This window comes from Watersipora subatra, chromosome 1 (genome assembly GCF_963576615.1).
Source record: "Watersipora subatra chromosome 1, tzWatSuba1.1, whole genome shotgun sequence".
In the NCBI taxonomy this organism is placed as follows: domain Eukaryota; kingdom Metazoa; phylum Bryozoa; class Gymnolaemata; order Cheilostomatida; family Watersiporidae; genus Watersipora; species Watersipora subatra.
The window spans coordinates 47751772-47873667 of NC_088708.1; the positions used below are offsets into that span (position 1 = coordinate 47751772).

At 35.8% G+C, this 121896-nt stretch overlaps 3 protein-coding genes across 5 annotated transcripts in view; 2 read left to right on the forward strand and 1 right to left on the reverse strand.

Moving 5' to 3' along the window:
• LOC137388352 (general transcription factor II-I repeat domain-containing protein 2-like) overlaps positions 1–6048 on the forward strand; it is a 7362-nt gene extending 1314 nt beyond the window's left edge. The window contains exons 1-3 of the mRNA XM_068074840.1: positions 1–180; positions 4818–4938; positions 5858–6048. The exon at positions 1–180 is cut by the window's left edge and continues 1314 nt beyond it. Coding sequence (XP_067930941.1) covers positions 1–180; positions 4818–4938; positions 5858–6048 — 492 coding nt within the window. The remainder of the gene's footprint in view (positions 181–4817; positions 4939–5857) is intronic.
• Positions 6049–39751: 33703 nt separating this feature from the next.
• Positions 39752–73930, forward strand: LOC137388360 (CD151 antigen-like). The gene is made up of 8 exons (XM_068074849.1): positions 39752–39847; positions 46806–46991; positions 53403–53477; positions 54245–54346; positions 69972–70082; positions 71276–71320; positions 71793–71906; positions 73807–73930. The coding sequence occupies exons 1-8, from the start codon at positions 39752–39754 to the stop codon at positions 73876–73878; spliced, it is 801 nt and encodes a 266-aa protein (XP_067930950.1). The 3' UTR covers positions 73879–73930.
• LOC137399436 (caskin-2-like) lies at positions 73893–121598 on the reverse strand. 3 transcript variants are annotated; one of them, XM_068085564.1, is made up of 22 exons: positions 121477–121598; positions 119210–119382; positions 118323–118374; positions 116309–116406; positions 115319–115464; positions 111579–111674; positions 107037–107167; positions 103335–103443; positions 101080–101188; positions 90149–90243; positions 88466–88583; positions 86343–86492; positions 81153–81286; positions 80289–80507; positions 79696–79806; positions 79052–79153; positions 78694–78832; positions 77590–77860; positions 76311–77467; positions 76103–76175; positions 75720–75766; positions 73893–74588 (listed from the first exon to the last, which is right to left on the reverse strand). In XM_068085564.1, exons 2-21 carry the CDS (start codon positions 119298–119300, stop codon positions 75760–75762), a joined length of 3408 nt encoding a protein of 1135 aa, XP_067941665.1. In that variant the 5' UTR covers positions 119301–119382; positions 121477–121598; the 3' UTR covers positions 73893–74588; positions 75720–75759. The 3 variants fall into 3 exon arrangements, with proteins under 3 accessions (XP_067941665.1, XP_067941655.1, XP_067941646.1); XM_068085554.1 differs by lacking the exon at positions 75720–75766 and having other exon boundaries at positions 80289–80504; XM_068085545.1 differs by lacking the exon at positions 75720–75766.
• Between the last annotated feature and the right edge of the window lie 298 nt (positions 121599–121896).

The following is a 121896-nucleotide window of genomic DNA, read 5'->3' on the forward strand; positions in this document are numbered from 1 at the left end:
GCTATGGTAGAAGCTAACACAGATTTTCCACTTTCATTTGCTTGTGGGGTTATTGAAGAGCTTCAACATCAATTCCAGGAGAGATTTGCTGATTTGCATGCAAAAGCAGATGAGTTGAGACTCTTTCAAAATCCATTTGAAGTGGATGCAGCTGCATGTCCAGACAGTTTACAATTAGAGGTGATTGATCTGCAAGCAAATGACTCGCTGAGGGATAAATTTAAAGAAGGGCTTGTTCAATTTTACCAATTCTTACCTAAAGAGAACTATCAAAATTTGAGGCATTTTGCTGCAGGACTGCTATCTATGTTTGGCACCACTTACTTGTGTGAAAAAACTTTTTCTAGAATGAAGTATGTGAAAAACTGTTATAGAACAAACATGTCAGATGAAAATCTGAGGGCTCTTCTAATGCTTGGGACCTCAAACCTAAAGCCAGACTTTTTCACAATTTTGTCATCAAAAAGCTAATTTCACCACTCACATTGAGGAAACTGAACAGACTAATTGTGATTTTGTTATGATATTACTCTTGCTTGGAATTTAACCTTTAAATTTTGAATAAATATCTTCTTAACTAATGAATCTTGTGTTATGTACTTCATTTTATTAAAATATTCGCTCTTTGACCAGCGGTATACGGTTTGTCGGCCCTCAACATGCTGGCTGAAGGTTCATGTGGCCCTCTGGCTGTAAAGTTTGGAGACCCCTGTTGTAGACAATCAATTAGGATCACAATCTTGTCATGTTACATGAACATTACATCACTGTATTGTACTGTATGTTGCTTTTATATTGAATGGCCATTGAATGTCGACTATAATGACATCAGTGTACTTGAATCAATGAAATAGAGCTATAATATACCTTGAGAATTGGCAGTCTAAAATTTTTTAACCTTAACTATAGTTATACTTAAAAAAACACACAAATTTTCTAACCATAGCTTAGTTAGGGAGAGTTAGGGTAGCACTACATCACTGGTTATTACATAATGAGAAGAAAATGCGTGTAGTTTCGTTCAGTTTTTATTACAGAAGGAAATTCCACTAGCCGAGGAGCGTAGGATATCTGCTCTGCCTTACTAAGTGAGCGCGCTCCTTTATATATAATAATATCACCCGTTCTGGCTAACAGAACCGAGTGAGAACACCGGCTAACAATGTGAATAAATAAGACCGCTAGTGCGTTGGTATGACAACAATATAAATGACTACAAGTGATAGCGCAATGAGTAAAACAATGATATAACAAGAAGAACAACACATACAATAAACTATTTGCAAGAAGTGCAAAGTCATGGCCCGGCGGCCCCATAGTAGAACTAGACTTTTGTCGCAATAACCGATGTGAATGCGAAAGATGGAGACAGGCTGTCCGAGTCTGGTTGTTATATCAATGATATACAGCCCCCCATGGGGGCTATATATCATTGGTTGTATTGACATTTTACTTAAACTCATACCGACAGGGAATGGGACAGATTACTGGATATACATTTACTATGCCGTTGCTTGGAGATAATAAGACACCGCCAGAGAATGGAGTAACCCTAACAAGTTGTACATACAATACATGCAACGGGACCTACAGATAGCAAGCCACACCAGCAATAAGACCCCTGAAGGCATCCAAAGTCCAATAATTAGAAAACAGCAACAAGCTAATTAAGAACTCCAAACTGAGGATAATCAACCACAGAAGATGAGCTAAATGCATATCAGAGAAACCAACAAGAGAAGCTGAAACCCATTCTCCTGCCAGCTAACACAACACCGGACATTGACAAAATAACTGAATGTATCATTCAGTTTACTTTACATTTGCCATAGTGTCTAACATTTCTGACTATTTCGCTTGCAGGGAAATTATATATACAGCTGAGCACTGTTATTTACCATACTATATCTGCCTTTCCGAATGTTTCGTTCGCAGGGAAAGTACAGATACACTAACATAATTTGATACACGTACTCTTTACAAAGGCACTACATTGATTTATCTATCGGACTATTTCGTTCGCAGAAAAAGCATAGATCCATTTACATATTTACAACATTTCATGTATGTTCTATTCTGCAGATTTATCCAGTCACATGCTCACACTCAACTTATCTTTCCTGCTGTTTCGTTAGCAGGGAGAGCCTACACTTGTACGCTTTCTGGCTGTTTTGGTCACAGAGAAAGCGCGTACCTGATTTAAATATAATCCTAACTAATAGTGACTGTAGATATATTGCGTTCAAGGTTGTGATATCTAATCTAAATATACAAGGCCTTAAGAATCTATCTACTTTATGTTAAAGTATATCATAGCAACATGTACGATTGAAAACTACTAAAATAAAAGTAATGTACCCTAGGTGTAATTATACATGTAAATTAGAATCAGTTATTCGTTTACTGGATGGATAGGAATATGTGCACAATGTTTTTACTATGGGATAGCTATTTATAGCAGGTCCACATTAGCTGAAGCGAAGTATAGATTCATCACTTCATTAGTTCATTAATTAGGTGAAACAATTAACTTGGCCTAATTTAAATAACTTTTAACAGCAAACTCATTTCTGCAGCTTTAATTTCGTAAAGAAAATTAATATGTTTTAAATAGAGAAACTTGGAAATTAATTCAAAAGTAGTAAATATTAAAAACCATAACTTTTTCAATCAAATAATTTTAGTGATAGCTTTCTATTAAATTTATTATGTGTTTAAATTGATTCTTTAAATACTAAAATGACTTGACAGTTGGCAATTTTATAGAACTAATACAACCTTTTAAAAACTAAAGATTTAAAAAAAAATTTAACAACAAGCACTAGCACATGTCTGATTACTATTATAGAAAGCTTGTCATAATTAGACTGTATATCTCGTTTACTGGGCAGACTAATAAATTACTAATTTTCAGTTATGGGTGGATTTATCATGCTATGTTAGCTGAGGCTTGATTGCAGTTTATTAATTTTGAGAATCTTCCTATTAATAGATAGCTTGCTATTAAAAAGAATTATTAATTCAGTGTCATAGCAATTCTTTGTGATAATATATAAAATTGACTAACGTTTAGACAATGCAGAATTATGGAACCTTAATAAACTGGGCGATAACTAACATTTACATGTACTTGGTCAATCCAGTAAACAATTTTTTACAATCTTTAAACAATAGCTAGCATACCATAAACTGTGCAACAACAATAATCCCATTGGATTAGCTTCATATAGGTATTCTCGAGATATGTATATACATATGCTTAAAGGTTGACTTACAATAAAATTCACATTGCAGTTATTTGGTATCAAAAGATTTGCCATGTCTTACTCTGTTGTGTTGTAGGTGCCAAATATGTGGGAATGTGATTAAAAGCTCTTAAAAGCTCAAAAACGAACAGAAAATCGCAGCTACACCGAGACCGCCCTAGTTTGGATTCGTTTTCCAAAACGGCTAAAATGTGACGTATGTGTGCGAGATAGTTTATGTTTACACTTTCATGCATCCTTATTCATCAAAATATTTTCACAAATATACTTCACGCTTGCAATAAAAACCATGTCTATTGTTCTTACGCGTCTATTTTATCGGCATCGTAATGCTGCAACTTTGAGCAGTGATATCTCAAAACCTAGCATAAAAATATGTTTAATTTTTTAAACTTAGCTTGGACGATTGCATATCATTCTCTGATAAACATAATGAGCCCTTTGGTCCGCTATGATGGTCAAAAAATGCTGTAGAAATTGTTCGCGCCATATGGCGGGAATTGTAAGTCACATGATCAGATAATGTTAGTTTCAGTTCAAGTTTGATCTATCGCAAATAACAGACACGCTTTTTCGTATTAAACTTGTTAATTTCACATCGTCATAATGTCTAACGCGCCCCATCGTGTTTGTGCAGCTGGCAAACTGAGAAGCACCTTTTTTTGGCCAAGAGCAGAGAAAAGACCAGACCTTCACCAGGTGTGGTGCAACTAAGTGAAGCTGGATGTGAAAAACTTTATTTATTCGCCTGCTTACTCTTACCTTTGTTTTCGTCCTTTCAAAGACGACATGTTTTCTAACCTGTTTGCATACTCCACTTGCCACCAAAGCATGTGAGTAATTTATTTTATGAATTATTTGTATTAGTAGTAGTAACTCGGGTTATTTTCTAGTATTCTCCTAATACTACTGTATTAATCTATATTTAATATTACAATATTAATGTCATTTAATTGTAATATGATATTATTAGTATTTTATCTTTTTAATTATGTGTATTATTCTTATTATAATAACAAAACTAATTCATAATGCATATCTATCTGTAAAACATAATACATGTATATTAATCTATAATTGATAAAATAATTTTATAAGTTTCACGATTAATTTCGCCAAATTTCTTAACTCCACTCACTTATAGATATGTTATATAAAATAGTTATTGTCATTTTCTGGTATCATCGTTAATAGCATATTAATATTATTAGATGATTATTATTAGTATTAGATGATGAAGAGTTTGTGCCAACCACTGAAGACTGGGAAGAGTTTGAGCGCTATGTTGGCCAGCGTCAAACGCTCTCCAATTACATGTAAAATAGAGCTGAACTTAACCAAACTTGACAAAGTATAAAGAATATCCATAGAGTTATTACTCACATTTTTATGTTTACAATATCATGGATTCTGATAAGGTTTTGCAAAATCTGTGTCATGATTGCATGGCTATATATTTATTCTTTTTCTGATCAAGCAAATATGATATAATAACAGGAAATGATGTTGTACAAATCTTATTGCAAGTCAACTATTGTGTTGTGATTTCAGACCCGAATCCTTCTTCAAAGTGGAGAAAATAATAGTAAGTGTGACAGCACTCCAGCGACTATTTCATTGCCATGCCTGCGCCCTCCCCTGCTCATTCACGATGGTGTGAGAAGGCGGATGGGTAGAGTTCAAGGTTACATGTGCTTCCTGTCACCAATTGTACACTTGGGAAACAACTGCTAGGGTAAACAGAGCTCACGTCATCAACCCCCTGCTGGCAGCTGCATCACTCTTTTCTGGCGGATGCCTTACACAGAACCTCAGTTTTCTGTCGCTCCTGAACATCACGATACCAAGCCACAGCGTTTGCCTCTACCAACAAAGAAACTACTTACATGGTGTTAGTGTTAATATTTACCCATAAACTTGGAAAATGTGAGTAAAATCTTGGCACACTAATTGAATAACGACATTTAGAAACAGTTTTTTTCTTGAAATGAAAATATGTCATCCTTCAAGCGAAATATATTATAATTTAAAATTCTGATTCTTCATCATAATATAGCAGTAAAAGGGGGAAGAGGATTCTACATTCTTAGACTAATGATAATGATACAAATTAATCTTGTATAATGAAGTTTTACAATATTTTACAGTGTATTGCTGAGCAGTACACCCTGCATAACGAGGGATTGATGGCAGCAATCGATTGGCAGCTTGATTTGGCAGGTGACGGTAGAAGCGAGAGTCCGGGGCATTGCGCACTATACGGGGCCTTCACTATGATGGATCAGAGCTGCGGTTTAATAGTCAGCAGCCATCTTGTCAAGGTAAAACTTTGACAGTTTTTACTTCACAGCCTGACAAAAACCCAATTTTTTTAGTAGTTATCAATACATAAACATGAAGTTGCTGATCTAGCTAAATAATTCATTCAAATAATGTGAAAGCGATTGTTGGTCGTAACTTTCTTTACTTTGCAGTCAACGGAGACCACTAGCTCTAACGCCATGGAGCTGGAAGGCTTCGAGCGATGCCAGTCCGATTTAATTTCCCACGGCCTGAGAGTGTGGTCCATTACAACGGATGTTGTTACAAAGGTTGTGTGCATACCGCAAGCTTGTGTTTTGGCTTATGCCGCAAATTCGTCGCGGTGAGTGGCGGCCTCTATCTGCCTGCTTGGTGTCTAAGATTTGGGCTCTTTTCCCCACCAACGGACGATGAAGAAGAGTTTGCAGACTATGTGTTAAAGGGCTTCTGCTATGGCGATGAAGAGACTCAACGACTTTGATTGAGAATTCTAGATCAACTCTATATCATAGGTGGTACTCATTTTTATTGCATTGTCATTTTATTATTTTACTTTTATTCAGGCTAAGCCACATGGTGACTACGCACTATGTAGCTAACAAACTAATTTTTGTTAGTAAATTGCTGTTACATTGCTTCCATATTTAAAATCACGTGATTAATGTGCATAAATCTGCCATCACTGATTTTATAAAATAAAAACAAATACATAGAGGAACGCATATTGGTTTCACCGCTTACCATCGGTTACTAGGCCCCAGCACTTCATCGAAGTTTGCATTCATGGCTGGGGTTCTTTACCTGGGCGCCCACTCTGAGAACCTCGTCGCCGGGGAATGAGTACCACCTACTATCATTCTGGCTTCGAAGCCTCAGAGCGGTCTTTAGAGTTGAGCTGGAATTCTCAATCATAGTCGTTGAGTCTCTTCATCGCCATAGCAGAAGCCCTTGAAGACGTAGTCTGCAAACTCTTCTTCATCATCCGTTGGTGGGAAAAGAGCCCGAATCTTAGACACCAAGCAGGCAGGTAGAGGCCGTCGCTCACCGCGACGAATTTGCGGCATAAGCCAAAACACAAGATTGCGGTATGCACACAACCTTTTCCGAGCATTTGGCGATGGCTCTCCAAATGGTAATAGATTATCTACCAAAGCAATTATTGAAAAACAATAATTGCTGATCATCAAAATAATCTCGATTTTTATATAATAAAATCATAAAACTAATACACTCTCGACTGTAGTAAGTGTACAAGCCAAATATAACAGTTCTCCTTGTGTTCCAAGAGTTCAGAATATGTGTGTTCAATCAATGCATTAAATGTGTAACACAAGAATTGTAGATAATGCTTGACACATTAGCATAGCTTTGGTGTTGCTGGCATTAAATGAAAATCCAACTCACTATGATATCGCAGGTAATTATTCCACCCCAACTCAAGGGGTGCAGGCGCCACAAGTTTGTCCACACCAGGATGCATACACAGGCATTCATGCTCCCCGCGGTCATGGAGACGATGCGTAAACTCAGCATCATGGCAGCACAAACATTCAGGAAGAGATGGCATGTCTTGCCAGTGCTTGCAGACACTCCACTCTGTAGCCGGTGGTATTAGCTCCTAAAGAAATGAACAGATATGTCTATGCAACCATAGCTAATACATCAGGTCGATGTTATCCAACAGTATATCAGTGCAGCACTAGATTTAAATATTAAAATTGTTAATGTTGTCATTCGAGAAAAATCTGTAATTATTTTTTCGCAATATGAAGTGATAATTATCATCATTAAAATCATATATATATAATAATATTCGTTCTATCACTCTCTAGCTCAGTGGTTCCCAACTGTAGGTCTTAGGGGTCCACAGGAGGTTTTGAGGGGGTCCACAGGTTGGTGCCAGTAATGGTTTTTTTTGCTAGATATTTACAGCTATTTCTGTCGGTGGTTGGATCAATGATATAAACCCTAAAAGGATATCCGACGGCTATCATATGGGCGGGGTTTAATGATCGAAGTCTGTTGGGATTTCGTTAGCCTGGGTTTCGGGGCTAATGCAATTTCCGGGGGGTGGTCGTGTTGTCTTGTTAGGTTTTTGGGTCTAAACTTTTATCACCTATGTGCGTCAATCGCTGGATTGTACCTGATTTCCGGTTAGTAGTACAAAACAACACAACCTGTAACCAGCAAACACGTAATTCTCTCTTTCCCTCTTCAATTTCAGCAATATACTAAGATCCATGGAAAATAAGACATTTCAACTTACTTATTTTTACCAATTTTCAGATTGGTAGGGGTCTTAGTATAATCTTAAATTTAAATACAATTTACCTGAAATTACTCGAACAACGGCCTTTTTTTCCTAGTTTTTAATTAATATTTTTCCAACTATAATATAAAACGCCAAAATCTTTTGACGTTGTCACATTGTTTGACCGGGCCAATAAGATGGGACAGCGGCCAAGCTGTGCAGTTTAGTTTTCAAACTCAAAATCTAAATGTAAAACCAAATTTGGGTCATTTCACAATTTTATATTTCATAATATCATGAATGCTTGTTAATGGCAGCTGACTGATCATAATTGTGACAATATTTAGCAACTATATTTATTTGACAACAAAATTAAACCAGCAGATCGGTAAAATAACCAAAGATGTTTATGAAGATAAAACCATTGAAGAATTTTGGCCTTCCATGATTCATCCATATCCACAGAGAGCCAAACACGCCCTTCGAACTCTGCTCCTATTTTTGTCTACAAACTTATGCGAGTCAGCTTTTTCTCCATGGTTGTTCTCAAATCGAAACAACAAAACCGACTGGGACTTAAAGACGACATGCGATTGTTTTGTCAATCATTTCCCTAAAGATTGAGAATATGGTGAAAAATAAGAAGTACAATTCATTCCACTAACAAACTGACTATTGAAAATTAACAGTCAAAGCAATTTAGTATATCATTGCTTTATGTAAATAAATAGAAACATGTCAAATCTTTTGACTCTTATATTAATCTAATTTATAATGTACGCCAATTTACAATGCATTGTTATAAACACCATATATTATGATGTTTAAAAAGGGGTCCATGACATTTATATAAAGAGCTCAGGGGGTCCATGGCTCCAAGGTAGTTAGGAACCACTGCTCTAGCTAAAACTATTAGGTACTACTAGCTAGCTTGGCACATAAGAGTTGGCTAGTGGCGGTGCTTACTTGCTGGGAGGTTTGATTCTGTTGAGGATCTTCTTCAGATAGAGTGTCAGGCTCGAAACGCCAGGGTCTTAACTCTTCAGAATTTGACATTTTTTATGATCGCAACTCAGACATGTACACGCACGTTGAATTGTCGGACGGAATGGCCAAGCTGAAACTGTAAAGTAGCGAGCATCTATATTTGATACGGGGTCTTAGGTAAAACCCGAAGTGTTTGTCATAAACTATTGCTACGATAATTTTTATATTGAGCTTTTTATTGGCCTATCAATTCACGTGAGAACATCACGTGACAAGACAATAACCAAAATCCGCGGATATGTCATCAAAATCAAGAGATTCCAATCTACGGCGGCTTTTCGTTTTTGAGCTTTTAAGAGCTTGTAATCACATTACAGACACATTTGGCACCTACAACACAGCAGAGTAAGACATGGCGAATCTTTTGATACCAAATAACTGTAATGTGAATTTTGTTGCAAGTCAACCTTTAACAAACAATCTTAAGCCGTGCAAAATTTACAAAAACAATTGCTCCTTTATACTTATATGTTATCGTAAGTATCAGCGCTTTATTATTATGTGCACATATAGCTTACTTACATGCATCTAGAACTTTCTTATTATAACTTAAATTGATAGTAAGTCTTAATACGACAGTATCGCATACCACCTATTGCGAAAACCTATTATTATCCTTATAATACAATGAATTAGCAGCCCTAGCTAAAATAGTATCGAAAAAAAAACCCTCATCTATTGACTTTCTCACAAGATTTTGAGAGCAACATTTTTTGGCTTTAAACATTGGCTAATTTTTCATTATGACCTGGTGACTATTATTGCTAGCATGCAGCCGAGAATAGATTAAAACAACGCAGCCATTGCTAAGCTTGATTTGGTTAAATATTGAGAGCATTTTCATTAAATGCTATAAACAACTTGGTTCCTATAAAAGTTGAGCTTCTTGTTTTGCAGCATTCCCTTAGCTCGTGATTACTAAATGGCTATGCAGATTTGATACGTGAAATGTTTTGCTACATTTATTCTTAGTGTTATATTCCTCCTCTGCTGGTCAGAGAAATAAATAGTGCATTACTATACTAAAGAAGCCATGAAATTTATTAGTTCCAGTACCACCACTGGTAGCTGTGGTATGCCTGAAGCCATAAAGTTAATAAATTTCCGTTCCCAAAGCGCTTAATAATTGTAATTATTAAAAACTTCTTAGGATCTGATAACTGCCATGGTTGGTTGCCATGACAACAACTAGCTATTCAATGCAACATACTTTCAAATATCTTTCGGCTAAGCACCTGCTTTGTCTGACTCATTAATGCACAATCATTCATATGCAAGCAGAAAACTTTGAATATGTACCCCTGGATAATCTGTCACTCTTGTCATTCCACCCTAGATAGGACCAAATGCTATCATCATTGGCAAGACCCAGGTAAGTTTTTTCTGAAAATTTGAATGGATTTAAAAAGCAGATAGTTTTTAACCTTCTCCTGTAGCTAAAAATTTTAAAAGAAAGAATGCAACCTTAAAAAAATGAAAGTTTTTCATTTAAAATAAAAAGGTTAAATAACTTTTCGCTTATATGATAAATCAGAAAATTTTGTTTACAGTTACTTTAAATTTCAGCAACTAGCTATGTTAAATTTTCACACAAAAAAGTTTTTGATTAAAAAAACCATTTATGCTTAATTACTTCCGACTTATAAACGCTTTGTTAATTTCTATAAATTTGCTTAACTCAGAACTTTGGACTTGACAAATTTCCTTTTGGAAACCGTGAAATATATTGTATTTTCAGAATTAAAAGATCTACAAAAGCATATAATTAATAAACGAATTTTATGTTCTTTTTGGGAAATAGTTAACAGCTTTATTACTTAAAAATTATGAGAACAAACAGAGGTTTTTACTTTAACTGTTTGATAAGGTACCAAACACCCTAACTACAAATGGATTTAAAAACACACTTCATAATTAAATCGCATAATGATGAATCAAATATATTAAAACAAACTAGGCAAAACTGCAACCTCCTGAATGTTTGTGTTAGCCTCAGGTCATGCTCAGCTTGTCATGACAGATCAGCTAATCCGGATAGTTGATCGGCCATGTTCTGGTTGTTTGACTTGATCTCAGTTGTCAAAAAAAAAACAATACCCATGCTGCATATAATGCTAAAAATTTCTGTAAAATATATCTTAAAGTTGCAACTTAAAAATCGTAAAACAACAATAGAGATTTGTAATTCAGTTAAAATAAAATTCACCAAAATAATGTGTGCTTCAATTTGAGTAGATACTTGTACACTACAGCAGCCTTTTAATTACCTTCAGTTTAAAATTTAAATGACTAGTCAAGTAAAAATCTCTTACTTTGTTTCATAAAAATGGTTAGCCAAAGAAGTTTCTTTACATGAGGTTGTATGAAATTATTTATTCACAAATAATACCACCCCAAACGATTGTAGGCCAGCTCTATGTAACTTTTGTAATATTATATTGTTGTTATCATACCAACGCCATCACTACTTGGCCATTAATAATCTCAATGCTATTTAATACTTTTTGATTTTTAAAACCATGAACACTTCAAATTTTTTTAAAAACCCACCAAAACAATCTTTTCCCTAAATATTAAAATAGTAAAAACAGGGAATTTCACCAAATTAAAAACAATATGTGCTCCAAAATAAAGAAACAAAACTCTTATAGCTTGATGTAACACAATAGCCACATCTGGACACCATTAAAAATACGTTTTCAAACTTGGAAAAAAATATTTGCGATAAAATTTTGAAAGAAAATTTTGAAATAAAGTTAATCTATAAATAATAAATTATGTTTGCAGACTGACATGTCTCATTTAAAAAGCCATAACTGTTTAAATTAAGTATCTTCCATTAAAATCAGCAAAGTGTCCAGAATTCTGTACCATTTTATAAAGCTTTGAGAATCAAAACTGGCCAAAGCAACAAAACTAAAAGTAATATTACAATGGATAATTTAAACTTAGTAATTTTTACTTCACTGGCAACCAATATTATAGGCTAATAAAATATTTAAAAACTGTTCGACATGAGTGATGGAAAGTAATATAAAATCAACAAAATAATCTTGATGGCTTAGCTAAGTAAACTCACAAAGTAAACACCCTCAAGTAGAAGGAAGACTAACTACCCATACAAAGACAACGATTAAAAATTTGCAGTGAACAGATTTATGCTATAGTAATTACCTTTATGTCTAGAAGAGTGAATACCATCTGTGTGTTAGTGTGAGTATATCTATGTATGAATAAATGTGGAGTACTTAAGTGTGCATAGCCTAATGAATAGCAATCATAGCTTACCTCATTGCTATACAATGTGGTTTACCAATCACGCCTTATGCATGATTTTAAACTGCTCAGATAACTATGTTCTGTTTACTGGAAGGTACGGCTAGAAAAAGTTATTAATCATGAATTAATGACAGGTTAATGCATGGAGAACTACTACTTCTTATTGTATTGACTATGATATGTGCGTAGATAAATTGACTTCGTAGGTGTTAGACAATTTTAATGGTTAAAAAACTCTTTCTTTCCATTACAGTGCTCATGCTTAATGCTTTAAAGATTTCAACAATTTTTATACTTGCTTTCTGTGATTTCCTTTTCTACATAACATTACACAAATTAAACTTTCAATTTTGATGATTAAAACTTGAAGTTAGATGTATTCACTTGCACATTAGCTGAGACACAACCTTTTGCTTGCATTTTCAGTAAAAGCTTGAAACAACCATGCTACTAACAGACATGAATGCAAACCATTGATAGCTTTTACTTAAATAGAACAGAGGCAGAGATGATATTAAGACTTGTCTTCCCAACTTGTTTAAAATGAATGAGTAAAAAACTCCAAAAATAATATAAAATAAAATATTTGACTAGCTTACATAGCTTATCTGAGATGCAGCGACTTTAACTTATGACATTTTTCAGATCTTTAAAAAAAGGAGAGCAGATTACCGTAATTGTACTTGATTTACCTATGACTTTTGTTTGATAACTAGCTGGTGACAGTGACTTACTACTAACATACTTCAACCAGACATGGAAGAATATCATAGAATTTCAGCATGTACTTCTCTAACCAGCTACCAACCTAAAATTACCTATGATCGGTGACAATTAACTTTACCAATGATGTGACTTCAAATCATTGATATTAATTTGTCAGACTTTCAAATTTAATACGGCTTATGATCAGCTCTGACTGAATTCCCATACATATCTACTTTAATTAAATGGTCTCATACACTCATCTGACCCTCAAAAACATTTTGTTATTGAGCTGAACCTTTGTTACTCACTTATCACTTACAACTATCTCATGCCATATGCACAGACCTTTTCAAAGCCGCAACTGATGTATGTTTCCCAAACCTAACCCAACTACCCTTTGACAATTCCTTTTACTATTAACCACAACCTTGTCCTTTATTGCATTCAAAACATTTCTTTACATTTGCACTTCCTTACACTTATGACAGCTACACTTTACTGAGAGATACAGCCTTCTCATTTTCTATTAAACTGAAGCTACATAGCCTTTCTACTTATTATTCGGTCTGTTGGTTGTCGTGTTTAAGCAGTGGCTCTCAGCAGTCTCATAATCTTAACAAATATTTCATGAATTTAAATATTAATATAAAAAAGGTTAAAACACCCGAACAGAGAAAAGAACTTGAAATATTATTCACCACATTCTAACAATTACGTTTCCTTGACAGGTGCAGAGTGCCGTAATGGTTTTTGACAAACCAAGCTAAGTGGCTAACTAGCTATAATAGTGAGTCACATCCTTGATAGCTTAAAGATTGACTTGCAACAAAATTCACATTACAGTTATTTGGTATCAAAAGATTCACCATGTCTTACTCTGTTGTGTTGTAAGTGCCAAATATGTGGAAATGTGATTACAAGCTCTTAAAAGCTCAAAAACAAAAAGCTGCCGTAGATTGGAATCTCTTTATTTCGATGACGTAGCCACGAAATTTGGTTATCGTCTTGTCGTGTATGTTCTCACGTGAATTGAAAGGCCAATACAAAGCTCAATATAAAACTTATCATAGTACTAGTTTATGACAAACACTTCGGGTTTTACCGCAGACTCCGTATCAAATATAGATGCTCGCTACTTTACAGTTTTGTTTCGGCCTGGTCTAACCGGCAAGTTGTAATCTGATCATGTGACCCAAAACTTCGCAAATAATTTTTGCAGCACTTTTCGATTATCACAGGTGACCAACAGGCTCGTCATGATTATCAGACAATGATATGTACTCCTTCGAGGTAAGGTTAAAAAGTTAAATGAACTTTTACGGTAAGTTAAAAGATATCAGTGCTAAAAGTGACAGCATTACAATGACGATTTTGATTTGATTTGATTTGATTTTTATTGCGTAATAATAACATGACAATATGAGTAAAAAAAATACACAGATTAGCAATAGGACATGCCAGATAGCCAGAGGCTAGAGTCAAGGCAGCCCCAGCAAGCAGTAGGAAAAGAAACAGAATCAGCGATAAGCGCACACTCCGGAGCACCAGAGTCAGGAAGGACAGTCCCAGGACGCCCACAGGCGCTCCACCAACTTCGCCTTCAGCTGACCCGGAGCAGAGCCCGCACAATCACTCAAAAATTTATTATATAATTTCATTGCACTAAAAAATATCGATCTCTGTCCCTTAGAAGACAAACACTTTTTCAACTTTAATTGATTTTTACTTTTTAAACGGGTATCTTGACAATGATCTATCATAAAATCTTGCAACTCTTCCATGGGGAAAGAATTTGTTAAAAACATTAGCAGGCGATACTGGAATAAAATTTCAATTGGCATTATTTTTAAAATTTTAAAATTTTTGGAAACTGTTTGATTTGGTTTAAAATTGAGTATTATTCTGATTGCCTTTTTTTGCATGATTAAAAGTTTGTTTAAATCAGTTTTGTTGCCGTGGCCCCAAAACTCGATTCCATAAATTAAAAGAGAATAGAAAAAACTGTAGTACAAATTGATCATGGTTGATTTGTCTATGTAGGGGCGAATGAAACGAAATATTAGTAATATGTAATTAAGTTTTTTGATGAGACTTTGGATGTGTTTTTTAAAAGTCAAGTTGTTGTCTAACGTGATACCTAAAAATTGAGTCGAATCTTTGATTTGTAGTTGAGAATTGTTTAAAGAAAGGCTTAGATTATAATTTTGAGTGTTTTTAGACGGATTTTTGAAAACTACTTGAAATGTTTTACTGTTGTTTAAAATGAGTCTGTTTGATAGGCACCATTTATTAATAATATTTAATTCCTCTTGGAGTTTAGAGTTATCTGTTGAAAATATATTGGTGTCATCTGCGAATAAAATACAATCCAAAGCAGGTGCAGCATTTACTAAGTCATTTATAAAAATTAAAAATAAGAGGGGTCCTAAAATTGATCCTTGTGGGACACCAATCGTAATTGCCCTCATTTGCGAACAATCAGTATCTGTTTTGGTAAATTGAAATCTATTTTGGAGATAACTTTGAATAAGAGTGGAAGACTTTACACTAAAATTGTAGTAAAAAAGTTTGTCAATTAAAATTTTGTGATTAATCGTATCGAATGCCTTTGAAAAATCCAAGAATACGCCCTGAGTTATATTACTTTGATCTAAATTAGTATATAAAAATTCCATTAGACTGTTTATTGCTGTAGTGGTGCTTTTACCTTTTCTAAAACCAAATTGTTTAGGCGACAAGATGTTATTGGTTTCTAAAAAATCCCGTATTTGCAAAGCCAAACATTTCTCTAAAATTTTTGATAAAGCAGGAAGAATGGAAATGGGCCGGTAATTAGATGGATCTGATCTATTTCCTTTTTTGAATAATGGAGTCACGCGAGCTATTTTTAAACAATTTGGGAAATTAGATTGTTGTATAACAAGATTTATAAGATGTGTTAAAACTGGGATTAGTACTAGTTTATTTTCTTTTATTGCACGGAGAGAAATCCTATCATAGCCGGTTGCTTTAGGAAGACTGAAAGAATCAATTATTTGCAGTGTTTGGTAGGGGTCAATTATCTGGAAGCTAAAATCAATATCATTTACACAGTTGTCCATAAATTTAGAAAAGTGAATATCGGAAAGTGGCAACTCATTGGCCAGTTTATTACCAACATTTACGAAATGATCATTTAAGGTCTCAGCTATATCTTGCGAGTCTGTTAGGAGTTTTCCATCTTTGTTTATGCTCGTTGGGCTATCTGAATTTTTAGAGTCTCTATTTAACAATCTGTTTATGAATTTCCACTTTTCGTTTTGATTATTTTTACATTTGTCAAATTCTTTTTTATAGAATTTAGTCTTCGCAGTTTTATAAAACAGTCTTCGCAGACGATAAAACAGACGGGTAAGAACAATAGACATGGTTTTATTGAATGTGTGAAGTATATTTGTGAAAATATTTCAACGAATAAGGTTGCATGAAAGTGCAAACAGAAACCATCTCTCACAAATGCGTCACATTTGAGCCGCTTTGGAAAGAGAATCCAAACTATGGCGGTCTCCTGTGGCTGCGATTAACTGTTCGTTTTTGAGCTTTTAAGAGCTTGTAATCACATTTCCATATATTTTGCACCTACAACACAACAGAGTAAGACATGGTGAATCTTATGATACCAAATAACTGTAATGTGAATTTTGTTGCAAGTCAACCTTTAACCTTGAGACAGGAACTAATTGAAGCCGCTGTAGGAAATAGGTGACGTGCCTGACTGCATGTCACGAAAATTGACTTTGAGTTTCTTAGGATAGACCCTACTGTTAATAGACACGGCACATACAAAAAAAAACTCAGTTTAAAACTTGTAATTTCTATTACCGCTTTCTTCTTTTTAGGATAGGACAGGTTAGTGATAAACACAGGTGCTTGAACAATTTTCCTTCTTCTTTCAGGTAGATCAGATAGTTGAAAATGAAAATGCCTTATGCACGGCTCAGTCATGCATGCTGTAACATGTACTTTTGTGATTTTAGAATTCCAGAGGCACGCCAGTTTTTGCTATCATATTATGTAAAGTTTCTGCTTCAAGATTTAGCTTCCTGCCTTGACCATTAGACTAACCACTATAGCCCGCAGACTACTACCCATACATACCGACATATGTAAACGGGAGGGCCCATTTACTTTGTCAAGGGAGGCGCGATACAATCAACAGGACAGTAACACGCGATTCCAAAATAACAATTGACACTTACCTATTACTACATGACAAAATAGTAACCATCTCCTTCTTCTAGTTATTCCATATATGCTTACTGTTCTGAAAAAACCAAAAAATTTTTGTAATATTATGGTTTTGTGTTTTAACTCACGGTTTGGGATTTTATTAATTGTACTTAACTTTTATTAATACTGGTACATGGTTTTTAGGTTACTACTAATCAACCACTATCTTTAACTGCTAATTTTTTTATTCGCTATTATTGTTATATATTTTCTTTTGCCCTTACGCCAGCGCCAACTCAACCATAGGATGCCGACTCCGATATGAGGACATATCGTTCTTTAACAATGGGAGAATTGTTATATTGACATTTCACTAAAACTCGATACCGACCGGGAATGGGGCAGATTACTGGATATACATTTACTATGCCGTTGCTTGGAGATAATAAGACACCGCCAGAGAATGGAGTAACCCTAACAAGTTGTACATACAATACATGCAACGGAATGTACAGATAGAAAGCCACACCAGCAATAAGACCCCTGAAGGCATCCAAAGTCCAATAATTAGAAAACAGCAACAAGCTAATTAAGAACTCCAAACTGAGAATAATCAACCACAGAAGATTAGCTAAATGCATATCAGAGAAACCACCAAGAAAAGCTGAAACCCATTCTTCTACCAGCTAACACTGGACATTGACAAAATAACTGAATGTATCATTTCATCAATCTGGTGAGTTCCCCTGACGTACAACTGAAGCAACATTATGCAACTGCAACATCCGCCCCAGTAGGACAGCGTTCTTTCGAAGACGTGCCTAAAGACAGTGCTCCCTCAATGACCAACCTCAGCAACCTAAAGACACAACCCTTAACGCTATACATCTAGTCTCAGGTTAATCAAATGCCTATAAAAGAAAACACTTATAATAGTTCATCCTCTTTTGACAGTGACACCTTGTAGACGTACAAGGCTGAGCTTAGGGGCAGTTACAGCTAGCTGTTGGCGTAAGATATATTTTATTACTTAGATTTTACTACTTAATGTTACTGTTTTATTTAGAATTTTGCTACTTATGTGTTAAGGTTTTGGTTTATGAGAATAAAGAGTGTTTCTATTGCTACATTAATATCTGAGAAATAGCATAGTTAGACTTGCACTAAAGATCAGGGTCAAGTCCTATAAATTGAAATCACAACTTTTGACAACCATAATAAGGCGGCTTGCCTTCTGAGACATTAATCATAAAAGCATAGTCTGGGTAAAGTGAGACATCGTAGTTACTAATCACTGATGTTAGTGCTGTGTTTAAGTGAGTAAATTCCTTAAATATCACACATAACATAGTAAAATGCATGATGCCTGACATGACCCTGCATGATGGCTAAAATCATGCCAGATTGTCATAAAATTGCTCCCAATAGCTTACCAGATGCATTTTAAGTAATATCTCAACAAACCAGTGATTTTCTTTCCAAGTTTAAATTATTTTCAAGCTAATACAGGTCAAAGTTTTTTTTCAAGCATGTGTGAATATGACTCCTGACAATTTTGGCTAGTTTTAATACATTTTGGACCAATTTTGATCCTCTCGCATTTTTCTAGTTTGAGAACAAACTCAATAAATTAGAAAAATGCATGAGGGTCAAGATGTAGGTGATGCTGAAATAACAGATAACTTTACTTTATACAAAGCTGATCGACATAATATGACAGGCTATGGAGGCGGGGTTCTCATTGGAGTATCAAACTTATCTCCACTAAAGGTTACTAACATCAAATCTTATACTAGTGGAGAAATGATTGAATTGTCCTTAGGTGATGGTGCATGACAATTTTCTGACCTTCCTTAATACAAACCCTCATATCTCCCAGCCTATAACTGATCCTACTCACACTAAGGGTAATACACTGGACTTATTCTGTACGACATTAGATTTTGACCCAACTGTTATAGAACCATCAGTCTCTGACCATCATGTCATAACAACTAACCTAATTTTTTACACTAACATTAAAACTCTTCATGTTAACGACTCTCACACCTTCTATGATTTTAAGAAAGCTAACTTAGTTGACTTAACGCTAATGCAATACATACACTCTTACAAAACATGTTCAGGATATTTCCAACAAAACTGGAAATGTAGAGCAATGCTGGGTTTACTTCAAAAATCATATATTAGAGACTTCAAAAAATGCCATTCCGTCCTTTACTGTCAAAAAGAAAAACAAATATTGGATTACACATAATACGGTTAAACAAATTAGAAAAAGAAACAGGTGCTATAAGACATGGAAAAAGTACCCCACCATTGAAAACAAGGAGAATCTTGACAATTTAGCTAAATTGGTAAAATCATTGGTAAATAAAGACTACAATTCTTACATAAACAAGCATGTCTGTGAACAGCTTGAGGATGGTAATACTAGGCCGCTCTACAAATTTATACAGTCTAAACGTAAGCAAAGTAGTGTCATAAAAACATTAAATGGTGTTCCTGATGACTCTGCAGGAGCAATAGCTGAGTGCTTTGCTGACGCATTCTCTTTCGTCTACACCAAAGATAATGACAGGTTGCCAGTATGGGGTCATCCTATTGCTCCACTGCAATCTACAAACATTGACATATCGTCCAAGAAAGTTAAGAAGCTCCTGCAAGATTTAAACCCTAAAAAAGCTGTGACCCGGATGGACTGTCCGCTGCCTTATTGAAATTTCTTGCTCCGTATATTATAGTAGAGCAGGAACATAAACTTATCTTTTAGCCTTTTCCTTCGGAGGGTGGGCTACTCAAACTAAGATGTTTTATAGTCAGAAATTTATGCTGAATTCAATTATAATGTTTCTACACCTATGTGTTTGCACATTTCTGAGCTAGAGAGCACTTTCGAAATGGGAGGGGGCAACTCCAAGTTTGGTTGGAAAACCTTACATATCAGACAAAGAAAACTATTTTATAATCTAAAAAATTAATAAATGCTTTTATTTGAGATTAAGTGAGTCAATTCTCAGCCTTCCTTAACCCATGCCAAGGATGCAGCAAGACCACTTGTTTCACTGTCTTGATTAGTCTGTGAATGAAACCCTAGTCAGAGTGACTAAATTTCAATATGAGACAGCCAAACAGTATTCAAACAGATGGTTGATATTAGAAAAAGAGAGCATTCGATGTGAAATTGCTCAAAAAGTGCTAAGCATTGAGAACTTTGATGAGAGTTCAGGCTTGTTGTCATTATGCCTGTTATAAAAAGTATTGTAACAAACTCGCTATGGAAAGAGCTGAGAAAAGACATGAGAAGAGACAGAAAGAATGTGATACAGCAGAAGAGGTGAGATCAGATATTTATAGCTTTACAAATTCATGATGATTACTCCATGATGATGGTACATTGGTGGGAGAAAAAGAAAACATTTTCATTTTTGTCTGCACATTTTGTGAGCAACAAAATTAACTCTTTGCAGTTTACATGACGCGTTATAGCCTACAATTTGGACATAAATTTATAGATAAATTACATGTATGATCCTTCCTTGGTTTTTTGCATATGACCACACAAACTACGCTAGATATGGCATGCTGTACTATGCAGAGATGACTAATCTGAAAGTATAGCGTAGCAAGGTGTTTGAGGCTCTTATGAAGAAGGGGTATTTTACTTATCAATCACGACATCACTGTCCATTCAGCTCTATCACTTGTGATCAATCTATTGAGCAAACAGTTAAAAGAGACTCAAAGTCTCACGGTGGAATCATAGGGTTTACCAGGAATCATCGACCTCTCAATGCTGGACTCTATCTCACCCAGAACGAACAGCTGTACATACAGACATGAGGAAGATGCTAGTGCCTGGTGATTCGGATGCAGCAAGTTATGAGATGCATGAAAAGGCATGGAAGGCTGATGAGAAAATGAGGGAAGTCATGAGAGACTCATAATAGCAAGAATAAACCTGTTTGCGTTTCAAACCACCAAGCTAGTACATATTACCAGTGGTGCAAAAGCCTCCATTGAAGTGAAGCAAGATCTTGAAATGGCAAATGTGATAGGAGAGAAACAGATTTCAGAATTTGTCCAGAGGAGGTTAAGCACCCAAGAGATTGATTTCAATGCATCCATCAAGTCAAACAAGCTCAAAACCTTCTCCAAATTACCATCAGCTAAAAAAGAATCAAAAGAAAAACTCCTAGAGTGTTCGCACAGACTGTTTGAGAATTTTTTAGTGATCAGCCAACAGCGTAACTTGGATTTGAGAAAAGTGTTATCATTCTCTCCTGGCAACATCAGCTGGTCCCTGGCTAACTCTGATGGCTCTATATTGAAGACTGCCTAGTCGGCTCTGATGGCTGCTGTTGATGGAGATGTTGATGATCAACCATCAATCTATGTTAATCAGGATCAGCTACCAGTCTTTGATGCTGTTGTGGTTGATGCTATGGCCGAAATTCAGACCCTGAAAGCTCCTCCAACCTTTGGCATGATTGCAAGTCAGCTTTTGCAACAGATAGTTAGTACAGTAATACTTCAACTTACGAGTGCTCCAACGTACGAGAAACTTGAGATACGAGCCAGCTTTTAAGCAAGTTTTAGCACTAACCAGTTTTAGCCATGTTTGAGATACGAGCACGTGAGTCAGTTGCCAAGTATGCCGGAGGTGTTTTATGAGAACAACATCACTCTGTATTTTAAACTGCTCAAGTTATACTTTTGTACCATGTTATTTTTTGTGCGCGATTTTCAGTGCATAATTATGTGAATTAAAATTACTGTGCATAGACCGAAAGTTTGCCAGTAAAATGAAAGATGAAATGCAAAGAAAAATCAAATGATAACAATTGATATTAAACGGAAAATTATTGAAAAATATGCGAAATGTGTATGCGTGATTGAGCTAGCTCAGCAATATGACAGAAATACATCCACAATTATCAAACAGAAGGATTATATTCAGGGCATTTATTTAGTTCGCAAAAGGACTAACCATAGTTTTTAAACGGCGCGGCGATCTTTACAACCGCTGATGGAGAGACTGCTCAGGCATTGGATAAAAAATAAAAAATTGGCCGGTGACAACGTAACTGAACGATGCTATGTGAAAAGGCCGGTATTATCTATCAAAACTATAAACATTCCGACAAGTTGGCTAGTGGTCGTACATTAACCGTTTGCGACGACACCTGTGTTCGTCCTAATCGCAACATGTTGAAAGGGCGACAAAGGCAAACGTCCTCAGATAAGTTTATCTTAAAACGACCGGCTAGTCGTGAAAGCGAAACAAAGGAAAAATTAGCTAACCCACGAGAAACTTCAAACTATGAACGCCGAAAAAATTTTAATTACGTTAAGTTAAAAATGAAAGTTTGCTTTTAGGTTTGCTTCTAAGTTTGTCTTTTAAGATTTTGATAAAATCAAAATTTATCAAAGTCAACTGTTGTAATGAAGGATAACTCTCTATAATTCCCTAGGATATCTCCCTTTCTGGCAAATGCTAGCGTTAGCTGCTTTTGTATGTATTTAATTTTACATTTTAATTAATCACATTTCCTTGCATTATTTTTTATTTGTTGCTTTTTAAAAGCTTGTGGTAAGTTAGGACAATAACCAACATGTTCTTTCTGTTACAATATCTTGTTTTGAGTGTTTTATTTGAATTTTTTAGAGTATGGAAACCAATCAATATATATTTAATTGTTCTATATATAAATAAATTGCACCAACATGCGAGTAAATTGACATACGAGCTCAGTCTCAGAACGCATTAAGCTCGTAAGTTGAAGTATGACTGTATTGCAAATGTATATCACACATGTCGCGTGGAGTTTGTTTGTGACACATACCCTGATATCAGCATTAAAGGAGGTGAGAGAAGTCATAGAAGTGTGAAAGGAAGGCAGAAGGTTGCTGTGTTTAGTCCGAACTTCTAAATTTTTAGCAGATGGCTCAAACAAGACTGCTTTAGTGAAATTTTTAAAGGATACATGAAGGAAGTCAACTGTGAAGCAGAAACTAGATCTTGTAACAGCTTTTTCTCAAGAATGCCACATGATCAGCTATGACCTTGATGAATCAATCGCTGTAAACCAAATAGATAGTTTGACACCAGACCACGAAGAAGCAGATACGCGCATGTTATCACATATCGCAAAGATAATGGAAGACAAACCCAGCTCAAAAGTTCTAGTCAAGTGCCAGGACACAGTTGTTTTCCTAAGCTGTCTATCTCTAGTGAATGAGCTGCCATCACAAAAACTCATTTACTGCTGTGGTAAAAAGCAGTTGAGATATGTAAACAGGCTGTCTGTCTACTGTCCTCACATCCGAACGATGCAAAGCACTGCTCGGGCTCCATGCTCTAAGTGGATATGACAGTGTAAGCGCATTCTATTCCAATGGAAAGATAACTTTCTTCAAGCTGCTAAAGAACAATCTTGAATTCAGTAACACACTGAAATCATTAGGAACAGATTTTGAAGTTGATGGTGCAATAAGATAATCTGTTGAGACATCCATATGCAGATTATATGGTGAAGAGACAAATTCCATCAATGAAGCAAGGTATAAGATCTGCTCACCGTCTCGGACATCACAACCAAACCTACCACCCACACTAAGGCTGCCTATCAGGCCGCGATATGGTGAAGAGCCAAGCAAATCATCATCAATGCCCCATCCCCCAGCAACATGGATGGTTTATGGAAGATGGAGAGCTTAAAGCTAGATGGATAACACAACAATCAGCACCTCCTGATGTGCTTGTAGACATGTTTTGTCGATGCAAAACTGGGTGCCAGTCTCGTTGCTGTTCGTGCAACAATACAGATCTCACGTGTACGGACATGTGTAGAGCAGCTGCTGTAGCAATAGAAATAAAGAGGATGGAGATGAAAGTAGTGATACAGAAGACTCAGATGACTGTGAACTAGAAGGTTAGCATTTGAGTGGTATTGTAACCAAAGGTGCACTTCATGTTTGATTAGAATACATATGTGTCACACCGTATAAAAGACTGACTAATTGCGATTTTACTTGCATAATAAAGTAAACGGTTCAACATAATAAGCATTAATGATGAATATATGTATACTAAAATGTTATATATGCATGGTCTGAGTCTTTAAAAATACTTTTCATTTTGTTTTGCAGATCTGTAATGATATATAAGTTGCGGAATAACAAGAACAAGCTGTAAAGCTGCCACAATATCTACCAAAATGGGAACACATAATATTATGTAATACAATTCTAATATTATAATAATTGAAGAATAAATTTCTTAATGTTATCAGAATTGATTCCAACTTAGGTTATTGCTAATTATTTAGTATTTATATGCCATTTTCATTATTACATTGTTGTTAGAAGCACATGACACATTACAGACATTTATTTATATAAAATAATATATTAATTAAATTGCTCAAAAATGAACAATCTGAGAGGTGTAGAAACCAGATATTTGAAATCAGCTCAAAATTCTGATCTAGATGCCACTCTTATCACATAGCCCACCTCCAAAAGGAATAAATCACTTTTTTGACAGCTTTTTGATGCCCTCCTGCTCTACTATTAGTGATGCACTGAGTCACATAATATATTTATCAGTTTCATTATCACAGGTACCTACTGATTGGCGTTCAGCTACTGTCATACCAATATATAAAAAAGGTAATAAGGCCTCACCTTTAAACTATCGTTCATTCTCTACGACAAGTATCGTCTCAAAAGTAGTAGAACATATAATCTCACACCACATACACCTTCACCTAGATGGCCATGGCATTCTTACTGATCACCAACATGGATTCAGAGCTAAATACAGCTGCACTTCTCAACTCTTGTCAACTTTGAATGCCTTTGTTGAAAATCTTGACTCAAAGATTCCAACAAATGCTGTTATACTGGACTTCTCCAAAGCATTTGATGTGGTTAGCCACAATAAACTAATTTTCAAAATGAAAATGCTTGGACTGCATCTATCTATAATTGATTGCATTCGTAGTTGGCTTACTAGTAGTAGTTTTCAGGTATCAGTCAACGACGGGCTTTCCTCACCTCATCCTGTTACGTCTGGAGTGCCTCAAGGTTCAGTCTTGGGGCCCCTACTTTTTCTTATATTTATTAACGATTTGCCTAACTCAATATCCAAAGATGGTCAGCTTAGTTTATTTGCTGATGATGCACTACTGTACAGAATAATACGAAACAACAGTGATAGTCTTGCTCTTCAGACTGATCTAAACAATCTTGTCTCATGGGCTAATGACTGGCAAATGAGTTTCAATCCTAGTAAATGCCAATCTATGTGGATCTCCAATGAATCTACCTTAGCTTGCAAATACTATATAAATCAAATTTGTCTCGAATCTGTTCGAAGTTTTACATACTTGGCGTTGTGATCAGCTCAAACCTTGCACCAGACCTTCACATTAACCATATTTGTGCTAAAGCCAATAGCACACTCTACATGCGATCCTTGAAATCAGCTGCTACTAAAACAAAATCTGTTGCCTATTTTACTACTTGCCGTCCCATTGTTGAATACAGCTCAGTAGTGTGGTCGCCATACATACAAAAGCATATCAAACAACTTCAATTGATAAACCGTAAAGCATATCATTGGGCCTTCCGCAAAAGAAAATATGATAAAATCACTGACCAAATGGATTTGGATGACTGGCCTACTCTTGAATGGCGTCGCAGACTTACTGGGAAAAGTCTGGGAAACAGTAAGGGAAAAAATTCTAAGTAAATCTGATTCAGTGGATACTGAATTTTCTGTGCAGCATTGTGAGGCATACCCGTCTACTCGTGTAGGTGGAATTAAATCCCACATAAATACAGAGACTAAGAGAAACTTCTTCTTTCATCGAACTGCACGCTTACAACACATTGTCTTGTTTTACAGTCTTTAACCACTTGTATACTAGTCACTAACACCATCTGGCAATCTAAAGTTTTGAAAAACTATTGACCCCAATCTCTTATTCTATAGGTTATCACAATAAGGCTTCTGCACAGGAACAGATGTGATTAGTGAGAAGAAGGGTCAAAATTGGTCTAAAACGTATCAAAACTAGCTAAAAACACTTTAAAATCTATCATAAATTGTCAAGAGTCATATTCACATATGCTTAAAAAAACTTCGACCTGTATTAGCTTAAAAATAATTTAAACTTGGTAAGAAAATCGCTGGTTTGTTGAGATGGTACTTCGTTAAAATACATTTGGTAAGCCATTGGGAGCGATTTTACCATTATCTGGTACGAGTTTAGCCATCACGCAATTCATAGTGCATTCTACTGAACACCGCAGGCTTTCTCACTATAAACATCCACTAAATTATACTACTCCTAGAATGACCAAGGTCATTTATCGGCGTAACAATTTGAGCGTCATCTTGGTCCATGCTGCATGGTCACGCTCCCTTTATAGTAACCTAGCAATATTGTATAACATTTAATCTCAATGAGCTTGCAGGCGCTTTTATCCATCCCCAATCTTAATCAACCTATATTTCATAGTCAAGATAAAGATCTATATAGCAAAGTCAAGCTAGCTAAACATCTACAGATTCTAGGCTATAAGTTTTTGTTGTAGATGGCTATTGGCATGGTTTCAACAATAGGCAGACAATTCTATATGGTCTCGGTAACATTTGCATTTTTTATCAACAGATGTTTCCACTGGCATCATTTGCATATCATTGGCATCGCTTGCCTTACCAGTCCAGTGAACTTTAGCTTTAAAACTTATTGACTATCTAATTGGTAAGAGATCACAATAGTTGTTTACATCTCCAAGAGCAGAAAACTGGCCAAAACTGTTGGATACATTTGACTAAAATCTTGCAACCTACATTGCTTTGTTCGAAAAGTGGTTGGATTGGCCTCGAGCCTAGATTAGCTTTAGCTATTGCGCCAGCAGGTCCCAACACTCACTATATCTTGATTTGTGTTATATTTATGTGTTATTCATTGATACAGACTAAAAGCAAACTATAAATCTTAACTACAGTATGCTTGACCACAAAATTTATTTGTGATTTAGAAAATAAATTATCTATGCATAGAAAATGAGCCAGATGCTCAGATGCTAATACAATGTCTAATAGCATTGTACATTGTATATAATAAATTAAACAACTAAATGCCTTCGAGCTGTACAAGTTGTATGCATATATAAAGCAAACTATAAATCTTAATTACATTATGCTTGACCATCAAATTTTTGTGTGATTCAGAAAATAAATGATCTATGCATAAAAAATTAATGAGCCAGATGCTCTGATGATCCTAATATAACGTCTAATAGCATTATAATATATATAAATTATATAATAAATTGAACTACTACATGCCTGCGAACTGTACAATTTGCATGCATATATATAGGGAAGTCTTAAAAATAAATACTAACTTAAACCGGCTATAGACAATTTATGTCACAGCGACATAACAGTTCACTGTCCTCTAAATAATATGCTTTTTGTAGCATTATGTCTGATGTTCACCTTATGTAAATCTAGGTTTCTTAAGTTGGCAAAGTGGTGCTGTCTTGAATCAAAGTATGTTGCAACCACTAAAGCTAGTAGTGAGAAGTGATGATTATCAATTCCTACAGAAGTGTCAGTACAATGTTGCTTTAATTCAAATATATCATAGCGTGCAATCTCTTCTTTTACACACTCCAGAATCTTGGGATATTTCAAACATTGATTTGCTGATGTAGCCGCCGTCAGATACTTTTCGGTGCATAGAACAGTTGTTACAATACCATCAGAAGGAAAAATCAAGCCACCGTTGTTTTTAACTCTTAACAGAACATGAATATAATCATATTTGCTAACTTCCTTAGACTGAATTAGGGAGAGTCTACGTGGCTCACAACACAACTTTTTAAGCAGTTTTCTGACAAGCCAACCAGATAAATATACAGCAATGTTGCCAAGAACAGGATTCGATGTAATGTTTAGCATTCCTTTGGAAAGCATAGTTTGTTTGTCAATAACATCTTCAACATAATCTTCACAACCAACAGTTGGTGACACATAGTTAGTAGAAGCTTGTAACAATGCAGTGTCATCCATTGATCTGACATTACCAGTAGTTCCTGGTGTAACACTACATCTTGTAACCAAGCGCCTAAAGATATGCTGGAACTGCTGTACTGATGGGTTGTTGTTCCAGCCTCCTGAAATAATAACAGTTATTCTTTGATGCAATTGGGAATAAAATGGAAATGGTGCTAAAATATGGACTGAATAATAATGATTTATCAGTTTATCAATCATAGACTCATTCAAGTGGGCACTACATAAAATTTCATTTTTGCTGGGGATCTCCTGCCGCCTGGAAACAGTCCACCAAGTATGCCATCTTTCTGGCTCTTTCTCTTTACTCGGAAACCTGATGATAAGAAAACTAGGTAATCAAATTATCAAAAAACATACAGATTAGGATTTGTGGTCTTATAGTCAGTTATAAATAGGGAAAATTTTATTGACAAAAAAAAACTGAAAGATTGACTTTTAACTTTTTAGAAAAATGTACCTTTGTTGCTCAGGATGTTTTTTGTGTTTTAAAACATTCTTATCAACTAACAGAAGTTTACTTTAATGAAAGAAACTTGCTCTCGTGACAATGATAAGGATTGCAGTTACTAACAAAGTTTGTTCCATGTAACTGGCACTGCTGATCTATGAGAACAGTGACTGTTGTTATTTGAATTTAGCAGCACCAGTGCTGACCTACTATGTCTCCAATACTAGCCAAGATGAATCAACCAGCAGTACAAATTAATTTTAGTAAAAACAGTCAACGATAGTGATATGTAAAATAATAAAAATCAGGTAAAGGTTCACTAAAGGCTGGCTGTGAGTAGTAACAGAAGCAAGCTACTAACCAGCTATTAGCAAGCTACTACTAGCCAGTTGCTAGCAAGCTATTACTAACCAGCTACTAGCAAGCTTATGGCCAGCTACTACTAAAAACTACTAACCAGCTACTAACAAGATACTAACCAGCTACCACTACCAAGCTGCTACTAACCAGCTATTAGCAAGCTACTACTAACCAGTTGCTAGCAAGCTACTACTAACCAGCTACGAGCAAGCTTCTAACCAGCTACTAGCAAGCTTCTAACCATCTGCTAGCAAGCTGCTAACCAGCTGCTAGCAAACTACTAAACAGCTACTACTAGCAAGCTACTACCAACCAGCTACTAGCAAGCTACTACTTACCAGCTACTAGCAATTAGCTTCTTCTAAACAGCTACTGCTGTACTAGTGCTACTAATGCAGGAATAAAATGCTAAACTCACCTGTGAAATTATATATCATTAACCCTCCGTGTTTCAAGGTTGTCGTAGTGGTAGCAATTAATGGCAAAACACTGATTTCCAGCAGAAAAATGAGTTTTTTTTCTTGGGATAACTATGATCCGCTATTTCACTAATTACACTCAGAAGCCCACGTAGCGTTAATCATGATGGCGATCAAATCGTTGCACGGAAGTTCATTGGTTTAGATAGGCCAATGCCATTCCAGGGGTAGTATAATTCAGTGTAAACATCATTTAGGGCGAGTCTGGACATTTTTTCTGAGTGTTTTTACCGCGATCGATTTTTGTCGATTTTAATTTTCAAATACTTTGACATGACGATGAACTCTTTATTAATAAAATATGATATAAAACAATTAAACAAAAGTTTCTTTTTGCAGACAAATATGAAATGAAATTGTATGGTCCTATTATAGTATATATTGACCTGAATAGATTTATATAACAAAAAATAGACAATATTATATACAATAAAATATTTTGACAATGAGATCGGCTAAAGCAACAAACAACATCTCAAATAATAGATAAACGTCGATACATTCTGTTAAAATCAACTAAAATTTGACGCAATCACATCTTCAATTGTCCGAAAACGACGAACCAATTAATGATTTTCGTTAGAGCTGTAAACCAATAAAACGTGCCCACTCAAATTAATCCGTTTAGAACTGAACAGCAGTCCACTATTTTAATCGTTGGCGAAAAATCCTTGCTATTATCTTGCTAAACACGTAGTTTTTGTTGAAGGTAATTAAAAAAATTTGGTCCTTTAATGAAACGATCGCAGTTAAGTATATACGGAATAGTTTTAGTCGTTCAGCAGATGTAACTGTGGTTAATAAAGTTACTGAATTAATACCGCCATTTATACGGAATAAAAACGGGGGTTCGTCTGTTACTTGGTGTTGTTGTAGCTTATTTTGTTGTAAATGAGCTATCTACCTTCAGTATTAGTATGAGTCCAAATCTCCTTATATATGGATAGTCTTGGCTTCAGTTGTGTTTGTCGTTAGGTGCAGAGGACTCTGGTTAGCTCGTGCTATAGTGTTATTCACCGTCTATGTGAGTGTCGATGCCGAGGTGGGAGGTAGTCTAGTGATGGTCAGGTTACGGTTCTACAACAAGGCTAATCCAATGCTATAGTTCATGTAACGATGCCTCATATATACACTACTGTACGTACACCTCCAACCAACCCTCTAAAGACTGGGTTGGGGTTAGATTAGCAGTCTAGACGTAAGATATTATGATACAATATACATGTTGATCGATCAACTATTAGTATACAATTAAATGATGTTGCTTCCTTAGTTGCTAGACATGGAATGAATATAACTATAAAGCTACTTCTATATAAATGGATAGACTGAATAGGAGTTGTGTTCCTACTATAGTGTTGCTATGGACTGAGTAAATAATTCCCAACTCCACAATCAAATGGTAAGAATATTGTAAACGTATGCAGCATGTAAGCAATGGTTGTTGATGCATACTTGTTTCCGTTAGTGGGAGATAATATATGCTGTAGGAATGTATTGTAACTGCTAAGTTTCCTACCTATTAACTAATCTCTTGACATTTACGTTTGTGGGAACATTGCTAATATACAGCTACTTCAAAAACATGATTTTCAGCTATAACAGTGTCTCTTATCTGTTGCTTGCTATTTTTACCTGGTTTCGTTAATATTAGAAACCCTCCAAATGTCATTCAAAACCTTTTTATCGCAAGATTAAAAGAAAAATTCGTTTTTGAGACAAACCCAACCTATGTGAGGTTATCTCTGTCGCAAATTTCATGTTTTCTATGCTGCAACATTAATTGTTTATATATATATATATACATATATATATACATATATATATATACATATATATATACATGTATATATATGTATATATATATATATATATATACATATATATATATATACCATGTATATATATACCATGTATATATATATACCATGTATATATATATAACCAATTAATGATTCGTGTATGTATATATATATATACTCGAATCATTAATTGGTTCGTCATTTTCGTCCTCTGGGACTTCTACATCCGGACAGACAAGCATGTCCTAGCAAACCAACTAGATATAGTGGTGGTGGACAAGGAGAACAAGAGGGCTACTATAATAGATATAGCAGTACCCAATGACTACAATATAGCCAGCAACGAAAAAGAAAAGGTAGAGAAATATCTCCCTCTTGGAGAAGAGATTGAAAAATGCTGAGATGTAAGAACAACTGTAATCCTGTAGTCATTGGGGCACTGGGTGCAATAACACCGGCGCATAAAATGTGGCTTGCCCAAATACCGACAGCAATCAACTCAGGTGAGTTGCAGAAAAGTGCGCTATTGGGAACAGCTAAGATCTTGAGACGAGTGCTCAAACCCCCAGGTCTCTGGTAAGAGACCCGAGTTAGAGCAGAAATTACCACCCACACGGGTTAACCGGGGTGAGAAAACAATTTTTATATATATACGAAATATTATCATATAATAACTCGTTTCACGTACAGCTGATATATTTTTTTTCAGATACTAACTGCACATGCTCAATGCCTGTCTCAAACCAATCAATCCAGTCTCAAACCGATGAAACATGAGATATAACCTCGATCTAAACACAAAATTTATCCAAGACTTAGAAAACTAGAGCGCGTATTTAATATGTGTACTTATACCATATACATACACAATGATACCAAATGAGTAGTACAATGTGTAATTTAAACAACATAACATAAACAATGTGTAGATAAAAACAGATACAGGTAGTTTTTCGCAGTGTAAGTGTGTTATGGGTGGGATTGGGAAAATTATGTTACGCATAACTAATCCGAATCCACACACAACATCAGTGTTGAATTTGCTTTGTCATTCCATTCTAGTTTGACTATGTTCAGTTAGTGTACTTTCGCTTTGTCATGCGGGAACTAATTCGATAATTACTGGTTTGGGTACAGGTGAAGGTGTTAAGCTGTTGTAAGCAATTCTGATATTTACCAGTAAAAGTTAATTCTTTATTCTGTAAGTTTAACAATTAAAATACACAACAACTAACAAAATTTTAAATAAGGTTAATGACAAAAAGTTAAAATAGCTAATAAAAGTGACACTCTTACTTGAACAGTCATCCATGTTTGCTTGTTCAGTTCATACGGCTGCGAGTTTCGATAGTCAGGCGAGAGTCATGGCAGTCATATGTAGAGGCTCGGTAGTTGAGATAGGGAAGAAGGAAAGGATCAGCTGATGATGGAGGAAGCTCCATAGGTGTGGAAAGGATAGAGGCTCCAGAGGCAAAGGGAAGAGAGAGGGAGACTCCAGAGGCAGGGGAACACGCCTCAGCAGGCGGAGGGAGCCTTAGCAGGTCCTTCAGGAAGGAAAGATAGATAGACTGATAGATAGACTCTGCGCCGTTGGGGTTGTTCTCTTTTATAGATGTCTTGGTTAGCCTGTGAGAAGATGTTCAAGTGCTCAGAATTTGTTCTTTATGTTGCAGAGGGTTAGTATTTGAGTGAACTTGTCTTAAGTATGTCATGAGAGTATAATGATTGGAAATGATGACTAACTCCAGGTATATGCTGACTATCATTTTCTTATGGTACCAGTTGTTCCGTTAGTTAAATATTGCATACATCTCCAGTCATGTAAGGGTTATCCTGTTGGCATCTGAATTCTTTTTTGTATCTCCATACAACAAGTGTTAAAACGTGCATAAATGATTATATACCAAATAATTATTAGAATGCACATGGAATGTCTGCATCAACTTATTGCCAAATATCTGTACTGAACTTTAGATGGAATTTATGATTAAGCTTGATTCTTGAGTTTAATGATTGAGATTCAAATCATCCGTGCTAGGACTTTCTATGAGCAAACTTGGATTCACATGCTTAGCAACAGAGACATTTCACTTAATAATATGGCCAGATTGACTGAAATAAACATATCAGTGTTTTGCACATCCAGAACCTGTTGTTGTATAGGATGGTAATTAATCTCAAGCTTGCCTCTGGTTTACCGTCTCAGAAGTGATGTATCACAAGAACCCACAGAATTCTTTTGGCTCTTCTATTAACAATCTTTCATTCTTTGCTTCTTTAGTTATCTGGATCGTTGGAGTTCTCTACACCTTTACTCATGGCACTAAACATCGTGGGGAGTTTGATTTTCATTTTGCTGTCAAACATCGAAGCAAAAGCCATTAGCCATGTAGCTATATATGCGGTGGATATCATGGCAAACTCTTGCAAGGCTTTCTCTAAAACAAGGCAGTCAGATTTAGCTATTTTCTGAACTTTGAGAGCCCAACCTTACCATTGGCCTGAGGCCACAAAGTAGTTTTGAAACCCACTTTATTCCACATTCATGGAGATAACTCTGGAGTTCACCAGAAACACGATGTGAACCATTGCCTGATTTGGGTATGTCCACACTAAGCAAAATCTCATCTCAAGAATTCCACAACACCCTCAGCTTATTTAGGTTTTGATGACATTAGTGGGCCAAAGTCAACATCTTCCGCCGAAAACTGGTTGGAATCAAAATCTGATCATTTCTAAGAACAACACCTTTACAGCAGCCCAGTTTGGTGTTCACTGATCTTACAACAGCCAAATAAGACCTCGAGTCACCAGCTTGAATAGCCTGAATAATAGGTTTTGTCTCTTCACAAAATTTTGTGGCTTCCTAGATTTCTCACCCACTCGTGACACATGGAACTGCCACTCACCTATGGAACAAATATATGCATCACCTGCAAAAGAATTACCAGTTATCGTCTTTGGACAGAATCTGCAGTGCTGTTACAACCTCATCTGGCTTTTATAGGGAAATCATAAACTCGCATTCTGAGACTGCATCGCTGTAATCTAGGACTACTTCAAGACGATAGGGATGAAATTTATTATTTGGTTTGCTAAAGTTGCTTACTAATGACTTGGGATCAGTAATTAAGCGAAAGTTAGTTTCGACTAGATACATTTAAAATTTTCACATGTGAACATGAGGTCAAGAGCTTCCAGCCATAATCCTCTGTGACCATAGGCTACTACTGAAAGCACATCAATTACGTAAGTACTGTTTCGGCTTATTTAGGTTCTTCAATATATTGGCTTTCAAATGAGCCATTGTTTGACATGGTGAGACAGACATTGGTGGGTGTTTATAGGATTTTCCCAGAGCTCTACCGCAGAAATGTTCAATGGTATAGGCTCGAAAATTGTGACATTATAATTTTCATATTCGGTGTTGTGTGGTCTTACCGCTTATTTTATCGCTTACAGTCTATATTTATTAACTACGATAATGACGCTAGTGGCAGGCGAAGGTAGGACAACAGGGGCGGATCTAGAAAAAAAATTGTGTGGTGCAAAATTTGTGAAATATATCTGGGGTGAGAGGAGGTGCCAGTGGGGCCAGGCAAGGGGCTGGCCCCGCGCCAGCAGAACTTTTTGAAATTTAGGCATCTTACAACGGAGGAGAGGTGTGTTTAAGCCCAAAAAAGTGTAAACATTTGTTTGCAGCAAACAACAAGTTTAGAGGTAAAAATTGACATAAGATATGATTAATTAAATTGGTGTTTCATAATGTTTATTATACTACGTATATCAAGATTACGTGTAAACAGAAAGTCAACAAACAATTGTGCAATAAAATAAAGACAAAATCTATCGCAAAACCTCAACAGCCATTTGGTTTGGCTTTGCAGAAATAAGCCATCATTTCTGCAAACTAACATAAAAAGTATTTTGTAGTATTAGCTACACAATGATGCTCTTATAAAACAGACATAGTAGGGCATACTTTTTGGAATTGTTGTTGAAAGAAATGATCCAAAGTTTGTTTTTGGTCTTTCTTCCGAGACATTTTGCTTTTAAAATTGCTTGTAGTACTTCTTTCAAAAAAGTTGTGGCTCAATTGGGGATGTTTATTGGGACCACCCTCATTTGTTTATGAGCTAAAAAAATTCAGGTCAAGGTTATTAAAACTTGATTGTTATAACGAGCCCTACTAGGCCATTTTTGTTCATTTTTTTCCAAAACAAGTTCCCAGTGAAATGAAATGTAATTCACTCAATTCTTGATGGACTTTAAATCTTTTTTTTTAATTTTTTTACCATATTTAAGGTGGTGCATTTGCACCATATGCACCACGGTAGATCTGCCCCTGGACAACTCCAGAGAACCAATGAACATGACAAAGGATTCAGTATCATTAGCTCTCCATGTACAGATTATTTCTATGATAAATAACTCAGATTCCAAGCACCATACTATGTTTTCCCGATAATATTATGCACTAGCTCTCTCTTTTTATTGTGATGTTGAGGGGCAAGACTGAGACTAGTTAATTTCAAGCATTGCGTGATCTCGCGAAAGTTCACTTAACATATAGTCCTAGGGCCACGTCACTGCAGGTCACAATTTAATTGATGTGATTTCATTACCTTTATCAACGACAGTATATTTATTGAAGCATAATTAATTAACCCAGAACATGTGTTTGCATTGGTCAGGCGTTAGCACGATCCCCGGGCATTGTTGATTATCTAGAATCCTAGTTTATTATAAGCGCTCTCTGGGTTTAAGGGCACCAATTGTCACAGAAAAGCACAGCCTCAATGGCAGCGTAAGGAATCGGCGACCTAAGGCTAAATGCTTATTATGACATCGCATTGTGGGAACCGCAACCAAATGTTTCTTTTATTGCAGGACATACTTTTGACACCCTGTTTTTCATAGTTCTATTATTCTTTGTGTATTGAATATAGGCTCACTCGAAAGCCAAGACTCTGATGTACTGAAATATATGATATAAAAATTATACAATTTATGTGCATTCAGATTTGCCTCCTTTATTTGTTTACAAAAAATAATTTTTTTGGCTTTATTTCTTGCTGTGGTATTCAATGATGCAACTCTAATTTTGGTTTACATTGTATGTATATAGTAATATGTTGGAGTTATCCTCTTGTTACGGTCTTGTAACAGAGTTGTATTCACCTATAATAGGAGAAAGTTTTTATTTGTACTCTGATTATCAATTAAAATAAATTGGTTATTGATTGAACTTAAATTTGGAGCTGTCTATTATTAACAACTCTTGGATTCTACACTACGTAAAGCATTACTTTCGACTTTTTTGTTAATCTAGTCTTTTGGAATCCATGATTCAGGATTAAAAACTATAAAATGAAAGTTATGACACCGAGTAAAATTATAAAAATATTGTAACGCCAAACTAGGTAAAGGAAAATCCCTAAATATTTAATGATTTACAAAACTGTAATGTTTCAAGAAACTGGATGTTAAAACTTACAACCTTTCCGTCGCATGGTAAAGTTTTACTGAATTGGCTACCTTGTAAAGCTGTATGCTTTTTTGTTGCTTGAGAATCATGGCATTTCATACTGAACAGCCCTTTGGTTGGTGAATCCAGAATCTATTGCTTGTGATCCTACATGTTTTCAATATAGGTACGTGTGATTAATTTCAATACTTATTCAAACTAAGTTTTCAATTACATCAGATGTAGAATCTTGTGAATAATTTCAAGTACTTATCAAAAATACTTCAGGGTGAAAAGCAATTGAGCTCACTAGGTTTTTTATTCAGATAACCACAGAATCAGTACTTCGGATAAAGCTTCACTAATAAATATTAAACCTAACTCAGCTAATAGATTTTTTAATCAGTACTGTTGGGGAATAGTGGGTAAATGTTTGATCATTTGTAACAAAAATATGTTAGTGCGCAGTGGGCAAGAGCATATTACTTGCGAGGGAATTAGTACTTACTGGAAATCGAAACATCTGTATGACCACGAGCTTATTTTCAGCTACTGTTAAACAGTTTGTCAATGTAAGCTAAACAAACTATTTCTATAATCTGTATGATAAATGGAATTATTTGTACTAATAAGCTAAAGACAATTTGTCTTATGTCACTGGTCAACGGCGAGACATTTTGTTTTAGTATTTTGAGAACAAGTGTCAAGCTCAGTTTTATTTTTATTAGCTGTTAAAAATTGCTGCATTTGTCTTGAACCTACATGTACATGTATTTAAAGGGAGTTTTTGAATTTGCTTTTGGTGTATATTTACGCCAGTGAACCTTCATATTTACCAAGTCATTTGGACAAAAAAGATCTTTGCATTTTTCAAATTGTTACTCAGCTGCTCAATTTTATTATTTCATCCTCATGTCATATTATTTTATAGGTTATTTTTCATGCAAAAAGTTGATGTCAGTTTATCCATTCTTTAGCTAAAGCTATCAGCAAATACTCAGATAGTCGCATATAGAATTCAACTACATTCATTATATAAAATTATACAAAAGATAGATTATAAAACTAATTGATAAGATAAAAAATTGAATAAAGTATTAATGAAAAAAATTGGTTTTCATTGTCACATTACCATTGCGTTAAAGAGATTCGAATTAAGATGATACAAAAAATAGGTGGTGTGTAAGTAAACGTTGTGATAAAGACAAAGTAGTCGAACGTTTGAATAAAAAATAAACATACCTAATGTAATTCTTTGCTTTTATATTTGCTATTATTTCTCAATCTATTTTCACTGATCATAGCGAGCTTCTCCATTTTCACTAGTTTTAGTTTTTTTTATATTCGCATTACTTTTATTTTTCGACAGCTACTAGTCAACTTGGAAGATTTTTAAGGAATGTTAAGAAAACTCTTGCTCATGTTTTCCTATTATTTTTAGTTGAAATTTTAAGAAAAACTGCCTTTAATTTTTCTTAATCTTTTACTACTCACTGAAAAATAAAGGTATGAAACGCTGTTTGATACCATTTGATCATAGAAGAATCAAACTACAGGATGTGAAAAAGCACTGCGTAAATATTTACTGATGTGTACAACTGCAGTATTTAAAAGACTTCAAAGGATGTATGTTGGAATTGTTTTTGCACATGGGCGTGTTCATGAATAATTATGGGGCATTTGGAGATATTTAATGCCAACTACACATGCACATGTGCCCCCATTATAAAATTTGTTGAATTAATTGATGCAATATTTTCTTGGCGTTCAGACAATATCAAATTTACTGATTTTAAAATAGTAGTTCCGGAGCTATGAAGTGCAACATGCGTAAATGATAGGACATCTTGTGATGTCCCATCATGCCAGTCCCAGTTATGTCGGATATACTAATAAACCTCTTTTACTGCATCTAATATCGACACTGGCTTTTTTTTACATGTATAACCGTCAAGTTTTCTATTTAGTCTAGGAGCAGAGTAACTCAATTGTGAGTTGTTATTACTTTTCTCAACATATGCAATATGATGCGTGTAAAAGATTCTTCAATATTTATATATTGCCTGTTTGAACGTTGCACTCTGTAACCTCGTTACTTATATACTTTCATGCTTAAATTACATCTCATCAAATGGCGGAGGCGTAATAAACAAGCCGATCACTGTTGCCATTGTGACAAGGAATTTCACAAACTGTGATTGGATAATTGAAATGAAACGTCATAATCCGCCAGTTTGCTTAGTAATAGCAGCCAAAACTAGGACCGTGTGCCCGAGCGACTAACCTCAAGTGATTTAGTAGTTTTATCACCTCAACAGATAAAAACGGTAACTGAATGTGTTGACCATTATAAGTTCAACCATCTGGAATTATTTACAACTATTGCTAGGAAAGCAGAACTAATTATTTTCATGATCAAACCAAAGACCTCGTTCGTTCACCACGATAGCCATTATTTCATTGTCGTTGAATATCAAGAACGATGTCCATATTAATATGATGATTCAATCACTTGACTGATAATAAATTTTAAGTAACTAACAGATGTCATCACAGACCAGATTTTCCATGTGATGTGGTTAAATATTCCATTGTACCCTACAGGATGAAAATATTCGTTGGTCATAAAAATTCGCGATTTCGCGAACAGTCAATCCCGCGAATTATTAAATTCAGTGAATAATTAGTTCTATTTTTAATCACAAGAGAGAATAACTACTGCATCAGATTGAAAACTAGTCGCTAACCTAGTTTTTAATGTAAATACTAAACGTAATTGAGTTCCAAAATATTTTAAAAATCATTGCCTGAGCTTTGAGCTAACACCATTGCCAATGCATCACATTTATTTACAAAATTATTCGAGGTTGTCACAAGATATGCAGAATGGCGTCATCGCGAAAATAGCCGCTAGGCAGAAGTACTAAACGTAGCCGAGTTCCAAAACTTCTTTAACTCACGCCAGGCTTCGAGCTTTATTGCCATTGCGTCAAACTTTACAAAATTATTCAAGGTTTTTACAAGTTATTCGGCATGGCTTCAGCATCGCAAAAAATATCTCCTAGTCCAACTCCATCAATCTCTAATACCGAAGTCAAAGACGATCATGATTCTGATCTGGACATTATGGTATGTATTTGATTTGCAGTGCAGATACGTTTTTCCATAATCAACTGCATTAGTTAATTCTTTTGTTTAAAAACTGATCGCTTTCATCCAATACTTCAGCTATTGTTTTTGTACTTCCTCAACACTCGTTAATATTTTTTCTTTTTTGTGTTTACTGCAGATTGAGAATGAAACAACTACTCCGATTACGAAAACTAGAGACAAGTAGTAATATTCATCAAGGCAGGAATATCGGCAGAGAAGCAACAAGTCAACCTAGACCCCCTTCATCGACAACAACTCCTTGATATCGCTGCAGCAAACATGATTAAATTATATATTTTATTTCATATATAGATATATTATAATTTATTACAAACTTGACTGTACAAATAAAATATATTACAAATAAAATTTTACAAACGATGAATGGAGTAAATATAAACAGTTTAGTCCATATGGCGGTTGTCTAGCAATAAAATTAAACTGGTACTCTTGATATATGAATACTAGCGTGTAATGGTGCTTTCTGACTAGTTATTTTGGTAATAGCGTCCCTGTCACTGTCTTGGGTAGGTGTTGAAGGCGATTATCTCGCTACTACATGGCTGGTAAGGAAGTTATCATCAGAACTCTCCTCGTGGCTTACTATTGCAAAGTTCTGCCGGTTGGCCAAAGATTTGTGCTCATAAAGGCGTTTTTGTTGCTTTTTTAAAAACAGATACGTTATATTCTTCTCGTAAGTAGCTGCGGTCACTTCAACCTCCCTGAATGATTTGTGATCTTCTAAGAATGACATCTACCACCTTTGCAGTCATTGTTCTTTGGTGTATGATGAAAAATCTCTCTCTCACACTAAAACAAATAATGAAGCGGTAGGGATGGAAAAAATAAGTATTGCGTTTTACCGAAGAACCAAAGTAAAATTCAAGTAATTTAGTAAATGAAAAAAAACTCATTACTTACCACAAGTTGTTGGCTTATCAAAGGACTCCTAAGCGATGAATATTCGTGAAAACCTCTGGACGCAGCAAAAATTGTTTACCGTAGCTTAGCACGATCGCCTCGCAGTTGTAAGCTAAATATAACCGGAACACGCGGTGTGGGCATGCGTAGGAATAACTCTATTACTAGCCGCAATAGAGTTAACTTTTCCTAGAGAGTGGCAGTTTTCAGCCGCGAATAAATTCATCCGCGAATATGCATGAGGAGACAATTTTCGTGAAATATTGCTCCGCGAACAAATTAATCCTGTAGGGTATCTTGTTGTTTTGTTCGTGTGAATTTGATGATCCGGTCTCCTACTAATCATGCAGCTTGTCCCACAAATCTCGGCTGGAGTAAAGACGACGATGAGATTTCTGTGCAGTGGTTTCCTGATGGACACAGAGCTATTTCCAGGCAGTTTGTCCATTTGACTAGTTGCTCATGCAGAAATAGTAGATGTGAAAGCCGATGATGATGCAAAACTGCATCTTTAGCTTGCACAAGTGTCTGTGTAGACTGCAGCAATGAAATGAACGATGAGGTTGAAAATGGTCATCATATACACAGTGATGATGAGCTTTAAGATTCTATTTAATAGTTTGATTAAATACTTTGCAATATGCTTTCTAGAATCAATTGAGTGTTTTCGATGTATCATGATAAACAGACTGTGTACATGGGTAAACATGCTATATAATATAATAATCATACAGTGTATCAAAATACATATACAAAGTCCTATGATATTAATTATTCTCCATAAAGTAAGTTGTCATCGAACATACTGCACCAATATTGTTTTTGCACACTACCCGTACAATAAATCTAAAAGTAAGCAAGAAATTTCGCATATAATTGTCAGTTAAATAAAAAAGAAATGACATGTACCAACAGAAAGTACTGAGAGATGCATAATAAATACTTTATGCTTGTCATGAGTCGCCCAGCACTATAATAATTGAATTTAAAATATTAAACATTGAAGTCGTTAGTTTGTCTGCATCACAACCAGTGTACTCAATGAGGTATACAGCATAGCCAGTCAATCAGTAGTTGTACAGGTCCCATTGTGAAAAGTATGAAGAGCGTTCCTGGCAGACCATGGTCTGCCGGGAACGCCAGATATTTCTCATCATCATCGTATCCACTGCAGTGAATACGATGATGAGAAATATCTGTCATATCGAGTCCTTGGCGGCTGACTACAAAGAAAAGAATCACATCCATTACATACAATGAGTACAAAATTGTCATAAAGACATATAAGAGCTTACGCTTATGGTGCAATATTTATCCATTATAACCTATCAGAAAGAACGATCTATCAAATCTTGTAGGTATAAATTTAAAACTTGAAAATAGGAAGAGGTACAAGACTGATTTTGATGTGTAAGCAATGTGCATAGCCCTACATGAGAAGAATAGAAGTACACCCTTCAGCTCTCGCCACAACAATATTTAGTTAACTCATACATCGCACACTTTTGTAAGGTAATAATTGATATGTGAGCACTATAATAATAATACAATATAACTCGATAGATTAAAATACAACGAAATATGTATTAATATATGATATCACACAACATAATGCCACACATAAATCATATAAAACAATTTAATGCAACGCAGTTCAATACAACATAATACAGTTATTATAATACAATACACCAGAATATAATGTAATAACACCATAATACAGTATAAGTTCTGCATGACACTATATAAAGATTTAAAACTAACCAAAACATCAGCTACATAATAATCATACAGTTGCATGAAGGTACTACACGTTGTCTTGAAATTGGCTTGACGTTTTAAAGAGCAATACAGTCTACAATTTTGTAAATAGGCGAGATAAGTCTTAATAATGATCAGCAGAAGCATGCTTTATAACAAATACTCCAATATTACTGGTTTATTCAAAAAATACACAAGAGGTATTTTACATGTATTTATGAAGCCCAATAATTTAAGTAGCTAACAATGTTATGTAGTGCTGCCGTCTTAGCCTAAAAAAATTAAACAAAGTGAATTAAGCCATTGAGTGTATATTATTAGGTTTATTGTGTAGTTTATAACCAATATGTAAAATATGGACTGAGAAGTTTGACAATGGTTCATTATAATCAACACTTATCACTCATTGATCCAGCTGACTGCGGTAAACACTGATAAACAATACTCTAGCAAGAAGCTGTTTTGTTTTGGAAAAGCATGATTAGGCAAAGGAAACGCAAGATTTTCAATGAAGCAATGCATTTAATCTTCAATTGATGAATTGTTTGATTATTTATTGAAGTATTAAGTAAAACAGTTTGCTATCATCTCACCTTAGTTTGTTCAGGGGTTTGAGATTCTTTGCAACTTGAGAAGCTCTATGTTATTTCGACTCACTAACAATCTTCATCAAGCATTCAGTGTAGTATTTGCATACGTCAAACACTGCGAGTTGCTCCGATGACTTTAATAGGTTTCTACGAACCTATCTGACTGTTTGTAGATGGTGCTCTACATCTCATAAAAACTTTAGATTATCGGCTTTTTTCCGTTAGTAAGGCTTATTAGAATGTAGAGCTTGATTATAAGAAATTATGTAATCCATAATAACTAGCTGTGATAATCAAATTAGATAGATTTTAAATTTTCACTGCTACCTACGCTGACGGCTGATTTAATCTTCAATGAATTAATGGCTACCGTGGTGAATGAACGAGGTCTTCGGTTTGATCAAAAAAATAATTAGTTTTCCTTACCTAGCAATAGTTGTAAATGATTTCAAATGTTTGGTCAGCGCGTTCAGTTACCGTTTTTATCTTTTGAGGTGATAGAACTGCTAAATCACTTGAGGTTAGTCGCTCGGGCACCCAACACACGGTCCTAGTTTGGGCTGCCATTACTGAGCAATCTGGCGGGTTATGACATTTTGTTCCAATTATCCAATCATACTCTGTGAAATTCCTTGTCATAGTGGCAACAGTGATCGGCTTGTTTATTACGCCGCGCCTCCGCCAATTGATGAGATGTAATTTAAACATGAAAGTATATAAGCAACGAGATTACAGAGTGCAACGTGCAAACAGGCAATATATAAATATTGAAGAATATTTTGCATGCATCATATTGCATAAGTTGAGAAAAGTAACAGAAATTATTTTTATGACAGATAGGGTTATCCTGCTCTCTGACTAATTAGACCGCCACAGTTTTAGCAACTTATATTTCACAGTTTTCCGAAAATAAATATAATATATCACATGACTGCAAGTCAAACAAAAATGCAAGACCATGGTAAAGTGGACCATTAATGTATTTTGAAAATACATTCCGACTATTCGAAAACACTGCGAGAGGGAGCAAGCCATTTCACTTAAAGTTTGAATTATTAGTTAAAATCAACCTTTACAGTCATTTTATGCTTTTGACACGCTCAAGTAGTGGTATTTTAGGTTTGAGGCGCATTACCGACAGGATATTCTCACTTATGGATAACTCGAGTAAGGAATTTCTGGCATTGCTGCTGTCCATCTTATCAGCAATTTTATTCATGGTAAGTTTCACTTTTGTTTCCAACTGCGCTGCTTTTGTTGTTCATTTTAGCACAAATGTTTTTCATATCACGACACATTTATGAGACTGTCATTGATATTTCGCCATAGCAAATTTTTTTCACACACTTTCTGAATTACAAATATACCGGTATCTATTATCAGCTTTTTGTCTCTTTTCCCATATTAATGCAATAATATCAGCATATTACTTAGAACTTGATGCTAATATCTGTTGTGTTTACCAGCCTGTTTATTTGTGTCAATACGTGTTAGTAATCTAATAGAGTAGACACTCCAATAACATAACTAATCTATTCCAGGAATGTTTGTTTCAGGTATTTTATGTTATATGTACAGTAAAATATGTGTAAAGTGCCTAATCTGTTCATAGGTCTTCCCCCAACTCACTCCTATAGCACTTCAAAAGAAATGAACTTTTTAATTTAACACGTGTACAGTAACTGTGATGTCATTTGTTTGTATTGACAGCGTTTCTCTTTTTTCTTGTCACTTTCACTTGGTTTGGGGTCATGGTTACAGCTATTGGCTAGGGGTACCTCACACCTTCAATGTCAATTTATATCAAATTTTTCAATTTTTCTCCAGGCAGTAACATCTATGCTGCAAAAAAACTATAAAAATATCGTTTAACTCTAAAGTGAAGTGAAATAAAAAATATGTATTTACTATATTAAGCGCGATGTCTGTCTGTCCGTCACCAGGGTGAAATATTACAATAAAAGATTGCTTTTAACAAGGCTCCAACTCGGGAACTTCAGATTGGTAGATGGAAAATTTTAACACCTGCACCAATAAAGCGAAGTTGGGTATTTCTGAATAATTCGGCAGCTACTTAATTGTGCTTTATTAGCACATTTGCCAATCTTTCGTGACAAACTATAGTGCCCTGGTATTACATTTAGTATATATAATAGATGTAATTTAATATAATACTAGTAGACGTTGTTTTCTTTCTCAAATGTTGCAAGGGAAAAAACGATATTTTTAAGGCTAAACGTGGAACTCACTAATCAAATTAATATATTTATTTGAGCACTTGCACCGACTTGGCGCTTTACATTATATGGAATTTCTTAGATTATACCAGCAAAAACTAAAACTTTACATCAATTAATTATGTTATGTGAAATTTACTCAAAAGGTTTAGGCAGTAGAAGCCTCTGCTGTACCTATAATTTACTCTCTCTGTTGATGTGAGTGTAAATATACTTTTTAGGTAGTTACGTGGAGTTGTGATATAAATTATATTTACTCAGTATTTTTTGTCATTATCAAAATATTTTTGTATGTTTTTGTTACTTCTGCAAAATGAACATCCCTATTCGCTTACCAGTTAGTAAACGTAACTCAATTAAACTTCTAAGTGGCATAGTTATTACCAGAAATTGTTGTAGCTCTATGGTACAGTTCTGATCATCCTTGATATTACCATAGTGACGATATTGTTGTAGCTCTATGGTACAGTTCTGATCATCCTTGGTATTACCATAGTGACGATATTGTTGTAGCTCTATGGTACAGTTCTGATCATCCTTGGTATCATCATAGTGACAATATTCTTGTAGCTCTATGGTACAGTTCTGATCATCCTTAGTATTACCATAGTGACGATATTGTTGTAACTCTATGGTACAGTTATGATCATCCTTGATATTACCATAATGACGATATTGTTTTAGCTCTATTGTACAGTTCTGATCATCCTTAGTATTCCCATAGTGACGATATTGTGGTAGCTCTATGGTACAGTTCTGATCATCTTTGATATTACCATAGTGACGATATTGTTTTAGCTCTATTGTACAGTTCTGATCATCCTTGATATTACCATAGTGACGATATTGTTGTAGCTCTATGGTACAGTTCTGATCATCCTTAGTATCATCATAGTGACAATATTGTTGTAGCTCTATGGTACATTTCTGATTATGCTTAGTAGTACCATAGTGACGATATTGTTATAGCTCTATGGTAAAGTTCTGATCATCCTTGATATTACCATAGTGATGATATTGTTTTAGCTCTATTGTATAGTTCTGATCATCCTTAGTATTACCATAGTGACGATATTGTTGTAGCTCTATGGTACAGTTCTGATCATCCTTAGTATTACCATAGTGACGATATTGTTGTAGCTCTATGGTACAGTTCTGATCATCCTTGATATTACCATAGTGACGATATTGTTGTAGCTCTATGGTACAGTTCCGATCATCCTTAGTATTACCATAGTGATGATATTGTTGTAGCTCTATGGTACAGTTCCGATCATCCTTGATATTACCATAGTGACGATATTGTTGTAGCTCTATGGTACAGTTCTGATCATCCTTAGTATTACCATAGTGACGATATTGTTGTAGCTCTATGGTACAGTTCTGATCATCCTTGATATTACCATAGTGACGATTTTGTTGTAGCTCTATGGTACAGTTCTGATCATCCTAGGTAGTACCATAGTGATGAAATTTGACAGCTATGTCGGTGTGGGTAATTTCTCTGTTACTCCATTTGGTCTTGTCATCACTCTGGGCCTAATCCTACTTGTTTACGGAGCTCTTGCACTCAAAATGCTGTACTCTGGAAGGATTATGATGTTGAACGTGGTAAGATACATTTTTGAAATGAGCTTCAACATAGAAAGAATTTGTGGAAAAATTTGGCCTGCACCGGACACCATTATTTGTAATTCGTTAAATCTCTTAAAAATGTAGAAAGTTGGCACATAGTTCTTATATAATATCAGTTTTGACACACAGTTCTACAGCAATTTAGAATTCAAATGAGGAGTTTCCTTTTCTTACTAGTTTTTGTAAAATTGGTTAAGCAAAGCAGTCTATTTACAAGCATAATCTATGGTAATTGAGGAGTTTCAAATTTGATCATAGTAAGACCAAGCATATTAGACCCAAAACCTTTATAGCATTGCAATGTTTTTATGCCTCATTATTGTAGCCTGTTGACATACCTATGTAGCTATTTATAGACCAGAGCAAACTGACACGTTCTACTCTTCCATTTTCATTGTGGTTGTATTGTAATTAAAGACAAGTGTAGCCATCTCCAAAAATGACTATCGAGGTCTGTTGAATCTGAGAATGATGTGTAAATTTAAGCATTCACAAACACACTTGATATATACAAGAATTTTTTTGAACAGACTACAGTAAAGGCGTGGTCACACGAGCACCGAACCGACATAGATTCGGTTCGGAGGCTGGTTCGGTTCGTGGCACATGTCACACGGCATCCAAAGTCACTTCGCTTCCTAGATACCATTTGTATAGAGACAGGACACTGTTTCATTGGTAGTTTTTATGTATTTGAATTAAATATTTCTATTGTAAACAAAAAACTTTGAGGAACAATTATAAATTATAATCACACAGCAGATTTATCAGAAGATTGTTCAGCTCCTCAAAATAAATCACTCAATACAAAGATTTTGGCAACCTTTCCCATCAACATATTTATATTTTTTATTAACATATGAATGTTTTTCTATGCTGAGTACATAACAAACAAAAACAGTCTTTATCATAGTACAGTGCACCCTCGAGATACGATGTTAATTCGTTCCAGAGTTGGCATCGTATGGTGAAAAATTCGTATATCGGGGTATAAAGACCATTGTAATTATACAATGCAAACACCCCCTGGTAAAAATCGTCAATTTTGTTTATAAAAATGTGTAAATATTGACAATTAGCAACAAAATAGTATGTTAACTTTAGTAATTATAGTTACCTACAGTAACTGTATTGTGTTTAGTGTATTTTAATGGTTATGATCTGCAATAAAACGCAAAATTATAATGTGTGTACCAAATGTAGTACGTACGGTAAGGAGTTCTTGCCTTCAAAAGGTACTCATAACATAAACTTTGAATTCACCTCAAGCAAGTTTAGCTTGCTAAGCCTACACTTAAAACTAAGTTTTAGTATGTATTTTGAACTATTTTACTGAATTTCAACTTTTTATTACGAAATTTTATCCTTCAGCAGTTCCTATCGTCACTTTCACTATAAACTTTAGCCTATCTGGTTGAAATCTTTTTCGACCTAAATCAATAAGGCCGAGCGATGCAGTTATAGAAAGCAGCCTCTCGCACACTTGACCATTTAATGGCTACCGAAAAGAAAAATAAAGTTATATTTTCTATACTGGACGTACATACCTTTGGAGTAACTTAGCTGGTACATGTAGCGGGTAAAGCAGAGAGGAGGCAAAAATGTATCAATGTTAATTATGGTGCTGTACACTTGAAAATAAATTTAAAACGTAATGAATTGGAATTTTTTAGCACACTAAAAGAAGTTGTCCATTCCTGTCCAATTTCTCTACGAAAAAATTGATGGTGCAATGCAGAAAATTGCTAGCTAGCGCTTGTAAAAGGATCCAGAGAATTTGGTACAGTAGTTTGTCTTGTATGAAATGTGCACAAGAATCAATGTAACCATACATACAAAGTTTGTACGTATTTATACCCTATGGGGGACAGGGCTTTAGCAAGTTTCAGAAAGTAATGTGGATGCCTCAACTACCTTGAGTAGCTAGTTATATGAGTTACATACATACATACATACATACATACATACATACATACATACATACATACATACATACGATGAATTGTATTCACGTAGAAGATAACAAGCCCATATGCAAAGACATGGTTAAACAAGAAAATATAACATAAAATCAAAAGGAAACAAATAAAATGAATAAAATATGAAAAACATGCCACACAAAAGATGAATAATAAATATTATACATGCATTGTTTTAATGTACCAGTCCACATCAGTAAACTAAACACTTGAAATATTTCTGCGAATCTGGGATTTTCTGTATCTTCTACATCTTCGCCTTTACTAAATGGTTGCTCCTTTTGAATGCTGATCGCGTGCATGACCTAGCTCATTCAAATCTTCAGTCGGAAGCTCTTTCTTGTGCTTGCTTTAATGGAGTTCTTGTTTTAATAATAATTGCAAATGCTGATTGGTTGCGATCATATTCCTTGACAATGTTAATAATACGGGTCCCTTCTTGTTATTTACGACATCCAACTTTGTTGACATAGAAATAATTTTTCCTTCGTTTTGTAACGTTTGTATCGGTCTCAGATTCCATAGATAACGAATTAAATGTAGATAGTTGTAGTTATATACGTATGCTGACTTGAATGTTTATAGTAAAAGCTATAACAACGCTACAAATGAATATTTGCTCTCGCTTGTGTATTTTACACGAAATTTTCCACGCGGACATGAGAGAAGTCGATCATCGTGTCTCTTCTAAACGTTCTAAGAATGTTTTCGGCAAACTATATTTCGGTGTCTTTTTTATCTCGACGTGTGTTATGAGCACACCGACGGCCAAATTCTAACTTGGGCGAAACTTTTTTCAAATTCGTATGGTGAAATAAAATTCGTATAGCGAGGTGAAGATATCACAATATTTGACTTCGTAAGGTGAAAAAATCGTATATCAGGGTAATCGTATCTCGAGGGTGCACTGTACTGTGGTTTTACATAAATAAATCAGTCAACGATACTTCATCAGGATGAATATGACACATTACTAATATTCTACACAAAAGAAAATCATAACCATTCTCTTACATTTATGCAAAACTTAAGTGCAACATCTTACATTTATGCAACACAATCACAAGTTCGGGTGAGCCTTGTCGTAAACTGCCTCATGTTGTTTATTTAACGAAATAAAAGTATCGTCCCATTTCTTTTTTAACTTTGCTCACACGCACGTAAGGATAAATGTGACACATGCTCGCTAGAATTTTAACCAGCCAATAAGAGCAAGTGTTCGACCACGAAATTTCGAGCAGGACCGAAATGGTTCGTTTCGGCCAGAATTGTCTTCGGCCGAACTTTTTACAGCTGAGAGTGACGTCGTTTTGCGTCATTTAGTTCGGTTCGGCGCTCGTGTGACCACCCCTTTATGGGGATGTATTTCTTTTATGTAACATTAATTTGTTTCCGGAAATTTCCTCTACTAGTTTGTTCATTCATTATTAATTAAAATCGTTGGATTAGGGTTTTATTAGGTTATTATTTATTAGGTTTTATGAGGTTGGATTAGGGTTTTTAGATTCTCCATGCCTAGTCCAGAGGGGTGCTTGTGACGGAATATCTACAGTGTCTATCGTTAAAGACCAAAACAAATGCATTTAGCCTTTATTTATTCATAAGCTCATCTATAAATTCGGAGTTATCCTTTACACATTACCTTCAAAAACAAATGTGTTCTATAGCTTGAAGAATGATTCCCGTCAAATCCAATGAGAACATTTGTAGAATACACCGAGTGCATTGGTTATATGACAAGCGTTTGGTTATCGTTAACTATTTACAAAGGTCTAGGACCAATGTTTTTGTTGTCGCATTAGCATGCAAGCTCTTGGTACCAGACCACAACTGACTTGGTTATCACATACCTTCATGTGTTGTCCAATCAAGGCAGCATTACTATAATTTTCCTACAATTGTGGGTTGCATGGTCGAGATCTGAAATGCTCACATCGACTTACCAGATTACCAAAGTACTGCTGGTTAAAAATGATGAAGTTGAAAGTAATTCCTCAAGTATACTCTAGTTGGTGTTTAGGGTGCGTTGTTTTATTTCTCCACAAGATATCAACTAATGCTGGAGATCGTTTGGTTCAAATTATACTGAATAATTTACACAATTGTCAATGTGTGTTTGTACTATAATCGTCTTTGAAAATTGCCATTTTTCAAAAATGAGATTTGTTAAACATTAAATACAAATGGCTTTATCAAACATGCACTCAGCATATTGAAGTGATAGTATCGCCTTAATTAGTAGAAATTGAGTTCTCTTATATTCACTGTAAATGAGTTAAAGACTTTGTTAATGACTGCAATATGATGTCATTGCACATAGTTTGCTGAATAAAATTTTTTGTTAAGTACTTATTACTAATGCAAGCGATCACATTCTAATTATCAATAGAGAATATTTATGAGTTTTCCAAAATTCCAAAGGCTTCTGCCTTCTGAACACTAGCTCTCCTAGTTAATAGCTCAAAATCAAACGTATTGGTGCGAACATGCTTTAATGTCTTAACAATAGCTTGGATCAAACATTTCAAGACTGCTTACGAAATGCTGATGTGAGTTATATGTTATGTCTGTCTGTTGCATTTTCTCTACATCTCTGATGAGAGTTATACGTTAAACCTGTGTATTACAATATCTCTACATCTCTTATGAGAGTTATACGTTATACCTGTGTATTACAATATCTCTACATCTCTGATGAGAGTTATATGTTATACCTGTGTATTACAATATCTCATACATCTCTGATGAGAGTTACTGTAAAACCTCTAATTGAATGCTGTGGCGCTCTATTTTTCAACCTTCTATAGTGGCGGTCAATTGGAGGCGGCGTTCAAATAGAGGCTGGCGGTCTATTTTTCAAATGGCTCGTCAGAATTTTTGGAAGATAAATTTAGCCCTATTACGGGCAAAGCGAATGCCGCCTAAATTTGGCTCTCTTTTTCCGGTAGAGCAATATTAAACCTTTTGGATGCAATAAATCTGCTAATTTACCTCCTACTTGTCAAAGGTCTCTTAATAAATATGCATCGAAAAATTGAGAAATATCTCTGCCATTTGATATCTATTGCTTGCAATTGACCTACGATGATATTATAGCCTGTGTCCTTTGTAAATTGTTGACATTTTCAATTTTTATTTCGTTCTAAATTTGAAGACACATTTTTATTTTACATCTGTATTTAACAATGTTGCATAACATCCCATTGCACTCATTGATATGTTTGCTACAGTTTGCGGCCAAAACTAGCTTTTTATGTGCAATAGAAGTGGAGTTACGAGGGTAGATCAATTGTAAGATCAGAATACCGTAATGATACTATCAAATAATATGCTATAAATCTGCAAATTTACACGTTATATAATGATAATTTATCAAATGCTACAAAGATATGTTTATGAACAAGTGACATAAACAAACCATCCTTATAATACATGCAGAAACAAAAATTAATATATCTAAAACAAAAATATTTGCATCGTTTGCTCGGATAGCTGCGTTCTGATAGTTGCTTTCAATCGAACGAACATATTCTAGTTTCCAATACCTTCCACAATATCTTCTGGTCTTAACTCTTCTTCTGCACTGCTGAACTAGTCGATATTAGCGTCTAAACAATTTTTTGGCAGAGCAAAACTTTCACACGCTGGGTTTAGCACTAATGCAACGCGTAAAAGTTTGCTTAGTAAACGTAACCTTTGGTCCAAAACTTACAAACCAGTTTTTATATGCATGTCCTTCGAAGTATTAGGACCGCGTTAAACAAGGAACTACTATTAGCCTGAGGCAGTTAGTAGTTATTTCTATGACGTTGCTTTCAAAGTTCTACTATCGTAAATTTAAACCGTTTTTTATATGTACATGCACTTCGAAGTATCAGGACCGCGTTAAACAAGGAACCACTATTAGCCTGCGACAGTAATTATTTTATAGGCTTGCTTTAAAAGTTCCTCTACCATCGTAAATTTAAGCCTTTTTTATATGTAGACTACTTCGAAGTAGAAAGACTGCGTTAAACAGAGAACTACTACTAGCCTTAGACCGTTATTAATTATTGCTATGGTGTTGCTTTCAAAGTTTTAACGAAAAAACGAAACGCTTTGGAATTGGACAACGAGAGAATTAATTGTTATTGATATAAACAATTCATTATTAATACAATTTTGTGGACACTTTCCTACTGATCAGTTGATATTATGGGCTCGTAAAGATCAAATAATGTCAAAGTGCCAGGCAAATGGAGGTGGCGTTCAATTGGAGAGTAGCGGTCTATTTTTCAACCCTTCTCTCAGGGTGGCAGTCAGTTGGAGGTGGCATTCAAATAGAGGTGGCATTCAAACAGAGGTGGCATTCAATTAGAGGTGGCGTTCAATTAGAGGTTTTACGGTATGTTATACCTGTCTGTTGCAGTATTTCTACATCTCTGCCATGCTGATTGTATTGATGTTAGTTAGTGGTGTGTTGGTCTTTGTCTATGCTGAGCAGGTGAGTTTCTATGATTTATTTTAGCTGAAATAGGAATCACTGCGTTTCTACGCTTCGGATAGGTTTGGAGTTGTCTGCTGCCGATGGATTCAACTGTTTTAACGTTTGACGGCTTCAATGATTTTAAGTTGCATTATATACATATTTTCAAGATTTGCTATGTATCCCTCAAAACAAAACTTGTTAAAATAGACTCACTCTCGTGTCACAGTCACTTTTCCAGTCAATTACAAAATCTAAAAGTAGTTAATTCCTCATTCTCGTACAAGCCACCCATCCAAGGGATGTAATTGTTAATGTAAAGGCAAAAAGTCACTCAAAAAGAGTAGTGAGTAGCAATAGAACATTTTCTTAGCAGAGACTCGTGGGGTTGTGTGCTGAAATTCCCTTTACCTCCAAGGGAGGGAGCTTGGCAGATGAATCCGCAGGATCAGCAATGGGCATTTCTAGAATGTTAAATAGTACTCTCACAGCAAATATTTGGCACAAATTTAGCGAAGCGAAATGAAGTCGAATGCATTCGGTTTTTACTGTTTCAATGATTTCTTGTGAAAACAACTCCAAACCTATTCGAAGCATGGCAACGCACTGTTTGTGACTAGTTTAGATTTCTGCACTGTTGTTTTTAAAACTTGGGACATGCCTCTTCGTACATGTACATATATTCTGCTAGAATTTTTGTTGTTAGTATTCATTCTATGATAGGTTTCATGGGTTAACCATCACCAGTCTAACATTTTGACTGTCTAGCTTATGTATTTATCCAGGTCTCATTGGAGATAGCAAGCGATTTAAACTTGAGATTCTCTACCTACAAGCAAGGGGACAGCCAAGGTTTAATAGCCACTGTCGATAAAGTACAGAGTGAGGTGAGTTTGGCCACTTGGGCATCATTCTTCTGCCTTTTTTTATGCTTCCCTCTTGGGGTGCTTTTCACTCAACCCTGCCTCACCCTTCTCTCTTCATCTTGTTGCTTTTATCGGGGCTATCTGGACATATGTGTAACCTTTAGCCAGATTCTTCTCTTAACTTTTCTGACTGCCATGGAAAAAGTAGTAGTTTTCACTTAAACCTGGACACTCGAAATATCAAAAATGTCAAATTGCCAAATACAGTGCACCCTCGAGATACCATGTTGATCTGTTCCAAGGCTGGCATCGTATGGCGAAAAAATCGTATGTATATATTATTATATATTATTACTTATAGAAACCATTGTAATTATACAATGAAAAACAAGAAGGTAAAAGTCGTCCAAAATTTTATAGAAATACTGTACATATTGAAAATTAGTAACAAAATAGTATGTTAACTTTAGTAACTATAGTTACCTACAGTAGCTGCATTGTATTAAGTGTACCTAGTGATTATAATCTGCAATACTGTAAAATTGTAATCTGTGTACCAAATGCAGATCGTACGGTAACAAGTTCTTACCTTCAAAAGGTGTGCATAACATAAACGTTGAATTCACTTCAAATAAGTTTAGCTTGCCAAACTCACCCTTAAAACCCAGTTTTAGTATGTATTTTGAACTATTTTAATGAATTTCAACTGTTATCACAAAATTTTATCCTTCGTAAGTTTCTGTCTTCACTTTCATTATAAAATTTAGCGTATCTGGTTGAAACCTTTTTCAACCAGAATTCAATATGGCCGAGCGATGCAGTTATCGAAAGCGGACTCTCACACACCTGACCATTTAATGGCTACTGAAAAGAAAAATGAAATTTTATTTACTATACAGGACGTACATACCTTTGGAGTAACGTGACTTTAGCTGGTATATTGTAGCGAATACAGCAGAGAGGAGGCAAATGGGTATCAATGCTAATTATGATGCTGTACACTTGAAAATTAATTTAATACGTAATAAAATGGAATTTTTAGCAGGCTAAAGAAGGTTGTCTAGTCCTGTCCAATTTTTCTTCTGGTTTAAAAGAAAAAAATGCTGGTGCAATGCAGAAAACTGCTTGCTAGCTAAAGCTTGTAGAAGGATCAAGAGAAGGTGCTACAGTAGTTTTTCTTGCATGAAATGTGCACAAGAATCGATGTAACCATACGTACGAAGTTTGTAAGTATTTATACCCTAGAGGAAAGGGCTTTAACAAGTTTCAGAAAGTAATTTAAATGCGTCAACTATCTTGAGTAGCTAGTTATATGAGTTACATACATACGATGAATTGTATTCACGTAGGAGATAACAAGCCCACCTGCAAAGATATGGTTAAACAAGAAAATAAAACATAAAATCAAAAGGAAACGAATAAAATATGAAAAACGTGCCACACAAGAGATAAATAATATATATTATACATGCATTGTTTTCAGTAAATTACACACTTGAAATATTTCTGCCAATGTGGGGTTTTCTGTATCTTCTACTTCCTCGCCTTTACTAAATGGTTGCTCCTTTTGAATGCTGATCGCGTGCATGACCTAGCTCCTTCAAATCGTCAGTCGAAAGCTCTTTCTTGTGCTTGCTTTAACGGAGTTCTTGTTTTAATAATAATTGCAAATGCTGATTGGTTGCAATCATATTCCTTGACAATGTTAGTAATACGGGTGCCTTCTTATTTACGACATCCAACTTTATTGACATAGAAATAGTTTTTCCTTCGTTTTGTAACGTTCATATCAGTCTCAGATTCCATAGCTAACGAATTAAATGTAGGTACATGTACTTGTAGTTATATACGTATGCTGACTTAAAAGTTTATAGTAAAATATATAATAACGCTACAAATGAATATTTGCTCTCGCTTGTGTATTTTGCACGAAATTTTCCACGCGAAATGCTGACATGTGAGAAGTCGACCATCGTGTCTCTTCTAAACGTTCTGAAAATGTTTTCGGCAAACTATATTTCGATGTCTTTTTTATTTCGATGGGTGTTATGAGCACACCGACCGCCAAATTTTAACTCGGGCGAAACTTTTCTCAAAATCGTATGGTGAAATAAAATTCGTATAGCGAGGTGAAGATATCACAATGTTTGACTTCGTAAGGTGAAAAAATCGTATATCAGGGTAATCGTATCTCGAGGGTGCACTGTAGCTCCCTTTAACATATAGTAACCGATGTCAAGTCTTTATGAGTTGATCAATAAGTTTTTGAGTACTCTACAAATCAGTAGTTTGCTGCTTTTTAGCACTAGAAATAAAGAGGGATATTAATTGTTTATGAAGTCCTAAATTTGTAATGAGATTTAATGAACCCTGAACATTGCTATTTTCTCTTTTAATTTGGAGACTCAAAATATTTATTTATATATTTTATCGGTCAATAATCGGCTTTATTTGAAAATAATTCTATCTACAAGGATTGTACTAGAGGGTAGAGACACACGCTTTCACTTCGAAGGACTCCTCAGTTATTAATTTGCTAGTAAAAGAGCTTTTGAATTTTTCATAAGTTCCTAGACATTTCAGCTTTCGACTTGACTGAAACCACCATTACCAGTTCAGACAATGCGATAAGAATTTGTCAAAAATGGGTCTGGTAAAAGTAGGTGAGTAAATATTTAATAAGCTCTTATGTATTATTGAATTTAGTTTCATACCGTATAATTATTACAATTGTTTATTACTTTTCATCGTCATAGCTTTGGCATTGTTAGGTAATTTTAATGTTCATCGTTACATTTGGATAAGAAATTTGCATACTCACGCATTTCACTAGACGTTTTACATTTGTCCAGTAATATAATATGTTTCAGATATTTGAATATATTTTGATGGCGTTTAAATATGATTTATATTTTGTTTTTAGAATAATTTTATTACAACAAATGCTGCTTATTAGTTTAGCATTTAACCTTTTTACAAAACTGAGAAAGAATCGATTATTTTGTAATTCTTTTTATAAAATAACGTTATGTTTCATTCAGGTTAATAACATTTGATACTTTTTCACACACCTTTAGTAAAACTAGTTGTTTAAGTTAATACCAAAACATTTATGCTTTAATCAAATATTTTATAGTTTTGACTGATTTATGCGAATCATTAGACTTCTACTTGGGTCTTTGGCAAACTCTAGTGGGCTTCTGTGTTATATATATTATGGTTGGCCGGTGTCCGTCTGTCTTTTCACATTCTTTGTCACAAAGCAATCAGGTTTTCTGATTGACACAATTATTCTGAAGTTATCATAAATGGCAGATTAGCTCAGCTGATTAAAGTGTTAGTCAAACAAGCTGAATGTCCTGGGTTCAAGCCCCATATGGGCCAACATTTTCATCAGCTCATTAATTGCATTTACAGAATCTTTGATTACGTGAAGGTTGGCGCGTTTAAAACAACTGATAACGTAACACAACTATAAAAGGCTTCAACAGCCATACTCTACTTGATCATGTCTAACAATTTAACTTTAATTTAAAAATAACTTTTATTAATGACAATTTTGTGAGTTCTCTTAAACCAATAAATGAAGCTGATGTCAGATAAAAATAACTGCAATAAAAATTAAATCTATCCGATAGAACCACTCATTTCAACGAATCAAAGATACATCAATTATCTCTCATTCATCAATAACAAAGGCTTATGAATAGAGAGAGTAGTAGCTATCACTCAAAATGATCAATGGTGATAAAAAAATACTTTATATACTCTGTTCTGTTTTAATTAAATTATATAATTCGTGATAGCAGGCACGCCGACTGTTTACCATCAAGGGTTTACTTTTTTCAGTCATGTTCAACATCCAAGTATCCGTGTCAGTCATTGAAATTCCTAACCTGTGTATTGTACATGTATGTGCAGCTAATTTTGGCTTAGTTTGTTATTACTTTTCACACATTTTAGTTTGGGTTTTCTGTTTAGTCTTATCATCTGGTTACCATGTTTTTAAAGCCTGTTACAGTTCATGCGATCATATTTGTTTGTCTCTAGCAATTGCGGAGAAAGGGGTGATGTCATTGACGTGAGTTCAACACGCTGAAGAATATGGTTTCAACTTAATACTGATCGACGAGCTTTTATTTAGCACTCCAATCATTATTGTTGTATTAGTTACCTATGATATGTTTATATCTAACTTTGTTCATTATCTTTCCAGGCTTAAATATTAGTTGTTGTCTTCTCAAGCTATCAATCGTAATGTTTTACCCGTGTGACATATCTCAGCCTAGTTTTTAGTGAATTCTGCATCCGGATTAGCAAAATGAATTTTTCATTTATACTTGCGAGATAATCTGATCAAGTAATAAATTATCTCCCAACCAAACAAACATCAATGGATACATTAACCCACTCAGGACTGTTCCCGAATACCTCGGGAAGAGTTGTGCTCTCCAGGGCCCATTCCCGAAGTACTCGGGTTAAACTTTGATTTGCTCTATTGCTTAGCTGTTTAGGTACATCGGTTTTATTCATTCACCAAACGAAGTTTAAGAGTCTGGGCATCATTTTGATACCAAATATGTGATTGGACAAGAAAGTTTTAACTAACAAATTATGTGATAGATATCAACTGTTTTGGAAATTTGATGATCGCCATTTTGGAAAAGGTTTATCCGAACGATGGCAAAATTTTTAAGTGAATTATATGTGGTAATCAGCTCAGGGGAAGAAAATAGTAACAAAAGTAATGTTTAAGAAGAAAATGAGAATTTTCTGATGGAAGAAGGTAAGTTTTATGTGGCTATTTATAGAATTTTACCGAAAAAAAAACGATAAAAAGCCGAAATTTTTCTTGTGAATTTCTAACAAACTTTATTCTAACAGTGTAAGATATAGATTTTTTTCATGATACACATGATTATAACATTTTCAATCCAATAAAATTTAGATCTTTTTGCAGCATGAACTCATCACTCTCTTACCCCATAATAAACAATAGTTTTATGATTTCCTTGTAGAACTACAAGATAATAAAAATTTCTTATTTCATTTATATTCAATTGTTCAACCCACAATTAGTCAAGCATATAGTTCTCAACCTCAACATCTACTATAAACTAGCCCCAACCACTAGGCTCTAATATTGGTCGATAGGGGACACTTACCACAGTAATCATCTTCATGACTTTTTATGTTTATATTTACAGTATCAAAAAATATTTGCAATTTGTATTACCAATTGTTAGCTGCAGTAGACTACTTATTTTCAATTTGTTATCAGGTATTTATCCTGAAAAGCTACTAAAGCACAATTTTTTTAGGCTGTATCATATTTGCTACATGATGGTGAAGACAGTCAAGGGCTTGTGAGTGATGATGCCGTTGATGATGAGCCTAGGGCTTCAACACCAATATCTGATGAATACTGCATCAGCTAACTTATAATGGCAGCAAATATGCATGTGTAGTTGGCATCAAATAACTCTCACCGTGTCATAATTTTTTAATGAACACACCCTTATTATACATGTATATATTGTTTCGTTTTCATGCATATTCATTTTTACTGTATGTTTTACAATATATTTTACTGTATTTTTGCACCTATTTTTTTGCTGGTAATTGATTGTCTGTTAGCTGGTAACTTGAGTATTTTTTATGCATAATATATTCATAACAACCTCTGCAATGCATTTCAATATAAATTAACAAATTGTTTGATTATATTATTGATAAAACTGTCAGTGACGTAGTGTTGGTTAGAAGCTAGTAACACCTGTTCTATTGCTCTGAATTGAGAAATCTTTTTTTTTATTTGCTGCTGATAAAGTTTTCTATCAATCTGACATAGGTCCAACAATGTCAGTATCAAAAAACTGCTTGTGAGCTGCTACGAAACATGAAAAACAATTTTGATAAAAAAAAAGTTCACAGAATTATTAGAAATTGTGGTCAGTAGAATTTGTAAAGGTGCACAAAAATTTATATCACATCGTAGCCTGGAATGTCTTTGTTAAGCTGCAAAAAACAAATCAAGATTATTTTAAAAAGAACTCTAGTTATACTCAATTTTGTGTAGCTCTATTTTAATTGTAAGGCTAGTGAAAAATTAATTGGGCTGGGGGAGCAGTCAACCAATAACTAATTAGTCCTGAATGGGTTAAACAATTACTAGTTTTATATTCGCACAAATTAAGTATATTGAATGAAAACAGTGATAGTTGCTTGTAATTTTTCATGTGTAGTCTGTAGTTTGTGGTGTAAGAGAGAGTTTGTGGTTTCAGCAAGTATATTTATATCCCGTGCTTTCTTTCTGTAGCAATAACATTAAATGGTTACGGCTTAGAGCAAAAATTACATTCGTTAATAGTAGCCAGACAGATAAAAAATGTAGTTTCAAGAAACTATAACGACGTAAACGAATATGTCTTTTATGGTGCCTCCAGATAGTGAAGCGTTAATTAGGTGTGAATTTGAGAGTAGCTAAATATAGAATAACTGTGTTTTTTACAGTATCTCAGGCTGACAAAGTGCCATTAAATTAATGAAATGAATGTCCTAAGAAATGTCTGAGTCGTCCTCTCCTTAATATAGAAATCTAGTTTTTATCTTGGTGATATCACACAACGTGATGTCTTTAATTGGTGTTCATTCAATTTTTGATCATTAGTTGTCTTTAATCGAGAACTACCACCTTTGAGAGACACCGCCATGCATACGTCCCTCATTTAGACCTTAGTGAGCTAAGGTTACCTTAGCCTTGAAAGGTTAGCTACCCTTAAAATAAACAACAAGGGTGAGCAACCCTTAATTGAATACAGAGTGAGGAACTTGTTACAGCCAAAATATCATGACTTCACCAAGTTTGAGTTCTCTCTCACATAGTGCTACAATGTGGTTGTGTAGCGAAGTTGGTAGGGTGCTGGGCTGCAATACTAAGTATCCGAGTTTATTTCCAAGATGAGGCAAGTTTTTTTCCTAACACGCCTAGCATGATTTCAAACTATTAAAGTAGAGACTAGGTGAATACTCGGCGTTGCAAGGGTAATAGAAAGGTTTTTGCGTGGAACATTTATAATTAATCAGCATATGCAATGTTCACCATTCTAATTTTAAATGAATGTATTTGTTTATTTCTGTGTGTGCTTTATATTTAATTAAACTTACGCTATATATTTATAGAATTTTGGGGAAGCACATATCTGTCTTCTAGTACATTAGTTCAAGCATGCTACTGAAGCGTGAGTATTTTAACCAATCGCCAATAAATATGTGCAGATGTAATAGGTATGTGCACAATTATTTCATAGTATGGCAAATGGTATGGTGGATAGCACGCTTGTCTGCAGAATTGGGGTTTCTGAGTTCAATTTCAGTGCGAAGTGTTTTTTTTGTTCCTAAAACTTCATTGCTGTAGCTGACATACGAATGACAGACAGACACTCACATATATATACTAGGTGAATGTGCGGCATTGCACGGGGAATAAAAGTCTTTGGACAAAAGATTTATTTTTATTTAACATATAACAACAGTTACCATTCTAATTTATAAACTTCATATGATGAGAAAAATGTTTTGTGCAGTTTAAACAGATAAAGAAAAAAAATGAAACAACTGTAAAGGTTTTCAAACTTTGTCAAACAACTGTAACTTTCAAACTATATCATGAGAAAAATGTTTTGTGTAGTTGAAATAATTTGAAAGAAAATATAAACAACTGTATAAAGGTTCTCAAACTTTATCAAAAAACTGTAACTTTCAAACTTCATATGATGAGGAAAATGTTTTGTGCAGGCCAAATAAATTTAAAAAAAATAAAACAATTATAAAAGGGATTAGATGTAAATGTGAAATAATTAGCAAGTAATAGCTAAATTAAGTCGGTTTTGCTACAATTGCAATAAAAGATGATTTGGTAATGATACAATTAATACGTAATGAGAAAACAAAATAAAAACTCTGATTATGTTGAATTAATAATAACAATTCTTGCATAGAAGTGTGTGTATAAAAAAGTTACTGCTCCACCAGAAGCTATCCATCTAAACTCTGAATACGTCGATACTGGTACGACGATATGTAAAAGTGAGATATTGGAGTGTCTTTGTCTGATCGAAGGTGAGAGAGTCTAGAGGCTATTCCTACTCGAGATAATAGAATTGTCTGCGTGAAAAGTATTAACCTTTATAGCGATTTAGCAATTGAACCTTACGAAAAGCCGAAAATAGAGGTTCACAAAAAGGCATCGTGTTTCATAGAGTTAATAAAATTTAATTGCCAAATTCTAATATCGAGAGAGTCTATTGTTGATATGGTTTTGCTGAAAACAAATTAGCCCTAGGGCAAAAATGCATCACGTGTCATAGAGCTAAAAGAGTTCACAGAGTTGTAATTATTACGTCATTTTGGTGTGAAAACGGAAAATGTATACAATATGTATAAATAGGTGAGTAACGGTATGAGCTTCCGTGGTCTCGGGGTTAAATTGTTGATTTATCAATCTGCGTTTGCAGATCAGAGTTCAAGTCCGGCATAATGCGGAATTTTAAATCTAAAATCTTAATAGCTGTAGCTGGACATACCAAAAACAGAAAACAGGAACATACTTTGAAAAATATATTGATAGACTAGCCGAATGTCCGGCGTTGCATGGGTATTAAAAACAGCCTATAAACATTTGCTGGTAATGTAGTTGTCTGCCACCTACCATTAGCCTGGCACATTGCCAATGGCTAATTTGAGTAAGCTAGTATCCGTATTGCTAAACTTACTAATAAGAGCAGTGAGAGCAAAATTTACTGATGTTGTGCTGTAATGAATTCAGGGTCGCTATTTGTATTTTAACTAACATAACGACTCATATCGCCAAATGTATTCCTCAATCTCGCGTACTCAATGGGTTAGCATATCGCCTAGAGAATGGGAGGTTCCGAGATCAAATCTTCTGTGATGCAGGTTTTTGATTCTGTAGATTTAAATATCTGGAGATGGACATACCGATGTACAGAAAACACACAAACTTTGAGATTTATATTATATTTATAGCAGATTGATTATAGTAAATATTTAAAACACAGTTGTAGTTGTTTACATGTTATTTTATGTTTATATTTTATGTATGTATTTTTATGTTATTTAATTTTATTGGCCATTGTGATCTGCTGGCTTGTTCTTACAACAAGCAGTTACTCAGCTTTTGCTAGCTATGAAAGCTAAACATTAAGTGATCAAGGCAGGTTGTTGTATGGCCAGGCTCGTATTCCTTGGGGCGGCTGGCCGGCTGAGCCGCCCCGATTTTTTAGGAATTTTTGGCGGCTAAGTACAGTCAAACTCGGATAACTCGCCCTCGAATAAAATGTAAAATTTTATCCCGAACACTTGGTTAACTCAAACGGATTTGTTTGGTCTGTTCCCACGCAATGATAAATTGCTTTAGATAAATCGACCTCAACATCATTAACTCGAACAGTTATTTGCCCAACGGCTACGGGAACGGTTTTTATCGCTGTAGAGTATCACTTTATTCCAAACCATATAGATAAACGTCAACTTTTAATAGTTCTTGGGCGTCGTTATCATGATCGGCAAAATATTCTTGTTAATGACTTTTATAAAGGTTTGCTAAAGGTCAAGTTTTAACAAACATCCGCTTGGCAATGGCCCCACGAAAGCGTAGAAACCTTCGGATGAACTTAAAATAAAATTGGCAAAATTGATCTTTGTTGAAATGCGCAAAAGAAAAAGATGTCTTCTTTTTAGCGTTTCAACTGCGGTCGAGTTTGGCCTGTTTTAATCTGAAACCGTCCTGGCAGTCACATCACCTAAAACAAACAAATCTCAAATAATAGAAAAAATGTTTATACTTTCCGATAAAAATTTTTAAAACTTTACATGAGATGCCCGGTTGAGGCCCTACATAAAATAAACTGTTGAGGGGGCTGACACGGCCCCTCCAAACCCCCAGATGCTCATAACTAGTCGCCTAACATTAGCCACCCCAACTTGCAACTAGGGAATACAGGCCTGTGTATGGCAAAGATTATTATTAGTATACAGCCAGCTCCAGTTAAGTAGAGAATTGTTTTTGTATCAGTACATGGATTATATTTTCAACCGCAGCATAGACTGCTACAATTTTGCATCTGAACGGATCTAAAGCAGGTCAAGGTTTCATTTTCCTTAGAGCATGATTATAACTTCATTAAAATTTTGGTTTGTGGTTTCATCTGGGTTTGGTTGAGAATGTTGTCACTATTGCAGTTTTCATGATTTGATTTTGATTCAACTAGTCCAACAAAAATCAGCAACATCATTGAATTCTACTTGCAAACTCAAACTAGTAACTCTGATTTGTACATCTGCTTCTATGGGGAGATTTTTTCAGTTTACATATTTTTAAAAATACTGTTTTATAAACTAAAGATCTGCAGCACACGGGGAATGTCCTAGTGTGGGAAATTATTTTGATTTTATCAAACCATAACCATGATTTATCATTCATGGTTATCAAATGAGCTGCGTGTATTAGCTATCAATGATGTCTAAGGCTACGTGTACTAGCTATCAATAATGTCTAGAGCTACAGTGTACTAGCTATCAATAATGTCTAGAGCTACGTGTACTAGCTATCAAGGATGTCTAGAGCTATGTGTACTAGCTATCAATGATGTCTAGAGCTACGTGTATTAGCTATCAATGATGTCTAGAGCTACGTGTAATAGCTATCAATGATGTCTAGAGCTACGTGTACTAGCTATCAATGATGTCTATTAGTATGATTCAGACTAGTACTACAGCAGTTCTGTGCGTCGTAAGAAATCATCATGTGTAATAAGCGTGCGCACAATTATTCCAAAATACAGCAAGGTGGTCGAGTGGCGCAGATGATAGTGTGCCTAGCTGCTAAGCCGTATGTACGAGATGCATTCAATGCAATCCTTGTTTCCCAACATCCGGCTCTACACAGCTCTTACTATTATACACCGCATTTCCATGTTTTGAAAGGGTTTGGCTGCCCGCTGACGAATCGCGTCGCAAATCAACAATGCGCTTTTGACGATTTGAAGTTACACTATAGATCTTTACAAGATTTGTGATGCATGCCTCAAAAAAAACTTTTTAAAATAGACTCACTTTCGGTCCAATCACTTCTCAATTCATGTGTAGTCAACTAGTTGCATTAAAAAGTAATTACTTTGTCATCCTCGTACGAGCTACCAATCATTGGCATATAAATGTTCATGTAAATGCAAGTCGGACAGAGACAGCAGTGAGTAGCAGTAGAGTGTTCTCATAGTAGAGGCCTGTGTGGTTGTGTGCTGAATTTGTTTTTATCTCCACTCAAGAGAGTTCTGCCAAGTATTATTGATTCAGATCCATCAGCAGTTAGCCTTTCTATGAGGTCAAAGTACTCTCACAGTGAATGCCTTTGCACAAATTTAACCACGCGAAATGACTCGTATGCATTCGAATTTTACCGTTTCTTTGAATTGAAGTTGAAGCAACTTTGAACCCATTCAATGTATGCAAAAGCAGTTATAGTAAAGATTAGCTTGATGTACTGTCTGACTGGTTCAAAATGAAACAAAACCTCAGGCTACCACTCAGTGCTAGCATCAGCTGCAGCATCAATGTCTGAGAATTTGCCAGTGAATCCCCTTGGTATTTTTGATGTGTTCCTTGGCCTTTAGTTAGAACGAAGTGTTTCATTTATATCATTTCCTACAGAAGACTTCTTTTTAATAGGGTTAAAGGTTGACTTCCAACAAAATTCACATTACAGCTATTTGGTATCAAAAGATGCACCATGTCTTACTATGCTGTGTTGTAGGTACAAAATATGTGGAAATGTGATTACAAGCTCTTAAAAGCTCAAAAACAAACAGTAAATCGCCTTCATCACGAAACTGCCATAGATTAGAATTCCTTTCCAAAATGGCTCAAATGGGACGTAGATGAACAAGATGGCTTCTGTTTACACTTTCATGCAACCTTATTCGTCAAAATATTTTCACAAATATACTTCACCCATTCAATAAAACCATGTCTGTTGCCCTTACGCGTCTATTTAATCATCATTGTAATGCTGTTACATTGAGCACTGATATCTCAAAACCTACCGTAAAAATTCGTTTCAATTTTTTAACCTTAGCTCGAAGGAGTGCATATCATCCTCTGATAAACATGACGAGCCTGTTGGTAACCTGTGATAGTCGAAAAACGCTGCAGAAATTATTCACACTGTTTGGAAGGAAGTATGGGTCACATGATCAGATTACGACTAGATGATTAGACCAAGCCGAAACAGAACTGTAAAGTAGCGAGCATCTATATTTGATACGGGCTCTTCGGTAAAACCCGTAGTGTTTGTCATAAACTAGTGCTACGATAAGTTTTATATTGAGCCTTATATTGAGTCGTTTGACTACGTCAGAGAAATAAATTGATTCCGATCTACGGCGGTTTCGTGAGGGCGGCGATTAACTGTTTGTTTTTGAGCTTTTAAGAGCTTGTAATCACATTTCCACATATTTGGCACTTACAACACAGCAGAGTAAAACATGGTGAATCTTTTGATACCAAATAACTGTAATGTGAATTTTGTTGCAAGTCATCCTTTAATATGGGCTCATAATTCATAATGCATACATTATTTCTCGGATGTTCTGATCTGTTCCGTTATGCTGGCTAGAAAACAAATCGCATGGTAGAATGCTGCGGTAGAATCACGTGGTACATCGCATGGTAGAATACTGCATAGTAGGCATCGCAATGAAAAGTGCACATAAAAATGTCAATCAACCCACGCTAGTAATTCATCGAGGTGTGGCACATAAATTGCAGCCCAGAGAAGATCCTCATCCAGTAAGTTTTCATGTATTGTTTTTTTCGTTTAAGGTGAGTAAAATGTTGTATTATGAGATTTCCGTACTACTCAAATGCAGCTTTGTTTTTTTTCTAATTGCCAAATGCAATCACAGCATATTAAATTATCTAATCAAAGCATGTTCAAACCCTGCAGCACAAGAAGGCATTTTGCTAGATTGTCATTAGTTTGCTTTTTTCCACAGTAAGTTTTTATGCGTTTCACCTTAGTTTAAAAACAACTGTTTGTTCTTCCCTTCAGAAAAACCATAATTGTTAACAAGAAATTAAAAGACCTTTGTTGAAGTGTGATTGAGATGGTAAGTTTTTAAAAATTATTAACATCTACAATATTTCAAGTGTAACATTTTAAATTTTTGCATCATATTCTCTAGTTATACATTGTAGACATACTATTCCGCCATTAGATAGTTTACATTTAAATGTTGAAAGCTGCCTATTGGTATATATACATGTATCATGGCGTTTGCACCTATGAAACATTTATCCGATGAAAGTCTAGTTCCACGATGACATTGGAAGTATTTTTTTTAAATTGGGAATGCTCAAAATGGCAAGCTTTTTTACGTGCACAACCGTCACAGTTCTTTTTAGTTAAATAATGTTTTTTGTCTTGTGTGTCTCTGCTGGGTGCAAAATGAGTTTATGACCAAAAGCTTTTGTGCTTTCCCTTTTACACTTTCATTATAATGTATGATGTAAATAATTTTACTCTAATAAAAAAAATCAAATCTTTTCGAGTTGCTCCAGTTAGATAGTTTTAACGCAATCAAATTTTAAAAGCTTTTATTTAATGTCAACAGTACTAATGTAATCAGTGAACAATGCTGATGGATATGTTCGAATTTATAAACTTATTGAGTAGAACAGGGTATGCCTTAGTGTCGAGGTTTTTCAATTACACGGGTAAACACTGTTGCTTCTAGAAATGTCAACAGTTACTCTACAACTGTTTTCTAACTGCTATGGTACATTTCTTTTGTTCAGTCATCATGATTGCCTAGCCAAAATGACTATATGTACACTTATGTGAAATACAATACATGAATAATATTAACAATATTTCACAACAGTATTGTATGCAAGTGAGTACGGAGTAACAGTTCTGTAATGTTAGTATGTTAGCGGATGCATAAAATACATGCGCGGGATCTTTGCTCTTCTATATGTAGTCATTACAACAGTGCATGTTTATTTTGAGATGTTGCTGCCCATTGCAGATTCCACATTTACACCGTTGTTCTGAACTTAAAAGCTGTCTTCCTATTATAATTCACTCAAATCAAGTAATGACAATTCATGACAACCTGAATTGCTCTTTTTTCCAAAAGATGGCTAAAAGTTTGGAATTAGTGTATCTGTTACCTCTCGCCTCTAAACAATTACACACACTTCTCATTGTTAAAAGGCCTGTTGGGAGACAATTCCCTTAGCAGATCTTCGGTGTGCTAACCATTAAGAAGTTCTACATGGGTCGGGCCACTTTTAACGTATATGTAAGCTATTCAAAATTCTTTTAGGATATGTTAGGTGCTGCTAGTAAAGACATATTTTACTGTCTATCATTAAACAGTTTTTTTTTAAATATTTTTGGCTTTTGGATGTTCAGTCTTTTAATCACCAATATTAATAACGCTCGCTATAGCAAGTTTGCAAACCTATTTCTAATTGTGAACATTTTACAATCAGCGTGCATGTGCAAGTGAGATAATGGCTTGCTTCAGGAGTGTTCCAAACAATCTTTTTCCGTTTTCTGCCTAGCACCCATCTAATTCCTAACAAAAACTGGTAAGACAGTAGAAACAGTAGAAGTGCATGTTTTTTGTGTCTAATCCAATAACTGTTGCCAGCAAGGACATTTGACTGATCTTACTCCACAATTATATGTAGTTGCATCATACAAAATGAATAATACCTCGTGAGACATGGTAGCCATGTCAAAATAATTAACAGTAGACTAATAGTAATGCTTCACAGCAACTAGTGTACTACTTACAACAGATGGCTGAATGAAGAGGTTTTTAGTGTTACTTTCAAAAAACCTTATGGAGATCCCGTTTTAAGTATACATATAATGCAACTTGCTACAATAGACATTGTTTTCTCTCACTAAATTAATTACAACTATAGCGAGTAAAGAGCTGCAATAAAACTCATATCATTAACATTTTCTTTTTAAATTAGCAAATCAAGCTAGTGGCTGTCTATCATAAGTCTCTCGAAAGAGTTTGTAGGATTATCTGCAGTCGAATAACTATAATGTACTAGCAGGGTAGAATGACTAGATTGGGAAATCTTAAAGATGGCAGTTACCAGAATTTGGTTTTATCATATTCAACCATTGCCTAAACAACGTAGATGCAAAGACTTCTTTTGAGCTCACAAGATCTCACAAGATTATATTTTGCTAAAAAGTGTCTTTTTACTGCTGAGCCAAAAGCTTGCCTCGCTAACGATTTATTTTCCAAAATCAGTCTGATGTCCAGCTGATATCAAATTCGTAGCTGGAAAAACAACAGTTATCTATATGTAGTTAGTCCCTAAGGGAATGAGTCATTTTTTGTGATGAAAGAGAGTCGTTTGCTCGCAATTCATTTATCTGATGACCTTTGCTACAGGTGTTTAAAAAGAGTGAAAACCAAGTATAAATTCATAGATGAGCTCAAAACTTACAGTTTGGTCTAGTTGCCGGACTTGAGGAACAATAATTACTGTTTTAGGCTTCAGTCTCTAATCACTTGTCTGTAATTCTTTCCAGTACCATTGCTGTGGATACAAAGACTTTCTGGAATGGCGTGTTAACCCTTTGTTCAATTGTAACTCAAGTTGGGCTGTCTGCCAGTTGCCTGAATCTTGCTGCCCTAAACAGGTGATATTCCCATTGCTAGCTCTTTGCTAGATCCAGAAATTAACTCTCGGCAGCATTTACTGTCTATTATCATTGATTAGGATACTTGTTCTGCTTCTTTTTTAATACATACAAATGAACTCACACAAAACTTTAACAGAAAGTATCGGTATTTTCTATCATTTGTAATTGTTTTTTATGATTGAGGTGATCTGACGGCCAAGATGTTTCAAGATTAATATCGACCAAACTTGATCGCAGTTAAAATGTTAAGATTAGGCGAAAGTGCGATTATGATGTCTGTAGTTGCAAAGAGACCAACAGAACAGAGATGTGTAACGCTGCAATTTGAATGTAATAGCCAATATCAACTACAGCAACGATAACAACTAGTGATGTCATTTCAAATGTATTTTTCCTTTTGAACGTTTTAACTGTTTATAACTAGCCAGTCAGCATCAGTCTACTTAATCTGAAATACTTGCTTCTGCTTCCATTCATTATTTAACACTCAAAAACATTCGCTGCCTTTTTAGTCGGTGAAGAACAGTCTTTATAGAAATCTTCGATGCGTCGAACTGCGCACAACTATCTTTTTAGGCCTGTTCTCATTGTGAGTTTTTTTTGACAAAACGATTCAATGCAAGATTCTCTATAGAAAAGCTCCAGTGCTTTTTAAAGATTTCAACTGCTCTTAGCAGTATCTGGTTTATATTTAGAGCCTCTTGTAATTTCTTCTGTTCTGTAATAAAAACTAGTTCCAATGTTATTTCAATAAAAAAGAAAACTCTTAAAGCTCATCACTACTAAACTTTCAAATATCAATTCCAAAAATACTCCTTAGAATTTCAGATACAAAAAGTAATAATAACAGCGGTAGGCTAGCAGTAGATGATTAGTGAATGAACCTACCTATTTTGACTCAGCGCGATTATTAGCTGGCTTAAAAACTTTGTTAAGGTAGTTATCTATACACGCCAGAAGCTTTCTTGCCAAGGATTAGCAACTCCAACAAGTTATACTTTAACAGTATTAGAACAATGATTATAGAAGTTTTAAATTGTGTATACAAAGTTTGTACAATACTTTCAGTAATGTCAGCGTGCTGGATGTAACCGCATTAAATATTGATACAATTGATGATGTGATCGCTACAATACCTTTTTCTTAAATAATGTCTCATATAGCAGTCATTTTTTTGTTTTTTATTGCAGATACACAGGTGTGTTTATTCACCGAATTCTACAACGAATGAAGAAGTAAGTTGTATTTACTCAACTGCTATGCCAGGTATTTTTAGCAGCTGGTTATTGTATATTTATACCAATATTTATACCACTGGGTGCGAGTGAAGTTTTAGTAATTCTTAGTCTTTTCTTTCCTTTGTTTCATGTTTTTCATCATCCCACTGAAAACTCTACTTGCTATGTTCTGATTGACCCGTTTCAGCGATGGAACACTATGATTTTTCGACATGGCATGTCATGTACGCTTCAATCCACAACACAATCTTTGTCAAAAATCATGGCAGTACAATCCTTTGTTCTTTACCATGCTATGTGTGAAATATGCATCATTGGCCAATTAAGTTTTGTGGAGGTATTTACTCGTCATTCCATAATAGGTAGTCAACAGGAAGGTTTTCATCATAGCATACTTGGCTCAATTGTCGATATTTTGTAATTGTTTGTAAATTTAATTTGTTCATGTCGATCTATTTCAACATTTCAGGGTTTATATACTGGCTACCCTTACGGTACAGGATGCAAACTTGCGTTCGCTCGCTGGTTAGAGACTAAGATTGACAGCGGTGGAATCGCATCTCTGTTGGCTTTTTCAATGCAGGTATCATACCAGCGGTCAGTTACAAACATTGGCCAATGGCCAGCTAGTTAGTAAGAGACAGATGAAATCGCACTTGGATTTATGAAGTTATAAGTTAAATTATTTACTAACTTTTTAAACTTTTGTTCTTACACCAACTATTAAAAGATCTAAGTCTATAGCGATGCTCTAGTAGTGGTGATTATTTTGGTAGAAAATAATCAGTCAAGTTTGGCAGTGTTATATGTTAATGACAAGTAGCATATATCAGTAGCATCTCTAGTAGAGAAAGTATTAGGTTAATGGCTGTGGCGCAGTCGACCTCATCTGAATCCAAGTAAAATAAAAACAATGTTGAAGAGTATATAAGAGCAGTTATTTATTAAGTAGATTATGTCAGCACAGATAACTCGCAGGGCCATACAAGAGTAAATCTAATAATCTGAATAAAATTGTGGTAGACCTCAGTCGCCAACGTTTGTATATACATTAGACTAATGGATTATCTTAAAGGTTGACTTGCAACAAAATTCACATTACAGGTATTTGATATCAACAGATTCACAATGTCTTACTCTGTTGTGTTGTAGGTGCAAAATATGTGGAAATGTGATTACAAGCTCTTAAAAGCTCAAAAACGAACAGTTAATCGCAGCCACACAAGACCGCCGTAGTTTAGATTCTCTTTCCAAAACGGCTCAAATGTGATGTAGTTGTGGTAGATGGTTTCTGTTTACACTTTCATGCAACCTTATTGGTCGAAATATTTTCACAAATATACTTCACGCATTCACTAAAACCATGTTTATTGTTCTTACGCGTCTGTTTTATCGTCATTGAAATGCTGTCACTTTTAGCAGTAATATCTTATAACTTACCGTAAAAATTCATTTAATTTTTAACCTTACCTCGAAGTAGTACATATCATTGTCAGGTAATCATGACGAGCCGGTTGGTCACCTGTGATAATCGAAAAGTGCTGCAAAAATTATTTTCGAAGTATTAGGTCACATGATCAGGTTACGGCTAGATGATTAGACCAAGCCGAAACAAAACTGTAAAGTAGCGAGCATCTATATTTGATCCGGGGTCTTCGGTAAAGCCCAGTGTTTGTCATAAACTAGTGCTACGATAAGTTTATATTGAGCTTTTTATTGGCCTTTCAATTCACGTAAGAACATCACGTGACAAGACAATCACCAAACTATCATGGCTACGTCAGAAAAATAAACGGATTCCAATCTACGGCGACTTTTCGTTTTTTTGAGCTTTTAAGAGCTTGTAATCACATTTCCACATATTTGGCACCTACAACACAACAGAGTAAGACATGGTGAATCTTTTGATACCAAATAACTGTAATGTGAATTTTGTTGCAAGTCAACCTTCAAGGAATGGATCAAAAAAGGGCTTACCTTATAGACAAACTATTGCACCAAGCTTAAAACTGTATAGGCTATGGTTGGTCAGTATCTTCACTGATTATGTATGTTCAGGAGCTTAAACTCACTGTTGATCAATGCAAATCAAATAAATGCATATTGCAATTCGCATCTCACCGGTTACGTACCGCTAGATTATCTATAATGCTATAACCAAACATCACATAACATTGGCTTAGTTTTATTCATCACTTTTACATAGTTTTATTATGTATTCGTTTTAATACCTCATATAGTTACTTGAATAATTTAATTATTGATTAATATAATTTGAATTTCCCAACTGTGGAATGAATTAAACGAAATACTATGTATTCTTATGAAAATACGTACTCCTAGATACAAATAGCTTGATATATGAAGTAAATATCAGGCCGGATTAGTTTCGTATGGCTCTGTATGCTGGTCATTGGTGTATGCTGGTATATTGGTCATGTGCCCTTGGTGAATGTCAGCAGCGAGGCTTGCTTTGCTTTTAGGTTGTATGCTGGATGGCATTGAATTGGCACATAAAAAACCTGAACGATAAAAGGCGTGCCAGTATACTTTAAGGAAACCTTCAGTGTAAGTGTTGCTAGCAAGAATTTATTGTCATAAAAAAATATGGGATCATTTGTGTAACAATGTAATCTACATATAATACAAGATAGTACCATAGTACCAACCATGTGCTGTTTCACTGTGGCAAAAGATTCCTATATACAAACATACACATAGTAGCACCTTTTATGAACATGGTAAAAACTTAATAGTAAAAATATCTGATGCTTGTTGCTGGTTAAACTGGCTAGGTTTGTTGCAATATTATCTACCTACCCCTAACCTAATCCCAGCTGATTTATAGTACATTGTACTTCTGGTCGTCATCAGAAAAAGAAATTAGACAGAAAGAAAAAACTTAAATAATACACATACATAAAAATAGGAAAAAAATGTCATGTAACAGTCATACAAAAACACGTGTAAGATGAGATGTGTTGTTAGAACTTTATGATATAAAATCTATGAAAACGGGTGTGGTTGTTCTAAATTAAACCTACTAAAATAGGCAGAGCAAATAACTGTAGGTTAAATCCAGGATGTCGACACGTTGTGTTGGGCAGAGGAAACACCTAGGCTCAATAGACACATCGTGTTGGGCAGAGCAAACACCCAAGCTCAAATATCTTCTTCGACTTCTAACATTGCATCTAGCTCTGATGTAAGGTCTTCTAGCATCGTGTCAATATCCGTAAGAACATTTGTCTTGCATTCCTCTTTGCTACAATAGATATTACATAGCTATAGTTTCTATAAATCGTGTTTGTTCTTGTCCATCATTATTAGTAGCGCTCTTTGACATCTAACTGTAATGAAACACTAGCGATTTTTGAAAGACAAAACAATCAGCCCTTTTATCAGAAGATAAATCGGAATTTGATTTTCATGGCCCCTTTTTGTGGAGTGACATCTTTTGAATCACCACTACTGCCCGTGTGTCTTTTTGATCATGTTTGTAGGATGGGAAACTAAAAACTGAAGTGGTTTGTATATTTCATGGTTAGCTAAATGTAGGACATTCAGCATTTTCAGTGGTGATTAAAAAATGATTAGAAACCGAATCATTTATGGTCTGCGTCTGTTAAGGCATTGCACTAAGGGCATATGGTTTGCAATGATGAGACGCAAAATAAAATGAATTTTGTTACGATGCACAACCAAACATCTTATTAAAGGGCGTGTAAAATTGATCATATTTTTTGTTCCTGTGTAAGTTCTACTGAATACAAATTCATTGTTCACAATTGTCAACAACTCCCCATAATGCCTCAATGGTTCAGATTTGATGTTATTGACATTATATTGAAGCGCACAGATCATTTCAAGCTATATTTCAGACTTGAAGTAGAACCATGGTTGTTCATGGCAATAAAAAGTGAATTGTATACATGGACTCGCGTTCAATATGATCCGTGCAAACAATTCTATCGTCTAGATATGTCTATAATCTTAGACGCAACATGCAATATAGAGAGAGGAAGTATGTTATAAGCAGGATTTTCAATTTTAAGAACAAAAGTTATTAAAATAGAACCCTTGTAACTGTAGTGGTATAACTAAAATTATTGAACCTTTGTTAATCAAAATAATCATGGATTTAACTTGTTGCTTATATTGCAAACCACAACCCACTACAGAGCATAAGCAAGCGTACAAATTGGAGCCATTGCTAAGCTACAGCGTCCATTGACCCGTTTAGAGTGTCTATTAGAGGAAAAGCAAAGCAGATAAAATATTATGGAGCCATCTGTTTTCAGCGTCAACACTCTCGTAATCACAGCCAGGATTTTCTCTGTCAGTGGTTAGTGAAAGCAAAGTGCATGTCAGGTGTTTAACACCTGATGTACTCAACTGTTTTGGGGACTCTGTTTAGTCTCGGCCATTGTCTCCTCTCAATAACTGATAACAAAACACCAAAAAGCAAATAAAAGAGCGCGAAGATTTCCATTACGAGATTAATGAAATAATGAATAATTGCCATGCATAAAATGAACAAACCACCTTAAGAGAGCATTCTATTCAAACTTATCAAGGGTTCACCACCGAGTTAGGAAAATCAAGCATCACCATCAGCCTGCCACGAAGGAGTCACAAACACCGTGTTTTTTATATTTAGTGCTATAAAATAGCTCGAGTCAAACTGTTGTTTCAAATCAGGTAGTAAGCACAACAAAAATCTTAAAGTATCCCAGAATCAGTCACCAACTACAATTATAATTCATATTGTGCACTTACCGTTTAGAAAGCTGGGGAATAGAAACCGATCCCGCGGTTATGGCCACAGCTTGGTCTGTAAATAACTGCAAACCTATAAATAAAGTTTGATGTGCACGTAATAGCGACAAAATACCAATGGCAAACAGAAGTGCAAGACGGTGACAAAAGTAAATATGAGAATGTAGAAAGAAAAATCCCGATTAGACTAGTAAGCATATTAACTTACCACCTGATTTGGGCATTCTTTTAACTGTATCAAAATCAGGTTCATCACAGTCCTCCGTTTCCAATGCTGAATCACTACCAACTCCGTTACCGTCAAAACTATTTGTTGCAGGTCGTAATTGTGCAGATTTCTGTTTTATAGTGCCAGCATTATCATTGGCAAAGGGGATATTCTCTGTGCTATTTCTTGGAGTGGCAGAATCATTGTGGACAGACATGATCATACTGATCTCATTTTGGTTTTGGTCAGTAGGAGTGACAGAGTCTTGCTGCGAAGATGCATTGTTGTTTTTGTTAGTGATAGCCTCTTTTTCGGAAGATCCTGCACGGCGACGTGCTGCAAGACTTGACTCAGTCACATTTTGTAGCTTCAAACCATCCATTAATGGAGAAGGCCTACGTTCACAATTAGGGTCGCTTAGTCTTCCAAAGTTTTTGGGTTGATGAGCTTTCATGGCTTCCAAATTAAATGTTATTGGTGGTGGAGGTGGAGGAAATTCATGCACTTCTTCATCTTGGTTTGCTGGTTCGCTACAATGTCTGGTTTTCATAGATAATGTACGTTTGGGTGGTGCAGGTGGTTTTTTAGTGCCAGCACTTTCACCACCAGAATGAGCAGTTTTAGTCACTGGTGAGGAAGGTACTGAATTTGAACGCGAGTCTTTGTTCAGTTGATTCTGAACCTCCCCACTGTGTATTTGGGTGTATGGTGAGCGAAAACAAGCAAAAGGACTTGACAAAGAACCAAGACCGGGTGAGGTGGTGCTGGGACTGGGAACAACTCCATTTGAAAAGTCAAGGGATTGTGAGCTTTGTTTCCGTGAATTTGTACGCCTCAGAGTGGCATATTGAGCAACATTGTCCATGGAATTGCGTGGTTGGTCGATGGAATCTTGACTTGAGTGCTTGCTCATGTTCAATCCATGTATACCTTTCATGGGACCCTTAACACTTGGTTTTCTATGCATTGAACCTCCACATGATGACCCAGAATCTTCTGACGATGTTGGAGTAGAATCCCTTTCATGATTGTTAAATGATTGGCATCTGGGCACGGCAAAATCGCTGCTACTATTTACTGAGTTACCACTACTGGATCGTGACATCCCAGGTTTTATCATGGGTACACCATCACCACCTGATGAATGCCGAGTATGTCTGCAACAAGTGAGATATAATTGAAGTCAGCAAAGATCAAAGTAATAACGTTTTTATCTAAATGTTGGAATAGAAGCGAATATTATATAATCAGACACCACCTTAGGATCTACATTGCATACCTGTGATACATGATCTCATTAATGGATTTGCTGGCAGCCACACTATATGGAGAGCTTTCCCTTCCTTGAGACATGTTCTCCCCTGAATAGGATCTATTTGGCGTTCTTCCAGCCATCATATATGTTCCATTGACTGCCATATCTGCTGACCATCTTGGCATCAATCCAGAAATAGGGGTAGAGTCACGACCATTGTTACAACTTGACTGAGACTGTCTTTTGTTCAATTTCTTCAGCCTTTCAACAGCCAGCATTATCTTTTTCTGGTGACCTAATGAACCAAAAAAATTAACACGGTATTATAATAGCTGTAGTACAAGCAAGCAAATATAGAGCCACTGCCAACATATACAACCAAGGGGGGTTTTTATGCCAACTGATTGTTTGATAAGAAAGCAGTGATGTTTATTTTAGTCACTGCTTATTACAGCGCTCTGTAGAATTATTACAACCAATCCATTATAGAGGTGATAAAAGTGAAAATTACCACATTTGAGAAAAGCTTCAAAGTTCACTTTGGGGTTTGACAGCCTTCACTAATGATTGGACATCAAACAAAGCCTTAAATCACACACTTGACTTTACAGTACGCTTTCATGTTGATGCAGAGTGGGATTTAACAAATAACCTTTTATGATATCTGAAACTGTCTTTGAAGATTTAAAAACACAACCTCCTCGCAGCGAAGATAACCAAACCCACTTATCAAGTATAAACAATCCAAGATCACATTATCATGTTTATCTATCAGCTTTGCACACTTCAGTCAGCTCTGATTGAGTACCAGAACCACTTAGTGACCAGTACTGTCAAAGCTAATTGCTCTGGTCACTGCTGCCATCACTGGGTGACGTAGCTCAAAGAAATCTGCCTGTGACTCTTTTATTGCGATATACTAACTGTCAGAATCAGCATGGGTAACTGGAAACTTTAAACCTGACCTGAGCGAGTAGGCAATATGAGAAACCTAAAGACAACAGCAAGTATTTATACATATCGCTGTAGGACATAGGAGACACATTTCTGATGCTGCTACATTTACTGTTTTATGAGGCTGAAAGTATCAAGTTGCAGTCATGAGCCAGTGTATCATACTAGGCCTACCTAGCATGGTAATGCCAATATCCTCGAGGTCCTCCCATGATATTTCAAGAATTTGTTGTATCGCGTCATACTGTTGTTTTTGGAGTGTTTCGTGGTATACATCAAGTCCAAGACATTGAAGCCATTCAAGAACTGTAGCCTAATGAAAAAGTAATGAGAATCAGGGCTGATTACTCGCATTGACTTGCAGGCATGATATAAGGCTGTGGACCATAAACAGATGCAGTCAGAAATCATATCCTAGCGATTTGCAGCACTATAGCATTGAAAATACTGGTCGCCTAAACTATACCTACTAAATTTATAGCACCTTGAAATGTTTGTAACAATCAGTTACACTGAGATCTCAAAAACTTACAGGCATAAAATCTGGGATCCCATCATGAATGTTGAGCTTTGAGATCTCTCGCTTAAGTTTTTTCCTGTGCACCGGTTTAGTGATGCCAATAGCTGTCAAGTCCTATAACAGCAGATGTTCTAATGAAGAAGATGAATATTAAAACTGCAGTTTCATACAGGTACACATTTGAAAAACATACGCTCTCTGAAAGTGCAGTGTAATGCTGACCCCCAAATGCAGAGCTTTTACATATTAGTAATTAGTGACTATAAACAAACATAAGTCAGGGATTAATTTGCTTGCTGAGAATATAGTTAATGCATTGCAAGACCAGGGTCTTTCGATCCAGGGGTTTAGTTTATTTTCTTAACCATGTTCTAATAAAAGGACTCCGGGAGCAGGATCAATATATCCCACCTTGATTACCAGTGCCCTATTATTGCTCTGCCGCTGTTATTTTCATGCTCAACAATCCATTATATTGCCTTGTTGACTTTATAATTGTTAAAGAAAGCATACTCACCAAGCAAAAACACTGACCGTTTCTAAATAAATCACATTGTTTGTGGCATCTCAAACAAAATTATTCAAATTATAAAGCTATTTCTGCTTGTAGGTGATTAAAATGATTATAATTTGTTCAAAGCTTTTCATGTACAGACCTCTGGTGTCATCCTTGATATGGTTTGTATGTCGTAACCAGCTTGACGAAAGTTCTCAAAGTAGAATTCAAATCTTAAATCACTCAGCCATGTATAGATGATATCATCGTCCTAAATAAAAGAATATAAAGCGTGATGATGTAAAGTTAGCGGCGAGTGTCAGATGCACACATAAGGCTCCAAGGTGCCCTGATCGTTTCTCCTAGACTGTAAAGACAGAGATGCCCAAGGGCAAAACATGACATGCATAATGATATTTTAGTAATGCTCTTTCAGTGCTGATCTAAAAGGCTTTATTTAGTTTCATTATGCATGCAATACACATCAATGTTGCCAAAAGCCTAGTTTGAGGGATTATAGACTGCTTTTTGTGTGACCTTAAGAATAGAGAAGTGATGTAAGCAATCACAGTGTCAAAATCTCATTGAATTGGATTTGAATTAGACAAAGGGGTAAATTGCTACCCTGGTCAGTGTCACATAGAAACTTCAAATGCTCATAGTAATTGCCTGCATCTGTTAGAATAGGTTGGACTGGGTGCAATTATCTTGCAAATGCTAGCAAGGTAGGGAAGGAATATACTGTCATCTTACAGGCATGCCCCTCTGGTAAAGTTCTGCCACATTTACATTGCTACAGAATCCTCCTTCATCTAGGATATCCAGACTGCCAGTGCTTGAATTGCTATGGTAGCTTTGACGGGAATCAAAGCTGTGACGACTTGGATCTGTGATGCTGTTGCCTGGAAGTCTTTGTGGATAGTTGCTTATGTTGGCGTTAATAGGCATTGGCTGTGATTGTGGCATGGTCTGCTGAAAGGAAAAACTGAGTGCTACTCTTAACGTAATCTTTCGATACAAAATGTCAAGCAAGCAGAAGCAAACGCTTGGGTAGAGCAGTACAACTAGAAAGGCGCAAGCTTGGGGAAGACCTTTATTCTGCCTATCGTGCAAAAACTTTGTCTCGCGCCCAAAATGAGGAGACAAGTTTCGTGTTTCCCACTCTATGATAATCTTTTTACATTTGGGCAAATAATCTAATCAGACTTCAAAATGCAATGAGAATAGACATAGAGAATAGAGATATAAAATGAACAGTTTTCTTTGATACAATCGTATTGGCAGCGGAGAAGAATTAATAAGTTCGCTATGGCAAGAGGAGAGGCTGGCACTGGATAAGTCTTATCAACAATACTGGAAATTGGAGTTATCAGAGGCATTTAGCACTTCATCCTAGCGAAACTCATTAGGTAGTGTCTTTTGAATCAGTGGATCGTCTGCCGCAATTAATCTCTCCTTTGTTCAACAAAAAGATAAAAGCTGCCATTTCATTAATGCGCCAGGCATATACTGGAGCCCGCTGTTTATCAATTCTCAATACTCTTCCCAACTACCCTATTTGAAGGCTTCATCCATCTGCCACAGGCTGTCATGGAAAATGACAGATGCCATACCTACCCGACTGTCTGTGCTGGTGGAGCTACCCCTGCTACACACCGATATTCTGTTCTCTGGAATAACAGTCATTTCATTGGCTCGGTATGATGGACTTGGTGGAGGGAACTGGTAGGCTCCATTGCTATTACAGGAGTCTGTAAAAAATGACCGGTTAGAAGTAGTACCACGCACTTGGGAGGTTTAAACCTATCACTTCAGCTTCAGGGATTATGATGTTGGTTTGGCAGCGACTTGGAGGCCTTTCACTTTAGCACTAAAGGCTACATATTCAAACAATGTAAATAAATCAAAACAACTGATTATTTTTAGCATCCCAAAATTTTGCTCTGGCCTGCATGTCCAAGCAAGGCTAATTTAAGTATTAGCGTTTTGGATGAGCTTTTTAATCATTTTCTTTTAAAATAACACAACTAAGATTTGTGCAATCGATCTATTCTGTTGTATGCCTACTGCTGACTAGTTGGGATGGTAACAGACAAGCTTTCATTGAAGAGTTACACTGCAATTCAGATTTGAAGCTTGTAGGATGCCATAGAGCAGCTGCATGTACACCTTAGTTGAATTAAATCAACCATGACATGCCTATGAATGTCACAGATGCCTATACATTTTTCTAAGTTTTGCAAGCTCCAACTAGCTATGGGCAACCACAAACTATTTTATCTAAAGTGACCAACCTAAATTTCTTAAGTTTGCATACTTTGTCTCATTGATAATACCGAGAATAACTAAATGCAAAGTTTGCACTACCTTCTTATAAACCATTTAAAAATAGAAACTGGTTGCTCTCTGTGAAGGAAAACACCAAGGTGACCACACATTGCGGGAGCATCAGAGCATGAAAACAATCAGAGGTTGGTGTGTCCTAGGGCGCTTGCGTAGATGAGCGAGAGAGATGTGTTGAAAACCGGACAGATGACTGGCATGTAATGAAACATGCGTGTCAGAAAATAAAAGATAACAGAACTGACAGAAGGCATCATATTGAAATTCCATTCTTGCTCACTATCTTCTTACAATCTTACTATAGATTCGTTTGGCACTCGATGTAGGTCAAACTTAACCGCGTGCGCGCACAGTCTGTCAATAATCTCACAAGCTTTTAGCGTTTCAAAGCAAACACAGATCGCACACTCATTGAACCAATCCTCTACTAGGCAATGCAATCGAGTTTATAATTGTACGTGTGTACGCACTGAATGGCTCGAGGACGAGAATAACATGACCATTCGTGCTTATCCGTGTCGGTTTCTACACCTGCACAGATTTTAGATTTGTGTGAACTGTCAGTCATGGTTTGTTTGTCACCTGTTAACAATGCCAAAAGCTATAATGTATACACACAACATCTGCGTAGCTTCAAATCATAACAGTTTACCGCGCTTCTCAAATGTAAATAATGGATAATATCTTAACTAAAGATAAGAGGAAGGGGTCTACATTCACCCATGGCGTCCATAAATTGTTTTGAAAGTTCATGTTTTGTAATATCCTGAGCTGACATTGTGTCTCGACTGCCTGTTATAAAATAAACAATACGCTGGCAGATAAATGGAAAGAAGAGCCAATTTTGGTTTTGATTCATCATCATAAACAAGCTAAAACAGGACAAAGTTGCTCACCAGCTTCGCAATGTGATTGAAAGGCTTCCAATTTCACAAGAATAATTAGATCCATGTTATTTTTCCCAATGGCCTAGCAATCAGTGGCATGACTTCAAACGTTAACAAACAAGCGATTCATGTGATTGATGATAGAGACCCCAATGATTGTTTTTGTTGGATGATATGGCGCAAAAACTGGCATATTATTTTACCGAGAACAGAGGACAAAGCTGCAAGACAATCAGTAAATTGAGGATAAAAAGGGCAGGTACTCTCACCTATAGCAGTGACACAGCTAGATTTTGCTGTGACACCCAGTGCTGCATAAGCCAACAATACTCATCGCTAGCTATCTATGACAGTTATACATAATGCCAGGGCCAGTCATGAAAAGCAGTTGAGCAACAACCAGCAGTAAAAAAAAATTGCCTGAATTGGCAATGACACCGACTATTAACCTACAGTTATTGTCACACTTGACAAGACAGTGACACTTATTGCCACAAATGTCATGACAGTGACACCTACCGCCATGCAAGGCCATGCATGACAAGGAGGTGACACCTACTGCCACAAATGCAAAGACTGACACCTATTGTCACACATGAAAAGACTGACACTTACTGTCACACATGGCAAGACAGTTACACTTACTACTACCCAGCATGGCATGACAGTGACACTTTTGCCACAAATGTCATGACACCTACTGCCACACATGACAAGATGGTGGCATATACTGCCGCAAACATTGCAGTAATCGTATTGCCAATGCAAAGTCTACTGCCATACATGACATTGACATATATTGCCACAGCGATACCTGATGAAACATGGTATGGTATGGCATTTGCTGCTACACATAGAGCAAAGTTCTGTATATGAATCCAAAATGAAACGGAGAAACAAAAGACTTACTTAAAATAAACAGTGAGCTTTTTTCTGCAGAAGTAACTTCGACTGCTGTAAGAGCAAACTTCATATTGATGGGAATAGGTACGCAAAAGAATTAGTAAATCATAAGAAATTCTAAATATCTCCCTGAATGCGGAACGGTTAAAAGAAGTACCCTGTCGCAGCTGGTGTCACGTAGCGAATGCCAAATACAATTCACAGCGAAAACATTAATTGCCGCCCATTGCCAAAAGAGGCGGAGTTTCTATTACATTAGGAGTACTGTATGTCAGATCATCACGACTAGCAAGGCTATAGAAGTTGGTATACCTTGTACACTGAGCGTTCATATAGCCCCTGCCCATGATAACAATTTGATAGATATTCTAAATAGATTGATCATCTTAAAATGTAAAGTTGTGATATTTGTCATTTGGTCCAAGAAACTTCACAAGATCCATTGACATAATTCTGCGTATTGATCAATGTCGAAGTGATAGCTGTTGTGGCTACGCAGTGTGTCAGGGTCAACGACAAATAACTCAGCCCAATATATCTCAGTATTGTCCGCCATATTTATCGCTTTGAACATTAAGCCTAGTTATTTTTTGAGGCAATGTATGTCTATGACTATATTTTTCTCAACCCTTGAACGTTATCTTCTTGTTTTGTTGATTATGCGTCATGAACAGCAGCACAATGACTACAAATGTGTAATAGATGCTTATACTTATATACAACAATTATAAAAATATCGATCATGTGCCAGTTGTCATCTATTGCTGATCAAATGATAGGTTACTAGACATACTACCTAGACACTATTGTAAGGCTGTCCACATTGCTGTTTATAGCAGAGCATTATTTTAAAGATTTTCTTAGCTAGAATTTTCAATAGAGACAAGCTTTACTGAGATTTCACTTTTGCAAAATATGGCCTACTAGATCGTCAAGAGTCCATATTTTCTAAGCGGTATCTGATGAAAGACAACGACTAACAGCAAATCCAAAAATGAATGTCGACAAACATTTGAAACAGTACCTCAAGTAGTATTCTTGCATAATAATAATACCAGATTAGAATGATCCATGAAAATAATACCCTCGGTTTAAGGGTTTATAAGCCAACTAACACAAAAACAATAGATGATTCAAGGAAAAGCCTTGTTTACACTCAACAGAGCAGTTTATCAGCAGCAGATGTCATCTGCCAGCATATTACAAAATATTAAATCAGAAATCGGAAAAAAAAAAAAGCTGAGATGCATGGAAAATGAGAATCGCAGTCCTGAAGTCCACAGTTATACAGCCTACCTTCCCATATGGCACTAGCAGACTGCCTACTATCTAAGTAGCAGTACTTGGCTAAATGTTTGAAAGTGGCTCAATCATCTTTCTATTCAGTATGACATCTAGACCACACTCAAGACTGATTATATCAGACATGGAACACAGAGGAACAGGCAAAAAGGCGTCGTAATTAGTGAGAACATTAAATTGGAAGAAGCCGACCTGGATAAACTAAGATATGGAGAGCTTTTGCCAGTGTAGCCAAGGAAACAAACGGCGTAAAGATTATGAAGCCAGGTGGAACCTTGACATCAATCAAGCAACAGGCGCACTTTAAAGCCTAAAGGAAAAGACAGAGAGGAAGAAAGCTGTGGTTAGCATATTCATCAACTGTGTGACAGCACGAAAACAAACTGACATCGCAAAATCAAGCAAAATCAAACGAAAGACGCCAACTGTTTTCAACAAGATCACCATGACAACTTTTTCTATGGCAAATGAAATGGCCAAACCTAGAAACCGCAGAGCTTACAGCTGCACAGCACTCTGTATCCATGGTGTCTTCCTTTGCTGAACAGCTATCGTAAAAGTTAGTCTTCCGGCTAGGAGACAAATACAGAACCCTAAAGCTACTCCTACACGGCCCAAGTATACGACTAACCAGAAGCGTTTCGAAAGAGTTACGCACAGCTGGTGTTACTGACATCTGATTACTCTGGGTACAGTAGGCTAAATATCTGAGATTAGTTTCAGATTCGACACGTGTCACAATGCATTACAGCCTATATTTCTCAAATTAGCCAGAGTGGGGAGCCGGGCAGTAAAGTAGCCTCAGAGTGCATGGGAAGAGAAGGCCTCGGAGACAGAAGTTGTGTCTAGGGTGTCTAGTAATTGGCAAGTCAATTCAATAACAATGAGGTGACAGAAGCCAACAAACACAACATATATTTGACACTGACATACACACAATGATACATGTTCATAAAACTAGAAATCAAAAGTCCTGTAGGCCAGCCTCGAGGGCTAATCCTCCTGAGGCGCATCAGCCAGCCCAGAGAAAGTCGCTAGGCAGTTCACAATACCCTGAAGCATCTTGGTGGATGGTATCATGCCACCACCATTTATCATAATACGTCTCGCGTCGCTACATTTAGCTCGTTGCAACATAACAATATGTAACAAACAGAACGCAATTTACTCTGAAAAATATCTTTTAAGATGCTTACGTCACCAAAAGCGATCGCATGCCAGTACAGCTATCAAATTGAACATGGCTAGTGAATATGATCTCTAACCTAGACATATGATGAATATGTTTGTTCAATTTCAATGACTGAAATATCTGGGTTGGAAGAATAACAAGTACACTCAGGTTAGTTGAACAGCATAGCTTACAACTCACCAGCACTCTGAGGATGTGACAGAGTCGGAGAAGACAGGTCAAAGCTGCCAGTGCTGTTACTACTGTACCATGCACGATTAGGGGTAGATAGCTCATAGGGTGCACCCATTATGCCCATAGCGCCACTCTCCACTCGATCAGACGCAAGAGCTAATAAAATGATGCTCTGCTATTAACAAACTGATTGAGTATACACTCAAACTTCTACATACACATTAATTTGTTCCTATACAAGCTCTGTATGTTAAAACCAGGGTATGTTAGATCAATTACATACAGAAAATGTACAGCCAGTCATGTACAGGGGGTCATAAACTTACATTAATTCTTTCTTAACTCTTTCGCTACCGTAAGTCGATGTATCGGCTATTGCGGTAATAGAAGTGCAGACCGTAAGCCTATGTATCGGCTTATCAATAGAGTTTCACTTTTCTTTTCATCACGAAGCCTACACATTAGCTAGACTAATCAAATTTTGTCTCCAACGAAACAACCCCATTGCCAATCACGTGCAACCAATCGAAAACCTTTTTGCTAAGCAGTTCCATTTTTAATCATTTTTTAAAACGGAAAAACCAGATCGCTATCGTCATGGCAATAAGAAATTCACCGCATTCGTTCAATGCAAAGAAAGTGTCAAAAATTTTGAGTGAATGGGATTCACTAAACAATTTTATACTTTTCTTGTACAGAATTTTGCTCTGAATAAGAAGCACTTTACAGTTAAAAAATATCATCTGCATTGATTCTCGAAATATTGCATAAATACTAGTGGTCTATTGAATTTTTGAATATCCGTTTGAATTAATTTGGGCACAAAAGCAATTTTAGCGCAGCAACGAAGAAGTTAAGAAATCGTGTAACCTGAATTTTAATATAAGTCGGAATATCATAAATGAATTACTATCCGTGTACTGTATAATAAATGTAACAAATAATACAAAAAATACTTCATTAGTAAAAAAACAAGTCCTTACCGCATGAATTATAGCAAATTTTAATAAGATGGAAGAGAAGCTGGAGTAGTATAGCAACAAAAAAGGTCAAAAAGTAAAACAACGATCAACTATGAGTGAGAAAGAACTAGTGCGCACAACCCAAATGGTGTCTTACTGAAACTGAGTTGCGTGACCGAAACTTGGTGATAGAATCACAATAAGTATGTTTATCCGCTGAGGGAGAAGCTAGTTCGCAATTGTTGAAATCGCTTACGACACAAATAGTGCTAGATATCATTCATAACCTCGAAACAGCATAAATCGGGACCGTCGTAACTGAAGGACTCCCTATAATCAACTCTACATCCTGAAATCTACACTATATAATAGTCGCTACAAGTAATTAAGCATAGAGTTGAAATGAATGTATTATATAAACTTAGAGAAAAATTTGAATGTAAAAACTGAATTATATGTTAAGTTGAAGTAATAAAGTACAAATTAATGAAAAGTGATCCTTGGTAAGACCTGCAGGCTCGGCAGTGCATGGTCGGCAGTGCATGGTCGGTAGGCAGAGGTGATGGTAGAGATAGGCGATGTAATTTAGTCTAATTCGGACATGGTAAAGTTTAAAACAATTTACCTTATAGATTCTTATTGTTTACACAAAATTATACATTTTATTTTTCAATTTTATATGGCATTTTTTCTTTCACTAACAAGACTGCAGTGTTATTAAAATCTTCAAAATCTGTATGCTGAAAATTACTTCAAGTAGAGTCAAAAATTTGCTCCAATTTTATACCAAATATAAAAAAATTGATAAACTGACATGATAGTAAATCAAGGTTTGACTGTACTTGAGAAAGTTTCTAACCCGATAGATGGTATAGAGAAGTGGAAACAAAGGAACCTACGCCATCATATAATTGATTGGACGAAAAGTTTGTAGCTGGGCTCTTAAGACAATGGAAAAAGGTCTAATGATTGCTATGGTAACTCTGGAGAGATGAATAGGCTTAGGGCTCCGACAATATAAAAATAAGAGGAGATAATTAGCAGTTGATCTGCTAATTAGTCAGAGTTAATCCTAAACCCCTGATTGGCTCAGAGAAATTGCCCAATAGACGAGAGCCAACCAGATGCAATCGGTCTGATGAAAATGGCGATGCAAACGGAGCTTACATTTATTAGGGCGATCCAGCACCGCTACACAATTGGATGGGAAATAACCGTCTGCCGATTTTCTACCATCTCTAGTCACGAATCCTCTCCACATCCCATTTGGTTTCTGATCGATGACCTGTAGAATGCATGAATTGTATTAGAGCTTCATACAGTCATGCTACATTACCATCTGGCCTACGACCGGCTCCATCTAAATTGGTACTTAATAACTGGCTAGCAGATGACTAGAGATAACACGCTGGTCAGTCTTGTGCCCGCTGGTCAGTCTTGTGCCCGCTGGTCAGTCTTGTGCCCGAGCACGTCAGAAAAGAGCATGTACATGTACAAGGTTACAATCGATTGGTACTGGGAAAGCAAAGTGCGAAAAAACGCATCAGCAGTTGTTGACAGAGCTTCATTGTTTGGGCTTATTTAAAATACAAAGGTTTGCTGATCAACTAGTCATACGAAAACAATCCTATAGGGTCTCACCCAGAGTCAGTAGTAGTGAGTCATTAGCACTGAGTCATTGCTAGCGCAAGACAAGGCAGAGTGCATATAATTCATAACATCTGTGGCACCTTTGAATCAGACCCCCACAAAGGAAGGAGTAGACCGGCCAAGTAAGATTCATCTCTAAACATTTCGTAACTTCACCCACCAGCTCTGAATCCTTTGAAACGAGTCAGTCGGTGTATAATTATGTACGACCTTACAACCGCACAACTAACATCAAACCAGCAAAGCTCGAGTTACGTTCTTCATCTGCCAGTTGATTAAAGGTAGAAGGTAGAACTAGTGACGATTTATCAGCAGGAATCGAATGACAAGTGCTCACAAGCGCTCACAAGTGCTCAGCTGCACGGTAGCCTTAGAAACAAGGCACCTCGATATTCAGATAGAACCGGCTTATCAGCAACTGAGATAAGATTGAGTATTGCCATCTTGGCATCCAGGGGTGAATTTATGACAGCCCAACACCTATGTTTCCTGTCATTTCAAGCCATTTATAACGCTTCAAATTACATGCTCACTGAATAACCAGCCTTATCATCATAAAAACGCTTCCCAGCTCCACAAAAACAACCTTAATATTATCAAGCCTGGCGGAGGGCTGAGTTTCTTGCAGAACCTTCAGACCTGAAACGCGACTGCCACTGGAACACTCGATAGCCCAGTCGCAATTTTACTGCAATATAACATATCATCTACTAGGCCTACTACTCACTCAAATTTGTACAAACTTAAACGATGTCAGTAAGAAACAACAAATGTAAATTATCAAACACTGTATCCATCTTTTTTTACGTCATCAAGCCGTTTGCACATGCGCTCGTTCACGAAAAAGCAGCCATATTTGTAGAAAACGATCGTTTTCCTTTTATTTAATAGTACTTTTTGGTGTTGTTTTGATACTATAATAAAAAACTGCAAACAAAAGCATCGTTTTCAAAAATTCATTGCAAAAGCTTCGTAATTTTAACGATAAAATTGTCTATAAAGATGGCCGACAACGATAAAATGACGTCACGAAAAAATGAAGGATTATTAGGGAGGCCATCGTGAAGAGAAGACATACGCTGCCATCTCATTGACACGGTTGAGATAAAAACTAACAAGGACAAAGAACTCTGATAGTGTAGATGAGGATTGTCGCTAGGCAAAGGGATAACCTACAGTTATATTACACGCTAGACGTACCGTAACTTGTTCCCCGGCAGAAAAGGACAAGCTCTGGGGATCATTTGAGTTGCTATAGCTCTTGACAGCCCTTACACATACAGCTCTGCTCGCCTCTGTAACACAAACACAGCCAAATCAAACACTGTCAAACACAACACCTGTAATTACTCTGTCAATTAGACTGAGAATATAGATGAATTCTTAGGATTGGGTATGGCTAGCAACCTAAGATGGCCTCTAAAATTAATCACAAACACTAGCAACAGCTCTCCAGGTGTACTGAGTGTAGCAAATGCCCTCCTCTATCCTAAAAGAACCAGATCAGACTTGATTCAATAATGCCATTGGTCGGACAAGTGATGTTCCTATTGCCCATAGGCTTGATGTGTTCATTTTTTGACAAACTATACATGTACACCTCCAAACAAAATGTAGACACGAAGCTACAGCCACGAAAATGCAAAACCAGGACTGGTGGCTGATGTGCACTGGAGAAAGATTGCATACCAGAGGCAAATTATCCATGCTAATCATTTAGCATGTCTTCTATACCAATACATTTCTGTATCATTGTTTTTGATAAAATATAAATTTTTTTTAATTGTTTTTGTTAAAAAGTCAAAACAGTTCTATATTGAAATTATATGATTCGATTACAAAAGATTTAGGCAATAATATAAAACCAAATATCCTACAACTATTTAGGGAATCATGCTGAACTATGGGAGCGAATGCTGATGGCATTGTCTGTCGACAGCGGAGTCAAAACAACATAAATTTGTGGAATTACTCCTTTACCTCATCCCTTAAATGTTTGACTTGTTTGTCAGTACCCTATCAGAGCCAAATCTGACTCCTGTCTCTACCAGCTGACACTACCCGAGACACACAGCAAATTACTGGTACTCAAAGTGTTATCTGAAACTTTTGTGAGCTCCCAAAATTAGCAAAATACCTGATTTTCGCTGAGCATTACAAGAATGTCTAGACAGCCAGTTTACCAGTTGTATTACTGATGTCTTGCTTGCACGCTTCGAGTTTTCTAGAATGAATCATTTCCTACATCACTTAACGTAAAAGGTAATTTGAGGGTAATTACTTGTGAAATGTTACAGACATCACAAAGATCTGGAAAGCATTTAGTTTACAGTAAAATTTCTTCTTAAATGACGTGTAAAATCAGCATTTTTTATAAACAAGAATCCTCTGAAAAGCCCAACAAAACGGATTCACCCTGGCTGATTTCAGAACCCACAAGAAATAGATTAAAAGGATTTCGAATTCATCCCATCCTCATTTTTTTAAAACAAATTTTGTTTATGTGTCTGGCTGCTAGTTAATTACATACAACTAAGCCGAGAGCATGATCCCATATCTGTTAATTGCTATAAGACCCTAGAGAGGCAAGCACGAAGCCATGCACGAAGCCATGCATTGTACCAATAACACCATCCTGCACCCATTTATTGTCTTGCAAAATTTCTACAAGTTTAATTTTGCAATCGCACTGACTATATGAACAGGATGCACAGTAAGGCAACCTGATAAGATATGATATTGTTACAGGAGACAAACCCTTTGAGAGCAATAGGTGATGGTCTATATTTAGTCACAAAGTTCTCATCTAAAAGCATAATTTAGTTTATATGACTTGAACCTTTGCTGGTGTAAGTGCAGTAGACAAGCGTATGTAACATTCCAGAGTTGGCTTTTTGACCAACATTTGATTGCCAGCTCTACCATTTACATATTTAACACATGCGCATACCGCATACCGTAGAATAGCTAGCTGTGTATAACAATGCTTTGCAGGAACAACTATATAGCCAACACATGCTAATCCTGCTACTAGAGTTACTTATAACCGTGACAAGTGAATAGAGCTAATAACAACTGTAGCTAGTTTTGCAACTAGTAAAACTGTAACATATAGCTAAACGGAATGTTTAGAATCATATATGAGAGAAGTATGGATGTTGAATATAATGGGGCACTTTAGACAAGTTGCATGTAAAAATGACAAACTTGGACAGCTGACAAGCATCAGCTAACAGTTGAATTTCTCAATTAAGTCCATTCTCCAATAAAGGTTGACTCGCAACAAAATTCGCATTACAGTCATTTGGTATCAAAAGATTCACCATGTCTTACCCTGCTGTGTTGTAGGTGCAAAATGTGTGGAAATGTGATTGCAACCTCTTAAAAGCTCAAAAACGAACAGTTAATCGCTGCCATCACAAAACTTTCATAGATTAGAATCTCTTTGTAAAACGGCTCAAATGAGACGTAGTTGAACGAGATGGCTTCTGTTTACACTGTCATGCTACCTCATTCGTCGAAATATTTTCACAAATATACTTCACGCATTCAATAAAACCATGTCTATTGTCCTCACGCGTCTATTTCATCATCATTGTAATGCTGTCACTTTCAGCACTGATATCTTATAACTTACCATGAAAATTCGTTTAATTTTTTAACCTTAGCTCGAAGGAGTAGATATCATCCTCTGATAAACATGACAAGCCTGTTGGTCACACCTATAATAATCGAAAAATGCTGCAGAAATTATTCGCGCTGTTTGGCAGGAAGTATGGGTCACATGATCAGATTACGACTAGATGATCAGACCAAGCCGAAACAAAACTGTAAAGTAGTGATCATCTATATTTGATACGGGGTCTTCGGTAAAACCTGAAGTATTTGTCATAAACTCGTGCTACGAGAAGTTTTATATTGAGCTTTTTATTGGCCGTTCAACTCACGTGAGAACATCACGCGTCAAAACAATAACCAAATCGTTTGACTACACCAGAGAAATAAACTGATTCCAATCTACGGCGGTTTTGTGATGGCGGCGATTAACTGTTCGTTTTTGAGCTTTTAAGAGTTTGTAATCCCATTTCCACATATTTTGCACCTACAACACAACAGAGATGGTGAATCTTTTGATACCAAATAACTGTAATGTGAATTTTGTTGCAAGTCAACCTTAAAGTTTAGTTTCCATTTCGGCTAAATGAAGACCTCAAGTAGAACTTATTGCGGGGCGGGCGGGGTAAATCTGCTAAAACAAGGCCCCTACTACCTGTAAGACAAGTTACAGATAAAAATGACAAGCTTGGACAGTTGACAAGATTCAGTGAAAGTTTTTGCATCTAATTATAGATTTCAGGGCTCAATCAAGTGGAGAATAGCTCATCTTCAAACAATTGTATATATGCAAGCCAAATGTTATGACTGCCACTGTAGCCTACTGCACTGTATAGAGGGGGGTTACATCTGTATAGAGGGAGTACAAATGGACTCAATATGGCCCCTTATACTTCTTGTGGTACTAGGTATTAGTACTTCCTACTTGCTCTATACATTGCTCTGCAAGACGAAAAAAGAGTAACAACGAAAAAATACAAAATATCTACACCTTTATCAAACTATGAAGCAAGATATGTTTTTAAGAGAGTTCTTAAGCTCCCTGCAAACAGCTCTATCGTGAGTAGCAAATTCAATGGTGCGTTTCTTGCGTACACAATTTATGTCAGTGTACAGGGACAAAGATGGTAATATCGCCAGAAGCACAAGGGCGCATTATCGGGTCCATTCATGCTCCTTCATTTAGTAAATCTAACAATAATATTAACATCCTAAAAAGCTGTTTGTTAATGAAGCTATTACAAACTGCAAATTTATAGTTATCCTCTCTCTGCCACACAGAGCCAATGTAAACGTAAATGTAAACGTGATGAATGGCATGCGCCTACTTGAACTTAACGTCCCATCATCCCACCCTGGGGCTTATCACTAAACTTTGCTGTGACTTCTATAAACAACCCGGAACGAAGATGGACCAATAATGACCAATCAGTACAGATAACTATAGCAGTTGCTTCATACCAGCTATATGTTGGCATTTATATGAACTTGCAATCACGCAAGATGTAGTCCCTATTAGCGACAGCTGATAGACAGCTGGCTGTCAGGCAACAAATGAGGCAATTATGATGAAGTTTACACAGCACTTGTGTACTGCTAGAGCAATCAAGTACTATATCCCAAAGTTAGCAGCAAATTACTAATCATGAGCTGCCAGTGTAGTTAAGGCTGGCTCACACTATATCGCTGCATGTCAGCGTTTTCCTTTCGGCGTTCATCGTCGATTAAGTGAGCCGTAAACCGATAACATCGACGAAGCAACGCGGACACGTCGGGAAAGTTTGCAGCTGTCAAACTTTCACGATCTTTTGCCGAGCATCAAGGACCGCTTTTCAAATGTGAAAAGCTTTTCAATGTCGCCATTAGCATGATTTATTTATTTCTGTTTATGACCGTTGCAGCGTCCTAGTATTTGATTTCAGGCACGCGAAAACAAAGATGTTTTTTCTTGAAAATTTAAAAATGAGAACACTACATCACTGATACAAGCGCGGATGGGTTTGTAATAGTGTGAACATCGTGATGATTGACAATCACCGAGGTAATGTGGCATCAACGCCTAGATACGGCGATATAGTGTGACCCAGCTTTTACTGCAGACTAGCTGGTATATTTGTAGATGCCATATTCATAAATCTCACCAGGCTACCATACAGATAATCTGTACTCAAAAAACAGACGTAGAAGGTATCGTACAATCATTGTTTGTCTAGTCGAGAAGTTGAGCCTAACGAGAGGTGAACATAGTAGAGTAGATACATATTAGGCTTTATGTTAACATCATTCATCATTGATAACAATGTTAATATAAAAACAAGAAATAATATATTATTCCATTTCTTAAATGAGATTTTCAGATAAAGTTTCCACAGAGATAACATGACGTGATTTACAACAGTTTGTAGCAGCTATAAAAGGGAGACAACTGATTTGATGAAATCAAAAATATAGACCTGAGGCAATAAAAGCTTCATCTTGTAAATTGAATTTCAAAAACATAGATTTGTTTCTATGTAGAAAGTAGTATTGTTATTATAATAACTTGTTGACTTCATATTAGAGTTTTTGAGTTAGATAGAAAGTGATGACTACAAACAGACTGAAAGTGTGATGGCTATTCACCTAGTTTCTATGAGGCGATTAACCTGCAAGTTTGCATCATCCGCAAGATGGAAACAGCAAATACCCACAAATCAACCAAGTTTTGTTACTCACAATTTTTATCGAATACTGCATGCTTGCGAAAGATGAAAACGGACTTGCAAATGACGCGCAAGAAAATGCCACGATGGCTATTCAAATTTAAAAATTTTCTACACTGGCATCGTTCTTATTTCGAAAGACCGCCGTTTAGCGAAACAGGAGTGCGCCGTTTTATTTTTTTAATAAAATGCCCGTCTTGATCCGCAACACGCTGATGTCCATTGAAACACTCATCACACTATAACTCAACGTGTGCACAACTCCAAATCTGGATCATCCGCCCTATATAAAATCGCTGTTATAATGATTTTGCAGAGCAACATAGGTAAGAACATCTTCTGGACAATGGAAGCTCAAACAAGCAAGTTTATAAGGAAAACAAGTCAAAGATTGGCAAACACTGTGAAACATTCAATTTCCAAATACGACCATACACAAAGCAAACAAGATCGTCTCCACAATAATAATTCCATGCTAGCTATGGGAAGTCCAACAACCTCTATGACTATCAGATCAGATCCCATCTTTTAGGCACTCGGAGAGACTCATTTCAAGGATGACCAGTTTTCAAAAAGAACCACTGTCTACTCTTTGCATGCGCTTAAGATTTCCCAGGCAAACATCGAAAGCCAACAGGAAATGCTTTGAGATCATGCAAGCTGGATCAGACCTTATGACATCATGTAGACTTGTGTTCTAGATGAACTACCATAGGAAAGAACGCAGCTGTTCAACAGGATCTAAATATCCAAGTGATATGATGACTTTAATCGCCTTCTAAAGCTTTGAAAATCCATTGGGCTGAGAAAGATAATGCTCACCCTAAAGTCATTTAACAAATAACATGACTGACAGCTCAGATTTCTTCCCACAAAGGAATATTTTGGTGTGCAGAAGATATATACGATAAATAACCTCAGCGATAAATAACTTCAGCAACAAGCAGGTGTTTTAGAAACTCAAACCTATAATCATTCATCTGGATTTATTGCCGAGAAAGTAAGTTTGAAACTGCATTGTAAAATCTACAACTAAGCAGTCACGGATTCGCTAAGCATAATCCGCTGGTTTTTAGCCAAGCCTCCGGCTCAACTATGTAAACAAAACTAAATGACTGGCCAAGTGCAACTATCAAACTCAGATGAGAAAAGGAATATAAATCACGAGCGCTATGAGCTCATATCAAGCAGCTTATCCTTCAAATTTATGAGACCGAAGACAGCTAATTATAGCCTTTAATGTTTTCATCTCCATCCAGAGGCAGTTTTTATTGAGAACAATGGTAGGTGGTTTGACTGCAAGCGCGCCAAATACTGCAGCATACACCAGGCATCGGTGTAGTACTCAGCTTTCTGAGTACGCGATATTGTTCATGAACCAATATTGGCAAATTTCCACTGATCAATGACAACAGCCACTTGTGATCCCATATAATTCAGTACCTTGGCAAAGAGCCATACTAAACATTTAATCAAATTTCACTGCAGGCTGCCAAAGAGGTGTTTTTGCAAGTAAATAATGAATGGCATGACCTTGCGACTTCTGTAAAAACGACTTCTGCAGAAATGGTGGCCAGTTTTTATTGTCTTTGGATGTCTTCATGTCCTGTATTTATTGCTCAAAAGGTGATCTACGTGATGTTGCTAGTATAGTTACGAGTTGCTGAGCAGTAACTGTTATCATTACATAAGCAAAGGCTGTCTGCATAACATCTGTCACTGTCTTTTGTCAATTGAATACCAATTAAAGTTTCATTCAAGCTATCATTTTATTTGAAATACAACATAGTAAGCAAAAACTTGGGTCTAAAAACACTTTGAAACGACCTTAGGAGAGGAGTACCCAGTCAAACAGTAAACAACAAGCATCAACAAGCTGATCAGAATATCAAACGCTGATCAAAATATCAAACGCAAACAAGAGAAATGAAAAGCTGAGTGCAGTTTTGGAAAATGGGTAGAACCCGGAACCTGAGAGGTCACCAGGGTGTGTTGGGTTAATGCCAACGGAAAGCAAATACGGGAGTTGATATGATATTAGACACGAGGCGAGGCAGATAGAGGGTTGATAAGGCATGCTATACGACAGTAGGCAAGATTATCAGTCAATAGAAGATGGCAGCTGGCAATCATTGACCAAGGTCAGCGGTTGCACCTATTTCTATTTGAGAATGGGACAGTGAGTGATACAATCACAGGTTATGTATCTCCTTGCCTTGCCTATCTTCTAAACCTCTAGCGTGTTTTGCTATTTGCATCAACACTTCTTCCCTTGCCTGCCTTGCAGAAAAACTATATAGCCAACACATGCTAATCCTGCTACTAGAGTTACTTATAACCATGACAAGTGAATAGAGCTAATAACAACTATGGCTAGTTTTGCAATTAGTAAAACCATAATATTTTGAAAATGGAATGTTTTGAATCATCTAGGAGAGAAGTATGGATGTTGAATATTAGGAAGCACTTTAGACAAGTCGCATGTAGAAATGACGAGCTTGGACAACTGACAAGCATCAGCTAACAGTTGAATTTCTCCATCAAGTCCATTCTACATTAACTTTCCATTTTCCATTTCGGCTAAAAGAAGATCCCAAGTAGAGTTTATTACCGGGGGGGGGGGGGGGGGGGGGCAAGATAAATCTGGTACAAGTTCTGGTCAAATAACTCATCTTAATAAGTCAGCAAATTCTGTTGAAGTTTGTTCAATGACATGTGGGAATTAGAAAGCTAATATATCTATCCTCTCCAAGACACAATGGTGCCTCTGGGAGGAGATGAAACTTCTGGGTGGATTTACCTTTTATATTAAATAGCAGCTTGATATGCATGTTAATCTTTTTCTTGAACTCAGATCTAATTAAGTCTGGTAAGATAACTTTGAGTGTGGCCAGACTAAAACCACAGAACAACGTAAGAAGATGGGTGCTTGTGCTGGTATATGCCTGTGTACAAGTAACCCATACAGTGATGCCACGACATACGATCTTAATGCATTCTGTGACTGAGCCCTTAAGCCAATTTACTCGTATCTCAAGGTATTATTTAATGTATCAAATAACTTAATAGCAAATTAATCTGCGAACATGCTAAGAAAACATCACCTAAACAGAATATTACACAGAGTGTTTTTAATTGCTGTAATTCAGTACCTACAATACCTATTCAGTTGTTATAATTTGCAATAGAATGTAATATCACTATGTACATCACTTTATGGAGTTTTTACCTTCGAGACAGACGTTGTAGATAACGGTCGTCTGAGAGACTCGAGAGCCATGCGTACAGTATACTAAAGTTTTGTGACGCTACGTAATAGAAACTTTGAATTCAACTTCAGTAAATTTGCTCTACTAGACAGACTTGAACCGAAGTTTTAATCTTTACGAAACTTACTTTAATTTTATAATTATACTTTTTATTATCTTACTTATATATTATATTACTTTATATTATATTATTATATTATATTTTTTATTATCTGCTTCCGGTTAAGCGTTTTTGCCTCGCGTTCACTATAACTTTTAACCAACCTGTTAAAAACTTTTCTCAAACTGATTCGAGGAGAAAGACTGAGCGATGCTGTTCTCCAAAGCGGCTTCTCACATACTTGGCCGTATAGTGTAGTGGCCATCGAGAGTCGACTCGTATCTCAAGGAAGTAACTTGATAGAAAGTCAGCTCGTATCTTGAGTTTCTCACATGTTGGGCACTCATATGTAGAGGTCTGACTGTATAGTTAATCTGACTGTATAGTTAAACCTTTACATACGAGCCTAATGTGTTCCAGGAATGAACGTGTCTCAAGGCATTATTTCCTACATAAAATAACTAAATACAAATTAATCCATTACCATACTATGAGAAAAACCCCATAAAACAAGAAATTACTGTGGAAAAACGTGTTTTAACTGTCGTAACTCAGTAAGCAGTAAACAAGCAACAAATACCAAATTTAGTTGTTATGATGTGCAATAAAATGTAACATTTCTATGGTATGTACATTGACTTGACAGCAACGCGTTCGGTGTAGCCTACTAAATTTTTGTGATGCTTTATAATAAAAAATTTAGCTTTATCTTAAATAAATTTAGCATGGTACACACACTTTAAGCTAAGTTTTAACGCTTTACCCAATGTGCTTTCACTTTTACCTAACTATTATCAGCTATCAATTTGGCAGTTTTTACCTCGCGTTTACTATAACTTTTAGCCAACTATATAAAAAAAATTTTCATAATGATGATTCTAAAAAAATACCAAGCGATACTGCTCTCCAAAGCAGCCTCTCGCATAATTTTCATAATGATTCTAAAAAATTTGGTCATACAGAGGTCATCAAGAACCGGCTCGTATGCTCGTATCTCAAAGGTTACTCATAATTCAAGGAAGAAGCTTACTCGAAATTCTCCTTGTATCTCGATATTCTTGTATGCTGGGGCACTCGTGTGTCGAGGTATGACTGTACACACATATGGTACCATCATTACGCTTTTTAACTTTTGTAAAACAAGTTTAATTTCAACTTTGTAAAATGTAGTAGAGGACCGATGAGACAGAAGTCATGAAAGATTAAAAGCCATCACCAACATAGTATGAGATGTACTCTTGCTACTGCTGCTATAACTACTACTACAACGACTACTACTACTAATACTATTATTGCTAGTACTGCTACAGATGAAGCTAAAACAGAGATTATTCCTGATATATCCACCTCTAATACCCACGTTGCATCTAATATTCTACCTTAAAACAACTGAGTTCATTATCTTTTAATTCCTATAAAGACAGGCTACTGTAAGGAGTTTTCTAACAGAATCATATCCATTAGACATATAGTGACAAGGAAACAGCAAACTGAGGTTGGGTTTGACTCGGTTTCACACGTCGTTTATTTCAAACTGGTCTGCTTCACAAATGTCGAGATTTGTATGAAAGTATTTCTGTAGCTCATAACTTAACTGTAGCTAATAACTTGAAAGAAGCTTTAGCTGCATAGAAGTAAATACCGGCATGCATACAATTCACATTTGGCTAAGAGGAGAACTATAAAAAAACCATCATTAGTGGACCAAATTACTATAATGTACATCGAGTTTCAAAATGTATTAAACTATTTGAAACTGTTTAAAGTTTTCTGTTAAACAAAAATAATTTTAAACTTGCAAAAACAAAATGTAATGTAAAACCTCTAATTGAAAGCCAGCTTTAACAGAATGCCATTAAAAGAAAAGAGTTGCAGAATAGAGTGTCATGGTACTCAAATAGAGGTTTTACGGTATACTGAATAAACGTATTACAACAGTTTCTAAAGCAAGGAGATTAAAGCCAGAGATAAATTATTGATTTATTGACTATTTGATTTAATGAGCTTTATCTATAGTGCAATATATTGCCAACAACCCACATAATTATAGGTAGTAAGACTTCACTAAAACTATAGCAAACATCTTGCAAAAAGTTATCTACTCATGATTTAAATGATCATTAATACATGAGAAGACAACTTCACAAGATTAATGTATATGAACAAGATTTCGTTATAGATAATTAAATAGATGATGTCAGGTTTTGTTATGAATAAAGTGTTTTGAACATGACATTTTGCACATACCTGATAAAAAAAATTTGTCATAAATATTCTTTCATATAAGGGCTCAAGGCTATACGATGCGCAGGTAATGTATATATACCACTAGGGAAGATCACTTCGAACGTCAAAAAAGCACAAGCTATCTAGCACTCTATGACTGGAATACAAGATGGTTGCAGGAGCCAATACGAAGACAAGAAGTGCAACAAAGGGAGGTACCTTGTAGGAGAACTTTGAGCTCTTTAGCTCCAGCCTTCCTAGTGAACTTTTGTACAATATCTAAAGCCGTCTGCTCGTATGAGTTTGGCACATTCACATCTATTCCTGCCTGTGAGGTAGAGGGTGAAAGCGAGGAATTACAACAATATCGAACTATTACACTATATCGGTACAATACATAAGATAGACACACATGTCCTGTATAGCTATCGGTTGATTGAGCAGAACACAATTCAGCGGAATTTCAGCTAGAACGACTGAACTAAACACATACTCAAAAAAGTATGAAAAATGTTGTAGTAAAAATGCAACTAGCATTCTGCGCTCACCTCATATGAAGGTAAAAATTAAACCAAAATAAGTAGAAGTAATCCAAACACGGAATGATATATTGATAACGCGAATCGAAATTGAAATATCTCTCACATTGACAACTCTTCTGCTGATAGAATAACCAGTAAAATTTCGCAATGACGCAATTCGAACTTGTGGCACTACAGGCTGCATCATTTGACAAGCCCTCTAGGACCACCCACAGTTTATTTTTTTCATCAAGTAGTTAAATCCTTCCTACTCTAAAATCACTGCTACAACTAGAACAATAAAGATGATAAGTTTACGCATTCTTCAAGATCACTGATTCAGCGATACAGCGGATTCTGCGAGATATAGACAACAGCAAAACAATGGGAAAGAGAGCTGAAAACTTTGTACTGTTTGACCTGATAACAATATAGCAATGTTTGCACAAATGACATCACCTTATTCTGGAGGGTTCACTGGACCGACTGGTTTAGCAATGCAAATATATCTAAAGGGGATTGACCGTGGTAATACGCTTAATAATGGAGAATAATGTTTAAGCTATGAATGTGCATATGTTAGCTATTATCATCACATTATCTGACACACTACTTGCCTAGCTGAGCCAAGCGCAGCATCGGCTAACCACTTCTAGTAACAGGAGTTATCTCTCTCGTCATCTAATCAAATATGAGTCATTTTAATTTCTCGTGGAACCGAACTTGTTAGCTATTTAAATGACTGATAGAAAACTCAGCTCTCCAAACACATCCGACACTATCCAACAAGCGATGAAAGACATTTGTGGATGTGAGTGCAATATTAAGCACCTTCTAGTCATCCATTTTAATGAGCATTACTCTGACTCAGGTTTAAATGACTGCAGTGAAGACAGGCTTACCATTCTGATCACATACTATTTCACAACCTAGGTACAGCAAATCCAAATTAAAATGAGGCGCTGAAATCTGTGTTCCAGAATAATTGGTAACAGCATCCTTCCACTCGTTATTTGCTCTATAAACATTCCGAATATTACAAATAATGAGGTGATTCCTTTCAATGTCCCAGTGAAGATTACATCAGTACGTCACCCTGGCAAGTCGGTCAATGATGGATTTGATTTGATATCAACTCAGATCTACACATTGAACATTAGCAGTGTATTTGTCATTCCTCCAGCCTATCACCTAACCAGCATTCTGATACTCGCACATAACAGGGAAGAAACATGTTCGAGAACATATTTCAGACAGCAACCTAAATTAGTATGGGAGTTGCCCACCCAGTGTCATAGCGCTCCACAAGCCTGGCTGAGTGCCAACCATCTAATAAGTCGCTAGCCAACAGGCTAGCAAATAACAAATAAAGGTGTCCTCCAACGAAATGGAGATAAAGAATTGCAACAGGTGAATAGAGAAAAAAGTCTGTCACACAAATCCAGAGCTTGTGCATAAAGTTAATAACCTACCTACGGCGTAGACTCACAATACTAACTGCAAATAGACATAGCAGGAAGTACGTTACACACTCATATGGCGGTTATGACAACTAGGTCAAGTAATCACAGAGAAATAATAAATTGGAAGCAATAGCTAGCAAGAACTAGCAATAGATGAAATTCAAATGTGCATAGTGCGCTTAATACAGGTTTTTTAAAGCTTTTTCGCTAAAACTAAAGTAGCTGGCAAAGATGAAACTAAAAGGAGCATTGAATAAAGAAAACCATCCAAAGCTAAAGTTTATATACATAGTGTAATTACATTATGTATAATTTATTGTTAAACACGAATTTAAGCCCTTCCTTTGGCACTGTGTCACTATCTTGACTATAAAACGTAGTCAAAAGTTTATGATGCAAAATAAAAAGCGGGTCTCAATAGTTAGAAGGCATGGCATCAATACGCTCCTCAACTAATCGTAACTCTCTTACACACACGGTTTCGACTTACCTCTATTAGCATCTTGACGGCTCCAATCTTGCCATAAAGGGCTGCTTCATGCAAGGCTGTTCCCTGGTGAGTTTGGCAGTTCATGTCCACACTGGCGTCTAAGAGCAGTCTGCAATCAGTGGCCATCAGGTAATGTTACAGCTAGGTAATACTCCAATCACACAGCATAGAATAAAAACCTTTTCTACATCTGATTGGCTGAACCACATGTGAGAAAACCAATACCACGCCATCCTAACGACCACAGAATTATGTTGCTGTCTGTGGGAATGTTACACAATTGGGCAAATCATAGTCAACAAGATCAAAGCTTAGAGGAGTTTTTAATAAAAAGCTGTAGGTATTGTTAGGCAGAGCCAATTTTAGACGGGCTTCAACGCCAGTCTTCTGTCATATCACGGAAATAGTTAAAACTTCGTGTAAAGACGTAACATGAGTATGTAAAAAGATTTTTTTGTTTTTTTTTGTGCAGCACTAATTTTTTATTTAACTCTCTTCGTGCTTTTTCCATATAAGACGTTGGTTACCTTTGTTTACTACTGCCTACACATTCGGCCATATAGAAAAGAAGTAGGGCTGCTGGCCATTTTTAGAAACACCACTTTTATGCAGAATTAAAATATAGATGTTTGGCAGCAACAGTGTTAACTGTACGAGATAAGTGTGGTTAGTTGGAGGGTAGTAACAGTTGGTATGACCAGTAGCACAGGCACTAGCTTCAGCACATTGGTGTTTATTTTGAGTGTTTTTGCATCGCTTGCACCCCATTGGCTAATTCTGTTAGTGTCAGCACTTCTTTGCTTTTTGAAATACTACTAAAAACGATGGGATCGTAATCGCAATAATATTTTCATGGTTCATAAAAACAGTAAGCTTCCCTTGCAGAAGCTAGTTTTCCATGGCTAATATACTGGCAGCAGGTGCATTATTAAAAATATTGTGAGTCCATATGCATTCAAGTCTGTTTTCGAATACAAAACATGAAAATTCCCTACATACTGACTAAATTAAGCAAATATCGTGTAATATAAGACCTTCAGAGGTTCTGGAAGCGGACAGTTTCATAATTGAAAATGAAGATAAAAATTAAAAAGATAACGCAAAAACTTTAAAATATAATAATGATACCAGAAGATATATATAAGTTAATTTAAACACAAAGGCTATGTTAAAGTGCGTTATCATTCAGTTGGCCTCTAAACCTATTCTTAGCTGGGCATACACTTCCCTCCTGTCTCTAAAGTAGCGTAACGATTACAATGTTTCTATTATTACTCTATCTATTGTTAATGTATTTCTTACATCTTTGTTACATCTCTATAATAAATTGGTGGAAGTATTATAGGTGTTGGATTTGTGAATGCTTTAAATAAATCACCCCATATTCGTATGGAAATATTTGTTACAACACACATAGACTTTAACAGACAATTTTAGTCCAATGTAGTAACTCCATGACAAAACAAAGGGCTGAGCAGCCACCGAATAAGTCAGTACGGAATAAGTCAGTAGGCTACCAATTGCTGTTTTAAATTTTGTTAAGACTTCATGCACTGTCACTCATTTGGCAAGAAATAGGAATGACAAAGAGACCGATTAAACAAAGAGACCCCTTGAAGATGACCACACTAAGCAATTAGCTTGATGACTCTTCCTCACACGACTGCACTGACCGATTTAATCAAAAGCCTTCAAGTCCATTTTAACTTGTACCGCCTGTATTGTAATTGCTAGCCTTAAACATTGTTAACACTACACAGATATTGTCAGTTTAGTAAAAATATAACTACTACCAATATTATACTCTATTATATATATAATATATGTATGTGTGACCAGCTATAGCTATTAAAATATTGAAATAATGAATCCGTATCGCAGAAGATTTGATCTCGGAGCCTAAGGTTCACCAGTCGTACACCTTACTAATTCAACCACACAAGCTTAATATATTCCTAGGCGATATATGTCGCTATATGGGAGCAAATACGCAGCGGCTTTCAGTTACTAAGCATTAAGTTAGTAAGCTTAATCAAATTATCCATTGGCAATGTGCCAGGCTAATAGCAAGTGGCAGGCAACTCTCATTACCTCTCATTGTTTATAAGCTGATTTTTAATACCCAGGCAACGCCGGGTAGCACAGCTTGTATGTGTATACATATATATATATGCTATACATATAAACTTTGAGTAAAATTTCCACACAGAGTGCTCGATATTATAAAATAGAGCCTGTTATACAGAAACTTTTAACCATAAGTTTTAAACTTCCGTTTCTGTATATGCTATATATATATATATATATATATATATATATATATATATATATATATATATATATATATATATATATACATATAGCACATTGACTTGTGAGGTAGCATTCACAGTGAGGCAACTTGGTTGTTTCACAACAGGAAGTCAACTCTCATTGGCAATGGGATTTATCTCCTTTGCTGGCTCTGAGCGGCACTGATGAGGCTTCAATAGCCGAAACAGTACTGTCTCTAGCATGTACATGTATATATATATATAATATATATATAGTATATATATATATTATATATATTACATGTAGTATATATATACTACATCCCTTGCTATATAAATATATATATAATGTATTAAGAACTGTTAACTTTAAAAACTATTGACTACTTAAAAGCCAACAGCCAACAAAAAGCCAACAGCAACATGCAACTGTCGAGACAATACATGTCAGTTGCCAAATGCAAGCACGTCCAGTTTTGTCATCTATCAGGCTACAGTTATGACTGATGAACCTGATGCCGCCAATCAAACATATGTTGGCCTGACAGAGGGCCCATTCAAGACAAGATACTAGGTAGCTTCAACAATCTATCAAAACAAACATCAACTAGATATATATATTCCTTGCTAGATATATATATATATATATATCTATATATATATATATATATATATATCTAGCAAAGAATAGGAAAATGTAGAAAAATATCTTGCACCCAAGGAAGAGATTGAAAAGTGCTGGCATGTAAGAACAACTGCAACTCTGTTAGCCATTGGAGCTTTAGGGGCAATAACATCTGTAAATCAAATATGGCCCAAATACTGGCAACAATCAACACCGAGTGAGTTGCAGATAATCCCACTCTTGGAAACAGCAAAGATCTTGAGGCGAGCGCTCAAACTCTCAGGTCTCTTATGGAGGTCAGAGCTTGAGTAGCCATTACCACCCCTTAGGTTAACCGTGGTGAGGAAATAATATTATATATAATATATCTAATGTATAATATATATATACAAACATTCATATAAAATATGAAGTAGCGGCTGGATTATGTAAAGCCTTCTAATACACTAGGCTTGAGATAGACTGAGATTACACAGAGAAGTAATGACACAGGCATGTTAAAGAGCTCACGTCTCTCAGATAGTAGACAAATAGGATTTCGATGCGCAAAGATTTTCATGAAAAGCAACACTTGATTTTATCTAGCGAGGTTTCACGAGCCTAACAAAAGCATTGACGTTTTTACAACTTCAACAATAATAACAATTACGTGAATAGTATATCGTAACAAAAGAAACTAAAAATTGTTTTACACGTTGCATTCATTATTAGATTGGCACTGAACATTCAATTGACAGCAATATAGCCAAGAAGTCTGACCAGGCACCCTATTAGATCTGAGAATGACTGCTCTATAATACTAACCTGATGATGTCTGTAAATCCGCCTCTGGCTGCGAGGTGAAGGGGTGTAGAGCGTTTGTTGTCAGTTATGAGATCTGTTCGATTGTGTAGGAGTGAGTCGCAAAGGGTGCTACCGATGAGCAAATCTACCACCTGTGATAGACAAATCAGGACATTCCAGAGTTGCACAACAATCCCAGTCTCGGTATCAGTGTCAGTGGCAAATGAGCTTTTTATTGCAAAGTAGCCAATGAAAATGCTGACTCGGTCGGTGACTCCGCCGAGAGAAGAATGGGGTGGCGGTAAATGTAGCTAAGACTGCGGGTGACAATGAGCAGGGGTATTATTCAAACAATGTCATTAGTTGGCCTTCATAAACTAGCATGCAGGCAATTCATATTACAGTCAGAATGTCTTTGTTATTGCTGCTATCACACGCCGCAGAGTTAATATTCCCCCGACTTATCAAGGCAAATATGACTCCAAAAACTGGCAAACACGCCATGACTATTTAAAATTTGTTACAAACTAATAAAAAACTGTGCACGGACTTTGGGTGCTCTGTAGATGCTGCCGATAACTCATGTATGGTACAATAATATAACAGTAAAAGCAATATCAACAATGAAACACATGTGATTATTGATAGTGTAGAAAACAAGAAACTTTGTGGACTTATGTATGGATGACATCAGCCTATATAACTCTAACACAGACGGATCAAAAGTCTTATATAGTTTTTAATTTCTTCAACTTGCATGAAGTTTGGCTGGTTATTGAAAACAGGAAGCAGTGTAGCATTGAGGCCTTTTAAAAAAAACATTTGAGGATGTCAAAATACGTCTTCTATTCATATAATTATAAAATTATTTACTTTATATAAAAGGTACTGGCTTTGGTAATTTATTGTACATATACAAAACATAGCTTTCAATGTATTTAGCAGTAACAGGAGAATAACTTTTGGAGAATAAATTTATGCTGTAAAAGTAAACATGTGGTTTTCACAGGTAGCCAGGGGGTTTCATTGGCAGCAAGTGGGTTTCACTGGCAGAAAATGGGTTTCACTGGCAGCAAGAGAGTTAAATATAGAAACGATATTTGCTGAATAAAAATGAGAAAACTCTATCAGTGTAGCAATCTTACCAAAACTTTATTGCATTTCTCAAAAAACTATCATGAGAATGAGTAACCTTGAACTAGAATACCCTATCAATACTTACTGACGTTAGATGGCATTAGATGGCATTAGATGGCTTGAATTTCGATACACACATAAATTCCCATATTTTATGTTCATCAACTAATATTTACTAGTGAGTAAGAGAACAGCAAGTTATCGTTCAAACTACCGATTTAATCCAAAATATGATAAAGATGTTTTTAATCAGAGTTAGGAGGTCTCATTGAAGAACATTTGATTTCGATTAAATTAACTCTCATGTGATCTTATTTGTCTAGCAGGTACGAGTGAGCATTGTTTAGTCATCAGTAGAAGCATTTGAAAGGTCTCTCCGCATTACTACATTGGTAAATCAGCTTAGAGTATTTACATTAAATATTCATGTTAAATAGCAATACCATACCCATGTTTATACTAATTAATACTTACGCCAAAGAGCTTGTGCCACAAAAAATGTATTTTTATTCATTCTAGAATCTTCCCCATTGGCAGTGAACATGTAGAAATCTATGCTGAAAGTTTATCAAATATTTTTTCATAAATCTATATCTATATATATATTTCTTAAAGTATGTGTGTCCCTCCAGCTATAGATCTTAAAATCTTGATATCGAAATTCTGCTGTCTGTCGGACGCTCCACCACTGAGCCAGAACGACATAGCAATCAGTTAAGTAATCATATACCGGTTATGCCGTGCTAATTATTTTAGCCTTGCGCCCACGAGTTACCATGCTTGTGTTCAGAAATATTTTGGTTGTATATGCATCGCGATGCTTATTCGTCTCTTTTCGTTAGGGCTAATTTATTCGGCCCACGATACCAACAATAATTTATCTCGAACTTAAAATTTGCCGATTTGTGTACTGATTATATACGTTATTAAAAGATATACGTCGCTTAACTAGCCATGGCGAGTTATCCGTATCCGTTATACGGTATATCCGGTATCCATTAAAATAAAAACATTTCGCGATGATAAAACTAATGTTAAAAGTTTAAGGTTTACTAAATTACATACTAAAACTTCTTTCAAGTGTGTGTTTAGTAAACTAAATTCATATAAGTTAGATTCAACGTTTATGTTACAAGCCTGTCTCGAAGGTAAAAACTCTCCACGTAGTACATTGTAATGTTATATTATCTTGGGCACGCAGAACATAACCACTAAATTCACTGAAATCATTGTAGGTACCTATAGGTACCTACAATGATACCAAAGCTATAGGTGCCAAGGTTAACATAGTAATTCGGCACTATTTTTAATGATGATGATTAGTACCTATAGCTTACGATAATAGCCTACATGCCAATTTTTGCACGCCAACACTGAAATGGACTGAAATCGTATAATTGTATACCAAATAATTTTTTATTGTAATCATAGCAAAACAGACTATATTTAACCATTACTTGCTAATGATTTCACATTTACATTTTTCCTTCCAATTTATTTCAGCGAAACACTTCTTTCAAGTTATGAAATTTTAAACTTACAGTTGTTTGAAAACCTTTACAGTTGTTTTATTCATTTTTAATTCAGTTGTCCTGCACAATACTTTTTCTTCATGGTATGAAGTTTGAAAGTTACAGTTGTTTGACAAAGTTTGAAAACCTTTATGGTTGTTTTTATTTTCTCTATTAATTTATTTCAACTACACAAAACACTTCTCTCATGATATGTAGTTTGAAAGTTAAAATGGCAAATGTTATTATGTGTTAAATACAAATCAATTTTCTGTCCAAAGACTTTTTCATTACCCAGGCAACACCGGGTAGTACAGCTAGTATATATATATATATATATATATATATATATATATACCGTAAAACCTGTATTTGAATGCCTTGGCAGTTTATTAGAGGTGATGTTCAAATAAAGGGTGGCGTTGTACTTTTCAAACACCTCGTCAGGTTGTTGAATAAATAAATTTGACTCTTTCTCGGGTGAATCGAATGTCGCCTATATCTTGCATTCTTCTTCAGACGATGTGACATAAACTCTTTTGGATGCAAGAAATTTGCTAATTTACCTCCAACTTGTCGAAGATGTTTTAAATAAAAATGCACGAAGAAGCTGATACATGTCTCTACCAGTTGATATCTATTGTTTGCAATTAACCAATGATGATCTTATAGCCTGCATTGCCATTTGTTAGAGCTTGTAAGTTATTAATTTCATTTTAAATTTGAAGGTTTATGTTTATTTTATAGCTGTATATAACAATGTTGCATTAATGCAATTGCACTCATCGATATGTTTGGTACAGTTCGCAGCCAAGACTGGCTTTTTATGTGCAATAAACAGTAGTTACGAGTGTTGATCCATTGTAAGCCGAGTTCAGCCGCAATCATATTATCAAATAATATGCTATGCAAACTTATAAGTTCTTTAGTAATTCACTCAACCCTACAAATATATATTCAAGAACAAGTGACACAAACAAACCACAACTATAATACATGCAACAAAAATTTAAATTCAAAACAAATATTATCCTTTTTAAAACAAAAAGATTAGCATCATTTGCTCGGCCAGTTGCGTTCTGATTGTTGCCTTCGTTTGAAACCATTTCATATTCTTTTGGCTGTTCAATACATTCCACAGTGTATTCGGACTTCAGTTCCTCTTCAGCTCAGCTGAGCGAGTCAATATTAGCGTCCAAACAATTTTTAGCGGAGCAAACTTTTTTTAATAAAGAGAAACCGCGTGTAATCAAAATAGCCTCAAAATGTTAGCCTCAAAATACATAGTAGCACATTTGTTATCAGAAAACTTTGCCCACATACATCAAAGTATCAAGACTGCATTAAAAACACGAACTACTATTACCCTGATACAGTTACTAATATTTATTTCTATGGTGTTGCATTCAAAGTCTTAACAAAAAAAACGTAAAGAGTGAGTTTGAAAATGGATTTCGATATGAACAGAAACAATGATCATATTAATTGTTATTGATGTAATTGAGTCATTATACAATGTAGTACAGTTTTGTGGGCACTTTTCTCCTGATTTCTGGCTATTATGGGTTCGTAGAGATCAAGAATATCAAATAGTGGCAGTCAAATATAGGTGGCATTAAAATAGAAGTGGCATTCAATTAAAGGATGGCATTCTATTTCTCCACCCTTCTTCTATAGTGGCTCTCAAATAGAGGTGGCGTTCAAATACAGGTTTTACGGTAAATATATACCATAAAATCGTATTTGAATGCCTGAAATATGTTCAACTTCACCTCATATTAAGACGTGTGTCCTACTTATATTTATATATATGACAAGCGCCTCAATACGAGGTGGAGCTGAACATATTTCAGGACAGTTTACTTACTTATACTTTACTACAATATGCACAAACCATCGTAGTGGTTAGACTCACCTGGTATCTTCCAAACTCACAAGCCAGGTCAAATGGAGTTTTGAACGCGAGGTTCTCTATTGTGGGGTTAGCACCATGCTTTAACAAAAGCCTTACCTTCAAAACAAACCATTGTCAGATAAAATTACTTTAAAAACAATTCTCGAATTTCCTCATGTTATATTATTTGATAAAGTTCTTTCAAAGAGTTTCTATAAAATTTTATTGTTGTATCTTTTCGGTTGTGGATAACAGAACATAGCTTACTACTAATATACCAAATTTACTTTAATAAACAATATTTTTTAAATAAATGCATCACCAGTACTTGACAAGAGAAGCAGATGACAATCAAGCATAACCATCTTAATCAATTTTAGTTTTATCGAAAATAGGAAACGTCGACAACAAGCGTTCTGTTTAGCAATCCTTAACAACCACCCAAAGGCAGTCAAACCTGAATATGTTATTATTTTATTTAATATATATTTATAAACACAGAGTCGCAGTTCTTTTTTGTTATACAAGGTTTTCATTATAACTCCAACTATTATATGTTATTATTGAGTTCATTTAAAACATACTCGCCGACAATTAGCTAACCAATCACACCAAAGCACCTGGAGTCAACATGAAGCATTTCTAATATGTGCTCATCATTAGCCGCGGAGTCAACAACGATGAATTCACTAAATATTCCGGTAAAGATCTCTCCAGTGTGCTTTAGCCTTGCGAGTTGACAAGTGAAAACAACGTGTGTCCATAACAAAAGAGGTTAGTTACGCGCACTGACGAAATGCACCACCAACACATACCTTAGATATTCGCTGTGGCTACACACCAACATCACAGTGTTGACAAAAAGATTGATCAATGAAAATTTGTTTCAGTCTTGTGGAGGTCTTGATGCCCTTGCAAGATTTTCCAGTATTAAGGTATTGTCAGCATATATATTATCTAATACAGAGAATTTATGATAATAATAATCTTTTGCGGCTGCAGTAGACGCTCCTATATGTAAAAATTTTATCTAACGTAGAGTGTCAAGTAGGGCGCGTTCTCAAATTCAATTTAAATGTTAATCTATATCTCCTCGCACTTAAGAAAAAAACCATCTGTGTATAGCGCTACTGTTGTAGCTATTATGTATACAACTTTTGCGACATTCTAGTTCGTCGTAATAGATTGTCAGATGCATCGACAAAATAGAGAGTAAAATAGCTGAGCAATTGTTCATAAATACAAAGGCTTTCAATTAGCGCGGGTGTTACAGAGTCGGTCTACCAATCTGAAAGTGATGAGCTGGAGTATCGATGAAAGTTCTCATTTATCCTAACCTTGACACCTGGTTACTGAAAGACGACGAACAGGAAGTGCTGCTTTTTTATAGTAAAAGTATTTTGTTGTTTTGTTTTACTGTTATTAGTTTTACTTTGTAGAATAAACTTTGCTGTTTAACAGAAATAAGCAAATCGTTGTAAATGAACGTCGAGGATGTGCGTTCTCCAGCAACTTATTGTAAAAACTACTGCAATCCTAGTCTATATATAAAACTAGTAAGATTGATCAAAAAAAGGAGAAAAGTTGTCGATGCAAATCAATAATACAGCAGTTACAGTACAACCCCCAAAACAAAAGAGTTGAGTCAAATTTTTCCTGTTTGTATGGCCAAAGAGGTGAGTTTAAAAAGATCTTGGAACGGATTAGGCAATTTACATGTATTTTACTGTTCTTATAATGTAAAATACCTATAACGTAAACATTCCTGGAACGGATTATTTACGTCGTAAGAGCGCCTACTGCATTTGCATTGCTATCTTTAGCTGAAGATAAAACATTGCGTGTTAATGCTGAAAACAGTAAATTGCAAAATATTTTTAGATTTGCAACGATAATCAAACTATGGATGAAGGGATTTAATTACAGAAAGAATCATCTGGTGTTTCATTATTTTATTTCATAATGCACTTTTAATTTTATTGAAAAATATTAGTTTTGGAATCGAAATTGGGTGAACTGAGGTTTTGAACAAGTTTATTGCTTAATGTGTTATGGTCAGCTCGGATACCGTACAGACAGTTACTTGTAATATAGTAAAACAAGGTTAAAAAGTTCCAGCAAGCAGTGCATACACTAATACGCTGCCCTGCCGAGTATCAGCTTGCAGCAGAAGCAATAAATGGAAATGCCACACAAGTAGGAGAATGCCACACACAGAGCAGATAAATTAGGACAGGCATGAATGATAGTAACTAGTTATATGAGCTAGTTAAAGCCAGGAGTGCATGACTCTATCGTCAGCAAGATAATTAGGATTAGCGTGCAAGGGGCAGTTGCCCGTCCAAATATTCTATTTATGGCTGAGCAGAATTATCAAATGACACCATAAAATTAGGCTGTATTTTCAGATTCCTGCAGCTCTCACCTTGCCTTTTTGCAAATTAACGTCTTATATTCAAATATATTATATACAATAATATATAATAAGTATATAGGGCCTAATACATATAAAATAAAACATATATATATATAATACATATACAATTATATAATTATTATATAATATATAATATGAACAATTGGCCATTCACGCAGCAATTTCTCAATGACCATTAAATCAAGATACGCTATAAAATGTTAATGATTGAAGTTCAAGTAAAAGCATACAAAAACTTATAAAATTGCTCATATTGGCTGCCATCGGTACTGCAGGTATAAATAAACAAAATATTTCAATAAAACCAACTCATTTAAAATCTACTAAGAGCCAAAATTTTAGCTAACATTCCGGGCAGACTGTGAGCTTCAATAGCAAGTAAAGAGGGGTCAATTATACAACTCACAAAGGAAGTATTCAACTTAGTAGATGATAATAAAATCATTCTGCAAGTGTCTTATGGAAAAGTTGAAATAAGAGCATCGGTAAAGCTCAATGAGCAATAAATAATATAAGTTATCTCCCTTTAAGACATTTCATGATTTGGTCCAAGAGTGGGCTTAACTGAACCATAAATTGCAGATATACCAGCGAGCAAAAATATAATATTTAGGATGAACAACTGGTTGGCAAATGGCGAGTTTCAATTTAACATACTACATATCTAACTAATAATTTTTTTAATTCAGAGCACGATGAAAAAAGCAGCTTTCACTGTAAAAGACCCGCATAGACAGACTAAGTAACAATTAACAGACTAAGTAACAATTAACACTACAAATGTATAAAAATTGGTAAAAGCAAAAAACCATGAAATTCATTTTTGTGACTGACATTTTTTTAAATATGATGAACCAAAACTCGGCAAAAAAGGACCTGTAGATGTTCCCTATTTTTCCGACCTACAGAGAACTCAGAGATAAGGCGGACTGGGCGGCGCAACAAGAGCGCGAGTAAAAACAATATGGCAGAACTTCCTTTCTAATCACTAAATGTGAAAAAGGAGATTATGTATTCACACAGCTCCGAGATGATAACAAGGTTTCTCTTCTAAACATGACTAACCCATCCATACTATAACAAGAGCTCGTTTGTCAATAGACTGCAATTAAACCTACATTAATCATTCATCTGTTCCATATGTTAAAACATTCTAATAGCAAAAAATCCATAATTTCCATCTATAAGATATCATAATCACAAAATACGCCTGCCGATTCTTTGATAAAGAGGCGCAATCAAAAAAATTTAAGTTTTTTCTAATACAAACAACTGTAATACAAATGTAAATATGAAAAAACAGTGGAATGGGAGGATAACTTACGACATTCATGTGGCCATGGTGGCAAGCAAAGTGCAGTGGGGTCTGCCCATCATTTGAGGGTTCAGTAGGAGATGCACCACTGTTTAGCAAAGCTGCCACTGGCTCCATTCTTCCTTGCCAGGCAGCATAGTGAAGAGGTCTCATGCCTATAGCCGTCAAGAGATAATTAGTCTTCATATGAATGACATATTTACATATTGTTTCCAAAAAGCATCTTAGGCCTGTGTACGAAATGGCATTTGGAGACATTGAGTAGCAGGTTGGTTTATTGATTCCAGCCTAATAAGCAGTGATCAGATTTGCCCAGAAAGCGGAACGGTGAATATTACTAGACGAGAACCCAGCTATTTACCATTGTTACATAGAACACTCATGGTGAGCCATTGAGCAGGCCGTTTGAGAAAAAGGATTTCTGGACCTCTGAAAAGGAGGGCATCATCAGTGTGTTAAAATGTTACTAATCATTGCTTTTTACTTTATAAGGTAGTTTTGTCAACAACCACTGTTCATTTTGGTTTATGATCAAAGCTGATTTATCAGTACACTCTCGAGCACTCTATGTAGTATCACCAGTCAGTAAAAGTAAAAGGTATCGTCATATCTACACTCAGTACTAAAATGATTGAGTTATAGTTATGATTTATCAGCATTTATTTGTAAACTTATACTACCTTTGCCAGTAAAGAACTACTATACTGTTCCATATGACTGAAAAATGATGTGTGCTTGAACCTAATCGTAAACCCCTTGTTTTTAATTAAGGAGACTGTCCAGTTTTATGGTAGCACCTGTCCTAATGGTAAACCACAGCGCCCAGGTGATGAGAAGAGTCCTACATCCACTTTATTATACAAGTCTATCATTTAGTATCAAATCTACAGATTTTCAGCAAACATTCGAGACGGTCAGTGGCCAGACAGAAAGCCATTTGCTCAGGCTGTCTGGATCTATGGCTAAATGGAACACAGGGATAATAGTGGCTAGCAATACCTTTATTGTCCTTAATATCCTGGTGAGCCGCATTGTTTATCAAGATATTAATGCAGTCAGTATCACCTTGCAAGGCAGCTTGATGCAGAGCAGCCATTCTGTATAACAGACGAGATATATTGTTATTACTTAATACTACAGAGTCTGTTAATAACTCAATAAAGATAAACACATGTAGTCTTGCCTCCTCTCAGTCCTATTTACACCTAACTGACTGAGGCGGAGTAATTGGGTTAGAACTGACGGTTACACCCTCATCTCTCACTCGCAGTGTTACACAACACCAAGCCAGATGTTCAACAATTATGGCAACTTCCACTCTAGTTTCATAAAGAACACTGCAGGTAGACATTCTAATCGAAAACAGATCTGTTGATGAGATCCTTGGCTTTTAGCCATCGATCAAAGGAACTCATGAAAAGATCTCGAAACTTAGCCATAGCCTCAGTGCTTACGGCTGTTAAAGCGAAGTGGCAGCATAACAGAACTCACAGAAGGTGTGGAGTGCATGCAAAACCATAAATTATGCTAAAATGCTAAACACAACTAATACTATCCAGGCAAAACTTCTTCATTAGAGCAAAGCTTAACTGGCTCGAAATAGCCTGAGCTTGTTAAGGTCATTTGGGGATGGTTTGTGAAAGCTCCTTAAGATGAACTTAGAGTATGTTTATGGAACCATCTCAAAATCATGACAGAAACATGCACAGTTCAAAAGAAGTTAAGAGTAAACGCACTATGGTACGTGTTCATTGGTGTAGTGAAAAAGGTGCCTGGCAGCGAGCTAGCAGCTTTCAATGGGTGTACAGGTACTGAATACAGCATTAGGGCTATTGTAATGACAGATTATTGTTTAGTCGTAAGTCTATTTACTCTAGTGTAATTTTACTTTGGCTTGTCTCGAATTTAGTAGAGATGAAATCGACTGAAGAATAAATGTTTGGTTATATGGCATTGAGTCGCATTACAAAGGCTGAGCAAACAATATTCATATCAGTGCATCTGCATTTGTGGGAAAGACATAAGAAATCAATATGACAAATTTTGAACATGATTTTAAATAAAAAGAGATAGTAAACTCATATGATGACTTCCACTGAAAGAAACAATGCTAAATGGACACTTGGAGACACAGTAGCGGCAATCTTGCGAAAATGTGGAATAATTTGGAGCAAAGCAATCTTCTACGTAGCACTTTAAGAAATGGCAAGATAGTTGTCGAAGTTGTAGTTTGAATTTCCATTACATAAACTCAAAAGTTACCCAACTGTAAAAGGAGAAAACAGAAAAATATGATACCTTAGTACTGAAAGCGCTTGAGTTGCCACAACAGGAATCGATCCATCGTATGATCGAGCAAATATGAGACAATAAAACTTAGTTTACATAATCAACCCATAGTTAGCATTATGCGCAAGCTTGGCTACGTTTTCGTGACTGGAAACATAATAGAGCTTTGCAGAGGATCACGGGTTAGCGAGTGTTGCCAAAAATGAGATTCAGGTTACAATTGAAAATACTAATCGCGTTCAAGCAAATGCGACAGAGGGACCATAGGGGAGGTGGTGCAAGACAAATAGTTGATAAACTGGCAGTATCCGTAATTCAATTCATACAAACAAGTATTACTTGTTGAAAAAACAAGGAGTTAGTAAGAACCAATGTACAAACAAAAGCTCTCACAGCATAATGACTGCTAATTTGACACACAGCAATTAATCACATCAAGTCCTGAATCTGAACAATCACAGGCAAATTGCCTGACACAGCACCTGTGCTGGTAAATAGTAAGCAGAAATGAACACTGCTGAAGTGACCATAGATTGAGAGATGTGATATAAAAGGGCCTTAGTCGCCATGGCTGCGATCAGTGTGGATTATTTGCAAAGCTGGCTACATGAACTATAAATGACTATAAGCAGGGGGTCAATGGGCCCATAAAATTGACAAGATAGCACCTTCCTGTCGCTCAGGATAGTCATTACTAGCTAACCCAACTTATTCACTCCCTTACCCTTCTTCATCCTGGTAGTTGACATTTGGCTTTTTGTTACTGTGTAGCAGTTCTACAAAAGAGTGAATAAAGAATGAAGAAGGTAGTTAACAGCGTAGCCAGTGAGGAGTGAAGGGCGAGATAGATTAGATTGATGACGAATAGTCACCAGGTCATTAACTAATAGGATTGCGAGTGAATCGGTGAAGATAAGACCTCTATACGCCAACATGCCTGACTCTACTGGTCCTGATCGGCATGTCTCACCAGCCAAACCAAACGTCCATCATGAATAACTCAACAAATGATCCATCAAGGACAGAAACACCTGAGCATAACCCTACTAGGCAAAGACAATGAGTCAACAAGTTCTTACTTTATTGAAGTTACAAAACAGATAAACTTGTGTTTCAACGAGGTCTTAACAGGTAAAATGACAGCCTGAGGACAGATTGAAACAAAAGAAAAAGGTAGTCTTGTCCTAAGCAAAACCTCTTGGTCTCCAGCAGTCAATGCAGCCTCGTTACAATGCTAGACAAAACAGTTAATGTATGCAAGGCGACCCTGTGATTAATATCAACCACAACGTATTCAGAGCAAATTATACTAATGAAATGGAATAATGGCTCAGGCAAACACTGCACAAGATATTGTAAAGCAAACAGTTGCACTCAATGCAGGTCTCCATAGCCAAGCAAAGTAAATATAGAAATTTTGAACCAATGGCACCTTATATCAACAGCTTAGGACGCATTTGATAAGAGGGAGGGGGAGTGAGAGAGGTTGGTAGCAATAATCTGCTAGTGCATTTCAAAGATACCGGACTGCAATACATGATTGATAGCCAAGTTACAAAATATTAATCACCTAAATTTCCAAAACTCATATATGACAAAATATAGCCATACTTTTTCCATTTTTCGTCTTCTGAAGTAGTTTGGTTAGACTTTCGGTATTATGGTCTCTCACAGCTTGAAGGATCTCGTTATCTTTAACCATGGCTGATAAGTCGTGCTCTGACTAGCAAAGAGCACAGGGGGTGGGGAAGCAGTCGCAAACTACATCTTATCCGGAAACATTGCTAACAGAATAAAACACATGGTCTCACAAGACCAGACAAACATTGCATTATTCACTGCTACTTCACCCACTCTAACTAGGTGATAAGCACCAAACATGGCACTAAATCGAGCATCCTACAAAAGAGTGAACATCGAACAACTAAATATATTATAAGCTATAACTAAATGCTATACTAAATCACTGCACGACTTAGATGAGTCATCTATATTAGCGCTGTGTATTTGCCAATTGTATTAGATATCATAGACTATAAACCAGACTAAGTGGCATTTCAGGGAGTCATATCACAATGCAAAGTCACTTTTTTATCATTTGAAAGATAAGAATGATGCTGCACTAGAGAAAACAGCCAAAAATTTGATGCAAACGCGTCTTTTCTGGTTTATTGGTCAAAGTACAGTATTGTTACACTGACAGACTCATCCTACTATGATTAAATAAGCAAAGAAAAAGGAATTTTCATTCCTCAACAAATGCGATATCAAAATAGTATATGTGCATAAAACTTAATTCATGAAATCCATAATATATTTTTTCCAAAACATAAATGAAGTCAGTTGATAGGTGGGTGATACTGTACTTACAATGCAATGTTGTGTATTGATTGTTTGCAAAATTTTTTTGAATCGTTCAGTGGATTTCTGTGTAACTTTAACAATCTTGAAATTAAAATAAACAAAAACAGCTTGTCACTGCCACATAATTAGCTGGGTCAAGTCATCCGATTGAAAGACACCAATGGTAAAGACTACGATTTATTTAAGAAGGCATAACTGAAACCTTACACAACTCATGAGCTACCAGTGATCTTTTCAATGTAATACACTGAACTGCAACATCTTTTCATCATCCGCTTGCTGATAAAGTAGGCTCATTTGCAAGTCAATCGATATGAAATTGTGTATGGCAACTTTTAATAGAAAAAGGTAGTTGTTGTCTTCCATAACTTGCACAGGCAGGATTAAAACAGCAAAACAATAATTGCCTTGATGTAAGCCCAATGCATTATTATCTTATGAGCGCGAACGCACAGCAGTTTTATGATGTATAAGTATTTATTGTTTTATTATGTACCTACTAATAGGTTTTCTTTTAACTGATCTTTCACTAACCCGACCTAATGTTAGAATAACATTTTATTAGCAATTATAACATGAGACATAAAATACAAAGCCTTGCTAAAATGGTTTTTTATGAATGCACATGCAGAATATAGGATAGATTCTAAAATTGCATGTGAATTATAGTAACATTATCCAATTATGTGTAATTACTTTTTGTTAAAATCCTTATAAATGGGTATGGTAGGTAAAATCAAACAAAATTCTGTGAAAAAGAAAAAAGTTACTTTATATACATTTTATTTAACAAGCAAAAGCCACTAAAGTAAAATGGTTCTACTGGTAACTATCACGGCAAAATTGATAAAGTATATTCTCGTAGAAGATTTTAAGAAAATAATTTCATCCTGTTCATATGTTCATCACCTTGAACTTTGTGCGATTTAATGCCCAATCATATATTTTTGACTTGCACTTAGAGAACTGTTGGAACGCAACAAACCCATTGGAACAATTAGCCGCTGTAGCTCTACACCCTTTTGCAATATGCACATTAAAAAAGCATGCTTATACTTACGTAACTTACAAAGCGAATTGCGGTCTACCACGCGTTTTAGATAATTGTTACACGGATAAACGAAAACATATTTTTGTGATATGTCAAAAATGCGTTAGCCACAAGTGAAATGAAGTTGGTTATCAATCTAAGTATACGTGATAAAAATAATGTATCCTTACGTCGATGTTTACCATAATAACTCGAAGGCGTATTTCAGCAAAATGGAACGAGCATTTACATAAACTAAGAAATGTTTTCTCAACAATAATAATAAAATAATTTATGATACACAAATTACTGTAAAATATACGATATGTTATTTAACATAAGCATCTTAAATAATTTTACAAATATTACCGTATAACAAAAAAATGGAAAAAGCTCATTGAAATTTGCTATCTAGCACCTTCTATACCTGACAGGTAGAAGGATAACGGTGACAAATATAATTGTAAATAGACAATTAACAAACCTGTTCTTATTCGACAAACTATAACAAAAATATCAACGAGTTATAACTTAGACACTTGTGAATTAATATTTAAGTTTGTTTTACTCGACTAACGGCTGTCTAATAAAAAAATCCGATCTACTGCAATACGAAACTAACGCGTGTGCTTGCGTTTCATTTGTGTTTGTGTCGGCAACCGGAATAAGATCCACGCCGTCAGCCAATAAAATACGTGACTAAAAAAACTCGGCAAGAACTACAACTCCAGAGGCTTTGCCACAATGTGTAAGAGTAGAAAGTTGCAAACTCTTTTTCCAGTTGTCGGCCCCGCTTTTATATTTAAGAGTTATGTTCTCCCTCATGTTATATTTTACGTCATGCACGATGACGAGGGGCTATAATATTATAAGAAAGGTTACCCTAGGTATTGGGAGTTCCTAT

Bases quoted from the DNA above. Each gene is read 5' to 3' on its own strand.
- LOC137388360 (XM_068074849.1), top strand. From the start codon at position 39,752: ATGGCTTCAGCATCGCAAAAAATATCTCCTAGTCCAACTCCATCAATC. The intron at 53,478-54,244 runs GTGAGTTTCTAT...GTATTTATCCAG, and splicing joins TCTTTGTCTATGCTGAGCAG to GTCTCATTGGAGATAGCAAG. The intron at 54,347-69,971 runs GTGAGTTTGGCC...AATTCTTTCCAG, and splicing joins TCGATAAAGTACAGAGTGAG to TACCATTGCTGTGGATACAA.
- LOC137399436 (XM_068085545.1), bottom strand. From the start codon at position 119,300: ATGGTTAAAGATAACGAGATCCTTCAAGCTGTGAGAGACCATAATACC. The intron at 103,444-107,036 runs GTTAGTATTATA...CACTGATTGCAG, and splicing joins GGATTTACAGACATCATCAG to ACTGCTCTTAGACGCCAGTG. The intron at 86,493-88,465 runs GTAAGCTCCGTT...TCATTTTATTAG, and splicing joins GCTGGATCGCCCTAATAAAT to CTCTTGCGTCTGATCGAGTG.